At 42.6% G+C, this 124,557-nt stretch overlaps 4 protein-coding genes and 1 long non-coding RNA gene across 5 annotated transcripts; 2 read left to right on the forward strand and 3 right to left on the reverse strand.

The window, feature by feature from the left end:
- Window positions 1-8,690: 8,690 nt before the first annotated feature.
- LOC139412044 (alpha-2B adrenergic receptor-like) lies at window positions 8,691-11,036 on the reverse strand. The gene has a single exon (XM_071158832.1). It carries the CDS (start codon window positions 10,878-10,880, stop codon window positions 9,270-9,272), a length of 1,611 nt encoding a protein of 536 aa, XP_071014933.1. The 5' UTR covers window positions 10,881-11,036; the 3' UTR covers window positions 8,691-9,269.
- Window positions 11,037-33,927: 22,891 nt separating this feature from the next.
- LOC139412045 (uncharacterized) lies at window positions 33,928-35,526 on the forward strand. Its single transcript, XR_011634661.1, has 3 exons — window positions 33,928-34,031; window positions 34,188-34,267; window positions 34,434-35,526. It is a non-coding gene; the product is annotated as an uncharacterized lncRNA (long non-coding RNA).
- Window positions 35,527-44,496: 8,970 nt separating this feature from the next.
- Window positions 44,497-50,028, forward strand: LOC139411053 (purpurin-like). The gene is made up of 6 exons (XM_071156847.1): window positions 44,497-44,589; window positions 44,923-45,041; window positions 45,272-45,408; window positions 48,969-49,081; window positions 49,363-49,575; window positions 49,711-50,028. Exons 2-6 carry the CDS (start codon window positions 44,925-44,927, stop codon window positions 49,719-49,721), a joined length of 591 nt encoding a protein of 196 aa, XP_071012948.1. The 5' UTR covers window positions 44,497-44,589; window positions 44,923-44,924; the 3' UTR covers window positions 49,722-50,028.
- A 6,142-nt stretch (window positions 50,029-56,170) lies between these two features.
- LOC139411054 (poly [ADP-ribose] polymerase tankyrase-1-like) lies at window positions 56,171-80,172 on the reverse strand. The gene is made up of 28 exons (XM_071156849.1): window positions 79,665-80,172; window positions 78,473-78,697; window positions 78,009-78,104; window positions 77,793-77,829; window positions 77,625-77,700; window positions 74,998-75,018; window positions 72,494-72,588; window positions 72,198-72,264; window positions 71,901-72,087; window positions 71,559-71,680; window positions 71,152-71,243; window positions 70,935-71,013; window positions 70,540-70,711; window positions 70,204-70,283; window positions 69,920-70,065; window positions 69,313-69,478; window positions 67,909-68,128; window positions 67,478-67,587; window positions 66,892-67,080; window positions 64,954-65,194; window positions 64,709-64,791; window positions 64,429-64,549; window positions 64,087-64,184; window positions 60,155-60,229; window positions 59,796-59,901; window positions 59,414-59,600; window positions 59,030-59,186; window positions 56,171-58,017 (listed from the first exon to the last, which is right to left on the reverse strand). The coding sequence occupies exons 1-28, from the start codon at window positions 80,116-80,118 to the stop codon at window positions 57,931-57,933; spliced, it is 3,789 nt and encodes a 1,262-aa protein (XP_071012950.1). The 5' UTR covers window positions 80,119-80,172; the 3' UTR covers window positions 56,171-57,930.
- Window positions 80,173-83,606: 3,434 nt separating this feature from the next.
- On the reverse strand, window positions 83,607-118,634 carry LOC139412046 (piwi-like protein 2). Its single transcript, XM_071158833.1, has 22 exons — window positions 118,161-118,634; window positions 117,849-117,951; window positions 114,518-114,632; window positions 113,875-114,054; window positions 113,542-113,652; window positions 113,287-113,404; window positions 111,346-111,470; window positions 108,880-108,960; window positions 108,671-108,784; window positions 106,282-106,470; window positions 104,412-104,496; window positions 104,100-104,192; window positions 103,688-103,828; window positions 95,233-95,346; window positions 94,548-94,736; window positions 94,061-94,162; window positions 93,118-93,234; window positions 91,859-91,947; window positions 91,398-91,503; window positions 85,420-85,673; window positions 84,880-84,987; window positions 83,607-84,671 (listed from the first exon to the last, which is right to left on the reverse strand). Exons 1-22 carry the CDS (start codon window positions 118,632-118,634, stop codon window positions 84,515-84,517), a joined length of 3,165 nt encoding a protein of 1,054 aa, XP_071014934.1. The 3' UTR covers window positions 83,607-84,514.
- Window positions 118,635-124,557: the final 5,923 nt, after the last annotated feature.

The raw sequence follows: 124,557 nt of genomic DNA on the forward strand, positions 1-124,557 counted from the left end.
TTGACTGCCTTCATGATTTGTGACCGCCGGTGTGGCAGTAATATGGTCACCTTAACAGCCCTATTTCCACCGGACTCTCCACCAGACTCTCTTTCTGCCAGACTCTCCATCGGACTCTCTTTCTGCCAGACTCTCCACCAGACTCTCCTTCCACCAGACTCTCCTTCCAACAGACTCTCCTTCCACCAGACTGTCCTTCTACCAGACTCTCCACCAGACTCTCCTTCTACCAGACTCTCCACCAGATTCTCCTTCTATCAGACTCTCCACCAGACTGTCCTTCTACCAGACTGTTCACCAGACTCTCCTTCTACCAGACTCTCCACCAGATTCTCCTTCTATCAGACTCTCCACCAGACTGTCCTTCTACCAGACTCTCCACCAGACTCTCCTTCTACCAGACTCTCCACCAGATTCTCCTTCTATCAGACTCTCCACCAGACTGTCCTTCTACCAGACTGTTCACCAGACTCTTCATTCTACCAGACACTCCACCAAACCCTTCTACCAGACTCTCCTTCTACCCGTCCCAAAAATAATGAGTACCACTAAAAAAATGTATTAACAAACAATGTTTGTGTCCAAAATAGCACTCAATTCTTTAAGTAGTGCTATACTTTGGACCAGAGCCCCATTCCCTATGTAGTGCACTACTTTTTCCAGAGCCTTGGGCCCTAGTAATGCAGTGTAAAGGGAAGAGGATGCAATTTAAGATGCAGAAGGTAAGCAGCTGTAATAGGATGTTTCCAGATGAACGTCCTACATCTTCCTAAAAGCTAGTGCTTTTATCTCTATGACTTTATCACTAACAGTGCTAAAACCTAATGTTAACAATTAATTCACTCTTCCTTTGCCACCCTGTTTGTGGAGTTTGTCATATGGCCTTGTGTACATTAATCAAATCAAATCAAAATCTAATTGTATTGGTCACATACACATTTTTAGCAGATGTTATTGTGGGTGTAGCGAAATGCTTGTATTCCTAGCTACAACAGTGGAGTAGTATCTAACAATTCACAACAATACACAAAAATCTAAATGTAAAAGAATGAAATTAAGAAATGTATGAATATTCGATTGAGCAATGTCGGAGTGGCATTGACTAGAATACAGTAGAATAAAATACAGTATATACATATGAGATGAGTAAAGCAGTAGCGGGGTGAACAGGGCATGGCTCGGGTGGTTGATGTCCTTGATGATAATTTTGGCCTTCCTGTGACATCGGGTACTGTAGGTGTCCTGGAGGGCAGGTAGTTTGCCCCCAGTGATGCATTGGGTACCCGATACCACCTTCTGGAGAGCCCTGCGGTTGCGGGCGGTGCAGTTGCCGTACCAGGCGGTGGTACAGCCTGACAGGATGCTCTCAATTGTGTATTTGTAAAGGTTTGTGAGGGTTTTAGGGGCCAAGATACATTTCTGTTGCTGTTGCCCCTTCTTCACCACACTGTCTGGGTAGGTGGACCATTTCAGATTGTCAGTGATGTGTATGCCGAGGAAGTTGAAGCTTTCCCAACTTCTCCACTGCGGTCCTGTTGATGTGGATATGGGCGTGCTCCCTCTGCTATTTCCTGAAGTCCACGATCAGCTCCTTTGTTTTGTTGACGTTGAGTGAGAGGTTATTTTCCTGACACCACTCTCCCAGGGCCCTCACCTCCTCTCTGTAGGCGGTCTCGTCAATGTTGGTAATCTGGCCTACTACTGTTGTGTCGTGTGCAAACTTGATGATTGAGTTGGAGGCGTGGCCACGCAGTCATGGGTGAACAGGGAGTACAGGAGGGGGCTGAGCACGAATGCTTGTGGGGTTCCTGTGCTGAGGATCAGCGAAGTGGAGGTGTTTGCTACCTTCACCACCTGGGGGCGGGCCGTCAGGAAGTCCAGGACCCAGTTGCACTGGGTGGGGTTAAGACCCAGGGCCCCGAGCTTAAAACCTGTTTGGGATAGGGGGCAGTATTTTCACACCCAGATGAAAAGCATGCCCAAAATAAACTGCCTGCTACTCAGGCCCAGAAGCTACGATATGCATATAATTGGTAGATTTGGATAGAAAGTTTCTAAAACTGTTAAAACAATGTCTTTGAGTATAACAGAACTTATTTGGCAGGCAACACCCTGAGGACAAACCATCCAGGATGTTTTGTTTTTTTCAATTAGGTTTCTATGGGAACCTAGATTTCTGTGGCACTTGTTTGCAGTTCCTATTGCTTCCACTAGATGTCAACAGTCTTTAGAAATTGGTTGATGTTTTTCTTTGGAGAAATTAAGAAGAACGAGGGTCCAGCCTAGTGTACTCTTTTGTTTGGGGGCGCGCGACCTGAAGCTAACTCCACTTTCATTTTAGCCGCAATTGAACACAGTGTATTCCGTCTTACATTTTATGGATTATTTACGTTTTAAAATACCTAAAGTTGGATTAGGAAAGTTGTTTGAAATGTTTGGACCAAGATTACGGGTAATTTATTAGATAAATGGTAGTCATGTTGGGCTAGTTGGAACTGGTGTTTTTCTGAATCAAACGCGCCAAATAAATGAACATTTTGGGGAAATAACGACTATAACGGTTCCGCTAGCGGAACCCCTAGCCGTAAAAGGTTATTAATGAGCTTGGAGTGTATTATGGTGTTGAATGCTGAGGTATAGTTAAACATTTTTTGGTTACTACATGATTCCGTATGTGATATTTCATCGTTTTGACGTCTTCACTATTATTTTACAATGTAGAAAATAGTAAAAATAAAGAAAAACCTTTTGAATGAGTAGTTGTGACCCAACGTTTGACTGGTACTGTACATCCATATCAGCTGATCAGTACTGCTTTATATTTATAGCATAAACGGGAGACTGGAGAGGTTGTGCTTTTGTGAATATATAACACTGTGAAATGCACACCGCTCTGAGAGCCACTTGACTACAGTAAGTCATCTGTCCTCCTGCCCCTCTCTCTCCAGCATAGTAACAGCCCGGAGGTAATGAAGATGGAAATGAAGATGTTGAAGGAAAATACCACTCAAACTACATTATTTTATTTGTTTCATTAGTCCCAAAATGTTTTGCCTGTCGGCAATTAAGTGTTTGGGTTATAGAACTTTCAAAATAAAGAAAGTGTCACAGTGTGATGCCTTTTACATCATCTGTGTTGATGTGTGTGTGTTTGAAAGACAAAAAGAGAAAGAACCCAACGCTGCCTCGCTTCACAAATCAAACTCAACTCACTGTCGACAAGTTGACCTCTGCTATAGTGGTGAGGAGTAGTCTACCGTGTCCAGAAACAACTTCACCATTAACTTTTCAGTATTCGGGACTCACTCAAACATTGTTTTAAGCTTTGTTATACTATTGACAGTTACAGCTGATTTTGGGATTGTATTCTATAAATCGTCTGACTTAATCAAACTTTTAGTCGCCAGGTCCTGATATCAGGGCATAAAAACTACAATCTGTCTCCTGAATTAGCTTGGTGTGCATGTGCCTAGTGCCTAGTGTACACTAGGCCCAAGCTAGGCCCAAGCTGGTTTTAGACCTATTGCCAAACTTAATATATACTGCACCCTCAGCTAGTTATACAATCATGTAACATTTGACATTTGCTGTAAAGAAACTTTTAAATAATTTGTTTTGATTTGATTTTGCTAACACAGCCAGATATGTACACAGTTTTGTACCCTTAACCTTTTTTAAACTGACTATCAAATTGGTTGATTAAATTTGACTTTATTAATACAATGAGTAATGCAGGAAGGTCACAAGGTAATTGACATAAGACAACGCAAGAAAATAGCAGCTCAACAGAGCGCAATGACTACAATGAAAGGCTAAATTACTTCCAGACACTAAGGGCCCAAGGAGCTCCTTCTCCTCCTCGCCATTCTATAGCAGGATGTCATGATGGCAATCACTCTGTCATAATGAGATTTGGGGGGGGGGGGGGGGTGAGACACTTAAAGAAAATTGTTAAATAGTATGCTGTTCATTTATTCCATGTGCACCATCCCTTATGGAAAAACATTATTTTGTGAGTGGAAAATCACTTGGGATTTGAATTCACAACCTCTTGGTTCACTGCATTCTGAGCTTCCTGCTACGCCACCATGTCTGTGTCAAAAAATGAGTTCACCTGTATTCCTACACTTTGGACTTAAGTAAAATAAATCTCAGCTTTGTTCAAATACACTCAAGAAAAACTATTATATTTATCTTAGTGATTCAAGAGTAACATTAAAACAATATGCCCCCCCAACATTAGACAACTATACAGAAAACACTTCAAATTGCTGAGATAAGTAAATTCAATCCATGAGGAGTTAATAGTCAGATTAACTGATAACTAAAATCGCAGTGCAGATGGCTCTATTTTGCTAAGTGCAGCGATGTACTATAGGTAATAAATGAAACTTAGCATACTCCAAATCTAGAGGTTGTGAGTTCAAATCCCAGGTGGAGCCAATACTGAAAAGTCACTACTAAGTGATCATGTGAAATGTATTCATATTGTCAATGATGAAAGATTGTACACTTACTTTAAAACCCCTATATCATTTCATTCCCTTATATTAAAAAAAAGTGAAATAGCTGTTTTCACATGTTGAGCTGAAATTTTCTAAAACAAAAGACACATGAGGTCAGTTGTTCACATGTGAAACCATATGTTACATGTGTTACATTTAGTGTTCACATGTTAACACCACCTTTTCACATGTGAGGAGAATAACATGTTTTCACCTCACAAGTGAAAATCAAATTTGCACATTCACGTGAAAAACTTTCACATGTGGTATTGCTTTTTGACATTTTGCTTCCCGATGTTGTCCAACATTTTTTCACAAGATGTTTTCACATGTGTAGTGTCATTCATTTTATCACATGTTGCTGTTACATGTTGTCACATGCTATCGCATTAAGTTCACATAAGATCACATACGATAAGATCACAAGGGATACAAGTAACTGGCAGTGTTTGTGCTGCAATCAGTATGCCCCACTTATACCCAGCTGTGATGAACCTCTTTAAAACAAAGTCTTCATTGCGCTCACATGTGTAGGGGTACACAATATTAGAATTATCCCATAATAAGAAACCAATTGTCCCGTAATAAGAAACTAATGTTAAACAGTATACCATGGGCTTTTGGCATCTCCGCAATGTTTAAAGGACATTAAAGGGGAAATCTGCAGTTGCTACATATTTTTTTTTTAACTTTTACATGTGGGATAAATACCCATTGATTCAAGAAGAATCATGTATAGATGCCCCATGAGCTTAGTTCAACTGTCATACCCCATCAGAACCCAAAATATAAGATTGTTAAATGTAAACAAAATAATGTTGATATCATGCATGGTTAGTTCTTGTGTCCATAGCTCTGTCCATGAGTTTGCAAGTGGCTACATTTCTCCAGTCCCGTCCCTCAGCTGTTTGTCAAATCAGTGGCGGAGTGACCTCTGTGTTATTGTTCGAACTGCAGATTTCCCTGTTAAGATTGATCCAGTTAAATCTGCTATATTTAGAGCCACCCCCAAGAGTCAGTGTGTAATGTTCTTCAAACCCCCACGTAGTGGGCTAAGCCGTTTTACTCATGTCCCCTTCAACACCACAGACAGCAGTGCTGTGTACGATGATTTTAAATGATTGATCACACCATGCTTATTAAACTGCTTTATTTCCAAATGGAGGGAGAGGGAGAAAGGCCAGGGTCAAACACAGCAGGGGGAGAAAAAGAGTCCAGGCAGGTCAGAAGAGTAGGGAGAATGATGATGGGGATGTTGATTCACTATACATTGAGTTTTCATGGCTGCCCTGTTAGCACCAAAAGTTCAATGACAATCGCATTTTAAAATGTAAATGTTATTGTCGCAGAACGATTTGTGCCAACACAGAGTGCGGTTGTTTGCTGATCTCCATGGTTCTGCAACCACAGGCTGTTAAAGCACCACCCATCAGCACGGTAGTCTTTTCAAAACACCACTGAAAATGTTTAAGAAACAAGTTAAAAATAATAAATAAGTACAAAAAGGCTGCAGGAAAATTAAAGTCCACGACCCAGATTTTACCAATATTTCAGAATATTTTTTCAAATCATGACATTCATCTTCTGCATTGACTGAGTTCCAGTAGAAATGACCCCTACCCCTGCAAACATACGTCTGCTCCTGAATCCTGTTCCTCTGCTGACTTTAAATCAATGAATCTCATTCAACATATTCAGATTTTATACAGTATTTACAGTATTTTGTTCACATTAACTTTGCCTTGCTTGGAGAGCACAGTCAGAAAGAAAGAAAACTATAAATATGAAACTAACAGGAAACTCAAAATGGCTCTAAATAAATAAATAATACATATAGCTTATCCAATCACAGCCCCTTATTAGAGCATGACAGTGTCACTCTGAGTCCCGCTCTGTCCGCGTCAGCTGGCATCACTAAACGGCCATGCTTGAAAGGACGGAACGGAGTTCCACAAAATACAATTCTCACTACAAACAGCAATTGCAACTAACCCTAACCTTGCCTTTGACCTTACCCATATCCGTAACACTAACTATAACCCTAAAGGAAGAACAAATAGATAATGTACTTTCAAAGCATGGCCATCTAGCGACTAGTGTCCCTCAGGGGGAGAGATCTTTGGCCTGAGTCTCTATATCTACATCAGTTTTCTGTGCTTACCATTATGTGGAGGGCTACAGTATACAATATCAGCCAGAGGAGGCTTTGGCACAGTCCATGAGTACCCCAGACATTTTACATAAGTTTACCAGACACTTGCAGCTGGTACCACTAGAAGTGCATCACTAGAAAATACACACTCATGCAGTCTCTCTCACATAGACAAGGGTCAGCAAAAATTGACAATGGGAGATTAGAAGTGTTGTTGCCGACATTCCTTGTACCATAGTGTCATAACACCTATATAGCATTCACAGTTACAGACATAGCCTCTGTGAGGGAGAAACACAAAAAGCATCATGACCTGACAGTCTCTGAGAAATACATAAAGAACAACTGTAAAGAGTAGCAGTACATCTCAGAAATAAAGGAATGTGCTAGGTAGAATTCCAGTCAGCAAGTACAGGTACATTCCCAAATCAATCAATTCATTGATCTATCAAGCAATCAATCATTAATTCATTCATCCATCCCATATTTGCCATTTGGGAGCTTAATAAAGTACTATATTATCTGATGGGATGAATGTCCTTCCAGAAGTAGCTGAGGATGAACATGACCTGTGCTTTCAGTATTATAGTCAATATCAACTAGAGTGTTTTTAAGACCGTTTGAAGTGTTTGTGTCAGGCCAGCAGTAGAGCTAACGTGGCTGAGTTCCTCCTCTCATAGACAGCCACTGTTCTGTTCTGTTCAATGGGGAGCAGTGTGTTCGTTAATAGCAATGTCCTTTCAGGCTGAAGTCAGATGAATCCACTCAAACAAAGCCAGATAGTCACTGTCCAGTGTCTTTGATAGAAGAAAAAAATATGTACGACTATACTGCATTCCAAAAAATCCTTAAATGTCCCAAATTTGCGTTCCTTGTCAAGGGATTTGGGAAAGTATTTATCCTCTTATAAATGTGATATGCTTGAAATTGTGCTATATAGACCCAATATACAGATAAAATTGACATTTTAGTCATTTAGCAGACGATCTTATCAAGTGCCTCTTACAGTAGTGAGTGCATACATTTCTGTACTTTAGTACTTTAGATACAATCCACCCTATTCCCTACATAGTGCACTACTTTAGACTAGAGTCCTATGGGCTCTAGGCAAAAGTAGTGCACTATATATCGAATAGGTTGCCATTTGGAACTCAAATTCTCTTATAGGGGTGTATAACAATAGTGTTAAGCTGTTTCCTCTCCTCATCTTTTAGTTCACCTGCACTGACACAGAGATGTGGAAACAAATGCCTGATCCTTCATATTGCATCCACCTATATCCTTTGTTTTTCAGTGCAGATGAAGGAAAAGACACAAGCAGAGGAAGCCACAATAGACTATTGAGATGCACCTTAAAACACAGAGTCTTTCAAAATATAGCCTAAGCCCCACATGAAAGCAGTGGTGGGCATCAGAGTTTGAGAGGGAGTTAGTTGTCTCAAGAACAGTTAGAGTCCTGTTGTTGTCTCTCTCTCTCTCTCTCTCTCTCTCTCTCTCTCTCTCTCTCTCTCTCTCTCTCTCTCTCTCTCTCTCTCTCTCTCTCTCTCTCTCTCTCTCTCTCTCTCTCTCTCTCTCTCTCTCTCTCTCTCTCTCTCTCTCTCTCATATGGATAACATCTCTACAGGAACACATGCTATTCCTGAGGCAGGATAAAAGTAACTATGCAGGCGTAAGTGGAAAGGCGACCAGGGTCTTGTGCGTTCCTCGTGGTTCTGCCCTTTGATAAAGAGAAGTGCCTCTGGTGGTGGTGCTTAAACAGGCCAACAGGTCTGGCCTATCATCTCCTCGCATTGTTCTATTTTGTTTATCAGTCGGCTGATAAAAGGATATTTGTTTGCTTCATCGCTTTAAAGTCCTTGAATGGCAGCGCTCAAGACTGTTGTTTTGATCAGGAGTTCTCAGTGAGCAGTGGTGTACTGCTATACCCAAAGGTTTCTCCATTTTTAATCAAACAGATTTCCCAGACAACCTTAATGTGAGTCAGTCAGTCATATTTTGACGAGAGCAGCGTTGCACTGTCATTTTCCAAGCAACATGTCCTTTATGTCACGAGTGACTAAAAATCCAAAATGGCATTTTCTTTTCCTTTTCCTCCTTCTCTCTTCCTTTCCGCACTCTCTACACATACTGTGTAATGCTCATAGATCAGAACATACCTCCTACCTTTTACTAAAGGATCAGGATCATGCCCTTGGATTCTTACACAGTATCATTCTAAAGCCCCCCAGAGTAGAATTCACGTAACATATTTTGCACATGCTCTCCCCAGACAATGCCCTTGCAATGGACAGTCACAGTTCTCCAGGTAGCGGCTAGACGTCTGCAGCTACGTACCAAGGGACTAAAACAACGAGCCCTAAAAGTTTATTTCTGTTGCAAGGTGAGCTATCCTACAGCTGTTCTGATTCAGCGTTATAGAATTGGCAGCCCTTCGTAACATCATCAATTAGAATCTAAAATCAGTCAGAATGTTTACAGAATATTTGTGCTGTTTTTTACACCTCAAAGAGTTTAGAGAGGACTGACAAGAAAGGACTGACCTTACAGGTCATCTGTTTAAGGCCTCTTTACTAAAGGAAGGTTGCCATTGTTGTCCTTACAGAGCATTCAGTCTAGAAGAAGGTGCCCTTGGTGTTCTTACAGAGGATTTTCTTGAAGGCCTTTCTGAAGTCCTGATTAAAGATGGTGTATATGACAGGGTTCAGACAGGAGTTACAGTAGCCAATCCAGAAGAAGAACTTGAAGAGGGGATCAGGGAGGGAGCAGGTCTCAGGACAGATGGCCTGCAGCGAGTAGGAGAAGAAGAAAGGGAACCAACAGACAACAAACACTCCGATCACCACGGCCAGGACGAACGTGAAGCGCTTCTCTCGGTTCACCATGGCTTTACGACGTGCTGCTCCCGGAGTGCTCTCCGGCTTAGACCTCCTCCCTGCCACCAGCCGAGCCCCCTTAGAGGTGGCGATTATGTCCCTGTACTTCTGGATGGTGGCTGGAGAATGGATGCCGGCTGAACCAGCCATGCTAGGATTGTTGACTCCAGTCCTCCCCCCTTCCTCGTTCTCCATGTCACTGTCAGAGCTGTTTGAGCTGTCCATATTATTGTTATACTTCTTTCCCTTCTTCCCCTTCACCTTCTTCTCCCCATGTTTGGGTTTGGCCGGGGATGGTGGGGGGATGGTGGGGGAGTGAGACGGTGAGACCAAGGAGGGTGAATGATCCAGGGGGGAGGTAGGAGGGGAGGTGGTGGTTGGGGTTGGAGCTAGGGATAGAACCGGAGCATGGAGGAGGTTTTGGGTGGTGGGGATGTGAGGGGAGGGGGTCTCATTGGCCTGGTCGGGGGACGGTGATGGAGTAACAGCCAGTGTGGGAGGTCTGACGCTGGTGGTTTTGTGGGGCATAGCTGGGGTTTCCCCTCTGTCCTCCTTCCCGTTGGCTTGGATCCCCCGAGGGGTTTGACTTGGGGTGGCACAGCCCACCCCGTCTTTCCTGGGCTCGCCTGGCGGGTTCTGTGTGCGCTGCTTGGCGATCTGGTAGATCCTCATGTAGACCAGGATCATGATGAGACATGGGGCGAAGAAGGAGCCGACGGTGGAGTAGAGGATGTACCAGCGCTCGTCGTTCAGTTGGCACTGAGGACCCCTCTCACTCCCCTCCCCGCCGGGCTCGCTCTTATTTAGCGACAGAAGAGGAGGGAAGGAGATTATGGCCGAGATGAGCCACACCACCACGATGGAGGCTTTAATACGCATGGGTGTGCGCTGGCGAGAGTAGGTAACCCGGCTGATGGACAGGTAACGGTCCAATGAGATGGCGCACAGGTGAACTATAGAGGAAGTGCAGAACAGAACGTCCAGCGCCAGGTAGATCTCACACCACAGAGACTTGAAGTACCAGTATCCCAGCAGTTCATTGGCTAGGGAGAATGGGATGATGAGGGTCGCCACCAAAATGTCTGCAGCCGCTAGAGACACTAAAAACAGGTTCTGTGGTCCTCGGAGCGCATGGCTGGTCAGGACGGCAATGATGACGAGGATGTTTCCCACGATTGTGAAGACCACCATGAGGGTGATGGCTGTAGCGAAGAGCGCGGTGGATTCGGGGGAGTAGGGGGCCAGTTGCAGGGAAGAGACGCTCTGATTGCAGGGAAGAGACAAACCGCTGGTCGAACCATTAGTGTCGCCCAGCCCCACTGAACATGCACTATTCAAGGGTGAAGCCATGAGTAAAACGATGAATGGACTTGATTAATGTGAGAATAAAATGTTGTTGTAATAAAGATGCTGTTGGTAACGTTGTTTTATATTGAGAATGGCTGACATAAAATTATATCCTAAAAGTTTAGGAAAAAAACATTAGGCTATAACTAAAAGTATTAATGTTGTGTTATCGCTGTTCATTCCCTCTCCTCCTCCCAGTTTTATCCTCCAAGTTCGTTCTAAGCAGCCAAACGATAAACTATGCCCGTGGAGCGCGCCAGAATAAAGGAGAGAGCAATTATATGTGCTGTCTGAAAATAAATCCGTTCAAACAATTAAAAGTTGTCCAGTACATGAAACAGAATTGATCGTGATCTCACAGCTGCTTAATTGTTTGAATATTTTAAAGAAGCGGAAAGTTAAGTCCAGGTGGTCACAGAAATATCCTTAAAATATAATTTCAGCCTACAATACAAGGCAACACAAGAGAATGGGAACCAGTTACAAACTGGGCAGGGGAGCCTACTTCAGATGTTAGTGTGCTCAAGTCCCCGCTGTCTCTCAAATGGAGATGCACACAGCAGCCTACTGGGCACAGATATCAATTCAACGTCTATTCCACATTGGTTCATCATAATTTCATTGAAATTACGCGCAAACAACGTTGATTCAACCAGTGTGTGCCCAGCGGGATGGCTATCTGAGCAATGTTAAAGTTGACAGATGACTTACAAACAAATAGCCTATCATCATTCTAATAAATATCAAATGGTGTGCAGTTGTTTTCCTATAAGGACAAGAAAACATTGGTTTGAACAGATTTAGCTCATAAAATGGTCAAGCCTTGACAGACTAACTGGCGCGCGTTACCAAAATATGTCACTCACTTCATCTGCATAATCCTGGACATTATTCAAGCAAAATGGATTCCTAAAATAATAAATTGTCTCTGAATGGCACTTATTCGTTTATGGTGTAACGTGAGCACGTCCTCAGTGTAACGATACAAGTTTGGAATTCATGAAAACAAACCCGTGTCCAACATAACTCCAAGTTGCGCAGTTGCGCAGTCCAAATTACATATTGTGTTGTTGAGTTGTTGTTTCAGTTTCGTGGTGTTTAGCTGTTCCTCGTCTCGGTTTGGGATGAATGTGTGGGTGCGTTGTTGGGTATATCCAAGTGTAGATAATGCGCAGTCTTGCTTTGACTGGCTCGTAGACCCTAGTTCGGTCTCTCCATGTCCGAGTGTAACCTACAGAAGGCTAGGCTATCTCTTCTCGCAGCGGTGCTCCTGAGTTCAGCGCCTCGCCGATTCTCTCCTCGAACTTATCGGTTAGTCTCGCAGCAACGCGCGCATCTCCAGGAGTGAGCGTGACCGTGAGCACCGGTCTAATAATGGAAGCGTCTCTCCTCTCATCTCTCTTTTCCAACCGGAGTGATGCCAATACGGGCGTCATGAGACCATGCCATCTCCCTCTCCCACTGGGCACACTGGTTGAATCAATGTTGTTTCCACGTCGAACCAACGTGCAAACGTTGAATTGACGTCTTTGCCAAGTGGTCTCTCTCTCTCTCTTTCGCTCCCTTTTCTCTCTATCCACTCCCTTTCTCTCTACCCACTAACACACTGTCAATCGGTACCCGTTATATATTTAATGGAAACCTCTGTAGTAAGTAGAACCGCTATGCTTTGGTAGGAGGCATAGGTCTCCAGCTAAGAGAGTAAAACACACTGAAGTAATTTATCTTTTTACAAACATTGTTGTCATCATCATCATCATCATTATAATCATCACCTTCCTCCTGATCATCATTATTGTCACCATGATCATAATTTAATTGTTGGTTCCATAGTGGCCTATTGGCTACTCAGAAAAATAAAACCCTATTGTATGCTACCATGCTATATGTTCCCATCCCTGACAGTGACATGGATCAATCATCCCTCACCCACCCAACCCATTTCTCCACTCAGCCTTCATTAAACTGACATACATACATACAGAGATGTGGATTATACAGGATCACACACACACACACGCTGTCACGTTCTGACCTTTATTTCCTTTGTTTTGTCTTTATTTAGTATGGTCAGGGCGTGAGTTGGGTGGGCAGTCTATGTTTGTTTTTCTATGTTTTGGGGCATTTCTATGTTTCGGCCTAGTATGGTTCTCAATCAGAGGCAGGTGTCATTAGTTGTCTCTGATTGAGAATCATACTTAGGTAGCCTGGGTTGCACTGTTTGTTTGTAGGTGATTGTCTATGTTGATGGCTTGTTTCAGCGCAGCTCGCATTAGCGTCACGGTTGTTATTTTGTTTACTGGTTTTGTATAGTTTTCAGTGTTCAGTACTTTCTTGATTAAAGATTTACCATGGACACTTACCACGCCGCATATTGGTCCTCTGATCCTTTTCGCCTCTCCTCTTCAGATGAAGAGGAGGACAACAGTGACACACGCATACAAACACACGACTTTACCCTCTCACACGGACTGTACTCTATTTAACTAAGATCAAGTGCCTTATGTTTTGATGTTCAATTAACAACTACAAAGTGTAAAATACAACAAACCAACACCCACACAGAGACATGGATTTAACAGTGGAAAGCATGTTCCCATTTATGATCTATAGTAGGAGTTAGTAGTCACACACAAGCACACACACACACACACACAAACACACAGCATGCCTCATTTAGGGTGTCCACAGAGGGTGGGTGGTTGTCGTGAGGCCATTATGTTTATTTTCCATTTTGCATCGTCCACCCAATGTCAGATAGGAGTGAGAACATTGACCATAGAATTAGAATCCTAACTAACTCATTCTGATTCCATCATCCCAACCACCGGCAAATAACTGCTTGCATTCTGTTCCATGCCAAGCGATCTAAACACAAGAGCGCTTGTAGTAGGAGAGGGCTCTCCAATCAAGTGTACCTGGCAGTCATGAATGAACCAAGGTTAGTAAAACAGTGAAAGTGGATTCAGGAGGTTATTCTACACAATTTTCAGCTCACATACACACACCTACAAACACACACACTCTAAATGCATCAGAAACAAACCTCTGTTTTCATGCTTCACTGCGCACTGTGTTAAACTGAGGAAATATTATTTTGGGATTTGTGCTTTTGAAATAAACATTAGACTAGAGTCAATCAAGTCGACTGCTTGTTTTCTTCTCTCCCAGGAAGTACCAATGGATTTCTGTCACTGATTGGCCAGAGAACCCGCTCACCTGGTGTCTGTCTCATATCTGAATCAGTCCCTGTTTAGGAGGCAAGGATAGAAACCAGCTGTAAGGTCCTGTATTTATTTTCTTAGTCAACCTTGTGTTCTGTTTAGTTGTGTTCTTGAACGTAGCCCTGTTTCTTTGTGTTCTTGAATGTAGCCCTGTCTTTCATTTTTGTTCATTGATTTTACCTGTGTTAGTTACTCACCAGGTCTCATCAGCTCCTTATTTAGTTCTGTTCATTCTGTTTGTGCCTTTGTGATGTATTGTTTGTTTTGTCTCTACTAAGCCTTTTCCTAGCTCGTTTGTGAGAACCAGCTATAGCCTTCAGTCCTAGTTTTTATTCACCTGCCTGTTTGCCAACCTGTGTAAGACCATTGACTGCCTGTGACCATGATTCCTGCCTTCTGCGAAAATAAACACTGGCCGCGCCTTGTGCGTGAATCTACACCTTTTTCTCCCTGAGTATTCATTACACAAGCAGCCCACTCTACAGTCGTGGCCAAAAGTTGAGAACGACACAAAAATAAATTTTCACGAAGTCTGCTGCCTCAGCTTGTATGATGGCGATTTGCATATACTCCAGAATGTTATGAAGCGTGATCAGAAGAATTGCAATTAATTGCAAAGTCCCTCTTTGCCATGCAAATTAACTGAATCCCTCCCAAAAAATTCCACTGCATTTCAGCCCTGCCACAAAAGGACCAGCTGACATCATGTCAGTGATTCTCTCGTTAACACAGGTGTGAGTGTTGATGAGGACAAGGCTGGAGATCACTCTGTCATGCTTACTGAGTTCGAATAACAGACTGGAAGCTTCAAAAGGAGGGTGGTTCTTGGAATCATTGTTCTTCCTCTGTCAACCATGGTTACCTGCAAGGAAACACATGCTGACATCATTGCTTTGCACAAAAAGGGCTTCACAGGCAAGGATATTGCTGCCAGTAAGATTGCACCTAAATGAACCATTTATCGATTCATCAAGAACTTCAAGGAGAGCGGTTCAATTGTTGTGAAGAAGGCTTCAGGGCGCGCAAGAAAGTCCACCAAGCGCCAGGACAGTCTCCTAAAGTTGATTCAGCTGCGGGATCGGGGTTCCACCAGTACAGAGCTTGCTCAGAAATGGCAGCAGGCAGGTGTGAGTGCATCTGCACGCACAGTGAGGTGAAGACTTTTGGAGGATGGCCTGGTGTCAAGAAGGACAGCAAAGAAGCCACTTCTCTCCAGGAAAAATATCAGGGACAGATTGATATTCTGCAAAAGGTACAGGGATTGGACTGCTGAGGACTGGGGTAAAGTCATTTTCTCTGATGAATCCCCTTTCCGATTGTTTGGGGCATCCGGAAAAAAGCTTATCCGGAGAAGACAAGGTGAGCGCTACCATTAGTCCTGTGTCATGCCAACAGAAAATCATCCTGAGACCATTCATGTATGGGGTTGCTTCTCAGCCAAGGGAGTGGACTCACTCACAATTTTGCCTAAGAACACAGCCATGAATAAAGAATGGTATCAACACATCCTCCGAGAGCAACTTCTGCCAACCATCCAGGAACAGTTTGGTGACGAACAATGCCTTTTCCAGCATGATGGAGCACCTTGCCATAAGGCAAAAGTGATAACTAAGTGGCTTGGGGAACAAAACATCGATATTTTGGGTCCATGACCAGGAAACTCCCCAGACCTTAATCCCATTGAGAACTTGTGGTCAATCCTCAAGAGGTGGGTGGACAAACAAAAATGCACATTCTGACAAACTCCAAGCATTGATTGTGAGAGAATGGGCTGCCATCAGTCAGGATGTGGCCCAGAAGTTAATTGAAAGCATGCCAGGGTGGATTGCAGAGGTCTTGAAAAAGAAGGGTCAACACTGCAAATATTAACTCTTTGCAGCAATTTCATGTAATTGTCAATAAAAGTCTTTGACACTTATGAAATGCTTGTAATTATACTTCAGTATTCCATAGTAACATCTGACAAAAATATCCAATGACACTGAAGCAGCAAACTTTGTGGAAATTAATATTTGTGTAATTCTCAAAACATTTGGCCACGACTGCATAATTGTTATAACTAGTTACATATCTTTAACCATTTTGAAACAAAGGGTCATCCTTGATGGTCTTTCTATAACTGGCTAATGGCTCAGAACAGCATCTCCAAAATGAAGGGAAAACAGCTTGACACACAAATTAATGTATTCAATATAGGCAAGAGAAATCCATTCATAGCGTAGGTTGGAAAAAGTATGTCAACCCCTAGGCTAATGACTTCTCCAAAAGCGAATTGAAGTCGAGTCGGATAACCTGGAGTCCAATGAAACGAGCTTGGGGATGTTGGTTAGAGCTGCCTTGCCCTATAAAACAACTCACAAAATTTGAGTTTGCTATTCACAAGAAGCATTGCCTGTTGCGAACCATGCCTCAAACAAAGATCTGACCTAATATTAAGAATCGTTAACTTGCATAAAGCTGGAAAGGGTTTCAAAAGTATCTCTAAAAGCCTTGATGTTCATCAGTCCACAGTAACACAAATTATCTATAAATGGAGAAAGTTCAGCACTGTTGCTACTCTCCCTAGGAGTGGCCGTCCTGCAAAGATGACTGCAAGAGCACAGCGCAGATTGCTCAAATGAGGTTAAGAATCCTATAGTGTCAGCTAAAAATGTACAGAAATCTCTGGAACATGCTAACAGCTCTGTTGACGAGTCTACGATACATAAAACAAACAAGAATGGTGTTCATGGGAGAACACCACGGAAGAAGCCACTGCTGTCCAAAAAACATTGCTGTACGTCTGAAGTTTGCAAAAGAGCACCTGGATGCTCCCCAGCGCTACTGGCAAAATATTCTGTGGACAGATGAAACTAAAGTTGAGTTGTTTGGAAGGAACACAACACTGTGTGGAGAAAAAAAGGCACAGCACACCAACATCAAAATCTCATCCCAACTGTAAAGTATGGTAAAGGGAGCATCATGGTTTGGGGCTGCTGTGCTGCCTCAGGGCCTGGACAGTTTGCTATCTACGGAAAAATGAATTCCCAAGTTTGTCAAGACATTTTGCAGGGGAATGTTAGGCTATCTGTCCGCCAATTGAAGCTCAACAGAAGTTGGGTGATGCAACAGCACAACAACCCAAAACACAGAACTAAATCAGCAACATAATGGTTTCAACAGAAGAAAATATGCCTTCTGGAGTGGCCCAGTCAGAGTCCTGACCTCAACCCGATTGAGATGCTGTGGCATGACCTCAAGAAAGCAGTTCACACCAGACATCCCAAGAATATTGCTGAACTGAAACAGTTTTGTAAAGAGGAATGGTACAGAATTCCTCCTGACCGTTGTGCAGGTCTGACCCGCAACTACAGAAAACGTTTGGTTGAGGTTATTGCTGCCAAAGGAGGGTGAACCAGTTATTAAATCCAAGGGTTCACATACTTTTCCCACCCTGCACTGTGAATGTTACCATGGGCTGTTCAATAAAGACACGAACATGTATAATTGTTTGTGTTAAGCAGACTGTGTTTGTCTTGTTGTGACCTAGATGAAGATCAGATCCAATTTTATGACCAATTTTGCTGAAATTCAGGTATCTCCAAAGGGTAACATACTTTTTCTTGCCACTGTACTGTATTCTAGTCCAGGCTCATCCTATATAACTACTACTGTACAAACCTTTTCAATTCATCTACTGTCCATACGGTCTATACACACCATCATATACACATATTTATATTCTGGACTCTTAACTCCTTAACATTTTTGGGATTTGTGTGTAATGTTTTGTATTGCTAGGTATTACTGCACTGTTGGAGCTAGAAACATAAGCATTTCGCTGCACCTGCAATAACATCAGCAAAATATGTGTGTGACCAAACAAATTACATTTGGAGAATAGTGTTTTTGCCCAAGGTCAGGGATTTCCGTTGTCTCCTCTAATCAGATTCACACTAGATTCAGACCTGAAAGGGAAACCAGTTGAGTTTAATCTCTCGCAGTCCTCTGGACATCAAGGCTCGTATTTGAGTACCCCTGGTTTGGGGTCATCACTGTGCAAGAAGGTCTCTGAAAGACCCATCGGTTTAGTGAGAAAGCCTGCCACCTTGTGTGCGTATCTGGAGGAAACCTCAATTGAACCAGGGTGAGTAGTTGTCGGTGGTATCCTTATGTTATTCCAATCACACAAAAGCACCTGTCCTGTATGTTTGTATTTGTACTCAAATGCGTTTGTGTGTGTGTGTGTGTGCACGAGTACGACCCTACCGCACACAGGAAGCGACGCAGGTCTTAATCCAGGCATCTCCCGTCTGGACTACTGCAACTCGCTGTTGGCTGGGCTCCCCGCTTGTGCCATCAAACCCCTGCAACTTATCCAGAAAGCAGCAGCTCGCCTGGTTTTCAACCTTCCCAAGTTCTCTCATCACCCTGCTCCTCCGCACACTCCACTGGCTTCCAGTCGAATCTTGCATCCACTACAAGACCATGGTGCTTTCCCGGGGCGGATCCTGTGTTCTGCCTTTCACCCAGGACAACGGAATGGATCCCAGCCTGCGACCCAAAACAACGACGTCGTAAAAGAGGCAAACGAAGCGGTCTTTTGGTCAAGCTCCGGAGACGGGCACATCGCGCGCCACTCCCTAGCATACTACTCGCCAATGTCCAGTCTCTTGACAACAAGGTTGATGAAATCCGAGCAAGGGTAGCATTCCAGAGGGACATCAGGGTCTGTAACGTTCTTTGCTTCACGGAAACATGGCTCACTCGAGAGACGCTATCGGAGTCGGTGCAGCCAGCTGGTTTCTCCACGCATTGCGCCGACAGAAACAAACATCTTTCTGGTAAGAAGAGGGGCGGAGGCGTATGCTTTATGGTTAACGAGATGTGGTGTGGTCACAACAACATACAGGAACTCAAGTCCTTCTGTTCACCTCATTTAGAATTCTTCACAATCAAATGTCGACCGCATTATCTACCAAGGGAATTCTCTTCGATTATAATCACAGCCGTATATATTCCCCCCCAAGCAGACACATCGATGGCTCTGAACAAACTTTATTTGACTTTTTGCAAACTGGAATCCATATATCCTGAGGCTGCATTCATTGTAGCTGAGGATTTTAACAAGGCTAATCTGAAAACAAGACTCCCTAAATTGTATCAGCATATCGATTGCGCAACCAGGGCTGGTAAAACCTTGGATCATTGCTATTCTAACTTCCGCAATGCATATAAGGCCCTCCCCCGCCCTCCTTTCGGAAAAGCTGACCACGACTCCATTTTGTTGCTCCCTGCCTACAGACAGAAGCTAAAACAAGAAGCTCCCACGCTGAGGTCTGTTCAACGCTGGTCCGACCAATCTGATTCCAAGCTCCAAGACTGCTTCCATCACGTGGACTGGGATATGTTTCGTATTGCGTCAGACAACAACATTGACGAATACGTTGATTCGGTGAGCGAGTTCATTAGAACGTGCGTTGAAGATGTCGTTCCCATAGCAACGATTAAAACATTCCCTAACCAGAAACCGTGGATTGATGGCAGCATTCACGTGAAACTGAAAGCGCAAACCACTGCTTTTAATCAGGGCAAGGTGACCGAAAACATGACCAAATACAAACAGTGTAGCTATTCCCTCTGCAAGGCAATCAAACAAGCTAAGCGTCAGTATAGAGACAAAGTAGAATCGCAATTCAACGGCTCAGACACAAGAGGTATGTGGCAGGGTCTACAGTCAATCACGGATTACAAAAAGAAAACCAGCCCAGTCACGGACCAGGATGCCTTGCTCCCAGGCAGACTAAATAACTTTTTTGCCCGCTTTGAGGACAATACAGTGCCACTGACACGGCCCACAACCAAAACATGCGGACTCTCCTTCACTGCAGCCGAGGTGAGTAAAACATTTAAACATGTTAACCCTCGCAAGGCTGCAGGCCCAGACGGCATCCCCAGCCGCGCCCTCAGAGCATGCGCAGACCAGCTGGCCGGTGTGTTTACGGACATATTCAATCGATCCCTATCCCAGTCTGCTGTTCCCACATGCTTCAAGAGGGCCACCATTGTTCCTGTTCCCAGGAAAGCTAAGGTAACTGAGCAAAACGACTACCGCCCCGTAGCACTCACCTCCGTCATCATGAAGTGCTTTGAGAGACTAGTCAAGGACCATATCACCTCCACCCTACCTGACACCCTAGACCCACTCCAATTTGCTTACCGCCCAAATAGGTCCACAGACGATGCAATCTCAACCACACTGCACACTGCCCTAACCCATCTGGACAAGAGGAATACCTATGTGAGAATGCTGTTCATCGACTACAGCTCAGCATTTAACACCATAGTACCCTCCAAACTCGTCATCAAGCTCGAGACCCTGGGTCTCGACCCCGCCCTGTGCAACTGGGTACTGGACTTCCTGACGGGCCGTCCCCAGGTGGTGAGGGTAGGTAACAACATCTCCACCCCGCTGATCCTCAACACTGGGGCCACACAAGGGTGCGTTCTGAGCCCTCTCCTGTACTCCATGTTCACCCACGACTGCGTGGCCACGCACGCCTCCAACTCAATCATCAAGTTTGCGGACGACACAACAGTGGTAGGCTTGATTACCAACAACGACGAGACGGCCTACAGGGAGGAGGTGAGGGCCCTCGGAGTGTGGTGTCAGGAAAATAACCTCACACTCAACGTCAACAAAACTAAGGAGATGATTGTGGACTTCAGGAAACAGCAGAGGTAACACCCCCCTTCCACATCGATGGAACAGTAGTGGAGAGGGTAGTAAGTTTTAAGTTCCTCGGCGTACACATCACAGACAAACTGAATTGGTCCACACACACAGACAGCATCGTGAAGAAGGCGCAGCAGCGCCTCTTCAACCTCAGGAGGCTGAAGAAATTTGGCTTGTCACCAAAAGCACTCACAAACTTCTACAGATGCACAATCGAGAGCATCCTGTCGGGCTGTATCACCGCCTGGTACGGCAACTGCTCCGCCCACAACCGTAATGCTCTCCAGAGGGTAGTGAGGTCTGCACAACGCATCACCGGGGGCAAACTACCTGCCCTCCAGGACACCTACACCACCCGATGTCACAGGAAGGCCATAAAGATCATTAAGGACAACAACCACCCAAGCCACTGCCTGTTCACCCTGCTATCATCCAGAAGGCGAGGTCAGTACAGGTGCCTCAAAGCTGGGACCGAGAGACTGAAAAACAGCTTCTATCTCAAGGCCATCAGACTGTTAAACAGCCACCACTAACATTGAGTGGCTGCTGCCAACACACTGACTCAACTCCAGCCACTTTAATAATGGGAATTGATGGGAATTGATGTAAAATATATCACTAGCCACTTTAAACAATGCTACTAATTATAATGTTTACATACCCTACATTATTTATCTCATATGTATACATATATACTGTACTCTATCATCTACTGCATCTTTATGTAATACATGTATCACTAGCCACTTTGAACTATGCCACTTTGTTTACATACTCATCTCATATGTATATACTGTACTCGATGCCATCTACTGCATCTTGCCTTTGCCGTTCTGTACCATCACTCATTCATATATCTTTATGTACATATTCTTTATCCCTTTACACTTGTGTGTATAAGGTAGTAGTTTTGGAATTGTTAGCTAGATTACTCGTTGGTTATTACTGCATTGTCGGAACTAGAAGCACAAGCATTTCGCTACACTCGCATTAACATCTGCTAACCATGTGTATGTGACAAATAAAATTTGATTTGATTTGAGAGAGAAACAAATCATCTTTAAGTGCTCAAACAACCACAACAAGGAAGAAAAAGGTGCTACGTAATAAGAATACAAGTTGTCCTTTTTCGTTTGATGTATTCCTTTTTGTCTTACGTCGGATAGCGCAATGGACGTCTGCCCTTATAGGACCTAAACCAAAAATGAAGCAGTCTGTCCTCATATAGGTAGGCTAGTCTCCTCATGGGAGCGATGGGGAGATTTTAGGGTTAGGGGAAGAAGGGGTTTGTGAGACAAAATAAAATGCATCAAGTAATGATACCTCACAGGGAAGAATCAGGGAAATGCTCTGATGTAAGGGAGACACAGTGAGAAACCTTGTTGATGATGCTGTTGGTGCAGCAGTAGCCTCTAGGTTAGAGAGGCGGGCCAGTAACCGGAGGGTATTGTGTGTGTATATATAAATATTTTATTGTATTGTACCCTGATTGTTAGTTATGCAGTCAAGATATTTTAGATGGCCTTTAAGTTAGAGAGGTATATCAGGGAGTTGTCTTCATGATGCTCTTAGGCTTGGTCCGAAAGATGTCTTTCTTTTAACATTAGATTACATTGACGGAGGAGACCTGATCCCCCAGAGCACCTGGTGTCACAGGAAGGCCAAGAAGATCATCAAGGACCCCAGCCACCCGAGCCCCGGCCTTTTCACTCTGCTACCATCTAGAAGGAGGAGACAGTACAGGTGCATCAAAGTTGAGACTGATAAACCACTTCTATCGCCAGGCCATCAGACTGTTAAATAGTCACCACTATCAGGCCTCAGCTCAGTACCTTACCCTGAACATCAGACACTGTCACTAGCCGGCTACTACCCGGTACTCTACCCTGCACCTTATAGACCGCTGCCCTATGTATAGGGCCTTCATAATGTATTCGTACCCCTTGACTTATTCCACATGTTGTTGTGTTACAGCCAGAATTCAAAATGGAAGATTTTTTTTTTCCACCCATCAACACCCAATTAATGATGAAGTGAAAACTTGCTTTTTAACATTTTCGCAAATGTATTAAATATGAAATGGAGAAATATCTCACAAGTATTCACACACCCTGAGTCTTTCTGGGTAAGTCTAAGAGCTCTTCAAACCTGGATTGTGCAACGTTTGCCCATTTTTATTATTTTCAAAATTCTTCAAGCTCTGTCAAATTGGTTGACAATTGCTAGACTACCATTTTCAGGTCTAGCCATGGTAACTTGGCCACTCAGGAACATTCCTTGTCTTCTTGGTAAGCAACTCCAGTGTAGATTTGACCTTCTGTTTTAAGTTATTGTCCTGTTGAAAGGTGAATTAATCTCCCAGTGCCTGTTGGAAAGCAGACTGAACCAGGTTTTCCTCTAGGATTTTGCCTGTGCTTTATAAGCATACCCATAATTGGATCTGCCCGAAACATATCATTTTGTATTCAGGACAAAAAAGTAATTGCTTTGCCACAATTTTTGCAGTATTAGGTTAGTGCCTTGTTGCAAACAGGATGTATGATTTGGAATATTTTGTCTGTAAAGGGTTCATTCTTTTCACTGTCATTTTATTTTAAATTGAACCTTTGTTCAGCCTCCAGTATTTATGCTGCAGTAGTTTATGTGTCGGGGGGCTAGGGTCAGTTTGTTATATCTGGAGTACTTCTCCTGTCCTATTCGGTGTCCTGTGTGAATCTAAGTGTGCGTTCTCTAATTCTCTCCTTCTCTCTTTCTCTCTCTCGGAGGACCTGAGCCCTAGGACCATGCCCCAGGACTACCTGACATGATGACTCCTTGCTGTCCCCAGTCCACCTGGCCGTGCTGCTGCTCCAGTTTCAACTGTTCTGCCTTATTATTATTCGACCATGCTGGTCATTTATGAACATTTTGGCCATGTTCTGTTATAATCTCCACCCGGCACAGCCAGAAGAGAACTGGCCATCCCACATATGCTCTCTCTAATTCTCTCTTTCTTTCTCTCTCTCGGAGGACCTGAGCCCTAGGACCATGCCCCAGGAATACCTGACATGATGACTCCTTGCTGTCCCCAGTCCACCTGACTGTGCTGCTGCTCCAGTTTCAACTGTTCTGCCTTATTATTATTCGACCTTGCTGGTCATTTATGAGCATTTGAACATCTTGGCCATGTTCTGTTATAATCTCCACCCGGCACAGCCAGAAGAGGACTGGCCACCCCACATAGCCTGGTTCCTCTCTAGGTTTCTTCCTAGGTTTTGGCCTTTCTAGGGAGTTTTTCCTAGCCACCGTGCTTCTACACCTGCATTGCTTGCTGTTTGGGGTTTTAGGCTGGGTTTCTGTACAGCACTTTGAGATATCAGCTGATGTACGAAGGACTATATAAATAAATTTGATTTTGATTTGATTATTTAACTAGGCCAGTTAATTACAAACAAATTCTTATTTACAATGACAGCCTACCAGGGAATAGTGGGTTAACTGCCTTGTTCAGGGGTAGAACAACAGATTTTTACCTTGTCAGCTCAGGGATTTGATCCAACAACCTTTCAATTACTGGCCCAATGCTCTAACCACTGGGCTACCTACCACCCCAGGTTAGTATTGTGGTACTAATTAGTACTAATTAGATTAGTATCGTCGAGTAACTACAATGTTGTTGATCCATCCTCAGTTTTCTCCTATCACAGCCAATTAAACTCTGTAACTGTTTTAAAGTCACCATTGGCCTCATGGTGAAATCCCTGAGCAGTTTCCTTCCTCTCCCCCAACTGAGTTGTGACTTGTGAAGCACATTTTTACTCCTTAGGCTTTGCCATAACAAAGGCGTTGAATACTTATTGTCTCAAGACATGTCAGCTTTTAATTTTTAATTCAAAAAAATATAAAACTTTAATTCTACTTTGACATTATGGCATATTGTATTTGTATTTATTAGGGATCCCCACTGTGTGTAGGCTAGTGACATAAAATTAAAGGGTGTGAATACTTTCTGAAGACACTGTAGGTATAGATGGCAATTTAATTACTGTTAAGGTGCTATTTGGGTTGTTCATTGGATTTGTTCCGACATTTCTTGATTTCTTGTTTTTTAATTTGATAATTTGTGTAGCCTACCTGTTTGACAATAAACTTTAATTTGATTGTCAATCAGCACTCCTAGTCACTCGATGTATAAGTCCCAAGGGTTAAAATCCCCAGTCTGCCATTTCTTGTCCTCATGCCATGTCTAACTTCTCAGATCTCCCCCTCTCTATTTCCTACTTTCTAAATAAATGTCAAAAAGGAACGATGGAATGATTCATCTCCTTCTTAAGAGTTAAGACTGATTTAAGGAAGGACTGGTCCTAGAGTGCCATCCACTGTATATCTAAATATTATGGGACTAACACTAAACCTTGGTGTTCTTCAAAGCTATCACTAGAGGACGCTGTTACATCAAAAATCAGTTATTCACAGAGGCAGGCGATCACCGTGCCTCACATGAAGAGAAATTATAGATAAAACATATCAGTGCTCATCGGCCATTGGTCATAAACATTACACAATAAGTTGGAAATCGCAAATTCAACAATTTGTGGTTTGAAAGGAATCAATGGCTAACCTGCTATTCAGTGGAGTGGGTGTGTGGTCCAAGTCTGGGTTTAAGGGTCTATTTTCCAAGCTTAAAAGAATAAACATTTAAACGTAAACAAGGGACATAAAAGGTTGAATACATTGGCTATGCTGTTAATCCAGTAAAGGTACGATACATGGATAAGAGAGTAGCAGCAGAGTAAAAATGGGGGTGGGGACAATGCAAATAGTCTGGGTAGCCATTTGATTAGGTGTTCAGGAGTCTTATGGCTTGGGGGTAGAAGCTGTTAAGAAGCCCCTTGAACCTAGACTTGGCGTTCCGGTACCGCTTGCCGTGCGGTAGCAGAGAGAACAGTCTATGACTAGGGTGGCTGGAGTCTTTGGCAATTTTTTGTGCCTTCCTCTGACACATCCTGGTATAGAGGTCCTGGATGGTAGGAAGCTTGGCCCCAGTGATGTACTGGGCAGTACGCAATACCCTCTGTAGTGTCTTGCGGTCGGAGGCCGAGCAGTTGCCATACCAGGCAGTGATGCAACCAGTCAAGATGCTCTCAATGGTGTAGCTGTATAACTTTTTGAGGATCTGAGGACCCATGACCAAATATTTTCAGTCTCCTGAGGGGGAAAAGGCATTGTCGTGCCCTCTTCACGACTGTCTTGGTGTGTTCGGATCATAACAGTTTGGAATTTGAAGCTCTTGACCTGCTCCACTACAGCCCTGTCGACGTGAATGGGGGCGTGTTCAGCCCTCCTTTTCCTGTAGTCCACGATCTGCTCCTTTTGTCTTGTTTATGTTGAGGGAGAGGTGGTTGTCCTGGCACCACACTGCCAAGTCTCTGATCTCCTCCGTATAGGCTGTCTCATCTCTGTCTGTGATCAGGCCTACCACTGTTGTGTCGTCAGCAAACGTAATGATGGTGTTGGAGTCGTGCCTGGCCAATCAGTCGTGGGTGAACAGGTAGTACAGGAGGGGACTAAGCAAGCACCCCTGAGGGGCCCCAGTGTTGAGGATCAGCGTGGCAGATGTGTTGTTCCCTACTCTTACCACCTGTTCTTTAAAAGTGCTTTCCTCACCATCTTAAATAAGCATGTCCCTTTCAAAAAATGTAGAACTAAGAACAGATATAGCCCTTGGTTCACTCCAGACTTGACTGCCTTTGACCAGCACAAAAACACCCTGTGGCATACTGCACTAGCTTCGAATAGTCCCCGCGATATGCAACTTTTCAGGGAAGTCAGGAACCAATATACACAGTCAGTTAGGAAAGCAAAAGATAGCTTTTTCAAACAGAAAGTTGCATACTGCAGCACTAATTCCAAAAGGTTTTGAGATACTGTAAAGTCCATGGATAATAAGAGTACCTCCTCCCAGCTGCCCACTGCACTGTGACTAGGAAACCCTGTCACCACTGATAGATCCATGATAATCGAGAATTTCCACAATAATTTCTCTACGGCTGGCCATGCTTTCCACCTGGCTACCCCAACCCTGGTCAACAGCTCTGCACCCCCCGCAGCAAGTGGCCTAAGCCCCCCCTGCTTCTCCTTCACTCTAAATCCAGACAGCTGATGTCCTGAAAGAGCTGCAAAATCTGGATACCTACAAATCAGCTGGGCTAGACAATCTGGACCCTCTCTTCCTAAAATTTTACGCCGCCATTGTTGCTACCTCTATTACTAGTCTGTTCAACCTCTCTTTCGTATCGTCTGAGATTCCTAAAGATTGGAAAGCGGCCACAGTCATCCCCCTCTTCAAAGGGGGAGGCACTCTTGACCCAAACTGTTACAGACCTATAACCATACTGCCCTGCCTTTCTAAAGTCTCTCGAAAGCCAAGTGAACAAACAGATCACCGACCATTTCGAATCCCACCGTACCTTCTCCACTATGCAATCTGGTTTCCGAGCTGGTCACAGGTGCACCTCAGCCACGCTCAAGGTCCTAAACGATATCATAACCGCCATTGATAAAAGACAGTGCAGTGCAGCCGTCTTCATAGACCTGGCCAAGGCTTTCGACTCTGTCAATCACCATATTCTTATTGGCAGACTTAACAGCCTTGGTTTCTCTAATGACTGCCTTCCGTGGTTCAATAAGTACTCCTCAGATAGAGTTCAGTGTGTCAAATTGGAGGGCCTGTTGTCCCGACTAGCGTCACTATTCTGGACGGTTCTGACTTAGAATATGTGGACAACTATAAATACCTAGGTGTCTGGCTAGACTATAAACTGTCCTTCCAGACACACATTAAGATTCTCCAATCCAAAGTTAAATTGGCTTCCTATTTCGCAACAAAGCCTCCTTCACTCATGCTGCCAAACATACCCTCGTAAAACTGACTATCTTGCTGATCCTTGACTTCGGCGATGTCATTTACAAAATAGCCTCTAACACTCTACTCAGCAAATTGGATGCAGTCTATCACAGTGCCATCCATTTTGTCACCAAAGCCCCATATACTACCCACCACTGCGACCAGTATGTTCTCGTTGGCTGGTCCTCGCTACATATTCGTAGCAAAACCCACTGGCTCCAGGTCCTCAATATGTCTTTGCTAGGTAAAGCTCCGCCTTATCTCAGCTCACTGGTCACCATAGCAACACTCAACCGTAGCACGCGCTCCAGCAGGTATATTTCATTGGTCATCCCCAAAGCCAACACCTAGTTTGGCCGCCTTTCCTTCCAGTTCTCTGCTGCCAATGACTGGAACGAATTGCAAAAAATCACTGAAGTTGGAGACTTATATCTCTCTCACTAACTTTAAGAGTCAGTTGTCAGAGCAGCTTAACGATCACTGCAGCTGTACACAGCCCATCTGTAAATAGCCCATCCAATCAACTACCTACCTCATCCCCATATTTGTTTTTGTTTTTCAGCTCTTTTGCATACCAGTTTTTCTACTTGCACATCCTCATCTGCACATGACACTCCAGTGTAAATTGCTAAATTGTAATTACTTTGCCACTATTGGCCTATTTGTTGCCTTACCTCCTTACTTACTTTGCACAAACTCTATACAGATTTTTCTATTGTGTTATTGACTGTATGTTTTTTTTAACCCTGTGTTGTTTTGTCGCACTGCTTTGCTTTATCTTGGCTAGGTCGCAGTTGTAAATGAGAACTTGCTGTCAAATGGCCTACCTGGTTAAATAAAGGTGAAATAAAAAATATTTCAAATTGTTTAGTTATACAGGTATTTGGCTTTTATGAATACAAAAACAATTAACATGATTCATACATTTGATAGGTAGCTTTGAGCTATGTGGTGGTCTGGTGTATCACTGTTTTGTTGCAAAACCTAAGAGGGCGTGTGTATCGGACCGGACTGCCTTAGTTTCTATTTAATGTGCCAATAGAAAAGCTTCAGTAACTACCGTTATTATTCCTCATGTATTTGGATGTCGTTATCTAGGTATAATATCGTAACCCAGAACCAATCCGCTACTTCATTAAGGCTGTCATGACAGGTCGATCTAGGTGTGGAGTCTGTAACCTTAGGGGTATGTCACCCCTCAGATGGGCCTGCAGTGAAACATGGAAAAATGTACCATCACACCTCAAACACCCGTCCACACTCTTTGATTACATGCATTAAAAATAACTGTAGCCCTGTCCTATCCTTACAACACGATTGTTTCTATAAGATAAGCAACGACTCAATCTGGATTGTCATCTCTTAAGGGTAATGTTGACTTTTTTCTTCAAGATAGCCCTCTGTTCTGATTTAATTATTGTATCTTCAATTATACATATGACACTGTGATTCATTTGATACTTTTGTTGATTCATTTCTAAAGGAGATAAAATTGGGTTTCCTTTTTTTTTTACAGAAGGATGTGGTTTAATCTTTTTCATGATCTTGATTGGATTCTCCCTCAGTTACCCCATAAGTGACCCTTTCTTCACATTTAACGTTCAAAATCACAAGGTCTATGTTTTCACAGCCTCTAAGGAGCAGCCCAGAGTTTTCATTCTGCCCTCTGCCTCCGGTGGCCAACCACACAGTTCAGCCTCCATCCCGCCCTGTATGCCCAATTTTCTACTTCCTCCAGGACAGAACCCAGACTTGGGGGAGGAGGCACAAGAGGGACTTCCCGGACTCATCTGTGTATTCTCATCTAAGGTGGCCACTGGGATGGGCAACAGTGGGTTAAAGGGGAGGTAGATGACACTGATTCAAGTAATACAACTTCAGATGTCAACATGCCATCTCCTCCCCAGTGACCTGACTCTGTTTTTCCTCCCATCCTCATTCACCCTGGTGTTTTCATTCACATCCCTGGAGAAAACATCTGAGATGTAAAAACGGCTTCTGAGATTCCGACTGCACTGATTCAAGGTCGTTTTCCCCAGTTCATCCCACAGATAGTGAAGATGCCGCCGGAAGGGATGGCTGCCGTTTAATTAGCTCTTAACCAACGGTGCTATTTTTTATATTTTTTATTGCATTGTTCGTAACTTATTTTGTACATAATGTTGCTGCTACCGTCTCTTATGACCAAAAAAGCTTCTGGACATCAGAACAGCGATTACTCACCTCGAAATGGACAAAGAATTTTTCTTTAATGCGTCCAACGGGAAGGATATACTCCAAACACCCGTACAGGCCCTCATCCCCGTCATTCGCTGGAGAAAGAAACAGAGATTTTGCGGAAAGCGATCGGGGTGCCTTGTTAGGATCAGATGACGAGTGGCTAATCTGCCTTTGGCATCCGTACTGTTAGCTAACGTTCAATCACTGGAAAATAAATGGGATGAACTGTAAGCACGTTTATCCTACCAACAGTACAAAAAACTGTAATATCTTATGTTTCATGACTTTCGTGGCTGAATGATGACATTAATACCATACAGCTGGTGGGTTATACACTCTATCAGCAGAAGAGAACAGCAGCCTCTGGTAAGACATGGAGCGGGGGCCTATGCATATTTGTAAACAACAGCTGGTGCACGATATCTAAGGAAGTATCAAAGTTTTGCTCGCCTGAAGTAGAGTATCTCATGATAATCTGTAGACCACACTGTCTACCTAGAGAGTTTTCATCTGTACTTTTCGGAGCTGTCTACATACCACCACAGACCGATGCTGGCACTAAAACCGCACTCAATGAGCTGTATACAGCCATAAGCAAACAGGAAAACGCTCCTCCAGAGGTGGCGCTCCTAGTGGCCGGGGACTTAAATGCAGGGAAACTTAAATCAGTTTTCATAATTTCTATCTGCATGTTAAATGTGCAACCAAAAGGAAAAAAACTCTAGACCACCTTTACTCCGCACACAGAGACGCGTACAAAGCTCTCCCTCACCCTCCATTTGGCAAATCTGACCATAATTCTATCCTCCTGATTCCTGCCTACAAGCTCAAATTAAAGCAGGAAGCACCAGTGACTCTGTCAATAAAAAAGTGGTCAGATGAAGCAGATGCTAAACTACAGGACTGTTTTGCTATCACAGGAGTACACCACATCAGTCACTGGCATAATCAATAAATGCATCAATGACGTCATCTCCACAGTGACTGTACGTACATACCCCAATCAGAAGCCATGTATTACAGGCAACATTTGTACTGAGCTAAAGGGTAGAGCTGCTGCTTTCAAAGAACAGGACTCTAACCCGGAAGCCTATAATAAATTCCGCTATGCCGTCAGACAAACCATCAAACAGGCAAAGTGTCAATACAGGATTAAGAACGAATCATACTACACTGGCTCCGATGCTCGCCAGATTTGGCAGGGCTTGCAAACTATTACAGACTACAAAGGGAAGCACAGCCAAGAGCTGCCTAGTGACATGAGCCTACCACACAAGCAAAATAACTTCTATGCTCGCTTCACAGCAAATAACATTGAAACATGCATGAGAGCATCAGCTGTTCCGGATGACTGTGTGATCCTGCACTCTGCAGCTGAGGTGAGTAAGACTTTCAAACAGGTCAACATTCACAAGGCCACAGGGCCAGATGGATTACCAGGACGTGTACTCCGAGCATGAACTGACCAACTGGCAAGTATCTTCACTGACATGTTCAACCTCTCCCTGTCCGAGTCTGTAACACCAACATGTTTCAAGCAGACCACCATAGTCCCTGTGCCCAAGAACACTAAAATAACCTGCCTAAATGACTACCGACCTGTAGCACTCACTACTGTAGCCATGAAATGCTTTGAAAGGCTGGTCATGTCTCACACCAACACCATTATCCCATAAACCTTAGACCCACTCCAATTTGCATACCACCCCAACAGATCCACAAATGATGCAATCTCTATTGCACTCCACACATGGACAAAAGAAACACCTATGTGAGAATGCTATTCATTGACTACAGCTCAGCGTTCAACACCATAGTGTCCTCAAAGCTCATCACTAAGCTAAGGATCCTGGGATTAAACACCTCCCTCTGCAACTAGATCCTGGACTTCATGACGGGCCATCCTCAGGTGGTAAGGGTAGGTAACAACACAGCCGCCACCCTGATCCTCAACACAGGGGCCCCTCAAGGGTGCGTGCTCAGCCCCATCCTGTACTACCTGTTCACTCATGACTGCACGGCCAGGCATGACTCCAACACCATCATTAAGTTTGCCGACGACACAACAGTGGTAGGCCTGATCACCGACAATGAGGAGATAGCCTATAATGACGAGGTCAGAGACCTGACTGTGTGGTGGAAGGACAACAACCTCACCCTCAACATGATCAAGACAAAGGAGATGATTGTGGACTACAGGAAAAGGAGGACCGAGCACTACCCCATTCTCAACAATGGGGCTGTAGTGGAGCAGGTTGAGAACTTCAAGTTCCTTGGCTTCCACATCACCAACAAACTAACATGGTCCAACCACACCAAGACAGTAGGGAAGAGGGCACGACAAAACCTATTTGACCTCAGGAGACTGAAAAGATTTGGCATGTGTCCTCAAATCATCAAAAGGTTTTATAGCTGCACCATCGAGAGCATCCTGATGGGTTGCATTACTGCCTGGTATGGCAACTGCTCGGCCTCTGACCGCAAGACACTACAGAGGGTAGTGCGTACGGCCCAGTACATCACCGGGTCCAAGCTTCCTGCTATCCAGGACCTCTATACCACGCTGTGTCAGAGGAAGGCCCTAAAAATTGTCAAAGACTCCAGCCACCCTAGTCATAGACTGTTCTCTCTGCTACCGCATGTCAAGCGGTACCGGAGCACCAAGTCTAGGTCCAAGAGGCTTTTAAACAGCTTCTACCCCCAAGCCAAAAGCCCCCTGAACATCTAATCAAATGGCTACCCAGAATATTTGCATTGCCCCCCCTCTTCTACGCTGCTGCTACTCTCTGTTATTATCTAGTTATCATTGTCATTTTAATAACTCTACCTAGATGTACATATTACCTCAATTTCCTCACCGGTGCCCCCGCACATTGACTCTGTACCGGTACCCCCTGTATATAGCCCTGCTATTGTTCTTTACTGCTTCTCTTTAATTGTTAGTTTTTCTTATCTCTTACTTTTTTTTAGGTATGTTCTTAAAACTGCATTGTTGGTTAAGGGCTTGTAGGTAAGCATTTCACTGTAAGGTGTTGTATTTGGCGCATGTGAAAAATTTGATAGCCACAGATCTTCACACAACTCGATCAGACACAACTTGATTGATTATAATGTCAGTTTATTTTGCTTGTGTTTTGTATTGAACATAGCTGGAGGTTAAACTAAATTACTGTATCACAGGAGGTTGGTGGCATCTTAATTGGGGAGGATGGGCTTGTGGTAACATTTATTATGAGCTCCTGTTAGCTGACTATTAAATAAACATCCACATTGTCAATTATTGGGGCTTATTATACTTTCTGCACATTTCTGTTTACTATTGGATGTAGAGCAATTATCTGCAATAGATTAGTCAAACTCATGTGAAATTGTGTGTTTGTGAAATTGTGTGATTTTACAGTGTATCTGTACATACTTTGGGGGAAAATACGACAATTTTATTTCTATCATTAAGATTATACAATTGGTATTTTAACGCGCAAAGTGATTATGCCTTCTCTGCTTCAGGCAAAATGTGTATTGGTCTATTTGCTTTTGTGGTCACTCAAATAAATTGAGTCCCGCCCCCCTCAGGAATGAGGGTCCTCCTTTGGTTTGGTGGTTTGCTTTAATAACTAGAATCTTGACAGAATATTGCCCTGCGTCATGAAGGAAGCTTTTCTAAAAGTATACAATTGTTTTTCGTTGTTTACACTGGAATTATGGAACCACAACAACATGTTTACCAGGCTTATACTGTAGCTTTGTCTTCAAATGACATTGGTTCATCTGTCTGTGTGTTATTTCTGCTTCTCTCTAATTTAACACTTTGAAGAATTTAATGTTGAGCTTTCCATTCTTAAAATATAGACAAGACTAAAGGGTATACCAGTATTGCCATGGAAATGAGTCAGCAAAGGAAATTAATTATCATAGTGACACTTGGTTGATCCCACGCACCACATCATGCATATAAGCATGCCCCGTTCAAATAACGTCTATTGTTCATTCATACATCCTATCAGCATTGGATGTACTGCAGGAACATTATCTTTAAATTCGTATTCATTGGGACTGTAAAACCCTTCCCTTTTCATGCTGAAGACAAGGGGATACTCAACCTAATCAAGGTAATTCTTAGAATAACATACATGTCTTTGTCATTTAGTGTTGAAATAATTATGTTAAATTATAATGTATTCCATAAACCTTTGGTTCTCACCAATACTTGTGAAGTTAACTATGTAAAAAATATAACAACGTTGACATTTATTTTACTCTTTCAGAAATGATGGAAATTAAAAAGGAGATTCTGAGGACCACCCTTTGTGTTTTCTTTGTGGTGACAGTATCTTATTCAAAACCAGTAAGAATGCCCATGTTGTTTTTCCATAATATTTTTTCTTAGAAATCTGTCACTATTGCACTATAATGTGCACAATGACACAAAGTCAGTAAAAACAGACTGTGTAAAAAAAGTGTGCTTTGCTATGTTTCTACACTAAAATATGTATTTATATTTCTGAAAACAGGTCAGTCTGCATGGATTCCAGTTCAGAAACCTGATGGCTGACAGCCTGGAATCTTCTGAGTCTTCTGAGTCCAACGAGTCTTCTGAGAACATTGGCGTAGCACCACAGACAGCCAATGGTCAGCCAATGGTCACTGGCGCTGAGACTGCAATACCAGACACAGAGGAGGAGACCGATCCACAAGAAAGCGATGCTATACCCTCTGAAACAGCCTCAGAGGTTGATGATGCTTTGATCGCTTCACAAACTGCACTTGGAACTGAAGCCTCATCGGCAGACTCACTAAATGGGACAGAAACTGAGACTACCTCACAACATCCAGCCATAATCACAGTGACTGATTCTCCCAGTCTGACTTCTGATGTCATAACCCATATAAGGTCTATGCTAACGACGGCTCTTCCATCAATCATTGACACAGCTACAATCCAAGAATTCCATGTGGGCACAACTTTTCCCCCGAGCCCATACCCCATACCCATTATGGAGCAGCCAACAACTCCACCCGTCTCCTCAGTACTAGGCCTAACTCCCCAGCAGCCAGTTCCATTGGAAACCACTGATGACATATCTGCTGTGCCAGGTTGTTTTACTGTAGTTTACATAACTAACCCTCAGCCAGTTCCTGCTAGAGGCGATAACATTTAAAGCTGAGAGGAAACTAGAATATCTTTGATTAAAGCTGGAATCCGAAGTAGAGGGAAACAGCGCCACTGGCCACGGTTGTTATTGTTTTTGTTGCCGAGCTTAGGAGCGTCGTCGCGCAGGATGGTAAAAATGTTTGCATGTATTGCCGTGTAATGATGTCCAATGCGGAAAAAATTGTATTCTTTGTTAGCAGTAACTTCTTTGTTGTTGTAATGTTGCAACGGACATGTCTGTTTCACCATTAAGGATTCTAGCTTTAAAGGTCAAATGCAGCCATTTTTATCTCAATATCAAATCATTTCTGGGTAACAATTAAGTACTTTACTGTCATTGCTATGAATTAAAATGGTCAAAATTGAAAAGTCACTTACACATCCTTGTTGCAGTTTAATGAGATGAAAGCTCTGACGAAGGCCTTGAGGCCGATACGTAAACCTTAATAAAGAGCAGTGATGCTAGCAAGAGCAGTGTGCGGGTTTCTCTTTTTTTTCTCCAATTAAAATGGTCAAAAAGAAGCAAAAATATGTTCTTAGTAAAGAGCAATTTCTCAAGCAAAAATGTTGCTAGGACTGTCTGGTAGTGGTCTGAGTGGGGAGGTGAAAACTGAACATTTGCTGTTATTGGCAAGAGAGGTTTGGAACTTTCTTTCTTATTGGTCAATTAACTAATTTACTAAAACTCCATCCCATCAAAACAGGCGAAGAGTTCAGGCAGTCTTTTCAAACAGCTCTTAAGCTAAAAGGTCATTATCATAATTTCCACAATTTTACACAATTTTAATTTGTCTTAGTGAGCTGCACATTACTGACACCTACATTAGTGCTTTGTGAGCTGGAGGGCCTGCAACTGGCTAGAACACTCATGAAAATGATTCACTAGTATCTTCTGCACGATATCAGTGATAAAGATTCAGATATACCATACCTCATATTGCTCAGTCTTTCATAAGACAATCTTCAAGATATTTGGTGGTAGGTAGTGGTTAGAGCGTTGGACTAGTAACAGGAAGGTTGCAAGATCAAATCCCAGAGCTGACAAGGTAAAATCTGTTGTTCTGCCCCTGAACAAAGCAGTTAACCCACTGTTCCTAGTTCCTAACTGACTTGCCTAGTTAAATAAAGATAAAATACACTTTTGTCTGATTTGTTTTGAAAAGTGACACATATTGCTGCCATTAACATTGTCAACAACCTGTTTGTGTACCTGCAAAAGAGGATCCACCATCTGTAAATAAATGCTCTTTAAACATTTAGAAAAAGGACAGAGATCAGAAAGAGTACTTCCTTTTCGTGTGCTGCTGGATGTGTTTGGGATTTTGATTATACTACAAAACTTACTACAGGGGATTTGCAGACTTTTGCCAGCTGTTGTGCAGTCTTCGTGACTCTCATTGTGTCCTCAATTATCATTGAATGATGATACATTCTTAGATTAGTTAGCAGCTTGATCTACACTTGCAATGTAAAGCTTGTGATGCGTACAATTGAATGTCGGACCCAGAATGACACAGAGACCCTGGAGCAGATGGTGTTTAACTTCTGATATGAATGCAATGCAGTGAGTGAGCAAGTGGGTGTTGTTGTTTTTTCCAGTATTACAGAAACACTTTTGTTGAGAGATACCACAGCTCATGTCAAATATGTTTTCCACCATGCAACACGCATTGATCATTTACTGGTGACACACAGATACAGAATTGTTTTTCTCTCCAATAGCTCCACTACTTCAAAAATAAACGTTTTAATGTTTAAGTTTACTTTTTAATGTTCTTATTTGGAACGTATAGAGAGCATAGACCAATCTGGGCCATTACTGTTCAGTCTACCATGCGAAAGGAACCAGAAGGTCAATGCATCTACTGCGTTGTGTAGATAAAAACCTGCAAACAGTTTAGACCCCTTTAGTCCTGAGATGATAACAGTCTGTAATCTGATGCATTGGGATTGTTCAACTCTTAAACCGCTCAAAGCCACTTGTGGGGTAAAATGCATACTCATTGGATGATGTGGATAGAGAAGCATATTAACATTAATAGCCTGCTCAGAAATACCCTCTATTTTGTACATCTTCTTATCTATTGTCCACTTTTTGAATCCCCACAGGAAGCACCTATTAGGCACAGTTTTTCAAAACGTCCAACTGAAAGAAAGTTGTTGTTATCTGCATTGGGAATTGTATTCATTACAATATATAAAATGTTGATTGAGATTTTAAAGCCTCTTATTCAAGTACCTGTGTGAGGATGTGTAATATTCATCATTTTTAATCTACCCTGCGAAGATTGAACATGCTTGGCAATCCATTTCGAAGTTCTATTTCAGGATTGGTGTCCCATCCACGGGGAGGTTGAGTTAACATAGGCGAATGTGATTAGCATGAGGTTGTAAGAAACAAAACAAAAATCCCAGGACAGAGACTTATCTGATAGGGCAGAAAGCTTAAATTCTTGTTAGTCTAACTGCACTGTCCAATTTACAGTAGCTATTAGAGTGAAAGAATACCATGCTGTTGTTTGAGGAGAGTGCACAATTATGAACTTAAAAAATGTATGAATAAACCAATTAGCCACATTTGGGCAGTCTTGATACAACATTTTGAATAGATATGCAAGATTTCATTGGATCACTCTAAAACTTTGCACATACAGGGCTGCCATCTAGTGGCCAACGTCTAAATTGCGCCTGGGATAGAATAATTCATTATACCATTTCATTTCAAAGATGACGGTACAAAAATATACAAAAAAAATTAGATTTTTTCTTTCTATTATCTTTTACCAGATCTAATGTGTTATATTCTCCTACATTCCTTTCACATTTCCACAAACTTCAAAGTGTTTCCTTTCAAATGGTATCAAGAATATGCATATCCATGCTTCAGGGCCTAAGCTACTAGCAGTTAGATTTGGGTATGTCATTTTAGGCAAAAATTGAAAAAAAGTGGCAGATCTGCATAAACCTATGGTATGATACTGCTTGTGACTACACCCTAATAAGTCATGATCTATTCCTGTCAACTTCACTAATTACTATAATGACCAGCTCTGTCTAGTCAGCAACAAACACCATTTCTGCATTTTCTTCACTTAAATACACAAAGTTATAGTAAAACTATAATAAACAAATGCATGTTCCTAGGGATGAGGTCAATTATAATTTGTCAGAAAACTTGTAATAAAATGTCAACTTAGTTGTACTTAGTATTTTATTAGGATCCACAATTAGCTGCTTTCAAGGCAGTGGCTATTCTTCCTGGGGTCCAAACAGGAAACAAAACACTAATAGAATACATAAAACACAGTACATGACACTACAATAAATCGCAAAATATAATACAAAATATGTAAAAACATCTGTTTGTTTCCTCACAGTCCCTGTCGTTCCATGTTCTTTTATATAAAAAAAAATAAAAAATGGTTTTATTGCTAGCTTGAGTCACCTTGGGGTGGCAGAGAGTTTCATGTAGTCATGGCTCTATTTATTACTGTGTGTTTCCCAGCCCCGGGACTGTGAAGAGACCTCTGGTTGCATGTCGTGTGCAGTCCTGGTTGCAGTCAAAAGTTTGGACACACCTACTCATTCAAGGGTTTTTCCTTTATTTTTACTATTCTCTACATTGTAGAATATTAGTGAAGACATCAAAACTACAACAAAAAAACACACATTGAATCATGTAATAATCAAAAAGTGTTAAACATATCAAAATATATTTTATATTTGAGATTCTTCAAAATAGCCACCTGTTAAGGTTTTCTTCCGGTGAAGGAGAGGCGGACCAAAATGCAGCGTGGTTATTTCGATACATGTTTAATAAAAGATAAACACGAACAATACAAAACAAGACAAGAAACATACTGTGAAAACCTAAACAGCCTTATCTGGTGCAAACAAACACTGAGACAGGAACAATCACCCACGAAACACTCAAAGAATATGGCTGCCTAAATATGGTTCCCAATCAGAGACAACGATAAACACCTGCCTCTGATTGAGAACCACTCCAGGCAGCCATAGACTATTCTAGACAACCCCACTAACCACAATCCCATTACCTACAAAAACCCCAAGACAAAACACACCACATAAATAACCCATGTCACACCCTGGCCTGACCAAAATAATAAAGAAAAACACAAAATACTAAGACTAGGGCGTGACACCACCCTTTGCCTTGATGACAGCTTCGCACACTCTTGGCATCCTCTCAACCAGCTTCATGAGGTAGTCAACTGGATGCATTTCAATTAACAGATGTGCCTTGTTAAAAGATCATATGTGGAATTTCATTCCTTCTTAATGCATTTGAGCCCATCAGTTGTGTTGTGACAAGGTCGGGGTGGTATGCAGAAGATAGCCCTATTTGGTAAAAGACCAAGTCCATATTATAGCAAGAACATCTCAAATAAGCAAATAAAAATGACAGTCCATCATTACTTTAAGACATGAAGGTCAATCAATCTGGAAAATGTCAAAAACTTTGAAAGTTTCTTCAAGTGCAGTAGCAAAAACCATCAAGCGCTATGATGAAACTGGCTCTCATGTGGACCGCCAGAGGAAAGGAAGACCCAGAGTTACCTCTGCTGTGGAGGATAAGTTCATTAGAGTTAACTGCACCTCAGATTTCAGCCCAAAATAACTGCTCCACAGAGTTAAAGTAAAAGACACATCTCGACATCAACTGTTCAGAGGAGACTGTGTGAATCAGCCCTTCATTTTCAAATTGCTGCAAAGAAACCACTACTAAAGGACAGCAATGAGATGAAGAGACTTGCTTGGGCCAAGAAACACGAGCAATGGACATTAGACCGGTGTAAATCTGTTGTTTGGTCTGATGAGTCCAAATTTGGGATTTTTGGTTCTAACCCCTGGTTCTAACTGTGTCTTTGTGAGACGCAGAGTAGGTGAACGGATGATCTCTGCATATGTGGTTCCCGCCGTGAAGTATGGAGGAGGAGGTGTGATGGTGTGGGGGTGCTTGCTGGTGACACTGTCAGTGATTTATTTAGAATTCAAGGCACACTTAACCAGCATGGCTTACACAGCATTCTGCAGCAATACACCATTCCATCTAGTTTGCGCTTTGTGGGACTATCAATTGTTTTTCAACAGGACAATCACCTAAGATAGAAAGAGGAGTGGGAGGCCCCGGTGCACAACGGAGCAAAACACCAGTCTCAACATCAACAGTGAAGAGGCGACTCCTGGATGCTGGCCTTCTAGGCAGAGTTCCTCTGTCCAGTGTCTGTGTTCTCTTGCCCATCTTAATCTTTTATTTTTATTGGCCAGTCTGAGATATGACATTTACTTTGCAACTCTGCCTAGGCCAGCATCCCAGAGTCGCCTCTTCACTGTTGACGTTGAGACAGATGTTTTGCGGGTACTATTTAATGAAGCTGCCAGTTGAGGACTTGTGAGGCGTCTGTTTCTCAAACTAGACACTCTAATGTACTTGTCCTCTTCCTCAGTTGTTTACCAGGTCCTCCCGCCCCTCTTTCCATTCTGGTTAGGGCCAGTTTGCACTGTTCTGTGAAGTGAGTAGTACACAGCGTTGCACGAGATCTTCAGTTTCTTGGCAATTTCTCGGATGGGATAGCCTTAATTTCTCAGAACAAGAACAGACTGATGAGTTTCAGAAGAAAGTTCTTTGTTTCTGGACATTTTGAGCCTGTAATCAAAGCTACAAATGCTGATGCCCCAGATGCTTTTCTTTGAAAAACAAGGACATTTCTAAGTGGCCCCAAACTTTTGAACAGTAATGTATATTCTCTAGGTATAGCCTGAATAATAACCTACGGCAGTAAACTGCTGCATTGTTATTCTAACACTTAATTGTTTCTGTATAGAAAGTTGACATCTACTTTTCTCTGCTCTCTCACTACAGCCAGTGAAGAGTCCATTTTGAAATGAGCAGGCACTGGAAGAAGTTATTGTGAAGCTCTTCACACAGCTCCTGAAATGTTCCACTGTTTTCTTCTTGTATATACTTGGTCAAAAACTCTCTGGCGGTTGTTTTATTGACGTGTGCGTTCTAACCTATAAACCCTCACTTTGAAACCAGATAGAGTATGTTGTAGTTATTTACATGGCATACAAAATAATGGCTTGCTTTTTGGATTCAGAACTGTAACATCACAAATGCAGTATTGTAAATTAAGTTAAATGTTTTGTACCCTAGTTACACAGCCTCATGACAATGTCATAAATGCTACATGATAAATACATAGTAAACATTTCAATTGTTGTTCTTTCTTCATTTACATTGCACTTGCTTCACCTTTTTCCTGACACTTGTTTTGCTATCAAGTCATGATTATACTAAATTGCATTTATTTTCAGCAAACTTAACATGTGTAAATATTTGTATGAACATAATAAGATTCAACAACTGAGACATAAACTGAACAAGTTCCACAGATATATGACTAACAGAAATGGAATAATGTGTGAAAAAATGGGAGGGGGGGAAATCAAAATCAAAAGTAGCAGTCAGTATCTGGTGTGGCCACCAGCTGCATTAAGTACTGCAGTGCATCTCCTCCTCATGGACTGCACCAGATTTGCCACTACTTGCTGTGAGATGTCACCCCACTCTTCCACCAAGGCACCTGCAAGTTCCCGGGCATTTCTGGGGGGAATGGTCCTAGCCCTCACCCTCCGATCCAGCAGGTCCCAGACGTGCTCAATGGGATTGAGATCCAGGCTCTTTGCTGGCCATGGCAGAACACTGGCATTCCTGTCTTGCAGGAAATCACGCACAGAACGAGAAGTATGGCTGGTGGCATTGTCATGCTGGAGGGTCATGTCAGGATGAGCCTGCTGGAAGGGTATCACATGAGGGAGGAGGATGTCTTCCCTGTAACTTACAGCGTTGAGATTGCCTGCTGTGACAACAAGCTCAGTCCGATGATGTTGTGACACACCGCAACCAGACCATGACGAACCCTCCACCTCCAAATCGATCCTACTCCAGAGTACAGGCCTCGGTGTAACACTCATTCCTTCGATGATAAACGCAAATCCAACCATCACTCCTGGTGAGACAAAACCGCAACTCGTCAGTGAAGAGCACTTTTGCCAGTCCTGTCTGTTCCAGCGACGGTGGGTTTGTGCCCATAGGTGATGTTGTTGCCGGTGATGTCTGGTGAGGACCTGCCTTACAACAGGCCTACAAGCCCTCAGTCCAGCCTCTCTCAGCCTATTGCGGACAGTCTGAGCACTGATGGAGGGATTGTGCGTTCCTGGTGTAACGCAGGCAGTTGTTGTTGCCATCCTGTACCTGTCCCACAGGTGTGATGTTCGGATGTACCAATCCTGTGCAGGTGTTGTTACACATGTTCTGCCACTGCGAGGACGATCAGCTGTCTGTCCTACCTCCATGTAGTGCTCTCTTTGGTGACTCACAGTACGGACATTGCAATTTATTGCCCTGGCCACATCTGCAGTCCTCATGCCTCCTTGCAGCATGCCTAAGGCACGTTCATGCAGATGAGCAGGGACCCTGGGCATCTTTCTTTTGGTGTTTTTCAGAGTCAGTAGAACGGCCTCTTTAGTGTCCTAAGTTTTCATAACTGTTTACGTGTTTAAACCCTTTACAATGCAGATCTGTGAAGTAATTTGGATTTTTACGAATTATCTTTGAAAGACAGGGTCCTGAAAAAGGGACGTTTCTTTTTTTGCTGAGTTGATTATAGAATAAGAAAAAGTTACACTTAAGAAATCTTCATCCGCCAACTCAAATATATGTTAGGGTACTTTCTAAACTTTTAGAAACTATGAAACTGATATTACAAAAATGATTAAATATTGATCATAAACAAAGTCTTACTGTCTTCCGTGTCATGGCCATGCACGTGAATACGGGGGCTGTGGTCTGTCTGCTGTCATGACTGGAGTGGATCCAACAACTGACTTCAGGTGAAGCAAACATCTGACCTGACACTCACTGTATGTGTTATGTTAGCATGGCTGAAAGGCAAAGGTGCCAAGCCACAGTAATTCAAGCTCATCCCCAATCTAAATATAAGCAGCAACAATGACAGAAGTGGTTAATAATAGCATGAGACAAAAGCTTTATTTGTCAACTACGTATATCATCCTACCTGTTATCAACTATAGTGCACTATTAAAAATGATTAATGGACGAGTTCCAATGTATTGCCTTCCTCACTGAGAAAATATTCAAATGACAGGGTCATGACACCCATTTAACCTCGTGTTGACAACCATCTTGAAATGCGCTTCAGCAGTCTCCTGCCCGAGAACGTTTTGTCTGGGATTACAGAAGCAAGCTGGTGCAACAGACCATGTGACCTAACCCAGGGGCAGGAACGTACAGTCCCACACAGACCTTGACATTTCATAACACGTGTATTCTTACAACGTGTATTCTTGGGCAAGTTATTATGGACTACCGACCATGCTCTCATTTCAATGATTGGCATGTGGATTTGCATAACATAACATGATAACATTTGGATAGCATGACATTGATTCAACTTTGAACAATAATATATTCCATGAGATATTATGCACCACAAAAATATTGGCTGAGGGTGTATGGTCTTTACACAAAATTGTGTGATTACAACATCTTTATCTCTATGGAATCACTATCTGTATGATTTCTGATGGATGTTTGGGGGGGTCTTTCATGGAAGAATGTATGAATGTAATTTGTGGATATTATATTTTGCTCACTTAACAGGTAAAACAATGGTAGCCCACCCACAGTTGATACAGAGTGTGAGAATATTGTCTTTGAAACAACTTCACCAAGTGGACTGAGGACACACATCTGTAGCTTACAGGCACAGTATGGCTACTTTTACACAGGCATCCCAATTCTGATATTTTTTCCACAAATGGTCTTTTGACCAATCACATCAGATCTTTTTACATCAGATCTTCTTCAGAGCTATTCTGATTGGTCAAAAGACCAATAAGTGACAATAGGACCAGAATTGGGCTCCCTGTGTAAATGCTAGGTTTGATCGGTACTTTTACTTCAGCTGCCCCAACTTGACATCCAGTCCCTCTTTATTTATCCTTCATATTACTCAAATTCAGTTAAAAGGAAGTGATACCAACTGGTGATAAATACATGTGTAATTTATTTCCATTTAATTTGCATGTCAATAAGGAACTATCTAACAATACACTTCTGTAGCCTAAAATACACTAGTATTGCCATTCCCATGTGTAAACAGTACTTTGGCTTGGCTGAGGTGAACTAATTCCCTAGACATGTGCTTTCTTTGAGTTTAGACTATTATACACCACTGATACAATTACATAAAGCCATTTCAGTGCTGCATGGGAAAATTCAACAGCTTACAGGATTTAGTTAACTGGATTAGTGCTAGATTTAGGACCAGTATGTGAAAATAATCAGTGAGCTCGTCTGTTCCTTGGGTATATAAGGATCCTAGACAGAAGAGAAACACAGTCGAAGAGAAACACATACCTACAACTTCATTGAAACTTCAACCACTTGCTTTGTTCCATTACAGGTAAGTTTTGGAACTTTTCATGAGAATGTTGTTCAAATGTTGCTGCTAATATAGATTTATCTGATTATGTGGCTTTGTTAAATATTTTTTATAAAATGGTTTGTAAATACTTTTATCTGGGACCAATTTGTAGAGAAACTTTGAGAGAAGATGAGATAAACTTTGAAACGTTCCACCATAGTCAGCTTGTCAGTTTACCAAGTGATGACATGGAATTGTTAACAATTGAGAGGAATAGCTATTGTGCTCTATCAAAATAGACATGCTAATGTCACTTTAATTTGTTCTTACATGCGTATACAATTCTACTAATGTAATTTCTGTCTCCTCTAGAAATGAATTTCCATATGCTCGCCCTGGTGGTCGTGCTCCTGGTGGGTCTGGAGCAGAGCTGGGCTGCCTCCTGTGTGGTGGACAGCTTCACAGTCAAGGAGGACTTTGACCCCAAGAGAGTGAGTACAGCCGACAATACACAGGTTGTGTAGTACGTAGTCTATAGCAGACCTACCTGCAAGGTTGCAGTACATCTATCTGTTTCATGTGTGCCAGTACTACTGTACGCAGTTAGACAAATATTGTGACACTCTCCAGTATGCAGGAAATTATTATTGCTGAGGCTACAACAGTCCTACATGCAAGGCCCTTCAACTAACCTGTTGTTGTTTATGCGTGTGCGCTCCAGTACGCAGGGAAGTGGTACGCTCTGCAGAAGAAGGACCCTGAGGGTCTGTTCCTCCAGGACAACATCTCAGCGGAGTACACCATCGGTGACGACGGCTCCATGGTTGCCTCCTCCAAGGGCCGTGTCACACTGTTCGGGTAAGAGAGCTGGAGATTATTTCTGATGAAATGGTAATAGTCTTAGAAATGTGCCATTCCCTAGTCATTCAGTTTGTTGGAGTGAAAACATAAGGCTTACCTGTACGTGTTGCTCGTAATTGTATTCTAGTACTGTATCTGTGATGAGTAACTACACTGAGCAAAAATATAAACGCAACATGTAAAGTGTTGGTCCCATGTTTCATGAGCTGAAATAAAAGGTCCCTGAAATTGTCCATGCACAAAAAAACGTATTTATTTAAAATGATGTGCACATATTTGTTTACATTACTATTAGTGAGCATTTCTCCTTTGCCAAGATAATCCATCTACCTGACAGGTGTGGCATATCATGAAGCTGATTAAACAGCATGATCATTACACAGGTGCACTTTGTGCTGGGGACAATAAAAATGTTCAGTTTTGTCACACGACATAATACCAAAGATGTCTCAAGTTTTGATGGAGTGTGGAATTGGAATGGTGACTACAGGAAGGTCCACCAGAGCTGTTGCCAAGTAATTGAATGTTAATTTCTCTACCATAAGTCGGGTCCAAAATCGTTTTAGAGAATTTGGCAGTGCGTCCAACTGGCCTCACAACCATAGATCACGTGTATGAAAAAGAATAGAAAATCAGAACCTTACAGATAATGCATGGATAATGTTGCAAGGATCCGTACAAAATTCCTGGAAGCTGAAAATGGCCCAGTACTTCCATGGCCTGTATTCTCACCAGAAATGTCACCCATTGAACATGTTTGGGATGCTCTGGATTGACGTGTACGACAGCGTGCTCCAGTTCCCGCCAATATCCAGCAACTTTGCACAGCCATTGAAGAGGAGTGGAACAACATTCCGCGGGCCTCAATCAACAGCCTGATCAACTCTATGCGAGGGAGATGTGTCGTGCTACAAATGGTGGTCACACCAGATACTGACTGATTTCTGATCCACACTCCTACTTTAAGGTATCTGTGACCAACAGATGCGCATGTGTATTCCCAGCCATGTGAAATCTGTAGATTAGGGCCTAATTTATTTATTTCAATTGACTGATTTTCTTATATGAACTGAAACTCGAAATTGTTGAAATTGTTGCATGTTGTGTTTATATTTTTGTTCAGTACCAGTACCATACAGTACCAGTCAAAGATTATGACGCACCTACTCAATTAATTTTTTACAACTATTTTTGAAACTATTTTTTACAAAACTATGAAGTAACACATATAGAATCATGTAGTAACCATGATTCTTCAAAGTAGCCACCCTTTGCCTTGATGACAGCATTGTACACTATCTTTGATGACAGCTTTGGCATTCTCTCAACCAGCTTCACCTGGAATGCTTTTCCAACAGTCTTGAAGGAGTTCCTGCATATTCTGAGCACTTGTTGTTATTCCTTCACTCTGCCGTCCAACTCATCCCAAAGCACCTCAATGGGGTTGAGGTCGGGTGATTGTGGAGGCCAGGTCATCTAATGCATCACTCTCCTTCTTGGTCAAATGGCCCTTACACAGCCTGGAGGTGTATTGGGTCATTGTCCTGTTGAAAAACAATTGATAGTCCCACTAAGCGCAAACCAGATAGGATGGTGTATCGCTGCATAATTCTGTGGTAGCCATGCTGTTTAAGTGTGCCTTGAATTCTAAATAAATAACCGACGAGTCACCAGCAAAGCACCCCAACACCGTTACACCTCCACCTCCATGCTTCATGATGTGTACCACACATGCAGAGATCATACGTTAACCTACTCTGCGTCTCACAAAAGCACATTGGTTGGAACCAAAAATCTCAAATTCAGACTCATCAGACCAAAGGAAAGATTTTCACCAGTCCAATGTCCATTGCTCGTGTTTCTTGGCCCAAGCAAGTCTCTTCTTATTACTGGTGTCCTTTAGTAGTGGTTTCTTTGCAGCAATTCAACCTTAAAGGCCTGATTCACGCAATCTCCTTTGAACATTTGATGTTGAGATGTGTCTGAGGTGCGGTTATTTGCCTATTTCTGAGGCTGGTAACTCTAATGAACTTATCCTCTTCCGCAGAGGTAACTCTAAGACTTCCTTTCCTGTGACGGTCCTCATCAAATCAAATTTTATTAGTCACGTGTTGAATACAACAGGTGTAGACCTAACAGTGAAATGCTTACTTAAGAGCCCCTAACCAACAATGCAGTTTAAAAAAATACGGATAAGAATAAGAAATAAAAGTAACAAGTAATTAAAGAGCAGCAGTAAGATAACAATAGCGAGACAATATTAAGGGGGTACCGGTACAGAGTTGATGTGCGGGGGCACCGGTTAGTTGAGGTAATATGTACATGTAGGTAGAGTTATTAAATTGACTATGCATAGATGATAACAACAGAGAGTAGCAGCAGTGTAAAAGGGGGGGGGGGGGGGGGGGGGGGCAATGCAAATAGTCTGGGTAGCAATTTGATTAGGTGTTCAGGAGTCTTATGGCTTGGGGGTAGAAGCTGTTTAGAAGCCTCTTGGACCTAGACTTGGCGCTCTGGTACCGCTTGCCATGCGGTAGCAGAGAGAACAGTCTATGACTAGGGTGGCTGGAGTCTTTGGCAATTTTTAGGGACTTCCTCTGACACAGCCTGGTATAGAGGTCCTGGATGGCAGGAAGCTTGGCCCCAGTGAGATACTGGGCCCTTCGCACCACCCTTTGTAGTGTCTTGCAGTCGGAGGCTCCCGATGGTGCAGCTGTAGAACCTTTTGAGGATCTGAGGATCCATGGCAAATATTTTCAGTCTCCTGAGGAGGAATAGGTTTTGTAATGCACTCTTCACGACTGTTTTTGGTGTGCTTGGACCATGTTAGTTTGTTGGTGATGTGGACATGAAGGAACTTGAAGCTCTCAACCTGCTCCTCTGCAGCCCCATCGATGAGAATGGGGGTGTGCTCGGTCCTCTTTCTCCTGTGGTCCACAATCATCTCCGTTGTCTTGATCATGTTGAGGGAGAGGTTGTTGTCCTGGCACCACACGGCCAGGTATCTGACCTCCTCCCTATAGGAGAGCCAGTTACCTCATAGTGCTTGATGGTTTTTGCAACTGCATTTGAAGAAACTGTCAAAGCTCTTGAAATGTTACGGATTGACTGACCTTCATGTCTTAAAGTAATGATGGTCTGTCGTTTCTCTTTGCTTATTTGAGCTATTCTTGCCATATTATGGACTTGGTCTTTTACCAAATAGGGCTATCTTCTGAAGAAGGAAAGAAATTCCACATATTATCTTTTAACAAGGCACACCTGTTAATTGAAGCTGGTTGAGAGGATGTCAAGAGTGTGCAAAGCTGTCATCAAGGCAAAGGGTGGCTACTTTGAAGAATCTCAAATTTAAAATATATTTTGATTTGTTTAACACTTTTTTGGTTACTACATGATTCCATGTGTGTTATTTCATAGTTTTGATGTCTTCACTATTATTCTACAATGTAGAAAACAGTAAAAATAAAGAAAAACCCTTGAATGAGTAGGCGTGTCCAAACGTTTGACTGGTACTGTATATTACAATAGCTTTTTCCACCATTGACATCCATCTTCAGATTCTGGGTTGTGTGCGCTGACATGGCTGCCCAGTACACTGTGCCTGACTCTGCCAACCCTGGAAAGATGTTCATGAACTACCAGGGCCTGGCCAGCTATCTGTCCAGCGGAGGTACATTTTCTAAATAAATATATATATATATGCCATTTAGCCAGCGCTTTATCCTTAGCGACTTAGTTATGCGTGCATACATTTTTATGTGTCGGTGGCCCTAGAAGCGAAAACCACAATCCTGGTGTGGCACGCGCCATGCTCTACCAACTGATTACTACAAGACCACAATATACCCTTATAGACAATATGCCTATACACTTACAGGCACAGAGACACATCATTAACAACCAACAGTAAGCCACCCTCGAGACTCACAGTATACTCTCCTCTTTTCTCAGGTGACAACTATTGGGTGATTGACACCGACTATGAAAACTATGCCATCACCTATGCCTGCCGTACCCTAAAGGACGATGGAAGCTGTGAGGATGGTTACTCCCTTATCTTCTCTCGTAACCCCCGTGGCCTGCCCCCAACCATCCAGAGGAGCATTCGCGCCAAGCAAGAGGAGATCTGCATGGCCGGACAGTTTGAGCCTGTGCTGCAGTCTGGTAAGTGTCCAATTAGATTTTATTAATACAGCCCTTCTTACATCAAGTCATTACAAAGTGCTTTTTTTTGGATGGTCTATGTTCTAGAAGTTCATTCCCCACCTGACCCCATTTTTCATACCCTCTCCTCAACAGGAGCTTGCTAAACGTCTACCACAAAGGAACTTGTGCTGCCAAAGGATCCCTACTGGCTTGGACAGAGACACCTACTGACGACTGAAGAGGGAAATTGCATACAAATGATTTTTTTATGCAAGTAATTCTATGCCCCCTTAAATTAAAGGGCATGACGTCTGCACCAACCCAATCACTGAAATTGATTTAGAAAAATGTATTGAATGTGGTGTACTGTACATCACAGAATGACCTAAATCAGTATTAACACCACAGTGTTGTTTCACTCATTCACTTTTCATCAGTTTGTGTTGGCGACAATAAAACATTTGAAGGTAACTTTGCGTTGTCAGTGACTTTGTGAATACATTGTCCATGGACATGAGCATTCTAATGTTATCGCTGGCTGATGAGCTTGAAAAAAGATTCAAGGTGGTTAAAAAAAAAAATCACAAAGCTTTTACTTATTGAATGTGACATTTCTAAATATTTCTAAATATATTAGAGAACTCCACCTCAAACGTCTTAATGCATTTACAAATGAAACAGAACACGTCCTGAATTCCTTCATCCTCATCACCACACTAGAAGGAGATCAATAAAATAGAGCTAGGGTATTGATGATTTAACAGTACAGTATGAAAATACCATCTGGAGAAATATAATACCAATGTATCAGTAAGACGTGGATTATACATACTGTCATCACAAACCATGTGAGATGGTGGCACTGACCTGGTTTGGCCTGGCCTTGCTCATACATACACATGTATGACGAGGAATGAGGGCACAGAGAGTTTTGCCCGCAGGGTTTGGATGCCCTCCACATGGAAGGGCAGTGGTCCATCCACCTGAAGATCCTGGAGTCAAATCAACACAATAATTTCAGCTCAGCTATAAACACCAGAGTTAATTCCATAGAAAATGACCATGGTCATACATTGCTGTCACTCAGAATTAAGAGGATTATGTTATGTGATTTTGACTGAAATACAAACTTACCTGTTGAGAGTAAGATTCGTTATTTCAGAGGGTGTTTGGAAGAAGGTGTTTTTCTTCATGTACTTCCATGTTCCTCATCTGTCTGAATTTCTCTGCTGTGGGGTAATCTAAGCTGCCCATGCTCTGCCACGTCTGGGACAGGTTGGTAACATTGTTGTCCAAGTAATATGTCATATACACAAGTCCTGAAGTCAAAATCACAATCATGAAACATCTGAAGTTGAAGCATGAAGTTGAAGACTAACTCTATTGCTCATCTATTAACAAGGGTCAGATCCAATACAGTATACAGTATGTCAACATAATGTCAACACAGTATGTCAACATAGTGTAAAATGAGTTCTGACAAGTTTTAATCTGAACTGCAATTTTGTTTGCAACATAAAAAAAAATATTTAAAGTTCAGTATATACATGCATATGAAGAAAGACAATTAAAGTCCTGATTTGGAGACAGATTCAGTACCACCTAAATTCTCCACATACAGAGAAACAAGGAAGAAGGCTGCAGGAAAGGTAATGGAGGAAAAGAAACAGAAAACGTCAATGAGCAGCGCACTGGTCTCACTGGAGATGCAAGGCAACACGGGTTGGCAACCACACTACTCCTCTTCCCATCATACCAGTGCAGGTGAAGGTATCCAATTCGAACAAAGCCCTTTCCTATATCCAGGAAGCAGTGCAAGCTTCTGCACCAAAGCTTTAAAAAGAAAGTTGCATGTGAAGGAGGATAAAAAACAGAATCTTTCTGCGTACTATGGGACAAGAAAAAACAGTCAACAGCTCCATTGTGACTGGCTTCGAAGTATGCAGTCTAGAAGGTAAAGAATTAATTAAACTACCAGAGTTGTACACCCAAGGCGAAATCCTGGTCATGAGAGAGCATATCCCTACTCAAGAAGCAGTAAAGAAGTGGAGTTATCTGAAATAGTTTCAGTAATCTCAAATCTCACATTGACATTGAACTGCTAATTGGGATAATTGCACCAACATTTATGGAACTGTGGAAGGTGATTAACAGGTGTTAAGGAAGTGATCAGTCAGAGTCTTACTGAGTACAGGATGACAGTGCATATGTTTTGGGGACTCATCCAGTTGTGATAGTTATGCTCTGAAGAAGACTGCACAGGATAACAAGAGCAGCTTCTCAGTTGAAGCAGTTGACACCATCAAAGACAACTTCCATGTAGATGACTGCTTGAAGTCTATACCAACTGAAGGGCAAGCCATAGTACTGTGCAAACAATTCAAGACTGTCGGTTGATTAAATGGATCAGCAACAAACCACTCTGTCTTGGCCTTGATTCAAGAGGCAGAGAGAGTCAAGGAGGTGAAGAACCTCGACTCAGACAAAGAACACCTCCCTTTAGAATGAGCCCTGAGGGTTCAGTGGTGTGTAGAAGAGGAAACATTCAAGTTTCAAGTGGCCATGAATAATCAATCCTTTACCAGGAGAGGTATTCTGTGTACTGTTAGTTCTGTGTACGATCTGCTTGGATTTCTAGCTCTGTTCATATTCACCACAAAGCACATCCTGCACGAGTTATGTAAGCTTAACTATGGATGGGATGATGAAATTCCAGAGGCCTACATCCAATCATGGCAAAGATGGCTGGTAGACCTACAGCAGAGTGAGGCCTTCAGTAACAACAGGTGCATCAAGCCAAATAACTTTTGACAGATCAAGTCAGCCCAACTGTACCACTTCTGTGATGCAAGTGAATCAGGGTACTGCAACGTAAACTACCTGAGATTGACCAATTCTGAAGATCACGTGCATTTACAGTGCCTTGCGAAAGTATTCGGCCCCCTTGAACTTTGCGACCTTTTGCCACATTTCAGGCTTCAAACATAAAGATATAAAACTGTATTTTTTTGTGAAGAATCAACAACAAGTGGGACACAATCATGAAGTGGAACGACATTTATTGGATATTTCAAACTTTTTTAACAAATCAAAAACTGAAAAATTGGGCGTGCAAAATTATTCAGCCCCCTTAAGTTAATTATTTGTAGCGCCACCTTTTGCTGCGATTACAGCTGTAAGTCGCTTGGGGTATGTCTCTATCAGTTTTGCACATCGAGAGACTGACATTTTTTCCCATTCCTCCTTGCAAAACAGCTCGAGCTCAGTGAGGTTGGATGGAGAGCATTTGTGAACAGCAGTTTTCAGTTCTTTCCACAGATTATCGATTGGATTCAGGTCTGGACTTTGACTTGGCCATTCTAACACCTGGATATGTTTATTTTTGAACCATTCCATTGTAGATTTTGCTTTATGTTTTGGATCATTGTCTTGTTGGAAGACAAATCTCCATCCCAGTCTCAGGTATTTTGCAGACTCCATCAGGTTTTCTTCCAGAATGGTCCTGTATTTGGCTCCATCCATCTTCCCTTCAATTTTAACCATCTTCCCTGTCCCTGCTGAAGAAAAGCAGGCACAAACCATGATGCTGCCACCACCATGTTTGACAGTGGGGATGGTGTGTTCAGCTGTGTTGCTTTTACGCCAAACATAACGTTTTGCATTGTTGCCAAAAGTTCAATTTTGGTTTCATCTGACCAGAGCACCTTCTTCCACATGTTTGGTGTGTCTCCCAGGTGGCTTGTGGCAAACTTTAAACGACACTTTTTATGGATATCTTTAAGAAATGGCTTTCTTCTTGCCACTCTTCCATAAAGGCCAGATTTGTGCAATATACGACTGATTGTTGTCCTATGGACAGAGTCTCCCACCTCAGCTGTAGATCTCTGCAGTTCATCCAGAGTGATCATGGGCCTCTTGGCTGCATCTCTGATCAGTCTTCTCCTTGTATGAGCTGAAAGTTTAGAGGGACGGCCAGGTCTTGGTAGATTTGCAGTGGTCGGATACTCCTTCCATTTCAATATTATCGCTTGCACAGTGCTCCTTGGGATGTTTAAAGCTTGGGAAATCCTTTTGTATCCAAATCCAGCTTTAAACTTCTTCACAACAGTATCTCGGACCTGCCTGTTGTGTTCCTTGTTCTTCATGATGCTTTCTGCGCTTTTAACGGACCTCTGAGACTATCACAGTGCAGGTGCATTTATACGGAGACTTGATTACACACAGGTGGATTGTATTTATCATCATTAGTCATTTAGGTCAACATTGGATCATTCAGAGATCCTCACTGAACTTCTGGAGAGAGTTTGCTGCACTGAAAGTAAAGGGGCTGAATAATTTTGCACGCCCAATTTTTCAGTTTTTGATTTGTTAAAAAAGTTTGAAATATCCAATAAATGTCGTTCCACTTCATGATTGTGTTCCACTTGTTGTTGATTCTTCACAAAAAAATACAGTTTTATATCTTTATGTTTGAAGCCTGAAATGTGGCAAAAGGTCGCAAAGTTCAAGGGGGCCGAATACTTTCGCAAGGCACTGTAGCTTTCATAATGGGAAAGGCAAGAGCAGCACCGTTGAAACAGATGACAATCCCAAGAATGGAACTTGCTGCAGCAGTACTAACAGTGCGTGTTGAAAGAATGCTAACTACAGAGCTACAGCTTACACAGGAGCAGTGGAGGCTCCTCAGAGGAGGAAGGGGAGGACCATCCTATACATTGTAAAACATTTAAAAAGTTATCCTTTTTAGGTAAATCTATACTAAATATAATCACGTCACCAAATAATTGATTAAAACACACTATTGTGCAATGAAGGTCTGCAGTAGCCTCAACAGCACTCGGTAGGGTAGCATCATGGTGTAGCCGGAGGACAGCTATCTTCCGTCCTCCTCTGGGTACATTGACTTCAATACAAAACCTAGGAGGCTCATGGTTCTCACCCCCTTCCATAGACTTACACGTTAATTATGACAGATTCCAGAGGACGTCCTCCAAACTTTCAGAGCTCCTGCAGCATGAATCAACATCTTGTCCACCCAATCAAAGGATCAGAGATCATAAGCTTAAGCATAAGCTAGCTAGCACTGCAGTGCATACAATCTGGTGTTTAGTTGACTCAAAGAGAGAGAAAGACAACAGTTTAACAGTTTTTAACAAATACATTCTTTCCAAAATGAAGAAGAGATAGAGATTGTCATTTTTTTCACATTCAGTTTCACTTACTTAGCTCGCAAATGCAGCTAGCTAGTTTAGCCTACTCAAACACCCTGCTCAAACAGAGGGATGCTATGTTAGCTAGCTGGCTATGACTATCCAACATAACACTGGAACTCTTCCAGGTCAAGGTAAGCTTTTGGTTTTATTAATTTGTTGCCACGGGGTCCGCTGGTGTAAGTGCTAAACTTCTTACTGACTGGACCCTAACTTTACGTATAGCGTACAGTGGGGCAAAAAAGTACTTAGTCAGCCACCAATTGTGCAAGTTCTCCCACTTAAAAAGATGAGAGAGGCCTGTAATTTTCATCATAGGTACACTTCAACTATGACAGACAAAATGAGAGAAAAAATCCAGAAAATCACATTGTAGGATTTTTAATGAATTTATTTGCAAATTATGGTGGAAAATAAATATTTGGTCACCTACAAACAAGCAAGATTTCTGGCTCTCACAGACCTGTAACTTCTTTAAGAGGCTCCTCTGTCCTCCACTCGTTACCTGTATTAATGGCACGTCTTGTTTTTTTTAAAGGTAAAGCTATGTTGATGAGGCCTTCTTCTCATCAGTTTTCACTTAAGATTTTATGACATGATTTATTCATGGTATGCTTGATTTTCCTTTGAAATTGGAAATGATTAAGCTAAGTTAGCAAAATTAGTCATATCTGTCAATAAACAATCATTGTCTCACAGGTGAATGTCCAGTATGAACACCATTTTGCTGCTTGGTTCATTATATCTTTGTCTGGCAGCTCCAGTAAGTCAAAATACACGATAACCCTTTGAATGTCTTTATCATATTCATCCGAATACCTTTTCCACAAATGTCTTTGCCATGAATCCATACTAGGCAAACAGGTTCCCTTTATCTCCAACTATTGGAGTACAGCCTCCTATCATAATCCTAGAGATCAGCTAGTACCCCGACTCTAGTCCCTACTCCAGTGCCAGAGACTCAAGAAGACGTTAACCCTTTACCAGCCACGAGGACACTCGACAAAGAGCCAGAAACTCATTGGAGAAAACCCTTGTAGCTACTGTTTAGTAATGGAACTAGTTTTAAAACAGTCTGACTTGCTTCTTATTAAATACATGACTTTTGTATTATCTATGGCGCTGTAATAACTAATCAGGTGTTGAACCGCTCAAGCTGTTGGGATTTGTTTGAGGTATCCATGCCTCAAGTATCTTTAAACATTTGTGCTTTTAAGGGTCATCTATCAGCTCTGTGTAATTACTTTTCTCTACAACTAAAACATGTATAACTTCTGCCATCATGAGAAAATATTTGTTGATATGAGTTTTGTATAATTTTTTTTCTAAAGTAACTGAATACCATTTTACTAACAGTAGAGAATAATCAGCCAACATGTGAATAAAGTCTTGGAAAACTGCTCTTACGTGGATAATGTTTATTCAAAAAGTAGAGAGAATCAAGACCAGAACAGAATTTAGACTTAATTTACAATAAAACTCAAATTACATAGTTAAAACATCAAGTTATACACATCCATTTACACAACCTGTACATACATTTCCCACCCCATAACATTTGCAATTAATTTCAAATAACTTAAATAGTTTTCTACTTAAAAGTGCAAATCCTTACACATGGATTTGAATAAGACCATGGCAATCCGGGATGTGGAGTTCACATCTTTTCTTGTGCAATGAACAATAATAATAATAACAATAATAATGTGTGAGTAGATAATTGTTCTCTTCCCATTAAACGTGTGTACTGGTAGAAGTATGTGGACACCCCTTCAAATTAGTGGATTTGGCTATTTCAGCCATACCCGTTGCTGACAGGTGTACAAAATCGAGCACACCACCATGCAATCTCCATAGACAAACACTACCGAGTTCCAAAAAGCCTCTGGAAGCAACATCAGCACAAGAACTGTTCATCGGGAGCTTCATGACATGGATTTCCATGGCCGAGCAGCCGCACGCACACAAGCCTAAAATTACCATGCGCATTGCCAAGCGTCGGCTGGAGTGGTGTAATGCTTGCCGCCATTGGACTCTGGAGCAGTAGAAATGCGTTCTCTGGATTGATAAATCAAGGCTTCACCATTTGTCAGTCCGACGGACTAATCTGGGTTCGGCAGATGCCAGGAGAACACTACCTGCCCGAATGCAGTGCCAACTATGAAGTTTGGTGGAAGGGGAAAAATGGTTCCAGTGAAGGCAAATCTTAATGCTACAGCATACAATGACATTCTAGATGATTCTGTGCTTTTTGCTTTGTGGCAACAGTTTGGGGAAGGACCTTTCTTGTTTCAGCATGACAATACCCCCATCCACAAAGCAAGGTCCATAGAGAAATGGTTTGTCGAGATTGGTGTGGTAGAACTTGACTAGCTTGCACAGAGCCCTGACCTCAAACCCATCGAACAACGTTGGGATGAATTGGAACCCCGACTGCAAGCCAGGCCTAATTGCCCAACCTCACTAATGCTTTTGTGGCTGCATAGAAGCAAGTCCCCGCAGCAATGTTCCAACATCTAGTGGAAAGCCTTCCCAGAGGAGTGGAGGCTGTTAAAGCAGCAAAGGTGGGGACCAACAACATATTAATGCCCATGATTTTGGAATGAGATGTTCGATGAGCAGGTGTCCACATACCTTTGGTCATGTATAGTATGTATGTATGCATGTAAGGATGGCTGGGGCAGGCCAGTATTACAGGGGTTACATACTCTGGTTGAAAACAACAGGGTTGAGAGAGGATTCTCCAAGTCACAAGGCATGATAAGGTGAGAATGGTAGCGAATTGTTAATATTCTGACACTGTAGGGCAGACGAGAGGGTGAATCTCTACAACCCTCTCCAGGGGTAGGTAGTGGGGAACCCACACACGCTATTGGGCTATACATGCGTCTGTCTATGCATGCAGCCAATGCAAAGGAAACCGAAAAACTATCACCACAAGCAGATAATATATTACAGTATACTTCATATGTCGCCTGAGCAGTCTACTGTTAACTCTACTGGACAAGAAGAATTGAACTGGAACTCAGGCTGTGAAGAAAATGTAAAAAAGGTTTAGACATTACAATAAAACAAAAAAGCACAGAGACAAAACACTAAAAAGCCTCAGTCTTGTGTGTTGTGGGTCAGGAGGACTGTGTGAGATTGGTCTGGTGGTGCAGGACTAAGACTTCTGCTCCGCTCCTGCAGCAGACGCGGCCGTACTCTCCGGCTTAAGGATCTGATAGGTGATGAGATACTCTGGGTAGGCCTGCAAACACACATGGGACAGAAGCCAATGAGAAGAGCAAATACACTGAACTAAAATATTAAACGCAACATGCAACAATTTTACAGATTTACAGTTCATATAAAGAATTCAGTCAATTGAATTAAATTAATTCTGCCCTAATCTATGGATTTCACATGACTGGAGAATATAGATATGCCTGTTGGTCACAGATGCCTTTAAAAAAAAAAGTAAGGAAGTGGATCAGAAAACCAGTCAGTTTCTGGCGTGACCACCATTTGCCTCTCCTTCACATCGAGTTGATCAGGCTGTTTATTGTGGCTGTGGAATGTTGTCCCACTTCAATGGCTGTGCAAAGTTGCTGGATATTGGCACGAACTGGAACACATTGTCTTACATACTGTCGTACACGTCGATCAAGAGCATCCGAATGGGCTGGCGTGTTTACATGTGGTCTGCGGTTTTGAGGCCTGTTAGACGTACTGCCAAATTCTTTATCATAAGCTGCCTCCAACATTGATTTAGAGAAATGAGCATACATACAGCTCTGGTGGCCATTCCTACATTAAGCATGCCAATTGCGCACTCCCTCAAATCTTTAGACACCTGTGGCATTGTGCTGTGTGACAAACTGCACATTGTAGAGTGGTCGTCTATTATCCCCAACACAAGGTGCACCTGTGTAATGATCATGCCGTTTAATCAGATCTTGATATGCCACACCTGTGAAGTGGATGGATATCTTGGCAAAGGAGAAACACTCACTAACAGGGATGTAAACAAATGTGTACAAAATATGTGAAACACCTTTTTGTTCTTATGGAAAATTTCAGGGAGATCTTATTTCAGCTCATGAAACATGGGATCAACACTTTACGTGTTGCGTTTATATTTTTGTTCAGTGTAATGGAGTACAGATTATTTTCCATTGTGGATGCTTTTTAGTCCAGGTCGAGGCTTAATCTGTGTCCATAATGTCTGGAATTGCCTTTGGGTATAATTAAAGTTGTATTGAATGGAGTTGAAATCTCACCTGCTCTCCTCTGTAGATGACATACTCTGCGTAGGCCAGGCCGTTGACGCTGGGCCGGCCAATCACAGAGTGATGTCCAGGGGGGGCGTGGGCCATCTTCATGGCACTGAACTGGAGGAAGGACTTCCCCAGGGTTACACGGCAGAATAACATCTGCCTGAAGGTCACAAAGAACAGGGAGAAGAGGCGTCAAATTGTTTCACAATTAACAAATCTCTGATGAAGGCCGGAATTGATTGATTAATTGATTGATTGATTGGGGGCACTAGTTTGGCAACAGTGGTATAGAATGCTCTCGAGTCATCAAGTGCTCTCTTTTCATGAGTTAGAGTAGTAAAGCCTTAAATGCACCTAAATGTGTTCTTTCTATAGATCATGTCTCACCTGTGGCACAGGTAACAGGAGCGGTCTTTGTGAGTGGGGCATCCGGTGCCGCCCCCGATGCCATAAACATACTGGTTACTCTTAGAGGAGTTCTCAGCAAAGTAGATCCCTGCTCCAAACATCCCTCCGATGTACGCATGCCGCTCGTCAAAACCTTTGTGGATGATGGCATTTATGAACGGAGAACCTGGAGAACCAAAAAACATGAAACAAGAACAATGTCAAATACGATTGAAATTGACATCGCTAAAAATAAATAAATGATAAACAGGGTTAACATTTATCCAGTGATGATCAGTTAAGACATTATTGCCATTAAGAAATAACAAGGAGCGTGGTAAATTTTTTTAAATAAAACTGGTTATAATATATGTCTTGTTACCATGGAAGAGCATGCGCTCATTGTGGTGGTTGTGGTTCTCGTCCGATATCTCCTTCTGGCGGTGTGTGTATCGCTCCCGCAGCTTCTTGTTGACCACCTTCTGGATCTGCATGGACACACAGACAGGAATCAACTAGAGAAGCAATAGTGAGGACTTCTAATATTCCTTCCTTTTCAGAAGATGGGATTGTTAACACTGCCCGAGTTCTTGAAACCATAGTGGATTCTTACCAACCAATAACTGTGATCAAGGGTAGTACCAAAGTAAAGATGTGTGTATTTCTAGCTCAAAGAGAGCCATCATATGAGCAAATGTAGATAGTAGAGTGTGTAGTACTGTAATTGAATGTAAAGCTGACCTTGATGATGTTGTATCTGCTGAACACCCCTCCTGCGTTCCCTCCATCCCGGTGTTCTCTGATGCTACTTTGCATCTTGAGCAGAGAGAAGAAAAAATAAAGTTAGTCTTAAAAAGCACAGGATTTCATTACATTTCTCCAAACATGGCACTCTTTCACCCCTGAGTAGAGTTGCAAAGGGAGGGTATATGATCAGAAACTATTAGAATTTTGGTAACCATCAAGGAATATATTATTTTTTTCCCGACGACATCTAGTGGCGTTTCCGGGTACTTCAGTCATCTCTGGCCCCCTGTTTAACATGTATTAAAAAACATTTCAATAAAGGAAAAACTGAATAACAAAGCAGTAAAACATCCTAAATATAAAACAATACACTTAATGAATACCATTGCTGTTAAATATGAGGGTTTCAGCATGAAATTGTAAAATAAATAAAACATTTTATAAAAATTTCAATATGACCTTGTTGTAAATGTTTTGGGGCAAAACTGGTTGCAATTGGGGGAAAAAAAGTCAATAGTTGGAAGGAAATAATGCAATTGTTGATTAGATGCTTACATTTTTGGGGGGCTATTTTCTAGGCTACACATATTAAACATTAATACTTTGACAGTACCAGTCAAATGTTTGGACACCTAATCATTCCAGGGTTGTCATTTATTTTCAACAAATGTTCTAACTTGTAGAATCATAGTGAAAACATCAAAACTATGAAATAACACATTATGAATCATGTAATAACCCCTCTTCCCCAAAAAGTGTTAAAAAAATCTTAATATATTTTCTAATTGAGATACTTCAAAGTACCCACCCTTTGCCTTGATGACAGCTTTGCACACTCTTGGCATTCTCTCAACCAGCTTCATGAGGTAGTCATCGGGAATGCATTTCACTTAACAGGTGTGCCTTGTTACAAATTTGTGGAATTTCTCGGTTGTGTTATGACAAGGTAGGGGGGTATACAGAAGATAGCCCTATTTGGTAAAATACCAAGTCCATATTATGTCAAGAACAGCTCAAATAAGCAAAGACAAACGACAGTCCATTGTGACTTTAAGAAATGAAGGTCAGTCAATGCGGGAAAATTTCAAGAACTTTGAAAGTTTCTTCAAGTGCAGTCGCAAAAATCTTCAAGCACTATGATGAAACTAGCTCTCATGAGGACCGCCACAGGAAAGGAAGACCCAGAGTTACCTCTGCTGCAGAGGACAAGTTCATTAGGGTTACCAGCCTCAGAAATTGCAGCCCATATAAATGCTTCAGAGTTCAAGTAAAAGACATCTCAACATCAACTGTTCAAATTTGAGATTTTCAGTTCCAACCGCCTTGTCTTTGTGAGACGCAGAGTAGGTGAATGGATGATCTCCGCATGTGGTTCCCACCGTGAAGCATGGAGGAGCAGGTGTGATGGTGCTTTGCTGGTGACACTCTCAGTGATTTATTTAGAATTCAAGGCACACTTAACCAGCATGGCTTCAACAGCATTCTGCAGCAATACGCCATCCTATCTGGTTTGCGCTTAGTGGGACTATCATTTGTTTTTCAACAGCAGAATGACCCAACACACCTCCAGGTTGTGTAAGGGCTATTTGACCCAGAAGGAGAGTGATGGAGTGCTGCATCAGATGACCTGGCCTCCACAATCACCCAATCTCAACCCAATTGAGATGGTTTGGAATAAGTTGAAGCGCAGAGAGAAGGAAAAGCAGCCAACAAGCGCTCAGCATATGTGGGAACCCCTTCAAGACTGTTGGAAAAGCAATTCAGGTGAAGCTGGTTGAGAGAATGCAAAGCTGTCAAAGGCAAAGAGCTGCTACTTTGAAGAATCTCAACTATAAAATATATTTTGATTTGTTTAACACTTATTTAGTTACTACATTATTCCATATGTGTTATTTCATAGTTTTGATCTCTTTATTTTGTAGAATAAGAATAATAAAAAAAACTGGAATGAGAAGGTGTCCAAACGTTTGACTGGTACTATATGTGTGTGTGTGTGTGTGTGTGTGTTAAATAACACAGAGTCAAAGGTTTGGACACACCTACTCAATCCAGGTTTTTTTCTTCATTATTATTCTACAAAATGCCAGGAGTAGGCTACCTGCCCCAATGCATAGTGCCAACTGTAAAGTTTGGTGGCTGATGAATAAACGGTCTGTGGCTATTTTTCATGATTCGGTCTAGGCCCCTTAGTTCCAGTGAAGGGAACTTATAACTTAATGCTACAGCATACAATTACATTCTAGATGACTTTGTGGCAACAGTTTGGGGAAGGCCCTTTCCTGTTTCAGCATGATAATGCCCCTTACACAAAGCAAGGTCCATACAGAAATGGTTTGTCGATCAGTGTGGAAGAACTTGACTGTCCTGCACAGAGCCCTGACCTCAACCCCATCGAACACCTTTTAGATTAATTGGAACACCGACTGCGAGCCAGGCCTAATCGCCCAACATCAGTACCCAACTTCACTAATGCTCTTATGGCTGAATGGAAGCAATGCAGCAATGTTTCAACATCTAGTGGAAAGCCTTCCCAGAAGAGTGGAGGCTGTTATAGCAGCAAAGGGGGGTGAAAATCCATATTAATGCCAAGGATTTTGGAATGAGATGTTCAACGAGCAGGTGTCCACATAATTTGTCAATCGCATTCCACACTGCCCTTTCCCACCTGGACAAAAAAGAACACCTCTGTGTTCAACACCATAGTGCTCTCAAAGCTCATCACTAAGCTAAGGACCCTGGGACTAAACACCTCCCTCTGCAACTGGATCCTTGACTTTTGCCCCCAAAGGGTAGGCAACCTCACACCTGCCAGGCTGATCCTCAACACTGGGGCCCCTCAGGGGTGAGTGCTTATTCCCCTCCTGTACTCGCCGTTCACCCACGACTGCAAGGCCAAGCACAACTCCAACACCATCATTAAGTTTGCTGACGACACAACAGTGGTAGGCCTGATCACCGACAACGACGTCACAGTGTATAGGGAGGAGGTCAGAGACCTGGCAGTATGGTGCCAAGACAACAACCTCTCCCTCATTGTGAGCAAGACAATGGAGATGCTAGTGGACAACAGGATAAGGAGGGCCGCTTAACATCAAAGGGGCTGTAGTGGAGAGTTTCAAGTTCCTTGGTGTCCACATCACCAACAAACTATCACAGTCGTGAAGAGGGTACATACAACGCCCCCTGTTCCCCCTCAGGAGACTGAAAAGATTTGGCATGGGTCCCCAGATCATCAAAAGGTTCTACAGCTGCACCATCGAGAACATCCTGACCGGTTGCATCACCGCCTGGTATGGCAACTGCTCAGCCTCCGACCACAAGGCACTACAGAGGGTAGTGCGTACAGCCCAATACATCACTGGGGCCAAGCTTCCTGCCATCCAGGACCTATATACTAGGCGGTTTCAGAGGAAGGCCCTAAGAATTGTCAAAGTCTCCAGGACCCAAGTCATAGACTGTTCTCTCTGCTACCAAACTGCAAGTGGAACCGGAGCGCCAAGTCTAGGTCCAAAAGTCTCCTTAACAGCTTCTATCACCAAGCTATAAGACAGCTGAACAATTAATCAAATGGCCACCCAGACTTTTTACATTGACCCCCACCCCCCTTTGTTTTTACACTGCTGCTACTCGCTGTGTATTATCTATGCATAGTCACTTTACACCTACCTACATGTACGAATTACCTCGACTAACCTGTACCCCCACAAATTGACTCGGTAACGGTACCCCCTGTATATAGCATCGTTTATGTTATGTAATAAATTTTTTAAAAACGTAATAAATAAACATAACTATTTCTTGAACTGCATTGTTTGTTAAGGGCTAGTAAATAAGCATTTAACAGTAAGCAAGCATTTCACAGTAAGAATTTTCAGCACGTGACAAATTACATTTCATTTGAGACACACACATCTGTCTGTACCCACCTCCTCCTCCACTGATTGGCCCTCTTTGTCGTCAGGGGCTAGATCGATGAGGACCGTGCCCTGGTTGGCACAGTGGAATGTCAGGTACGGGTTGGCACCTGGAGAACAAACAAAGCACCTGTTACACACTCATACTTGGTTATATATTGGGGTGGTTTTCCACCTATACTTTAAGGGCAAGTATACCAGACACATATTGGGCCTAATCCTGAACTACAAATAACTTTCAATAGAGAATCTCCATTCCAGGAATAGGAAGAAAAGTCTGGGAAGTATTTGATGCAACAATAAATGGGAAACATCACATTAGCGCCTCAGAGATTTCTCTGGGAATGTCCTGACCTTGTTGTCCCCCCAGCAGCCTCTCCACTCCCTTGATGAGTTTGTGTCGGTGGCCGTAAGCGTTGATCCCAATCTCCTTCAGTTCCTCGTGACCCATGTCAGCCAGCACATCCAGAGAGATCTGGGAAAGAACAGGACATTTCGTACAGAGCAGGGATCCTGAACTGTGACATGACAATAGCTACTCCAAGAGGGGCAAAGATTGATATTTTATCTGACTAATTAGAAGCCCTATTAAATTAAAAATGATAACATGAAACACAAATCAATGAACACTCACCTGTTCTCTCTCAAAGATTTCCCTTATATGCTCCAGACCCAAGCTCTTCAGGAACTGACCGATGTTCATGTCCAACATCGCCACTGGAATACAAACACCACAAGAGCAAATTCAGCATGTGAGTAAAATGACTGATTCATCTGTACTGACTAAGATTTCAACCATATTCAACCAAAACTAGTAGAATATCAGCTGCTTGCTAAAATACAGCTCAGTTTCGATCCAGGCTCTTCATCTATACTCACATTCCCCCTCCTTCCTGTCGGAGCCTGCGGCCCCGTCGGCCACTCCGGAGGTCCCTGCGGCCCCGAGCTCGTTGAGCGGCCCAGCCAGGTTGTCGATGCTGCTGGCTGCAGACAGGCAAGAGGGCGTGGAGGCTGGGGAGATGACCGAGCCGGCACTGACCACCGTGGCCTGGGGCTTGAAGCAGATGGGCAGGGCATCCGGGGGCATGGCATCCATCAGCAGGGCACGGATGTCATCAGCCTGAAAGAGGAGGGGGAAATAATTAGAGAGAGAAGTCATGGGTGAGAAGGGGCTCGAATTGTTGGCATAATCCCTAAAATAGAATAGGAGATATATATCTATCTATCTTCGGAAAGTATTCAGACTCGTTGACCTTTTCCACATCTTGTTACGTTACAGCCTTATTATAAAAAGGATTTATAAATTATTTGTATTTTTTTAATCACACCCATAATACCCCATAATGACAAAGCAAAAACAGGTTTAGAAATGTTTGCCAATTTATTACAAATATAAAACAGAAATAACTTATTTACATAAGTATTCAGAGCCTTTGTTATGATACTCGAAATTGAGCTCATGTGCATCCTGTTTCCATTGATCATCCTTGAGATGTTTCTACAACTTGATGATTCCACCTGTGATAAATTCAATTGATTGGACATGATTTGGAAAGGCCCACCTGTCTATATAAGGTCCCACAGTTGAAATTGCATGTCAGAGCAAAAACCAAGCCATGAGGTCGAAGAAATTGACCGTAGAGCTCCGAGACAGGATTGTGTCGAGGCACAGATCTGGAGAAGAGTACCAAAACATTTCTGCAGCATTGAAGGTCCCTAAGAACACAGTGGCCTCCATAATTCTTAAATGAAAGAAGTTTAGAACCACCAAGACTCTTCTTCGGGGGAGAAGGGACTTGGTCAGGGAGGTGACCAAGAACCCGATGGTCACTCTGACAGAGCTCCTCTGTGGAGATTGGAGAATCTTCCAGAAGGACAACCATCTTGCAGCACTCCACCAATCAGGCCTTTATGATAGAGTGGTCAGACGGAAGCCACTCCTCAGTAAAAGGCACATGACAGCCCGCTTGGAGTTTGCCAAAAGGCAGCTAAAGACTCTCAGACCATGAGAAACAAGATTCTCTGGTCTGATGAAACCAAGATTGAACGCTTTGGTCCTCACGTCTGGAGGAAACCTGGCACCATCCCTACAGTGAAGCATGGTGATGGCAGCATCATGCTGTGGGGATGGTTTTCAGCGGCAGGGACTGGAAGATTAGTCAGGATCGAGGCAAAGATGAACGGAGCAAAGTACAGAGAGATCCTTGATGAAAACCTGCTCCAGAGCACTCAGGACCTCAGACCTGGGCGAAGGTTCACATTCCAACAGGACAATGACCCTAAGCACACATGCAAGACAACGCAGGAGTGGCTTTGGGACAAGTCTCTGAATGTCCTTGAGTGGCCCAGCCAGAGCCCGGACTTAAACCTGATCAAACATCTATGGAGAGAGCTGAAAATAGCTGTGCAGCAACACTCCCCATCCAACCTGACCTTGAGAGGATCTGCAGAGGAGAATGGTAGAAACTCCCCAAATACAGGTGTACCAAGGTTGTAGCGTCATACCCAAGAAGACGAGGCTGTAATCACTGCCAAAGGTGCTTCAACAAAGTACTAAGTAAAGGGTCTTTCTAAAAAACAGTTTTTGCTTTGTCATTATGGGGTAATGCATGTAGATTGATGAGAAAAAAAATAATTAATCATAAAAAAAGAAGGCTGTAACCTTCCAAAATGTGGAAAAAGTCAAGGGGTTTAAATACTTTCCGAATGCACTGTAGATGGGGAAAAAATGGTAAGCATATCATAATTTACAGCAAAAAACACTTGATTTTGTGGCATTGCTAACTGCTTTAACAGTAGGGGAGCAAGACGTTTTACCGTAGCCAGGTCCAGTGCGGTCTGTCCCTCCTGGTTCTTCATGGTGGGGTCTGCTCCGTGGGCCAGCAGCAGAGCACACAGCTGGGTACGGCCCTTCTGAGCTGCTTCGTGGAGCGGGGTGAAGGCCCATTTATCTGTAGCGTTCACACATGTGTTGAACTTTATCAGAAGGGCAGCAATGTCCACGTGCTGTAAGAGAGAAAGAGGAAAGACAGGAGAGGAGTAGATGAGAGACAGCGGAGAGGAGCAGAGAAGATAGAAGTAGCAGATGAGCCACGAGAGGAGATCAGCAACACAATTTAATCATGACATGCCCAAAAACTGATGACATCCAAACTCTTACATATCTAAGCTTTCTACAAGGTCACTTTCACAGTGTGGGTGTTTTCTCCTGTCCTGTATGGTTTTCTAACCTAAACAATGCATACAATACCTTCTAAGAAATCCTCCAAGCTGTTACATATTTTAGGCCAGAAGGTCACAGGTTAGGTGTTTTGTATGCATCGTCTATGCTAAAAAAAAAAAAAAAAAAGTACAGCATGTACAATGGGTTCCAAGGCCTGATGTAGACTTGGCGCGAACTCACCCCATAGGAGGCAGCGTTGTGCAGGGGGATGAGGCCTCCTTTGTCCTGCGCATTGACGTCAGCCCCATGCTCCAGGAGATACTCCGCCACCTCCAGGTTGTTGTAGCCAGCTACAGGAGGGGAGAAACATGAAGGATGACAACATGAAAGATATTTCTGTAATGTGTCTAAGTAATAATATAGCTCCAAATGATCTAAATTCCCAGGGTTTGATGATCTGCCTGTCATAATTGTATGTAAGGAGATAAGTGTCTGTGTGTGGGTTCCACATTTGCTATTAAATGAACTGATTCCACTGCTTTGCTTGCTATTACGGGATTAGGCTGGGTAACTGTAAAGCACTGACAATTGCTAATGTAAAGTGTGCTTTATAAAAATATAAAATGGATTTGATTCCATGAATAGATTCTGAGGGCTGGTACGTCCAGTACCTGCGAGGTGCAGGGGGGTGGAGTTACGTCCCTGTGTGTCTCTACAGTTGATGTTCTCTGGGCTGCAGAGTTTCTGGACGCGGGCCAGACAGCCCTTCTTAGCAGCGTCCAGCAGCGCAGCGTCTCCTCTCAGCAGGTCCTGGATGTCCGTGTCGCCATCCTTCACCATGTCCAGAGGCATGTTACCATCACGGTTCTTCTTGGTGGGGTCCGCTCCATGCTGGAGAATCATCATAAATATACACTGAACAAAAATATAAAAACGCAACAAGCAACAATAAAAAATTAATTAGGCCCTAATCTATGGTTTTCACATGACTGGGAATACAGATATGCATCTGTTGGTAACAAATAGCTTAAAAAAAGGTAGGGGTGTGGATGTCTGGTATGACCACCATTTTATTGTGGCCTGTGGAATGTTGGCTCACTCCTCTTCAATGACTGTGAAGTGGTTGGGAACTGGAACACGCCATTGTACACATTGATCCAGAGCATCCCAAACATGCTCAATGGGTGAAATGTTTGGTGAGATGCAGGCCATGGAAGAACTGGGACATTTTCAGCAATCAGGAGTTGTGCACAGATCTTTGCAACATGGTTCATTGTTCATGCTGAATGAAGAGGTGATGGAGGTGGATGAAAGGCACGACAATGGGCCTCAGGACCTTGTCATGGTATGTCTGTGCATTCAAATTTCCAATCAATAAAATCAATTGTGTTCGTTATCCGTAGATTATGCCATACCATAACCCGACCACCACCATTGGGCACTCTGTTCACAACACTGAAATCAGCAAACCAGTCACCCACACGACACCACATCTATCATCTGCCAGGTAGTTGAAACTAGGATTCATTTGTGAAGAGCACAATTCTCCAGCATGCCAGTGGCCATCGAAGGTGAGTATTTGCCCACTGAAGTCGGTTTCGATGCCCAACTGCAGTCAAAAACAAATTGACACCTGTGGCATTGTGTTGTGTGAAAACTGCACATTTTAGAGTGGTCTTTGATTGTCTCCAGCACAAGGTACACCTGTGTAATGATCATGCTGTTTAATCACCTTCTTGATATGCCACACCTGTCTGGTGGATGGACTGTCTTGGCAAAGGAGAAATGCTCCCTAACAGGGATGCAAAACAAATGTGTACCAAACATTTGAGCGAAATACGTTTTTGGTACGCATGGAACATTTCTGGGATCTTTTTTTTCAGCTCATGACACATGGGACCAACACTTTACATGTTGTTAAGTATACATACACAAATCTCATAGTTTAATAGTTTGTTCTATTGTAGAAAATCTCATAGCTATACATATTTCCCTGTTTTGACTATATAAATGCCTCCTTGTAGCCTCAGGCCATTTGGTCCTGATCATTTCAGAAGAGGCACGGGAAGACGAACCTTGAGCAGCAGTTTGCAGATCTCGTATTTGCCCTTGGCGGCAGCCTCGTGGAGCGGGGTGAACTTCCAGAGGTCAGCTACGTTCACCGATGCCCCGTGTCTCACCAGCAGCTCAGCCACCTCATAGTGACCGTAGGAGCAGGCGTTGTGGAGGGGCACCAGACCACTGCAGGACATACAGAAGAGGCTGACTAGTTACACCACCGAAGGAACAGAGATCCTATAAATGATGTATTTCTAATCATTGAAAGTTTCAAGTACCGTGTGTATTTAATGCAAAATAAAATCCAATGATAAAGACTTATTCAAAACAGAATGAAAGCCTTTTTATGGACTATCTGATGCAAAAGCCACAGTCTTGTAAAAACAGACAGACCAAGATAATACATTACCATTTTAATCATTTAGCAGACGCTCTTATCCAGAGTGACTTACAGGAGCAATTAGGGTTAAATGTCTTGCTCAAGGAACGAGACAAGACCAGACATAATTTTCTTTGCTTGCCGGGCTCAGGGTTTCGAACCAGCAACCTTTCAGTTACTCGCCCAATGCTTTAACCGCTAGGCTACATTGTCCACCTAGGGTGGACTAGGAGGACGACACGTACCCTTTGTCTTTAGCATGTACGTCAGCTCCGTGATGTAGCAGGTACTCCACCACGGCCACACGGTTGTAGCCTGCAGCAAAGTGCAGAGGGGTAGAGTGACGACCCTCCAGGTCCCGACAGTTCACGTTCTGAGGAGTGCAGAGTTGCTACAACACACAGACAGAAGATCAAGCGTGAGAGGATTGAGGGAGACATCTTGGATTCGTGGTGGTATGTAGAGCATCGTTGATGCATGTAACGGGATTGAACTCACGAACCGGAGACAATGTAGCTGATCAGCTTACCTGCACAGTGTCCAAATCTCCAGCCTTGGCGGCTTCCAGAAACCGGTAGTCGACATCAGAGTTACGAGTTGGAATATTTTCTGTATGAAAGAGACCAACATTGTTAAATAACATACCGAGAGATAAAACATTTAAAAAAACACTAAGATGTATGAGCAACATATATCAATAGTTTCTCTATTATACATCTTGCTAACTTTCCAACATTGATTGGCATAGCCTAGAATTTAAGGCCATGCATCTGACATCCACACAAGCAACATTGTCAATCACAATGTAGATAGAAGAATATGAAAAATAATCTTTGTATTTAACCAAGACGCTCTACTGCTTTACCATTGAGGATCTGCTGCACGGCCTCGTTGCCCATCTGTGAGGCAGTAAAGCCCTGCAGGGAGACGATGGCCGGGTCGGCCCCGTAGCTCAGCAGTAGCTTGCATGTCTGGATGTGGCCCGCCAGGGCTGCCCTGTGGAGGGCTGTCTGCCCCAGGGTGTCCACCGCATTTACCTGGAGGGAGGGAGGGAGGGAGAGAGACGGACAGAGGGAAGAGCCAGTCACTCAAACAGCAACATACTCACAAGCTAAATATGATACATTTATTTCATGAAATATTTTGAGTCACGTTATCAGATAGAGGCTGGGAGCAAGTGAGAGAGAGAAAGGAGAGAAGAGAGCTAGATGAAAAGGTACATTAAATGATATGGTAATAGTGAGACCCTGCAGTGTTCACCTTGGCTCCATGTTTCTGCAGCACGTCCAGGATGTCGTTGTGTGCTCTCTCAGCCGCTACATGCAGAGTCGTCATGAAGCTACAGACAGGACGAGAGAGAGACAGAGACAACCATTCGTACCTCACTCAGGTGCTATATGAATGCATATGGCAGTGTTTCCAGACGGCGTGCAAAGGTCCCAAAATACATGGTCTCTGAGTTATAATGGTGTCTTACTCTTTGTTCTTCTCGTTGACGTTGGCACCTTTACGCAGTAGCAGCTCGGTCACCTGCTTCCGTTTGGGGTGAGGGGAAGCAACGGCACAGTGCTGAAACAGAGGGACAACTCCTTCCATGAATCCATCACATGGTTTATGCAAAATCCTTCAGGTTTTGTACTCGTTTTATAGTGGTCATCCTAGGTTATGCATGTCACACAAACGCGTTCTGATAGAGACATAATATTATGGCACCCCTGTCCCCTATATAGTGCTCAACTTTTGACCGCGGACCACTTTTCAAAAGTAGTGCACTAAAGGGAATAGTTTGCCATTTGGGACACATCCATAGCTGTATATTATGAGATAATGTTAGGTGTCAGCACTGTGACATTGAGCATTAGCCAGAAGGAGAATGGATCTCACCAGGGCTGTCTCGTTGGTCTGTGGGTGTTTGAAGCTAATGATCTCCAGAGCCAGAGTCTTCTTCACCTTGGCCATGTCTGCCTCCCGAGCTGCCTGGAGCAGCGAATGACCTTTAAACTCATCTGGATGGTAGAAAGAGGATATTGACATTAAATGTGAGAAGATATGAGTGCTCAGGCAGGCATTATCTTCAGTTTAGAAGGCGTGTGAGAGTGTGTGGTGTGCCGTCTATAATCTTTGTGAATAGGGAGTGATGTGTGTGTATATAAGTATGTTTTTCTTATTTGTTAACATGTATAAGGGGTGTGTGTGTGTGTATGCATGTCTCCCAGCAGAACTCACAGGTGAGCCGCTCTTTGAGTTCAGGGGTGGGGGCCAAGTCCACGGCACTCTTGCTGTGGCAATTGAGCAGGTTGGGGTCGGCCCCGTGGCTCAGCAGCAGAGAACACACCTCCACACGGTTCTTAGATGCGGCCTCGTGGAGAGGGGTGAACTGCCACAGGTCCATGGCATTCACACACGCTCCATGCTGTAAACACACAGATGAGTTAATCAGTCATTCTCCATCAATAAAAGCATTCGACATTCTAAAAGTCGAATTAAAGCGGGGTTTCAATAACAGGTCTATAGAACCCTTACCTTGAGAAGAAGCTCTGTGACCTCAAAGTGTCCATAGGAGCAGGCATTGTGAAGAGGGACCAGGCCACTGTATGACAAATATACAGCCTTTTAATTGAATGATCATCATTCATTTCAAGTTCTACAAATTAACATATTCTATCACCATGACAATATGGTTGACTTTCTCAGCTGTGAAAATGTCTGAGAATGGGTCAGACGAGAAAACAGGGTAATGGCTCCTAATATAATTCACTACTTTTAACCAGGGCCTATATGGCGTTTTTGCGATGCAGTCTATTTCAGAATTGTCTTACCCTTTGTCCTTGGCATGGACGTCTGCCCCGTGCTGCAGCAGTAGCTGGACGATGCGTACGCGGTTGTAACCAGCCGCCAGGTGCAGTGGGGTGGACTGGAAAAGAGGACATGTTATTAGACACACAGAGCTCAGAGTCAATGCACCTCAGAACACACTGCCTTTAGGGAGCCAGAGTGAGTGAGTGGCTGATTATGCTTGGAAGCAAACTGTATACACTAGGTGGTCTGTGTGTTTTCATTGCAGTCAAGGTAAATGGTGGAAGGATGCAAGCTCAGAAAGGCTCTAGTCCACCCCAAAACAACAACTAGTGCTTTTTGAAGTGGGATCGGTTTGATTATTAAAAAATAAATCTATTTATACATTAAATGCATTAAGAAATAATGACATTCAAATTATTTTAGGGCTTTTAATGGAAATTCCAAAGGCAAAAAAATAGTGAACATTCAATTGCCAGGTTCACTATGAGTATACATCAAGGGAATTACCATGAAATATTAAAATATCAGTTGTGTATGTTACTTAGTTATTTGATTACTTGATTTTTAATTCCTTAAAGTCATCGTCTCTGCTCAGGCAGTAGCAGCCAGACAATATTATTTCTGCGTTCTCCATACCGTACTGCCATTAGTCATCCTATTTAGCTCGGTTAGTCTGCCTAAGTAGGCTGCAGAGCAGTCTGACATTTTTTATTAGTTCTTCAAAGTAGATAAGGCATACTTCCACGAACTGTCTCTAACCCTCTCTCGTTCTGTTGTGTACATTCCTCCCTCATGCGGTGTGTGTGTATTTAAATCTAACGTAGCAGGCATAAAAGTGTATCTATCGCCATCCAAGATGGAAAGAACAGGCGCAATGGGTTATGGTCATTACCACATTCCTGAGCAGAACTAGGTTGAATATTTGCTTAATGAAAACTACAACTCCCTTCAGCCCAGCTTCCCACAGTTCTTGACTTGATTTCTCTTGTGAATTATTTGATTTCTCTCTAGAGAAACGGCAAGTTCGTCTCGCAAAAAACCTTAACCAAATGGAATTCAAGGAGTTTAATAGCCCCCCACCCCACAACACACAAAAAAGTGGTTAATCGCTTAGCACTAACAACTGCCCTATCTATGCAAGTCACACACTGACACGAGCTTACCTCTGAAAATAAAGGAGAAAAGGGAAATCTGACCTCCAACATACATCAAATTAATGTGAAATGTAAACATTGAGCTAGTCAAAACAGAGTTTGTCCCTCAACTACACCCCTTACAAAACATAACATACAGGTTGCTAAAAGGCTGGCTAAGGAAGGCTTGAATCTACTGTGTATTCATAAAAATGTTTGTGTATGCCCATTCCAAATCACATGATGCCTATGTGAACCAAGCATTACAACGTTAGTGTATGCAAAGCTGTGTCATAGATAACAGTTATCCACCCATGAGTCTACCAACAGTTGACCTTGCAGACAGAGAGGAAGAAACAGTAGCATTCATGCACTGGTATTAAGAAAAAATAAGACCACTGCACAACTCAGTTATAGTGCGGATGATCACTGAATCACCAGAACACGACAGATTAACCAAATCAAATCAGGGCCCGGTTTCCCAAAAGCATCTTAAGGCAATGAATGGTCTTCAGTTCTTTTGGGAAACCGGGCCCTGACTAATAATAGGATCATTCAGTGTTCGATGAAGGCAATCACAAGGAAAGAAATGCATTAATACAAAAAGCATGAGCAGCGACGACGGCACAGCACTTAAAGATGAGGAATTATTTGTTTCGTTTTTAACCAAGGAATGTGACCTAGTCAAGACTAGAAGAAGTGAGAAGTGGACAGTGACCAAATCACAAACAGTACAAGAACTGATTGACAAAATGCAGGTGGAGGCTTCCAGACATGCGCATATGATTATCAAAAAAAGGAAAGTCACAGGCCTACAATAAATAGAATGATTGAAGAGCAAGAAGTGATTGAAAGGGTGTAAAGCAGTTAGATAAAGGGATGCAGAAAGGAGGAGGGAGCACTCTGGAAAAGCAGGCAATGTGGAATTTGAGCTCCTTTCCAAATCCAACGAGCTGAGCGGCAGTGGCCTTAGAACCACCTTCCAACCTCCACCACATGCAGTAACACACACGACACCTGGGTTCAAATAGTAGGCACATCGGATTAATTTCAAATACTTTCAGAATTCGATTGAGACTGCCTGGAGTGTCAAATGGGCGTAGTTTACACTTTGGGGACTAGTCCTACTCCATCATTACTATTGCACCAGACAAGCTCAATCACGCACAGCTAAAGTATTTGAAAGAGAACAAATCGTATTTCAACCCAGGTCTGGCACACACACGCACACAAGCATTAGGGTGGGAAATATGAAAGTGACCAGTAGACCCAGGTCCATGATGTGCAATTATGAGTGAGAGCCAGCGTATTGGTCAAATAAAACACGGATTAAAGAAAAAATGTACATCACAAAAGTGCAACAATCAGGTGGCTGTTATCGAGAAACTTACCAGCATTTTTTGGGATGTTGACTGATCGACAATGTTGCCAGATTCACACAAAAAAACAAAACAAAACATTACAAAATTGTAGCATTTTTCTTTCACAGCAAGAGAGGATACTTCTAGCCTATCACCCTTTTAAAGTAATTGAAAAACACACCAGAATTATCACTTTATATAAATTCATAGTGAAACCAGGTACAATGAGTACACAGCTTAAGGGAAATGTGACTTCTCTCATGGCTTCTCAGAGGTATTCTTAATAAGGCAGCCAGGCTCCCTGGTTATCCCCTAAGGACAAATGGCCCAGTCATAAACCCAAATATGTTCCACCAACAAATCAGAGATGGAGGAGGAAAAGCTGCTATGATTAGATTTTTTTTTTTGGATTTCCTAAATGTCAGTTGAGAACAAGGTAATGTGCTTGGAAAACCTATATCAAAGAATATTGATTAGGATTTTAATGTAGCCACTTCAGGGACCTGGTTAGCCAGAGTGAAATATGATGGCAGAAAAATACTGCTCATCCTAGTCAATAGCCTCAAGAGTACACATTACTCATGATTACAAAAAGGAGACCAAGATATGGTTTCTTGCCAAATAGGAGATGTTTGACGAGGACTTCCCTATTTATGAGAATGCACTGGGGGTGAAAAACTGAATATTTAAAAACTGGTGCCAAACAGGAAAAGGGGTAAACAAAAAATATAAAAATCAAAAACAACCCAGTCCTACTCCACAATTACCAATGCAAAGTAGAGACTTCTGACTTTTCAAGTACACACTTTCCTCAGATTGAAGTTAATTGTCTAGTCATGACGCCCGAGTAGAGAAAGGAAGGCTCTGGTGAAGCACAATGCTCTTTGATCTAAACACTCACGCATCAACAGCTAAAAACAATAACGCAAAGATTTTTATAATCCTAAACAGGCACCCTATCTACAGTATGCCGACAAAGCCTGGCATGAGTCATGACAGCAAGTCAATGACAGTGACACAGTGTGCTAAAGGAGGCAGAATGCAATGATCTAAAATTTAATTCCCATAACATATACACTACATGATAGAATAGGAATGGACGTGGTTAATCATGACCTAATATTTTAGGCCTACATAAAGAAAAAGAGCTGAAAGCTTAGAGCTATTATATTCAATTAGAGCTCAAGATAACAGTTTTGTTAGGAATTAGGAAAATTCAATGGATATAGGGACAACTAGGTTATAGAAAACATTGGGTGTGCAGAAGACAGAGGATCAGTGTTTCTAGGGTTAGGGGTAATTGAGGGACCAAAATAAAAAAGTGAAAATATTTTTTGCCAATAAGTTAAGAGCCTTAGTCTTAACCACAGCAAAACATTTTTTACTTAACTTCTACACACAAGGGATGGTTGAACAGGGTGAGCCATGTTAATATACAATGAAACGGATTACATTTCGACTGATCACAGGAGCTAAAAATATTTTAGACAGATGGGCATCTTTTAGGTCAAATAGCAGAGAAATCCATGTTGATAGATAACCGTTAAAGGGATACTGAAGGATTTTGGCCATTTATCTTCTCTCCCAGAGTCAGATGAACACGTGGATACCATTACCATTTTTATGTCTCTGTGCAGTGTGAAAGATGTTGCTAACTAGCGTTAGCGCAATGGCTGGAAGTCTATGGTAATTGCTAGCATGCTAATAGATACCATAGACACAGATAGAACAATGAGACGGATATTTCACCAGATGTATAAATATGAAGCACCCGCTTGGTGTTTCCACTTAATACAAAATATAGTAGTGAGAGGAAGCCCAGAAGCCGGCAGAAGATGAAAGGAGATGGAGTTTGGCCAAATTTTAGCAAATTGTCTCATCGATGAAACATTTGATCTCAATACAGTTCTGTTGCCAAAACTACAATCTGTTATGAACAGAGTGGACTAAGTTTTGTAGACTTTACCCTTTGCCAAAGCTTAAAAAATTGCATTGTTTCAAAGGAATGCAAAGGTGAATTGAGTTATTACTCAGTGCACTTCACTGACTAGGCGTTACCTAAAGGAAATATTCAGACGCTTGCTAGAATGGGCCAGTAGGATCTCGCTAGCTCTTGCTTGGCTCTGCCCACCTCCTTGCTTGTTCTGCCCACTATGACTCATTTGGTCCTATTGGAAACGACAGGCTGTGGTCTATCTTGGTTTGGATATAAAAATATTTCCCACTGACTTCCAGACATAGCGCTAACGCTAGTTAGCATCTGCTCACAAAACTACATCTAACTTCCTTCATACTGGATGCAGAGACATAAAAATGGTATCCATTAGTGCATATGACTCTGGGGAAGCAGATAAATGGCTTCCTTGCCAAAATCCCAAGTATCCCTTTAAGTCAATACAGTAAATTGAGTCAAGCTTCCCCTGCTTAAATCCAATCCAATGACAAATCCTTTTCATATTATGCAGACTAGGATGAGATGGTGTTTTTAATCCCCACACAACAGTGACTTTGTTTTGGTAATTAGGCTGACAGAGTTTCTCCATACTTTTGTTGCCGTTGGTCACGCAAATCTTATGAACAAGTCAAGCATCTGCTACAATAGTATACAACATTAACAGAATGTGTGGGGATGGAAGGTTGCGATTGTGATATTTTACCTTGCGGCCATCACTGGCATGGCAGTTGACATTTAACGGGGTCAGTAGTGCCATCAGTTTCTCCTCGTTGCCACTCCTGTAGCACACAGATAACAGAGGAGAGACATTACATATGTTGTATTATAAAATGTGTAAAGATGTGACAGGTAACATAAAAATAGCACTGACCTTGCTGCTTCCAGGAGTTCATCCTTCTTGTACTCACCTGAATACAGCATAACAGGTTAGAACAGTACAAAGTCAAGACAAGCCATGATTCACATAAAAGGTTACAGTCCAGGTGGTTAAAGTTGCAGTCAAGTTAAAACAGAAAGACAACCTGGAACATACCCAACATAATGGAGGAGATAACTGACTGAAAGGGGATAGTTGTAGGAAACTCACCAGTGAGCACAGCCTTGGCAGAGGGGTCTGCCAGATCCAGGGCAGACTTGCCGTCCGTATTACGGATGTTGGGATCGGCGCCATGCTGGAGGAGCACTTTGTGAAGGAGACAGGAAACAGTTTCAATATTTTAATTCAATTATAGTCTTATACCTTTGAGTTTAGAGTACTTTAATTTAACTATAGTCATGCACCTAAGTACCCTTGTAGATGACATAAATTCAATATAGTCAACATAAACCTTGTTAATTTTGGAAAAGTTAACAGTGTTGAAAGAAACAAAATAGTATATTTGGGTGGAGAAATAAAGCACTGGGAGCAGCAATATTGTCTGGACCTCTCATTCATTTATCACAGTATAAAAATAGAAAAAGGGCCCATCACAGGTTTAGGATGTGCATGTCACCCTCATTATATTCAAAGACAAAACAAAACAGACCATCATCATGGTAATCCATCCTTACCGATGCACACATCAATCTTGCCTTTGATGGCTGCCTCGTGCAGAGGTGTGTAGTTCCAGTTGTCCCGTGCATTGGGGTCTGCACCTTGGCACAGCAGGAGACTGACCACCTCGGCATGGCCAAAGGAGCAGGCGTTGTGAAGGGGAATGAGACCACCGTCGTCTCTAGCATGCACATTAGCTCCAGTCTGTAAAAGGTGCTCAACCACATCCTTTCGTCCAAAACCTGACATGGCAACAGACAAAACCTGGTCAGTGAATACAAGTTAAGTTTTATTAGGTGTATGTAAAGGAGACACGTGGTATGCACGTCCAACTAAATGCTTACTTGCAGGTTCCTTCGACAATGCAACAACAATAAGAAATAAAGATAAGAATATCAACATAAAGTAAATGGCTCAGTAGAACAGAATAAACATTTTAGCATAAGTACAATACAGGAAGGCACAATTTATAAGGCAGCAGGTAGCCTAGGGGTTAAGAGGTTGGGCCAGTAACCGAAAGGTTGCTGTGTAGAATCACCGAGCTAACTGTTCCTCCTGTAAGTCATTTTGGGTAAAAGCATCCAAATGTATAGGAGGGGGTGACCTTTTGCCTAAATGGTAAAGTAATGTCACTTCTACAAAAGAAAACTAACAAAAATACAGAGAGCAAAATATCAACAACCTAAACTACTCTTTTTTGCAGATCCTCTAGAATGTCAAAACGGGGTGTGCACAATTTTGTCCAAGCCCTGCAGTCCGGATTCCATAAATCAGCTGGTAACCAACCATTGCTTTGCTGAACAGGGGTGTGTTAGTAATGGGGGTCGCCAATGATTAAATGTATTAACATCCATGGAACAACACATCCGTGAATTTTTGATTACACTTAGTAAGTAGTTAGCAGCTACGAGGGATGAGTTAGATTTGAGGCCTTCTGTCCCCATCGGTCGGTGTGCCAAACTGTTTTTAGCGTTATAGTTTGCTAGCCGTTTTCGATGGGCCTTGGTCTTGGCAAACTAGCCAGATAGTTAACGTTAGCGAATAAAAATATGAACATGTATTGTTAACTAATAACTAGAGAGCCATTCCCGTCGTGACAACTACAGATTGTTATATTTTAGCACGCACAAGTAAGGCGAAGTGCGAAAACACGTCAACGATCCAGCTCGCGCTGACAACAAAAACAAAGCTTGCTAGCGCTTAGCTAACCTGCAGCGAAATGTAGAGGGGTAGATTTTCGCCCGGCCATGTCCTTCGCATTCACATTCACCGAGTCTACAAGTCTCTTCACACGGGATACATCTCCATTCCGACAGGCCTCAAATAGATCCCTGAAAGCTCCACCGATCCCGCTACTGCCGTCGCCGGGGCTCGTGCCGCCTGAACCGGGGCTCGAGACAATACTACTCTCCCCGCCGGAGGTTGTTGTGGTCGGGCTTGTGCTGCTCCCAGTGCTGAGGGCCGGGGCTGGAAGATCCGGAGAGCCCGAAGGATTCTCCATGCCTGCGCTGCATCCACGCTCACCATCCGGGGGCACTGACGTCGCTGCCACAATATCAATTGGCAGAGAGTCCGGAGGACTTCCAGAAAGAGAACTGTTTCGTGGCGGAGATTGCAGGTTACCCAGCTGTTGTTGCTGCGATGAGCGACGAGACACCGCCATTTTCGCAGCAGCTCACTGGAAACAAAAACAGCCTTTTTCTTATTTTTCTTCAGTGGGATTTATCGGCGGATGGCATCCAACGTTATGGTGCATTACCGCCACCTACTGTACTGGAGTGTGGGCCAGCGACAGGGAGAAACTAAATCCTACCTGTCAGCCCCGTTGCTCTTAATAAAACATATACAATATTTGAGACTATATCTAATGACGTTCAACTCAATATACCCTTTAAACTAATTTCCTGTATCCCCTTCTCTCTCATACTAGAGCTCAACCTCTCTCTTCCCCCCGATATTGCCCACACTATAGCAATACATGCTCCACGGTTTCTGTTTCCTGGCAATAATCACACTTTCCTGTTAGATACTTTCCTATCACATTTAAGGTTTTATTCAACTGGCTGTATACCACCCTTAATCTTGTAAAATTAGCCTCCTCTCTTCTGTCCCTTCCTGCCGTCCTCCCCTTCCTCTGTACATGAACTAAATGCCTGCCTATCAATCTCCTGCCATCTCTGCAACATCACTGTCCATATCAGTCTTTTTTCCTCTGCCTTGGTCATTAAAACTACAACCTCAACATCCCCATTACTAAGTGCTTGTTTAGCCAGTACATCAACTGCCACATATCCTTCCACCCCCCCATGGGCTGGAACTGAAGTAAATCTTATCTGTACTCATTTGTCTAATCCTGCAATGGGTTTGTAGCACCTCATACAGCAGGTATTGTATGCTACGTGAGCTAAATGACTGGAGACTCACTGTACAGTAATCAGAGCAAATAACTACCCTGTCTGGTTTGACTTCCTCCACCCACTGCAAGGCCAACAGTATGGCCATCAGCTCTGCCGTATATACAACCAGATCATCTGTAATATGTTTCCTGACTGCCACACCACATTCCTGCACTACAAATTCTGACCAAGTGTTTCCTGTCCTTGGATCTTTTGAAACATCTGTGTAAATAGCCACAAAATTCTGATACAGTATCCAGACATCTCAAAAATCAGATGGATCAACACCCTATCTTTCTCTGTAGTCTCTCCAACACTTCTAGATCAACTACTGGAGGTGGAAGTAGCCATGGTGGATTTACAGGAATAGCTACAATTGGACTAAATTCCCTTCCATACAATCCCATCTCCTTTGCCTGGGTATTACCCACCCACCCAAAGCTTGTGTTCGGTCTTCGCTCATGTTCCCAGCATGCCTGTAAAATCCCTTTTGCAGGCTGAGACACCCCATGTCCCTGTAGGTTGACCCAATAATTCATTGCCAGCTGCTGTCTCCTAATCTGCAATGGCATTTCCCCCATCTCCACCGGGAGTGCAGATACTGGGGAGGTCCGAAACGCCCCACTACATATTCTAAGTCCTTGCCCCGTTATGACATCTAGTCTTTCCAATGAAGTCCGTGCTGTACTGCCATCGTCTCCAAGTTTTTCCTATATTACCTCAAGCATACCTCATCTCCCACCTTCCTCCTGCTAAAGAACACTGTCTGAGTTTACGCAACAGAGAACCTGAATTCCCACATGAATTCCCACCGCTCTACCTACATCACTTGTTTCCTTTACCTTCCTGACTATGGCACATTTCTTCCCCTCTTCCATAAGGCCCCATCTTCTGCAAATAACCTCCCAATATCCGTCCTTAACTGTGAGTAAACATAATTGAGAACATAGGACTAATCACGCTCCCTGCGGTGTAGTTATCCACCAGGTAGAGATGCCCGATAGAGACTTCCCCACCCTCACCTGGATAGACCTTCAAACAGGAAATCCTTTATCCAGTTGTACGTTCTTCCTCCTACCCTCATAATATCAAGCTTGGTTAAAACTCCTCCTTCCACATATCATATGCCTTTTCCACATCAAAATAGACAGCTACAACAGTCTCCTAGTTCACCTGAGCCTTTCTGACCTCTGATTCTAAGCAGAGAACTGGGTCCATAGTTCCCCCACTCTGATGTGATGATACTAGCTCTCCAGAATTAAGTTAAAAACCTCTTCATAATCATACGTTCCATAATCTTACATACATGTGATGTTAAAGCTACTGGCAGATAGCCTTGTTAGGTCCTTCCCTGGCTTCCGGATTGGTACCACTACTGTCTCCTTCCAACTGCCTGGTAGTTTCCCCTTCTCCCATACTCTGTTGTACAACACCAATACCTTATAAAGTGCATCATCACCAAGATGGGAAAACATAACATAGCACATCTCATCTTTCCCAGATGAAGTTAACCCAACCTTACCTTTTGGCCTTTTCACCTCTGCCATTGTAAATGGTGCATTCAACACATCATTTACATCCTCCTATCCAGCACGCACCTCTCTCGTTCTCTCTCTCCCCCTCCTCTGACAAATTTGCCTAGCTATGCACATGGACAAGTGCCTTCTCATCTGTTACTGCCACATCCTTCCCACTCGTCAACACTGGATAATCCCACTCCCTTCTGACCCCACTCATCCTCTTAATCCTCTTAATCATCCCCCACACTTCTCCCACAGGTGTCACCCTTCAAACGAAGCCAACATGACCTCTTTGTCTGACGAATAGTTCTCTTCACCAGAGACTGCTTATACTGAATCAGATGTTGGAAGTTATGTCCTTTTCAGTACTCTAAATGCCCTGTTCCTACTCCTCACCATTGCCCCACACTCCTCTGTCCACCACGGGACTGCTTTCCTCCTCCCTGAACTCTTAGGTATAGCTTCAGGAGCTTCCCCCACTAACGCTGTTCTCACCCAGTTATTCATACTATCCACATCCCCTCTCATATCCACCCGAGCCATCACCTTCTCATGCAGCTCCTGAAACTGATCTTACTTAGCCCTTACAAACACCCACATGCCTGCTCCATCCACTGACACCTCCGGCCTACTGTGCATACTATGGGGTATTGATCAATCCCTACGTCAACTCCTCCCATAGAGATTCATGCCATCGCACTAGATACCAGAGGTCCAAGGCAGACACTTTCCCTGTGGCAACATAAAGCCTGGTCCCTCAGCCATCATTCAGTCACACCAGATCTTCCATTCCTATCAGATTTTCCATCACATGGCCATTTCCATCCATCTGTTCCCCCCCCCCCCTCAGTGTTTGGGGCATTAAAATAACAAAAACAGCCCTTACAGTTCCTGTGACTTAATCATGCGTCCAGTTATGCAGTGACAGCTTCTCTCCTCCAGCTATGTATCTATCATCAGTCAGTATTATCTGTCAAAGTGAAAGACTTCCATGTTTTTGCTGGTAGCTTTCGAAGCAATAACCTTTCGGCATTATGGCAAATAACTTTGTTGATTGTTCTGGTCTGTGCCTAGTTACCTATACAACTACAGAGAAGGGACAGCACGTCTACTAGACTAAGTCAATTTCATTGAAAGCTTTCTGATCACTTGGACATGCAGCACAATTGGGGAATGGCCCCACAAAAAATTTAGAAAAAAAAGACAAGACTAACAACTTAAGAACACTTCCCATACACACACCAGTTTTATTTGCAACAGCAATGTATCTGGAGCAACAAAACAGAGGACAACACAAATAAAACCCACTATGGTTGTATTAAATTACAACAGACTTGAATTTCACACTATCACTTCACAAAAATAAAATCTCCTCTGGTCTCTGTGGGTCATGCAAACAGTGGAAAACTGGCTCTTTTTTGTTTTATAAACATTTGTTCCCATTCCTCAAAGCACTGAAAGCAGCTATATTTCTTAACTCTCAAACTGTTAGCCATGTAAAATGGAACCTCAGCAGCAGAGCGAAAGCTTGTGTCTGAGGGCATGCACAAGCTGATGTGTAGCAGTAATCAGTAGCCATAATCAGGATCTTTGACACAACCTTTAGTCAATACTTTCTTCATTCTCAAGTCAGTGTTTTCTGAACTCCCATAGCTAGTTACAGGGGGAACATTGGAATTTAGGAAATCCTTCATTATTAAATTAGCTACATGAAGTAGTCCAACAATCTATACGCCGCCATCTTAAGAGTATCATGGTCTTCTCTCATTGACAATGATGCTCTATAATGGCAGTGTATACCTTGTTGGATTACTTCATGTAGCAAAAATAGATTCAATTTAAAAACAGAGCATTGTTTCTAAATTCCAACATACAACCTGCAATAGGACACACAGTTTCTACGACAACAGTGCCTGGGGGTGGGGGGGTCTATGTCAGACACCATTAGAACACTGGCTGCTAAAAAAAAAAAAAATGCTTTTATCTGATCCAAAAGTCAATGTGAAAGCCTCCCCCTTTCTCATTTATTTTCCCCCTTCCATTTTTCTTCTTCTTCTTCACGGCTTTCTCTGTTGCGACATGTTAATTGTTGTGCAGACTGGTATGCTCCTTCTAAGAGGGGCTGAGGCTAAGGAGGCACACATTAGAGGAAGTACAGCTTGTCTGCCAGCTGGATAGCTGGCTCTGAGTGGAGGTACTGGCCTGACAGGAAGGCCAGTTTGTGGGCATACTTGCACGGCGCAGGCACTCGGATAGTCCCGGGCCAATTCCAGTACATGTGGCACATTTTGAAGGTCAGCCTAGAGTGAGACCAAGGGTTAGATTGTGTTATAACAAGGTTATATGTTAATGCTGCAAGAATGACAGGCTTTCATGTGACGCATCCACTCCACCCACCAACGTATAAAGTCAACAATAACTGAGTTATGTAAACTGGCAGATACTATTTGGCCCTTACTGCCAACTAGAGATTTATTGTGGCATAATTCACTGTACATCTAACATTACCTTTGCAAGTGGTCTGGGGAGAGGTTTGCTGTGTTGTAGACTGAGATGTAGTGTGTAGGCAGGCCACAGCCCTGTCGAACGTGATGCGCCATCAGGTAGAAGTCAACCCTGGGGAGAGAAATATAAATAATTTGATAAATGATGAAGCGTTACAAAACTGATGACCTAAGCCTTATTCTGTCCACTTCTCCACTGAAGTATGCACTTGTTCATTCCCCCCCATGGATAGGGTCAGAGGAGGAGAAAGGGGAAGAGAACCAGCATTGCGCTCCATTAAAGTGATACTTTTTATGCCTCTTGTGTCCAGAATGAATGAAGTTTGAGGTAGTTTCAAGACACAATGCCAACTAGCTTAAGTGCAATGACTAGAAGTCTATGGGTATATGCTAGTCATTGCGCTAATGCTAGTTAGCATTGGCTTACAAAACTACCTCTAACATAAAAATGGTATCCACAAGTTCATCTGATTCTGGGGAAGTAGATGAAGGGCCACATTGCCAAAATCCTGAAGTATCCCTTAAAGACAGAGCCAGGACTAACCATTCCCTGTTGGTAACTGTGTGGTCCAGGACAGTTCCTGGCGGAGGTGTTCCAAAGCGGTCTCCGGAGCAGGAGTACAGGTTGGTGCTGACACGTTTCTGTACCACGATGAAGGCGAGCTTGGGCTCATAGTTAGGGAACGTCTCAAAACACTTGAGCAGCTGAGGGATCTCATACAGCTCCACAGTCTTCAGCTGGCCGTCAGACACTCCGTCCCGATATACCACAATCTTCTCCGGGAAGTTATGGTTCACCTGGAAAAACATAAATCACGGCATATTTTTCACTAGCATATGGGTCTTTCTATAAAACTAGGATACTTGTGTGACATAAAACATTACTCTTCTGTCCTTGCATTTACGGAGGGCAAAGTTGTCTTTATATCATATATTAAGCATTAAATCAGTTAACCTCTCTGGGATTGGGGGCGGTATTTTCACATCCAGATGAAAAGCATGCCCAATAAGTTAAATTAGACATTGAACTTGTAAGAATCCTGGATCTAGCTGTCAGGACAGTTTTTTTGTAAAGAGATCCGGGAAATGCAGTAACATTTTGTGTCTTACTGAATGAAAATAGTTTCAACAAATCCAAAATAATAAATGCGATTGCAAAATCGAATGCCCCTAAATCAAAGAGTCGCCTTACCTTGCTTGATACTTAAAACCTAAAATCGATACTGTCATTAAAGTGGTTCTTCAATTATGCATAATACTTGTTGGATGTGCATTTGGTGTCCAGCTGATTAGTTACGCCGTGAAAATGGATGCAACAGTCCAAGTGCTGGAAAAATGTCCTGAAAAAATTTGATGCTTGAAAAGTTATTGTAATTATTGTAGACAAATAAGTTATCCTGTTCCCTTATAATTATGAGCATCCGTTTTTGTGAGAGACGTGCCCACCTTGGTTTGTTTCACACCGCTTCAATTGAGTGGCGTTGCGCTACTCTGTTGCGGTAAAAACCTGTGCTGTTATTATGAGGAAGACAACATCCAATGTTGGTTTCAACTTGGCTTTCCATACAAATCCTTCCATTAAGAAAGGTTTTTGGTCACTTTCTCATAAAAAAAGCGATGGCGAGATTCAAAATTGCTACCGCTATTCATGGCTTTATTATGTGTGCCTGTATCGGCCACATATGCGACAGAAAAATCCCCATGCATCCAACCTATTTAGTCAGGCCACATTCTCACTTATTTCAGAATATAATAATAGTTTTAATATTAATGCATTGGCAAGTAAATAATTCATTCTTAAAGTGGTAATGGCCTACTTTTTTATACTCTTTAGGGAGAGGGGTGGTTCTGGCTTACTGGTGCTCTTCCATGCTGTCCCTAGGAGGGGTGCGTCACTTGAGTGGTTGAGTCACTGACGTTATCTTCCTGTCTGGGTTGGTGCCCCCCTTGGGTTGTGCCGTGGCGGAGATCTTTGTGGGCTATACTCTGCTTTGTCTCAGGATGGTAAGTTGGTGGTTGAAGATATCCCTCTAGTGGTGTGGGGGCTGTGCTTCGGCAAAGTGGGTGGGGTTATATCCTGCCTGTTTGGCCCTGTCCGGGGGTATCATTGGATGGGGCCACAGTGTCTCCCAACCTCTCCTGTCTCAGCCTCCAGTACTTATGTTGCAGTAGTTTATGTGTCGGCGGGCTAGGGTCAGTCTTTTATTTCTGGAGTACTTCTCCGGTCTTATCCGGTGTCCTGTGTGAATTTAAGTATGCTCTCTCTAATTCTCTCTCGGAGGACCTGAGCCCTAGGACCATGCCTCAGGACTACCTGGAATGATGACTCCTTGCTGTCCCCAGTCCACATGGCCTTGCTGCTGCTCCAGTTTCAACTGTTCTGCCTGGTGCTATGGTACCCTGACCTGTTCACCGGACGTGCTACCTGTCCCAGACCTGCTGTTTTCAACTCTCTAGAGACAGCAGGAGCGGTAGAGATACTCTTAATGATCGGCTATGAAAAGCCAACTGACATTTACTCCTGGGGTGCTGACTTGTTGCACCCTCGACAACTACTGTGATTATTATTATTTGACCATGCTGGTCATTTATGAACATTTGAACATCTTGGCCATGTACTGTTATAATCTCCACTCGGCACAGCCAGAAGAGGACTGGCCATCCCTCATAGCCTGGTTCCTCTAGGTTTTTTCCTAGGTTTTAGCCTTTCTAGGGAGTTTTTCCTAGCCACCGTGCTTCTACACCACCTGGTTTCTGTACAGCACTTTGAGATATCAGCTGATGTAAGAAGGGCTATATAAATACATTAGATTCTATATTTAATAAGGCACGAGGAGGTGTGGTACATGGCCAATATACCACGGCTAAGGGCTGTTCTTATGCATGACACAAGACGTGCCTGGATACAGCCCTTAGCCGTGGTATATTGGCCATATGCCACAAATCCCTGAGGTGCCTTATTGCTATTATAAACTGGTTACCAACGCAATTAGAGCAAGAAAAATACATGTTTTGTCATACCTGTGGTATACGGTCTGGTATACCACAGCTGTCATCCAATCAGCATTCAGGGCGCAAACCACCCAGTTTATAATAGGCCCTATATGTACAATTATATAATTACATATAAATATAACATTATACAACAGGTGGGTCTAATCTTGATTGGTTAAAAACGGCATTCCAGGTATCTATTCCATAAGTTACCACCGGCTAAATCTATGACGTAAAAATCCTATTTACTCTGTTCCATCTGACTGCGCAATCCATTGTCTCATCAAACCAGCCAGGCAATTTATAAACTTGATCTCCACTATAAAAAAAAACATCTAGACATCATCTCAAACTAACATTTAGTTAGTACTAACATTCAATATACAAATTCGATCTCCAGCTGTCCCCATAGTAATGAACGTGTCAGGAGTTGGGATGAGACAGACCAGTCGAAATCATGAATCAGCTGGCATCATTTTTACAGATATAAGTAATGTAAATTGAAAAAAGGAAAAACGGAACGAAGTGCAGGTAGTTTGCTGTCTTTCCAGCTTCAGTTTGAAGTGTGTTAGCTGTGTTGTGGCTAGCTCCTCTAAACAACAGTGTCCTGACAAGTGAGCACATTTTCCATTGTTATGGATGTATCCAAAATAATGTCACTAAAAAACAGCTTACCCAAATGCAGCTACTTTGCTGTCATTCTGGCTGCACTTTTTGATGTGACTAAGTTAGCTGTAGTTGGCTAGCTAGCAAGCAATGGATAAGAACGTTGACAGCCAATATGGCAACGGAACATTTATAATGAACGACTGGGTCGCGTCCATAGATAAAGAGCAAAAAGACTGAACCATTATTTATTGAAAAGACCCATGCCCACTGCCAGTAAAAACTATTTTTATTTTACTGTAACTAGATTTGAGAACACACGTCAAAAGTTTTAGAACACCTAATCATTCAAGGGGTTCTCTTTATTTTGACTATTTTCTAAATTGTAGAATGACAGTGAACACATCAAAACTATGAAATAACACATATGGAATCATGCAGTAACCAACAATATTCTTCAAATTATCCACCCTTTGCCGTGACAGCTTTGCACACTCTTGGCATTCTCTCAACCAACTTCATGAGGTAGTCACCTGGAATGCATTTCAATTAACAGGTGTGCCTTCTTAACCTCTCTAGGGTATGTGGGACGCTAGCGTCCCATCTGGCCAACACCCAGTGAGGTTGCAGAGCGCCAAATTCAATTACAGAAATGCTCATTATAAAAATTCAGAAAACAAAACATATTTTACATAGGTTTAAAGATTAACTTCTTGTTAAACCAACCACAGTGTCTTATTTATAAAATGCTTTTCGGCGAAAGCATACCTAGCCCAGAACATACCTAGCCCAGAACATAGCCCGGATGACAAATTATTACAAACAGTAACCAGCCAAGCAGAAGCGTTACAAAACTCAGAAATAGAGATAAAATGAATCCCTTACCTTTGATGATCTTCATATGGTGTTAATCAGAAGACATTCATTTACTCAATAAATGTTCCTTTTGTTCGATGAAGTCTCGTTATATCCAAAAACTTCAGTTTTGTTAGAACTTTTTCTTCAGTAATCCACAAACTCAGTCAGTGACTCAAACTCAGTCAAAACAGTCAGACAAAAAAATCCAAATTGTATCCGTAAAGTTCATAGAAACATGTCAAACGATGTTTATATTCAACCCTCAGGTTGTTTTTTAACCTAAATGATCTATAATATTTCAACTGGACAATAACGTCGTCAATATAAAAGGTAAACAAGAAATGCACATGCGCCTGAAAAAAAACTCTGCGTCACGTTAGGGTCCTCTCGTTCAGATTGGACTTACTCCCTCATTTATAAGAATACAAGCCTGAAACAATTTCTAAAGACTGTTGACATCTAGTGGAAGGCATAAAAACTGCAAATGGAGTCCTAAGTCAATGGATACTGTAATGGCATTGAATAGAAATAACTACTTCCTGAATGGATTTTTCTCAGGTTTTCGCCTGCTAAATCAGTTCTGTTATACTCACAGACACTATTCTAACAGTTTTGGAAATTTTAGAGTGTTTTCTATCCAAATCTACCAGTTATATGCATATCATATCTTCCGGGTCCGAGTAGCAGGCCATTTAATTTGGGAATGCTTTTCATCCAAAATTCCAAATGCTGCCCCCTACCCTAGAGAGGTTAAAAGTTCATTTGTGGAATTTCTTTCCTTCTTAGTGCGTTTGAGCCAATCAGTTGTTTTGTGACAAGATAGGGGGGTATACAGAAGATAACCCTATTTGGTAAAAGACCAAGTCCATATTATGGCAAGAACAGCTCAAATAAGCAAAGAGAAATGACAGTCCATCATTACTTTAAGACATTAAGGTCAGTCAACACAGAATATTTCTAAAACTTTGAACGTTTCTTGAAGTGCAGTCACAAAAACCATCAAGCGCTATAATGAAACTGGCTCATGAGGACCGCCACAGGAAAGAAAGACCCAGAGTTACCGCTGCTGCAGAGGATAAGTTCATTAGAGTTACCAGCCTCAGAAATTCCAGACCAAATAAATGCTTCAAGTAACATACACATCTCAACATCAACTGTTCAGAGGAGACTGTGTGAATCAGACCTTCATGATCGAATTGCTGCAAAGAAACCATTACTAAAGGACACCAATAAGAAGACACTTGCTTGACCCAAGAAACACGAGCAATGGACATTAGACCGGTGTAAATGTGTCCTTTGGTCTGGAGTCCAAATTGGTCTTTGTGAGACACGGTGTGGGTGAACGGATGATCTCCGCATGTGTATTTCCCACCGTAAAGCATGGGAGGAGGTGGTGTTATGGTACTTTGCTGATGACATCGTCTGTGATTTATTTAGAATTCAAGGCACAATTAACCAGCATGGCTACCACAGCATTCTGAAGCGTTACGCCATCCCATTTGGTTTGGGCTTAGTGGGACTATCATTTGTTTTTCAACAGGACAATGACCCAACACACCTCCAGGCTGTGTAAGGGCTATTTGACCAAGAAGGAGAGTGATGGAGTGCTGCATCAGATGACCTGGCCTCCACAATCACCCTGACCTCAACGATATTGAGATGGTTTGGGATGAGTAGGACCGCAGAGTGAAGGAAAAGCAGCCAACAAGTGCTTAGCATATTTGGGAACTCATTCAAGACTGTTGGAAAAGCATTCCAAGTGAAGCTGGTTGAGAGAATGCCAAGAGTGTGCAAAGCTGTCATCAAGGCAAAGAGTGGCTATTTGAAGAATCGCAAATATAAAATATATTTTGATTTGCTTAACAAATTTTTGGTTACTACATGATTCCATTATTATTATTCTACAACGTAGAAAATAGTAAAGATAAAGAAAAACCTTTGAATGAGTAGGTGTTTAAAACCTTTGACCGGTAGTGTATATATATAAAAACAATCCCAGGCTGGGCTGAAAGGCCTTTAGTACACTGTGTTAAAAATAAATAAAAGGCCTATTTTAAAAGTCACCTCATAGTATTTCTGCAGTGCAGCCAGCAGACACACTCTGAACCCGTTGATGATCTCCTCGTTGGGCATCTGGAAGGTCACTCTGGAGTACCACCTAGTCAGCAGGCTGGGTGAGGAATAGGAGGAAATGTCATAGGTTGAATCCCAAATAACACCCTATATAGTGCACCCTTTGGGGCCTGGTAAATAGTAGTACACTACATAGGGTAGCCATCTAAACCCCAAAAGGCTAGGTCTGGCTCTGACTGCATGTGTGGGTACACAGAACCACGAGCCACTGTGGCCCCTCATCAGTTCAGATTTTTTGTTGCCCCCACTCCCATTAAATTTGCCCATCCCTGATATAGGGAATAGGGTGCCATTTGGGATACAACCATAATTACTCAGAAAAGCCATCAAGTAAGTTAACTTCATTCACTGATATGTTACTGTGCAGTGTGTCTTTTAGGGGGCGTGTTTACCTATTCAGGCTGGCGACGAAGCCCATGACTGATCTGTTCTTCTTGCTGGTGTCGTGATGGACGTCCACTCCAATCACCATCAGATGTTTCTGTTAAAATGTAAAGCAAAGACAGGCGCTAAAAACACTAAACTAAAACAGGAAATCTAACAGCTGGATAAATCCATTTGAATTCAATCACTTATTGACAACCCCCCTTCTGTTTAATAGAAAAACAACCAAATTAGATGTTCTAAGTCCACAACAACGCTTAAACCACCTCAAGAGACCACTTTTGAGGTTCAGGTTGAGAAATGTAGATTTTGGGGTGTAGTTACCCTTTAAATCAACTGCACATCAGCCAGAGACCATTGTTTGGTTAGCATTGTTACTGATGTTTCTGTAGCGCTCATGTGATTGCAGAATTTGCTAAACAAATGGCCAATGGATCGATGCAAATAATCATGATATCCTTCTGCCAGGTGGGCATAGGCTAATTCGTAGTTAACATTTAATTGAGAAGGTTTAGGGAAAGCCTTTCGATCTACCAGAAGACGGTTGTCATTCAGTTAGCATCATCGCTAACAGCAACACAAAGTGGTAGACAAACGCACACAGGGGCATTCCTGTGCAGTCAGAGCCAGGGCATTCCTGTGCTGTTGCCTCCTCAGAAAGTTGAAAGAAAATATAAATCACTGGTGCATATTATTCATGTTTTATGATAATACATTCAATACATTTGGAATATTTTGACTTCCGTTTTAATGTCTGGATTCCATCCACGTTTTCCGCAACAAGAATTTTATAGGGTCCTACAACCTGTAGCTGTCGATGGCAACACACAATCCTGGTCACATCTCTCCTCCGGTCCCCCCTCCAAAAGAGTAAAATGAGGGGCCCTGCCTTTACCAGAACCGTGAGTTGCAAGTACATTTTTTAAACAGCTGACTTGACAAAAATAAAACCTCTTACCTCTTCAGACTGCTTACTGAGAAAGTAATTTTGCATTATAAACTCTACTTGTTTTATATTATCCCCTTGGCATTTGTGTGTCACTTTCTTTGTGGGTAAATTGGTGTTCATTTTGTACATTACACTATAAAATAAGGTATTTGTGACTTGTTCTGAATTCCTGATTGTGTCTCGCTTTATCTTATGCAAAGCTACAATTCTGACTTGCATGTCTCACTGTCTCCATCTAGTGGACACATAGCATCCCTACACCCAAACATTGTCGACATCAGCCAAAATCTTACCAGTAGAGAAAAATATATCACTAACCAGAGGGACATTCACAGTCCACAGCTCTCCTCCCAGTTTGCAGTTCATCTGCAGCAGGATTTTCTGGGCTACACTCCTCAGCTTTTGGGGTTGGGAGATGGTCCGGACGTTAATGGCCTACAAAGCCAAAGAAATATACATTTTAGATTAACCTTTGCTTTAGGTAGTTGATAAACCTTTTGGTTCCTTGCCTCTTTCCCTGAAACTTACACCTTTAGTATTCACAGATCTTATAGGACCTGAGTTACAGTGGTGTAAAGTAGCCCTCCCTAAGCAGTTTTTATGGGTCTCTCGACTTTACATTTATATAACTTTTGCTTTTACTTCACACTTAAAGAAAATAATGTACTATATACTCTATACACTTTCCCCTGACACCCAGAAGTACTCGTTAGATTTTGATGCTTAGCAGGACAGGATAATTAACTCACTTATTAAGAGAACAACCCTGGTCATCCATACTGCATGTGATTTGGCGGACTCAGCAAACACACATGCGTCGTCTGTAAATTATGCCTGAGTGTTGGGAGTTTGCCACTGGCTATCCGTACATTAAAAAAATAGATATATATTGCCGTCTGGTTTGTTTAATATAAGGAACTTGAAATGATGCATACGTTACTTTTGATATTTAAGCATATTTTAGCAATTACATTTACTTATGATACTTAAGTATATTTAAAACCAAATAATTAGACTTTTACTTACGTAGTATTTTACTGGGTGAGTTTTACTTGAGTTATTTCCAATTAAGGTATCTTTACTTTTTCTCAACTTTGACAACTTTTTCTACCACTGCCGAGGTGTAGGTTAAGAAAAACAGTGCTGGCACCTAGCCATGTTATTTGTACATTTACTGTATGTTGTGTGTTTGATGCAGAGTGGACAATCCTGGCTAAATGAAGATCAATAGTGAATTGTCTGGAGGTGTGGCAGAGTTAACCTGAGAGGGCACGGGACTCTGGACGCAGCACAGCTTCTTGATGGCACTGTAGAGGTCGTCTCTGTTGCCTGTCATGATGCACACTACCAACTGCACATTGGGCTGAAAAATGGGCCACGGTAAAAATAATAGATTCATAATTAATAGGATTTATATAGCGCTTTTCCACATCAAAGCGCTTTAGAATGAAAGGACAAATCTCCCTACCACCAGTGTTTATGTATTACTGATGTGAATAACAAACAGCATCATAGAAATAACCACAAAGTTGAGATACATTCGAGAAACAAACTAACTTCCACATTTTTACTAGTCAAATGTTTGAAGTAGGCTCAAAGGTTTGGGGTGTAAGAGGGGTTGGGAAGATATTCAGAACATTTATACTGTATTTCTCTTCATGGCCTACAAAGCTTCTGAGTAATAACAACAATTGATCACAAAAAAAGACTGTTCTAAGGTGCTCAGAGGCAGTAGTGTCATGTCCTACCTCACTAGTAAGCTGGGAGTGGATGCTCTTGATGTAGGTCTCGGTGCGGTCGTCCTTCAGCTCCACGCGGATGGGCCGATCCAGCCTCAGGCCCATAGGTCCGGCCACCTTCCCAAAGCAGGACACTAGCTCCTCGGCCTGCTCAGCACAACGTCGAGGATAGAAAATGGCCCAGCAGTTCATGGGGATCTGAGAGAAAAAACAGAACAGGCCAGAGAAAGTGTGAGCCTGAAATGGCATTATTCCCTATATTTTTTTATTTGACCTTTATTTAACTAGGCAAGTCTAGGCAAGTCTAGGCTATTAAGAACAAATTCTTATTTTCAATTACGGCCTAGGAACAGTGGGTTAACTGCTGGTTCAGGGGCAGAACGACAGATTTTTACCTTGTCAGCTCAGGGATTTGAACTTGCAACCTTTCGGTTACTAGTCCAACACTCTAACCACTAGGCTACCCTGCCGCCCCATATAGTGCACTATGATTGGCCAAAGCCAGGCTGATTTCTTGATTCCTCAGTTTATTTTTCTTCAACTAAATCAAAACATTTAAAGTAACTGCGTAGGAGACTGAAATCCTTAAATCAAAACTAAAACAGACTGCAATACAGACACAAATTATAGTAAGCTAGTCATTCCCCTGACATCATTAGTGTGCTGTACTTGACCCTTTGACCGTGAGACTCACACAACTGATAGAAGCATCCCTGATAACCTCCCTGGACCAGCTGACATCAGCTCCGGTGACAAAGGACACTGACTGCAGACAGATGGTCTCCAGAGGCAGAATTCTTCCTATAGTCTGGAGGGAACAGAGAATAGTTCAAGTTAGCGTGTGTGTGTGTAAAAGAAATAGGCCCCCCGACCCCCCATTTTTGCCAAACAAGCTCTATTTTGGTGGCCTCTGCTCATTCTGATGCTAGATTGTAGTCCAGCAACTATCACGAAATAACACTGATCACATTTTTTCACACTTTTACAGTTATTTTAAAATCAGCTCTTGTACAATATGATATAAAACACAGGGAAAATGTATTTGACTGCACTGTGCATTTAAATAATCCTGTAAGAGTCTGCTGACTTCCACAGGCTTTTAAGAGGCATTTTCTCAGCTATCTGAAATCCAGGTAAAATCAATAGTCTTTGAAAATCCCAGATAAGTATCATTAGAACCATTCAATCCATTTTCTTTTATCATATTTTGAACCACTCTTGACTAGCCTACCTATTGTTCCTGTAGTGAGGAGAATTCACCATCTTCAAATGTTTTCAACAATAATTGTTAAAAAGCATACCAGTATGCAAATTAGGAAGCCAAATGAACGTCTTACCGATGCGATTCGGTAGGCTACTGACGAGTTACTCACTTAAAAATGCCACTGTCTGGCAAATCCTGATGGACTGCATATCGGAAATACAAATGAGATCTTTGGTTAACTTGCACCAATGCGATACCTTGGACATAACTACGTTACCGGGCCAGTTGCCCAAAAAAAATCTACTGGCCCGAACATCACTTTCACTGGCCCAGACATGGTATAGTTCTTAAATGCATTGGGGTCATGCAGGACCTATAGCATGCTTTCGCTCTATATTCAGCTATTAATAGGCTATATTTGGTTATTATGATATGTATTAAGATGCTATGTAATAATTTAGCAATACAAGTATACTCTATTCTTTAGAATTACGTTGTATTAATTGCATACATTTTTGCTTCAAAAGCATGTCATTTTGAGAAGATTTGAAAATAGAACACTGCCTCTAAGACAAACATTCCAAAATAGATATCTACATGGCTACAGTAGGCTAGCCAATACTAATGCTAGGCATCTTTTTGTAGTTTTATTTTTGCAGACTATCCACAGTAGCCATCATATTGCTAGTATGTTCACTATTGAAGGTTTACTTCTGTAAATCACTTTCCCTAAAATAAATAAGCTCAGTGAGTAGATTTATGGGGCGCTTTTTTGCTCAAGACAGCTTGCATGTGTGAAGGCATCAACATGTATGCTCAGGTATTTGGGACTCGCGGGAGCGTGGTGGTGCTTGAATGAACGGTCATTAATTTTGCTCAAATACAAATAGCATGACTTTTTGTCTGAAGAGAATTGAAAAGTTGCCTTTTAATTTAAGTGGAAAAAGTAGCCAGCTGAAAATGAGTCCGTAATCGGCTGTATAGCCGACAGCCGGTGCTAGTGGAAAACACCATCTTGCTTATCAACTGAGATTTACTCCTGGGAATTGCTTTTATTACTTGACTACTTTTTATAGTTACACAAAGAAAGGTCTGTGAGCCTGTATGCATAAAACGTCTCCAGCGTGGGGAAAAGTAAAACCGGAGAGTAGTGGATATATACTACCGTGGTTAAGGAGTCAGGGTAAGAGCTCTGTATAAACATTCTTTACCCTTGAGTCTGATTAACTCACCAGGTATTTTAGGAGACTTTTTAACCTATTAAGAGCTATTCTAACCCATTAGGAGATGCAAGCAGGTCACTGCAAATTGATAATCAACTGAGATTCACCCCTGGGAATTGCTTTTAATTACTTAACTTTTAAAAGCAGGTTTTAGACAATTTATGATATGCTCTTGTGGGTAAACATTAAGGGAGAAGCTGTTTGTCCCCAAGATGAAAATCAGGGTGGGGACTGGATCCGTCTATGTCCAAAATTACTCTGATTGGCCAGATGGTGGTGCTATAACAAGCGATTGAAAATGCTAAATCTGAAAGGTCACGCCCGAAATGCTGTTTGACCTAAAGTCATGAAATTCGATACATAGGTCCCTCTCCTCACAAGGAACACGTTTTCCTCAGGGTCCCATAAGGTGCGAAATGATGGAATTGAAAAAGTTTTTTTTTTAAAACACACTTAAAACACTACTCCTATGGCACCGAATGATCAATCTGCACGAAACTTGATGTGGCATCTATGGACAAAGGTCTCAATGTAATCCTCGCCAGGCTAGTACCTAAAACAGCATGAGTGTGGTCTGGCACATAAATCAGTCAAGGATATTTGTACTAAAACAACATTTGGTACACAAGTTGCAAACACTGTCAAGACTCAACATATGCAAAAAACATTCATATCGACAACACGGTGGTGTTATAACAGGCACACGCTTATATCTCTTGATCTGTTTTATTCAGTGAGATGAAATATGGCACACGTGCTCAGGGATATAAGTCTAGCTGACCATTGCAATCTCAGACACCACTGGCCCGATTTTGACGAAAGTTGGGTCTTGCCATAGAGATCCACCATTTACAAAATTACACTGATTGGCCCAAGGGGGGCGCTACATCATTCATGGAGGACAACAACGTTTAAATGTTGCCCTGTTTTTCACAGTTCTAAGTTGTTTTTCGAAGGCTAAACTCAGCTTCAACGTGGACCCTGGGAGCTGTGCTGGGAACCTTTCTGCATACAGGACAAGCCCAATAGACCTAACCATAGCAAGTGATTAAGGACCAGAATAACTTCATTACATTTCATAGTAATCATAAACTGTGAATTTAATTTAACACAAGACTGACCTCTTGTCCATTTACCGTCCAGGGATTTCACTAACGACGATCCAGTACCCGGCCATTTTTGAAAAATGTGTGATTGAGAATGTTGTCCATTATGTAATGAGCTGTGTGGAGTCTCACCACTAGGGTGACCACATTTAAAATACCCAAAAGCGTGACAACAAGATGATTTTGCGGGACATTGCGGGTCAGTGTAGTAGATGGTGTTAAAGTATATAGCCTCCCTATATTTTGTTTCAATCAAAGCATATTCTGCCTAGTGGTCCGTACTGTTGAGTTTTGGCCACATTACATACATTTTCTAAAATAGTATAAGAAATGTGGTGGTGTTTTTGGGTTAACAGTGACGTTATACCAAGGCATAAAATGAACATCTGCCAAATGTGGGTAGGTTTAGTTATTGGCGGGTAAGAGAGTCTATTTCACCAGCCACGTTGGTGGGTGGTCAATTTGCAGGGCTCTACATTGAGAGCATTACATTCGCAAATAAAAATTGTCAAAAGTATGAGCACGTGCGAGTAGCTGTTTAAGTATTCCTGCCCTTTTGTTTCATAGCTGCTAATTGCACAAAGAAATACAAATCCTTTCTCATCTCGAGCATAAACTGCCTTGCATAGGAGATGTGTGCAATGAGTGGTGATAATCATTTTGAGGCACTGGCACATGCATAAAAGTTGGTCTAGTTTACTTGACAGTCTACTAAGTGAGACTTTGTCCTCATTATTTTTTGGGGCTTTTTAGATTGTTCACAATTTCAGTTGTTTTTCAAACGTTGGAGTCGACTGCATCAGTTGATAGCGAACAGACATCCTAATCAGATTCCAAATCTCACACAAACAGACTCCAGTGGCAACGTTAAGAAGGTAACCTCCCGGCCTTAAAGGGGCATCTGAATATTGATATTTTGATTATTAAAAAGACTCCGGTCACAAAAAAATGAAATTAAGCATTACACTACATTACTTCTTACTAACACATTTCTTGTTTACGAAAGCATGCTCATCTGTTTTTTTTGTACTTAACTATGAAAAAATATTTTAGCTGGTAAAAAAATCTGAGTGGCTGGTAGATTTTAAAAAATCTACTTAGACTTAAAACAGGATTGAATGAAGTAGAAGCAAATATGTTGAAAGAGCAAATAATGAGCACGAGAGCTTCGCAAGTTTGACGAAATTACTGTATATCTTCAGAAGCAGATTTTTTTTTATAGTAGTTAAGCCTGTCTTCACCAAGTTTAGCTGGAATTTAGCCCGAAAGGATTAGAGAAATATGATTGGTTGACGAACAGCTCATTACAAGATCATGGGCATTCATATGGAGTTGGTCCCCCCTTTGCTGCTATAATAGCCGCCACTCTTCTGGAAAGGCTTTCCACAACATGTTGTAACATTGCTGCAGGGACTTGCTTCCATTCAGCCACAAAAACATTAGTGAGGTCGGGCACTGATGTTGGGCGATTAGGCCTGGCACACAGTCGGTGTTCCAATTTATCCCAAAGGTGTTCGATAGGGTTGAAGTCAAGGCTCTATGCAGTCCAGTCAAGTTCATCCACACCGATCTCGACAAACCATTTCTGTATGGACCTCGCTTTGTGCACAGGGGCATTGTCTTGCTGAAACAGGAAAGGGCCTCCTCCTCCACCAAACGTTACTGTGGGCAGTAGACATTCAGGCAGGTAGCGTTCTCCTGGAATCTGTCAAACCCAGATTCATCATTCGAACTGCATTGCGCCTGGTGATCTTAGGCTTGTGTGCGGCAGCTTGGCCATGGAAACCAATTTCATTAAGCTTCCGACAGTTCTTGTGCTGACGTTGCTTCAAGGCAATTTGGAACTCGGTAGTTAGTGTTGCAACTGAAGAAAGACCATTTTTACACACTATGTGCTTCAGCATTCTGTGAGCTTATGTGGCCTACCACTTCGCGGCTGAGCCGTTGATGTTTCCACTTCACATTAACAGCACTTACAGTTGACAGGGAGACCGCTCTAGCAGTGCAGAGATTTTACGAACTGACTTGTTGGAAAGATGGCAATGGTTTGTCTATGGAGATTGCATGGCTGTGTGCTCAATTTTATACACCTGTCAGCAATGAAACAGCCAAATCCACTAATTTGAAGGGCTGTCCACACACATCTGTATATATAGTGTATGTTTTCATAAACGCAACGTGACTGCAAAAGACGGGTAGGATTGTCTGACTGAAATATGGACCTTTTTGGACCTTTTTTCTCTCCAAATTCGTGGTGTATGAATTGATTGCAACAAAAAATAAAAAAATCACCTTAATTTAAATAGGGCATGGTGGCAAAGTAATTACAATTTAGCAATTAAACACTGGTGTGATAGATGTGCAGAAGATGAAAGCGTAATTAGAGATAGGGGGGTGCAAAGGAGCAAAACATTTTTTTTTAGAACAATATGGGATGAGGTAGTTGGATGGGCTATTTACAGATGGGCTTTGTACAGGTGCAATGATCTGTGAGCTGCTCTGACGGCTGGTGCTTAAAGTTAGAGAGGGAGATATGAGACTCCAGCTTCAGTGATTTTTGCAATTCATTCCAGTCATTGGCAGCAGAGAACTGGAAGGAAAGGCGGCCAAAGGAGGAATTGGCTTTGGGGGTGACCAGTGAAATGTACCTGCTGGAGCGAGTGCTACGGGTGGGTGCTGCTATGGTGACCAGTGAGCTGAGATAAGGCGGGGCTTTACCTAGCAAAGACTTATAGATGACCTGGAGCCAGTGGGTTTGGCGACGAATATGAAGCGAGGGCCAGCCAACGAGAGCACACAGATCACAGTGGTGGGTAGTGTATGGGGCTTTGGTGACAAAACAGATGGCACTGTGATAGACTGCATCCAATTTATTGAGTAGGGTATTGGAGGCTATTTTGTAAATGACATCGCCGAAGTCGAGGATTGGTAGGATGGTCAGTTTTACAAAGGTATGTTTGGGGACCAGTGAAGGATGCTTTGTTACAAAATAGGAAGCCAATTCTAGATTTAACTTTGGATTGGAGATGTTTGATGTAAGTCTAGAAGGAGAGTTTACAGTCTAACCAGACACCTAGTTATTTGTAGTTGTCCACATATTCTAAGTCAGAGCCGTCCAGAGTAGTGATGTTGGACTGGCGGGCAGGTGCCCGGCAGAGATCGGTTTAAGAGCATGCATTTATATTTAAGAGCAGTTGGAGGCCACGGAAGGAGAGTTGTATGGCATTGAAGCTCGCCTGGAGGGTTGTTAACACAGTGTCCAAAGAAGGGCCAGAAGTATACAGAATGGTGTCATCTGCGTAGGTGGATCAGAGACTCACCAGCAGCAAGAGCGACATCATTGATGAATACAGAGAAGAGAGTAGGTCGAAGAATAGAACCCTGTGGCACCCCCATAGAGACTGCCAGAGGCCCGGAAAACAGACCCTCCGATTTGACACACTGAACTCTATCAGAGAAGTAGTTGGTGAACCAGACGAGGCAATCATTTGAGAAACCAAGGCTGTCGAGTCTGCCGGTGAGGATGTGGTGATTGACAGAGTCGAAAGCCTTGGCCAGGTCAATGAATACGGCTGCACAGCATTGTTTTATCGATGACGGTTAAGATATCGTTTAGGACCTTGAGCGTGACTGAGGTGCACCCATGACCAGCTCGTAAAAGAGATTGCATAGAGGAGAAGGTACGGTGGGATTCGAAATGGTTGGTGATCCGTTTGTTAACCTCTTGGATCTCTAGGGGCGCTATTTCATTTTTGGATAAAAAACGTTCCCGTTTTAAGCGCAATATTTTGTCACGAAAAGATGCTCGACTATGCATATTATTGACCGTTTTGGAAAGAAAACACTCTGAAGTTTCACAATCTGCAAAGATATTGTCTGTAAGTGCACCAGAACTCATTCTACAGGCGAAACCAAGATGATACGTCAACCAGGAAATGAGCAGAATCTCTGAAGCTCTGTTTTCCATTGTCTCCTTATATGGCTGTGATTGCGCAAGGAATGAGCCTACACTTTCTGTCGTTGCCCCAAGGTGTTTGCAGCATTGTGACGTATTTGTAGGCATATCATTGAGACTACATAAGAGACTACATTTTCCAAGTGTCCGCCTGGTGTCCCTGCGTCGAAATTGGAGCGCAAAGCCAGGTGCAATTATTTTTCCATTTGAGAGCAAGGAGAAACCAGGCTTCCACGAAGGATATATCATTGAAGAGATATGTGGAAAAACACCTTGAGGATTGATTCTAAACCACGTTTGCCATGTTTCAGTCGATATTATGGAGTTCATTTGGAAAAAAGTTTGCGTTTTGAGGGCTGAATTTCGTTTTTTAAATTTTTTTTTTTTTTTTTTTTTGGTAGCCAAATGTGATGTACAAAACTGAGCTATTTCTAATACACAAAGAATATTTTTGGAAAAACTGAGCATCTGCTATCTAACTGAGAGTCTCCTCATTGAAAACATCAGAAGTTCTTCAAAGGTAAGTTATTTTATTTGAAGGCTTTACTTGTTTTTGTGATAGTTGACTGCTAAATGCTAACGCTAATGCTAACGCTAAATGCTACGCTAGCTAGCTACTGTTACACAAATGATTGTTTTCCTATGGTTGAAAAGCATATTTTGAAAATCTGAGATGACAGTGTTGTTAACAAAAGGCTAAGCTTGAGAGATAGCATATTTATTTCATTTTATTTGCGATTTTCATGAATAGTTAACGTTGCGTTATGGTAATGAGCTTAGGTCTATAAATAGAATCCCGGATCCGGGCTTGGTCGTCGCAACAGGTTAACTTGGCTTTCGCAGACCTTAGAAAGGCAGGGTAGGATAGATAGAGGTCTAATAATTTGGGTCTAAAGTGTCACCCCCTTTGAAGAGGGGGATGACCGCGGCAGCTTTCAATCTTAGAGATCTCAGACATTACGAAAGAGAGGTTGAACAGGCTAGTAATAGGGGTTGCAACAATTGCGGCAGATAATTTTAGAAAGAGAGGGTCCAGATTGTCTAGCCCAGCTGACTTGTAGGGATCCAGATTTTGCAACTATTTCAGAACATCAGCTATCTGGATTTGGATGAAAGAGAAATGGGGAAGGCATGGGCAAGTTGCTGTGAGGACATGCTTGTTGGTCGCCGGACAAAGGGCCAAAATGTGGGACTGTCCCGTATAATCCGGGAATGTGGTCACCCTACTCACCACTAGGCTTGGGCGGTATACCGTATACTGGGGTATTTTGAAATACCGCCAAATAAATTATCTCCAGCTCAGGGCTCCAGCTATGCACTTGGTTTGCTAACTTACTAGGTAAGCAGCTAGCATGCCAGATCAAGCTTCTTGGTTACAGCAGAGATAAATAATCCCCTCCTGGATCAAGATTCCTGATGACTTATTCTTTTTTGTGCTGTTGTTTTTTTTCTCATTGGAAAGAAATAGCACCTCTTGTGTACACTGCCGTATACCCCAGTATGGTTCAGGAACGGTAAGAAAATCTGAATACCGCCCCAACCTACTCACCACCAGATAAATAAATGTTAATTGTGTCTTTCTATGTACGACTTTAGCTACACAACAAATTTGTCTCCGAGATAAATGATATGTATTGTTTGATTGTGCAGTGTATACTCACCACCAGGATGTCTTGACTGATCTCCAGCCCCCAGCGTGCCAGTTCTGTCTGGGCCTCTGGGTTGGTGTTGATGTTCTTCAGGAGCTGCTTCAGGGAGTGAGTGTGCTGCTCACTACTCACATTGATGTGCATCGTCAAGTCCTGGGACGGTAAAACCGGCACTTTCAGAATCTATACAGTACTAGACTTTCCGCCCCAGTGTTACTATGTGACGTTTCTGGGTACAAATATAATTTTCCCCCCCTATTCAATTGATTTCATTGCGCCAGGAAAACTAAAGCAAGCGCAGCTAAAGTCTTTGATAGCAATAGTAACCAGCCAATTTTTCTATCAAATCACTGTGTTGCCTTCATGTACAGTGGATGTCATAGAACACTCCCCAGGGAGAATTCATTGCCGACAATGACTTTACCTTCATGGCGCGGAAGTCCTTTCTCATTTTGTCAGGGATTCCAGTCATAAAGGAGAGCTCTGGCAGAAGCAGGATCTCGCCGGTTATGACTTGCTGTAAGACAAAAACACACAATTAAATATAATGTATATTGTATTTTATGGAGAAAATGGCTCCAACTCAAAAACTCAAATGACTATCTACAAAGCATGTGTGACAGTAGAACATAAAGACGTAATGAATGCAAACTGAAGCCACAAGGTGTAATTTTGTTACAAGGATACAGACAAGTACTTTGTTACAGGGTAGTTGGGTGTGTGAGGAAAGTTTTACCTTTCCCCCAGGCTTGGACCTTTCTTTGGGTCGATGGATAAGCATGGGTTGGTCCATCTCTTTTATGGTGATGCCATAGTTTTTGCTGTTCAGATTATAGGAAAAAAGTTCAAATAGACAGGTTTTCCCGTTTAGCAGCAGTGGCCACCGCTGCAAAAAAATATGGAATTTTCTTCATACACTGCTCAAAAAATTAAAGGGAACACTAAAATAACACATCCTAGATCTGAATGAATGAAATATTCTTATTAAATACTTTTTTCTTTACATAGTTGAATGTGCTGACAACAAAATCACCCAAAAATGATCAATGGAAATCAAATTTATCAACCCATGGAGGTCTGGATTTGGAGTCACACTCAAAATTAAAGTGGAAAACCACACTACAGGCTGATCCAACTTTGATGTAATGTCCTTAAAACAAGTCAAAAATGAGGCTCAGTAGTGTGTGTGGCCTCCACGTGCCTGTATGACCTCCCTACAACGCCTGGGCATCCTCCTGATGAGGTGGCGGATGGTCTCCTGAGGGATCTCCTCCCAGACCTGGACTAAAGCATCCGCCAACTCCTGGACAGTCTGTGGTGCAACATGGCGTTGGTGGATGGAGCGAGACATGATGTCCCAGATGTGCTCAATTGGATTCAGGTCTGGCGAACGGGCAGGCCAGTCCATAGCATCAATGCCTTCCTCTTTCAGGAACTGCTGACACACGCCAGCCACATGAGGTCTAGCATTGTCTTGCATTAGGAGGAACTCAGGGCCAACCGCACCAGCATATGGTCTCACAAGGGGTCTGAGGATCTCATCTCGGTACCTAATGGCAGTCAGGCTACCTCTGGCGAGCACATGGAGGGCTATGCAGCCCTCCAAAGAAATGCCACCCCACACCATGACTGACCCACTGCCAAACCGGTCATGCTGGAGGATGTTGCAGGCAGTAGAACGTTCTCCAGACTCTGTCACGTCTGTCACGTGCTCAGTGTGAACCTGCTTGCATCTGTGAAGAGCACAGGGCGCCAGTGGCGAATATGCCAATCTTCGTGTTCTCTGGCAAATGCCAAACGTCCTGCACGGTGTTGGGCTGTATGCACAACCCCCACCTGTGGACATCGGGCCCTCATACCACCCTCATGGAGTCTGTTTCTGACAGTTTGAGCAGACACATGCACATTTGTGGCCTGCTGGAGGTCATTTTACAGGGCTCTTGCAGTGCTCCTCCTTGCACAAAGGCGGAGGTAGCGGTCCTGCTGCTGGGTTGTTGCCCTCCTACGGCCTCCTCCACGTCTCCTGATGTACTGGCCTGTCTCCTGGTAGCGCCTCCATGCTTTGGACACTACGCTGACAGACACAGCAAACCTTCTTGCCACAGCTTGCATTGATGCGCCATCCTGGATGAGCTGCACTACCTGAGCCACTTGTGTGGGTTGTCTCATGCTACCACTAGAGTGAAAGCACCGCCAGCATTCAAAAGTGACCTAAACATCAGCCAGGAAGCATAGGAACTGAGAAGTGGTCTGGTCACCACTAGCAGAACCACTCCTTTATTGGGGGTGTCTTGCTAAATGCCTATAATTCCCACCTGTTGTCTATTCCATTTGCACAACAGCATGTGAAATGTATTGTCAATCAGTGTTGCTTCCTAAGTGGACAGTTTGATTTCACAGAAGTGTGATTGACTTGGAGTTACATTGTGTTGTTTAAGTGTTCCCTTTATTTTTTTGAGCAGTGTACACACACATTCCTGCCGAGGCGCTTTTAAATGGATAGTTGTTGGCTCAATGACTGGAAGTCTATGGGAACAGATAGCATGCTATTGCGCTAACGCTAGAGGAACTCTACATAACAAATGCACACAATTCTCCAGCCTTACCTGTAGTACTCGACGAAAGTGGTCGTTGAGCCGTCGGCCATGGTGAAGGTGTCTTTGGGGGACTTGCCCCACTCAATGTCGTCGATGCGGTAGGTGCGGTTGTTGTATCGGGTGATGACAATGCTGCCTATCAGCTCTTTGGTGCACTCATCCTGAAAGCTCTCCCTGCTTTGCTGGTAGATCACGTTCCTGGATGGGAGAGGGGTCAAAAGGTCAAAGGTTACCAATCAGGGCCCCACAACTCACCCCAATTTGGCCTGAAAATCACCCCATTTATACTCTGCATGTCATTCCATTTAAAACCTCAAAGTAAAAAGAACGAAAGAAAAAAACAAGGGAATAACACTCGCACTTGTCTTTTTATTCTACCACTGACTTTGCTGATAAATACTTTTGAGGAAAAATGTACTCACTATGTGGTTGTCTCACCTAGTTACCTAAAGATGAATGCACTAAGTCGCTCTGAAAAATGTGTTCCTTGCATGTGGCCCCTTAGTGCCCTAGCCTTGACATAACCCCGCAGTCTCAAGTCCCTGAGATAGTATGTCTCAACCACTTTAAAACGGTGTCCAAACCTCTATGAGCAGGCAGATTTACTTTCCGTGAAAGCTTGTTGATGTGTGTGGAAATATACAGTTGAAGTCGGAAGTTTACATACACTTAGGTTTGAGTCATTAAAACTAGTTTTTCAACCACTCCACAAATTTTGTGTTAACAAACTATAGTTTAGGCAAGTCGGTTAGGACATCTACTTTGTGCATGACACAATTTTTCCAACAATTGTTTACAGACAGAATATTTCACTGAATCACAATTCAAGTGGGTCCACGTTTACATACACTAAGTTGACTGTGCCTTTAAACAGCTTGGAAAATTCCAGAAAATGTCATGGCTTTAGAAGCTTCTGATAGGCTAATTAACATAATTTGAGTAAATTGGAGGTGTACCTGTGGATGTATTTCAAGGCGTACCTTCAAACCCAGTGCCTCTTTGCTTGACAATCATGGGAAAATCAAAAGAAATCAGCCAAGACGTCATCATTTTTTTTTAGACCTCCACGAGTCTGGTTCATCCTTGGGAGCAATTTCCAAACAGCTGAAAGTACCACGTTCATCTGTACAAACAATAGTGCGCAAGTATAAACACCATGGGACCACGCAGCCGTCATACCGCTCAGGAAGGAGACACGTTCTGTCTCCTAGAGATACGAGTCCAGTATCGACATAACCTGAAAGGCCGCACAGCAAGGAAGAAGCCACTGCTCCAAAACCAACATAAAAAAGCCAGACTACGGCTTGCAACTGCACATGGGGACAAAGATCATACTTTTTGGAGAAATGTCCTCCGGTCTGATGAAACAAAAATAGAACTGTTTGGCCATGACCATCATTATGTTCGGAGGAAAAAGGGGGAGGCTTGCAAGCCGAAGAACATCCTCCCAACCGTGAAGCACGGGGGTGGCAGCATCATGTTGTGGGGGTGCTTTGCTGCAGGAGGGACTGGTACACTTGACAAAATAGATGTCATCATGAGGTAGGAAATTATGTGGATATATTGAAGCAACATCTAAGGACATCAGTCAGGAAGTTAAAGCTTGGTCGCAAATGGGTCTTCCAAATGGACAATGACCCCAAGCATACTTCCAAAATTGTGGCAAAATGGCTTAAGGACAACAAAGTCAAGGCATTGGAGTGACCATCACAAAGCCCTGACCTCAATCCTATAGAAGAATTGTGGACAGAACTGGAAAAGTGTTTGAGAGCAAGGAGGCCGACAAACCTGACACAGTTAGACCAGCTGTCAGGAGGAATGGGCCAAACTTCACCCAACTTACTGTGGGAAGCTTGTGGAAGGATACCCAAAACATTTGACCCAAGTTAAACAATTTAAAGGCAATGCTACCAAATACTATTTGAGTGTATGTAAACTTCTGACCCACTGGGAATGTGATGAAAGATATAAAAGCTGAAATAAATCATTCTCTACTATTATTCTGACATTTCACATTCTAAAAATAAAATGGTGATCCTAACTGACCTAAGACAGGGAATTTTTACTAGGATTAAATGTCAGGAATTGTGAAAAACTGAGTTCAAATGTATTTGGCTAAGGAGTATGTAAACGTCCGACTTCAACTGTACATAGTGTATCAATGAATATGCTATTTGTAAATATCTCTATGACCAGCATAAGAATACGGCCTGTTTAAATTTTTATGAACTCATCACATACTGTAGACAGTGCATCATGTGGATATGCACACCATGTGAACAAATAACTGGCAAGAGAAGAGATTTATCATGCATATTTTAGAGTATCACAAAAGTTAGTAAGTTACGTAATGCAACAATGCTTCTATGTGGTGTAAAGTGCACTGAAATAATCTCACATGCAGTCGAGGACAGAGTCATTTCGCAGCACTTTGTGGGACACATCCACCTGGAGGTACAGGCCTCCGTCAGTGTGCTTTATGCACGTTGAGTAACCTGGCCACACCTGCAACCTAGGATAACAGAAGACAGAAACCAAGGGGCTTGAGTCAACTGCTATGATCATTGAGATTTCAATTGGAGTATAATTTCTAATCTAATCACTTACCGATGCTTCCCAAGTATGACTGCGCTTTTTGGATCGTAATGATTCCGCCCCACAAGCTTCAGTCCCAGGATCTTCATTACCCTTGACAACACACATGAGGAGAACAATGACTTGTTGCACCAGACAAATTTAACATTTGGTAAAGCCAGTGAGATGTTTTTATTTTTATTTTTACAAAAATATAAAAAACAAAGATTTATGAGTTACAGTTCATATAAGGAAATCAATCAATTGCAATAAATTAATTAGGCCCTAATCTATGGATTTCACATAACTGGGAATAGAGATATGCATATTTTGGTCACAGATACACAGCATGGCCAAAAGGATGTGGACACCCTTCGTATTAGTGGATTCAGCTATTTCAGACACACCCGTTGCTGACAGGTGTATAAAATCGAGCACACAGCCATGCAATCTCCATAGACAAACACTGGCAGTAGAATGGCCTTGCTGAAGAGTTCAGTGACTTTCAACGTGGCACTGTCATAGGACGCCTCCTTTCCAACAAGTCAGTTCATCAAATTCCTGCCCTGCTAGAGCTGCCCCGGTGAACTGTAAGTGCCTTTATTGTGAAGTGGAAACATCTAGGAGCAACAACAGCTCAGCAGAGAAGTAGTAGGCCACACAAGCTCACAGAATGGGAACGCAGAGTGCTGATGCGTGTAAAAAAAAAAAAATGTCTGGCCTTGGTTGCAACACTCACTACAGAGTTCCAAACTACCTCTGGAAGCAACATCAGAACTGTTGGTCGGGACGCTTCATGAAATAGGTTTCCATGGTCGAGCAGCGCATACAAGACTAAGACCATCATGGGCAATGCCAATCGTTGGTGTAAAGTGCGGTCATTGGACTCTGGAGCAGTGGAAACGGTTTCTCTGGTGTGATGAATCACACTTCACCATCTGGCAGTTCGACAGACAAATCTGGGTTTGGCGGATGACAGGAGAACGCTAACTGCCTGAATGCATAGTGCCAACTGTAAAGTTCGGTTGTGGAGGAATAATGGTCTGGGGCTGTTTTTCATGTTTCGGGCTAGGCCCCTTAGTTCCAGTGAAGGGAAATCTTAACACTACAGCATACAATAACATTCTAGACAATTCTGTGCTTCCAACTTTGTTGCAACAGTTTGGGAAAGGCCCATCCCGTTTAAGAATGACAATGTCCTCATGCACAAAGCGAGGTCCATCCAGAAATACTTCTCGAGATCAGTGTGAAAGAACTTGACTGGCCTGCACAGTCCTGACCTCGACCCTATTGAACACCTTTGGGATGAACGCCGACTGCGAGCCAGGCCTAATTGCCCAACATCAGTGTCCGACCTCACGAATGCTTGACAACTCCTTTTCAAAGAGTGGATCAGGCTGTTGATTGTGGCCTGTGGAATGTTTTCCCACTCCTTTTCAATGGCTGTGACACGCTCTCGTACTCATCGATCCAGAGTATCCCAAACATGCTCAACGGGTGACATGTCTGGTGAGTATGCAAGCCATGGAAGAACTGGAACATTTTCAGCTTCTAGGAATTGTGAACAGATCTTTGTGACATGGGGCCATGCATTATCATGCTGAAACATGAGGTGATGGTGGCACAACAATGGGCCTCAAGATCTCTTCACGGTATCTCTGTGCATTCAAATTGCCATTGTGCTCGTTGTTCGTAGCTTATGGCTACCCATACCATAACCCCACCATGGGGCACTCTGTTCCCAACGTTGGCATCAGCAAACCGCTCGCCCACACAACGACGGTTGGACGTACTGCCAAATTTTCTAAAACGAAATTGGAGGCAGCTTCTGGTAGAGAAATAAACATTAAATTCTCTGGCAACAGCTCTGGTGGACATTACTGCTGTCAGCATGCCCATTGCACACTCCCTCAAAACCTGGCATCTGTGTTGTGATAAAAACTGCACATTGTGCCCCTGTGTAATAATCATGCTGTTTAATCAGCTTTACATGTTGCATTTATATTCTTGTTCAGTGTATAATTCGCTACTTCAGTGAAAAATCTTTAGGATTTAGGGGGAAATGGAATGTTTTAAAATAAGTCTGGTTTTCTGTGTAAAACAGCTGAAGCCTGGCAATAAAGCATGTTTTTGCATGAAGCTATCAAGCAAGCACAATAGATAAGAGATTAGCTCATTACTGACAATATGGGTACACTAAGGCCAGCTTAGCGCACAGAGAACTTCCCTCATAAGTAGACCACAGGCCTTTTGTTGAAAAACACCACCAATATATCCTAATTTAAAGTGAAAATGTCAATTAGTGGTAGGCAATTAGCGGTTTATATTGCAGCACCAGTGTGTTATTATTAGATTCAAAATGGAAGCAAACAGAAAATCAGCAGGAACTACACAAACTTGTCCAATAAGAAACATTGTTTTCCATTGTAAAATATTTTGCTACAGTGTGCCCTAATGATGGCTAAGTTTTGCCCTAATGAATAAGGACGGCCCTGTCACCTTCTCAGCACCACGTTGTAGAAGGGGATGCACAGGTCAGAGTTGGGTGGAAGGATCTTAGTCATCTGGACCTTGATGTCAACCTCCTGGTTGTCAGTTCGTCTCACACTCTTTAGGTGAACCACCTGTATGGAGGAAAGATTAACATCACAACATGGGGCACAAAGGGGAAGATGGCTAAAGACAGGAGTGTAGCTGCCCTATGTGCCACATCGATATTGCGCGTTAATGTTGGGTCTAGTTGAGTGAAGACACTTTTAAAACAGTAGTTACTATAACTATAAGGTACTAAACGATATCATAACCGCCATCGATAAAAGACAGTACTGTGCAGCCGTCTTCATCGACCTTGCCAAGGCTTTCGACTCTGTCATATTCTTATCGGCAGACTCAGTAGCCTCGGTTTTTCGGATGACTGCCTTGCCTGGTTCACCAACTACTTTGCAGACAGAGTTCAGTGTGTCAAATCGGAGGGCATGCTGTCCGGTCCTCTGGCAGTCTCTATGGGGGTGCCACAGGGTTCAATCCTCGGGCCGACTCTTTTCTCTGTATATATCAATGATGTTGCTCTTGCTGCGGGCGATTCCCTGATCCACCTCTACGCAGACGACACCATTCTATATACTTCCGGCCCGTCCTTGGACACTGTGCTATCTAACCTCCAAACGAGCTTCAATGCCATACAACACTCCTTCCGTGGCCTCCAACTGCTCTTAAACGCTAGTAAAACCAAATGCATGCTTTTCAACCGTTCGCTGCCTGCACCCGCACGCCTGACTAGCATCACCACCCTGGATGGTTCCGACCTTGAATATGTGGACATCTATAAGTACCTAGGTGTCTGGCTAGACTGCAAACTCTCCTTCCAGACTCATATCAAACATCTCCAATCGAAAATCAAATCAAGAGTCGGCTTTCTATTCCACAACAAAGCCTCCTTCACTCACGCCACCAAACTTACCCTAGTAAAACAAAATATCATACCGATCCTCTACTTCTGCGATGTCATCTACAAAATTGCTTCCAACACTCTACTCAGCAAACTGGATGCAGTTTATCACAGTGCCATCCGTTTTGTCACTAAAGCACCTTATACCACCCACCACTGCGACTTGTATGCTCTAGTCGGCTGGCCCTCGCTACATATTCGTCGCCAGACCCACTGGCTCCAGGTCATCTACAAGTCCATGCTAGGTAAAGCTCTGCCTTATCTCAGTTTACTGGTCACGATGGCAACACCCATCCGTAGCACGCGCTCCAGCAGGTGTATCTCACTGATCATCCCTAGAGCCAACACCTCATTTGGCCGCCTTTCGTTCCAGTTCTCTGCTGCCTGTGACTGGAACGAATTGCAAAAATCGCTGAAGTTGGAGACTTTTATCTCCCTCACCAACTTCAAACATCTGCTATCTGAGCAGCTAACCGAGCGTTGCAGCTGTACATAGTCTATCGGTAAACAGCCCACCCATTTTTACCTACCTCATCCCCATACTGTTTTTATTTATTTACTTTTCTGCTCTTTTGCACACCAATATCTCTACCTGTACATGACCATCTGATCATTTATCACTCCAGTGTTAATCTGCAAAATTGTAATTATTCGCCTACCTCATGCCTTTTGCACACAATGTATATAGACTCTCCTTTTTTCTACTGTATTATTGACTTGTTAATTGTTTACTCCATGTGTAACTGTGTTGTCTGTTCACACTGCTATGCTTTATCTTGGCCAGGTCGCAGTTGCAAATGAGAACTTGTTCTCAACTAGCCTACCTGGTTAAATAAAGGTGAAATAAAAAAATGTAAAAAAAAACACAACTCAAATGCGTAAGCAACCGTTCCCGTTTTGTGTATTTACAAGTATAAGCCAATTATCTGCACATAATTAATACACATCTATAGTCACAGACACAGTAGGCCAGACAGAGAAAAGTGACATACCTCTTCCATCTTCACAGGGAGGTAGAGAATTGAGCCATCAAAAGCAACAACCTCCCCAGTAGTGGGGCGATGGTCCTTCATCATGCCAAATCGCATACCCATCGACTCCACATTAGGACTGAAAAGTGGGACAAAATGTATTAAGTTACTCCTCTTTAACAGACCAAATGATATTTCCAGAGCAGATATTTTACACAGGAATGCTGCATAAAATATGAATGCAGCTAACACTTTTAACTTAATACATGTACTTACGTGAAAGTGACATGGTACTGATAGACTGCCTCATTCCTGCAGTGAATGGTGATGTGGTTTGAGCCTATGGGCAATGGGGTTCCTTTGGTACCAGTCTTGTGTAATGTTTCACTGCAAAGGGAGAGGAAATAACCTTTCAATGAATAGGCATAACAACAGTTAATAGTCCTCATAAAACAATTCATAATTGACCTAAATACATTTCTGCCTCATTTGACTGCCTTCAACGACAGTAACATCATTTTAAGCAACATAATTTGCTTCATAATAGATGGTTTCATTACTGGTTTCATTACATGGTTTTACAAATAATGGTACTTTGATGGTACTTACCAGGTGGCCTCCATCTTAAGTTCTCCCTTAGTTAAAGAGCAACCTGGAGTCATATGAGCCTCTTTGGGTAGGGATGGAGGGAGAGTAGAGGGCACAGTGGGTCCCCTCCCAGCACCCAAGGGGTGCATCGACGCTCGTCCCATTCCCACCATCTGAGATGGTACACCTCGGCCAAGGAAGCTGCAGACAGAAACAGAAGCATTACAAGTTCTTCATTAAATTAGTTTTAAATTCCCATCCATAACTGCGTTAAATAATATGTATTAGGAAAAAAAGCTGCTATCGAATCAATCTTACTGCTCATCTATTTGTCTGAAGAAAAAATTCTCAATTTTCATTATCTGGCCTAGTTGTCTTTGAATTATCGGGAACGAACCTTGACAATGAGTCACACCGAAAAGTGGAAAGTCTGATTACCTCCACATTAACAACGGATAATTCAATAATAATTTGAAATGAGATGGGCATATACTGAAAAGGATGGGGATATGTGAGAGGGACCTGTGTATGTGCACAGCATGAATGATGCATTCTAGAAGCATTACTTTCAGAACCCTAACGACCTTAGTAGCATGGAGGAATTGGCCTGCTTTAGCAACAGGTTAAGTCGCAGGGTTTGAGCTCATCACCTTCTTCTTCTCACCTGTTACCTTGGCCCATCATGTCCTCAGGGAATCTGTCTCCACCCGGGCCGGCAACTGCCACTGCTCCAACAGGGGCTGTCTGTGGTTGGAGCTCTGCTCCAAAAGCACCCCTCCCTGGGCCAAACACCAGAAAAAAAACACACAATGAGATTCAGTGGATTCATCCTCAAGGCCTCAGTTGGAGCATAAGGAAATCAAGCAACATCCCTAAATATTTTAAAGCTCAAATTACTCTTTGATTGTCTACATTTTGAGTGCTCAGAACTTAGAGGCTATGTTGGATAAGGCAAATATATTTATTGCGTAACAAAAATGGTTCAACTTTAGTGCATCAGAGTTAGGGAGATTAATTAGAATTTATGTTTTTGCGCATTATTCTAAATTCCTATTTTTCGTTTTTATTAGTGTTAATGTCCGCTTGTTCTCATATCTTTTTGAAATTGTCTCCTTTGCTGCGAGCACCTTCCATTTACAACAGAGATCTGTATATAAAAGATGAGATGCACTTGTCTCCACCCTAACAATGGGAAAGGCTGTCCTTAAGGCGGGGAGGCAAGAGAAAGCTAAGGTCCAAAATAAGCCCATAGAAACGCATTTGGCTTATTTTGGACAGATTTTTGCACTCTCGCTTCACCTCTTCCTCTGGTTTACACACACACACCAAGCCCCTCCACCTGTCACTCACATCAACAAAGTTGAGAGATCACATCTTCCTCTCTGACAAGCGGTTTCAACTCGTCATTTGCATGAGAGGTTTGGTCGAACAGAAATTGTTTATATGGACAGCAAAACATACTGAGACATTATTTTACTATAATAATAGAGGTGAAGTTAACTTTTCTAACAATACTTTTTTATGCCTCAACTACTCAAATTGCACGCAGAGCAGACACTATGAAAACAAGAGTATCAATGGACATTGATTATGGTAAATTAATGCAGTTTGTCGCGCGCGGCATTTGGGTACCACATACTGCTAGCAGCATTTTAGCCAAAGACTTATAGTAGCTGTCTAGTCTGTTTTATAAATGTGCAATAAGTATAAAACAATTACATAAGGAATTGGCAACTCGTTCTCATTCTGAGAAATAAGGTAGGCCACTTGATTTCAACATCTAAACAAAGAGGACAGGCTAACATGCTTTGCAAATAGTTGGCGACAGAGAAGGGTGTGCACATAACAATTCAACTGTTCAACCATGTTATCTAGCAAATAGATCCAAGTTGGCTAAACTTTAAATAAAGATTATCTGGCTAATCACTAGCACATGGGCTTGAGAGATTGCTGATGAGACCTGTGTTACTTTTCTATAGTTTAATGCCTGCTACAAGAAGTCATTATTGGTGAATGTGCATTATGCATAGTTCTAGTTACATTTGTAACAAAAGGGCATTTTCATAGACTTGACAGTTCAGTGATTATTGCAACAAAAAAACAGCCGTTTGAACTATTTTGATAAAATGATCATGGTTGTGGCAGGCTTATATACACTACATTACCAAAAGTATGAAGGCACCTGTTCGTCGACCATCCCATTCCAAAATCATGGGCATTAATATGGAGTTGGTCCCACCTTCGCTGCTATAACAGTCTCCGATCTTCTGGGAAGGCTTTCCACTAGATGTTGGAACATTGCTGAAGGGACCTGCTTCCATTCAGCCACAAGAGCATTAGTGAGGTCGGGCACTGATGTTGGGTGATTAGGCCTGGCTCGCAGTCAGCGTCAGTGTTAAGATTTCCCTTCATTGGAACTAAGGGGCCTAACCCAAAACATGAAAAACAGCACCAGACCATTATTCTTCCTCCACCAAACTTTCCAGTTGGCACTACGCATTCGGGCAGACAGCGTTCTCCTGGCATCCGCCAAACCCAGTCCCTCAGACTGCCAGATGGTGAAGCATGATTCATCACGCCAGAGAACGCATTTCCACTGCTCCAGAGTCCAATGACAGCAAGCTTTTCACCACTCCAGACTAAGTTTTGCATTGCGCATGGTAATCTTAGGCTTGGGTGCGGCTGCTCGGCTATGGAAACCCATTTCATAAAGCTCCTGATGAACAGTTCTTGTGCTGACATTGCTTCCAGAAACAGTTTGGAAGTTGGTAGTGTGGGTTGCAACCGGGGAGACGATTTTTACATGCTTCAGCACTCAGCAGTCCCGTTCTGTAAGCTTGTGTCATTGGTTTTTAGGAGCATACACCCATGTGGGTGATTGAAAGATGAACTGAGGTCCACACTCCAGTTGGTGGTGTTAATGCACCTGAAAGTCGGTTGCCAACCGCCATATAAAGTCCAAAGAAGAAGACTGAAGGAAGAGAGATTACTAGAAACTAACTTGGTTTACCCTTTTATCTGTGGATTAATTGTCAGAGTAGAGGACCTTGTGTATTTCAGGTAAAATAACCCAATATTTATAACCCAGGACAAATTAGCTAGCACCTGCAAGCTAGCTAGCTAAATGGCCATGAATGTTTCATGTGTTTCGACAAATTAATATAGTTGTTTCAGAGTTTGTTTTGATATTTCAACCTGCGTCTTCTGCTTGCGTCTGGTGTGGATGGACAAAATCAACATGCGCACGTGTCCTGTCTAGTCAGAATGTGACAGTTGACCGGGGCAGCTCTAGCAGTGCAGAAATTTGTGAAAAACTGACATGTTGGAAAGGTGGCATCCTATGACAGTGCCACGTTGAAAGTCACTGAACTCTTCAGTAAGGTCATTCTACTGCAATGTTTTTCTATGGAGACTTCATGGCTATGTGCTTAATTTATACAACTGTCAGCAACAGGTGTTGCTGAAATAGCCAAATACACTAATTTGAAGGGGTGTCCAAATACTTTTGTATATATAGTGTATTTAGCCTAGGTATAACGTCACAAGCCCTGAATTCATTTGATTATTTCTGACTGTTTGAAATGCAGTGTATTTTACCTTTAAATTTTTACAACAACGCTTATTTAGAGAAAACATTTTTTTTTATAAAAAAAATAAAAAATCTAGATATATTGTGAATTGCCCATATGTTAGAGAAAAAAAGAGATGATTTTTAGGCCATAATGCCCAACCCTAATCAGAGTGCATCAATATGATGGACTTCCAATCTTCTAATTTATTAAATGTAAAGGCCAACCATTACTTTTAACCCATGCCGGAGGGGAACACGTGATACTCTTCCCAGTTAGTTTCATTCAGTATGCCTTCATCTATGGACTGTGTCCCAAATGGCAACCTATTCCCTATGTAGTGCACTACTTTTGACCAGGGCCCATAGAGAATGGGGTGCCATTTGGAATATAAACCTAGTTTTTCATAAACTCAAGATTACTCACCCACTGGCAGCCCTCCCCTGCCCCAGGTCTTTGAGGGATCGATCCCCATGCCTCTGAACATGGACACCAGCGACGATCCCTGGCCTTGGGTGTACATGTCCACCTGCCAATTACAATATCGTTACAAGAGCTATAAGAGAAAAAAATAACTTGGCTCAAATGGTATTTTAACAATTTAAAATATTTCATCTGCCCTTGATTGAGCTTGCATGGAACTAATAGACTAGTCCAATAAGTGCAAACCTCCTTGAACCCTGGTCTGGGTAGAAGTTAGAAGAAAGACTTTACAACCCCAAGGAACACAACACAAACCTGTTTGGCTACTACTTCCTCTTCTGCCTGCAGACTTGGCATCTCTTCAGGCAAGTCTTGCTTTGCAAGCTGACCTGGAGTGGCTTGTCCAAGGTGAGGCCCCAAACCAAGAAGGGGTTCCCCTCTTGCCACACCTACGGTCGGATCAGCTGTCGAGAGAAGCCACCCTCTAGGGCGGCTAATCCCACCATCTTCTGATGTAGGCATGGGTATCCCCCTGGCAAAGCCAATGGAGGGATCGCTCACTGGGAAGGGCACTCCTCTCCCGTACTGCATAAGCAGTGTATCACCAGCGGTGGTGAAACCCCTGGCTCTTCCTAAGCTAGTAGACCCATCTGTTGCAAACATAAGGCCTCTGGCTCGTCCTATTGCTGGTTCATCTGAACGCAGTCCCCGACCCCATGCTTGCTGCTGCAGCCAAGGAATGCGGGTTGCACCAGGGAGGCCTGGGAAACAAGGCTTCTTTGGATCCATTCCAGCTAGCTCCTCTCACATGCAATGCCTGTAGTGCAAATGCAAAGGCTTATTGGCAAGGGGAATTGTGTAAACTTGCTAAACCATGTGAACGCTACAGATGGCACGTCATTTGTATTTAGTCATAATGAAAGAACTAGCTACTTTGTTAGTATCAAAACATTTATGATAAATGTATTGATGGGGCAAAAGACAGGGAGCATCTTGCCGAGTGTACCTTACTCAGACTGAGAACCACCTCTGAGTTGAGCACAATCAGCAAGGTGTAGACACCATTATTGTTAATGTCAGGTCAAATGTCGCAATGTCTATCTCGACGCTTGCGCAAGCGGTTGCAGCCAAGAGGTGTAATCATTACGCCAATTCTGTTGCAAAACGTTTTGCAACAGAAACCGTATACACCAAACATACAAGTTACTGTTTCCATAATGAATACACCCGTTGGGAATAGCTAGTTACCTGCCTGCATATTTTCTCCCTAAAAATGTACGAGACTAATAGCTACTTGCTAGAATAGATGGTTACATTTCACACCAAAGGTATATTAAATATTGCAATAGCTAGCAATGTATGTTTTAGCAAAAGCGAATGAATGTTAATAGGTTCGTCATTAGCTAGCTAACGTTAGCTAGCTAGCGTGTTTGCTTTTGATTACAAGCAAATGCACCAGGGGAAAAACGGGAGCCGAGAGATAAACATTTTTAGGAACTTAAATGCATATTTCGTTGCTTCGTACGTTCCTCACATTTCAAATATAACTCCAAACCTTATTTTTCTTATACTGACTTTAAATGCGTATGGAGCACTTTCTTCTCAACATTGGTACAGACCTTTTGCCATCTGTAGTCAAAATTACCGGGAAATGTTTGGCCACCTGGACACGCCCATGGTAATAAACTATTGGTTAATAGAACAAATTTGTCAAACGTGTACAGGCTCTCGAGAGCTGTCAGTAACCATGTTTCAGTCACTTGTTTTATGGAGTAAAGTAGGCTAAATGTCGGATTCAACATTTCATGATAGGCTGATGGATGGAAAAATAAAACATTTCGGTAAATTTTCCAAATGTCAACAAATCAAAATACGCAAGACAAGGTGGGATCTTTTTGTGTCGGTAAAATGAATTATGCGAGAATGTCGGCGGAAACGCATTTATGCACAAATATTGACATAATAACCATCAAATCAGATCATATCGTAGTAAATTTGGGAGTCACACTTTGACATTTGTGATTTTGTGGTCCACAATAGGAGTTTTCGGGAAACATGCAGTTTAGTCCTGTGGATTTAGAGATAACTTCACATGGTGATGAAAGTGCAAGGTTGAGTTTGATGCTCTTTGGAGTAAATATCGAGGGTATTATTCTGGTGACGTGATAATCAATGCTTGGCTGCCGTTGGACAAATTAAAATAATCTCGCTTTTTCCATAATAATATGAAATAGTATCATGTAGTCTATAAATGCGCTCTAGCCAACAGCGCTAGCACCAAAAAAGTTGAGTTGAAAAAGCGATGGGAGCGCATTTAATATATATTTTTTCCGGCACCTGGTCATTTAAAACCAAAATGTATTTTTATATGCACTATGTCATCATGCACAGACTTTTATCTGCAACAAGTCAATTTGATGGAAACATCTCTGGTGGGAAAATGCGCATGATTTTATGCCGATTTTAGAATATTTGCATGAAATTCTGTCAGCAATTGGATGGAAACCTAGCTAGTCTGACAAAATACAAGTGAATGAAATATATATATATATATATATATATGTGTGTGCGTGTATGTATGTATGTATGTATGTATGTATGTATGTGTGTGTGTAAGAACATTATAATGCAATACTTTATTTGACAGCATACATTTCCACAAATGATGCAGTAAAAATGTTATCTATTTTATAATATTTTACATGATTTTGTAGAAGATGCTATGGACAATTCTAAACATGCCCATCATTGCCATGACCTGTAAGACAGTTGTTTTACATGCATCAATGCTAATCATCAGTCAGACTTACCATTGACGTTGAAGGTTATATAGTATGGTTTATAGGCTACAGTAGCAAACCGTTTTTATGTATTTCTCTGAATGTATAAACTCACTAGAGGGCACCTGAGTCAAGTAAAACGTTTTGTCTTGTGACTTGTCATTGCAGTCCTCTAAATCTTCTGATGCTGCTTCTGGATGATAACAGGATAGAATATATGCCTAGGTAAATAAAGATTTAAAAAAATATCACCAAAATCAGCAGCACAAATCACTTGAGTGGAAGATGGAAGGTGGGCCTGCTGTTTGGATTACAGTTCCTTCATACTTTTGATAGCTATAAACAAGGGGATGTGAGATATTTGCTTGATGTGTTGCAACGAGATAAAAATTGAACATACCCTGTGTTGCAGGCAGTTGCCATTTTTTTAGTTAAGATAATTGATCATACGTGGTCACACACGGCAACTGAAATATGGTAGTCACGCGCGATATCTCAATTGGCCCATATTGATGAAAAGCAATATCTTTAGGGCCTGTACATGTTCCATATTATCAGGCAGGTGTTCTATTTTAGCAAAAGCAGTATCACCTGTAGCCTGGTGCAGCATCGTGACTACATGGCTGAAGCATGGGCTTGCCCCTCGGCATTGTTTACCACAATGGGCTAATCATTAGCTAGTTCACAGACACTAAATATGATCTTGTTGCTTATTTAATGTCCTAAAAAAACTACAACGGGCACTAATAAAATTATGTGATTTGTGTTCGTAAATACAGTGTTATTGTGTGAATGTTACAGTGAATGTAGGCCTACCGTTTATGCATTCGAATGGCCCACGCGCTTCCCGCGGTTACTTTTTTATTGTCATGCAACACTCAAGATTATAAAGCGCTGCCAATTGAGCAAACGTTGAGAAATAAATCATACAGCACTGAAAAGCTGGGATGCTGCTCTGTTAAATAATTGCATTCAAAACTGTTGTATTTTCAGAGATTGCGTTTAGGAATGTTGCGCAGTGACTGGGCCTATTAGAACACATTTCTTTCCACTCAGCAATCAGCTGTGTGTTGAGTTACGCGAACTTGTCCCCCCAACAGTTGATATTCCGTTTATAAATAAAGGACCTAGCTCATGAACACCTTTGGGAATTAATCTGGTTTTAAAACAATTATATAGGCCTATAAAGAATAGCATTGTTATAATAGTAATTTTGTATTTAACCAACAAGTGATTTGTGTAATAATTTTAATGTCTTGACAAGCAAGCAGCTCCAGTAAACCTACGTAAACGTAGCCGCGGGAAGAAATCTTGATTAACTGTCCCGGTGAGCTCGGCAGATATTGCCGAGGAAGTGGGCAGTTCTGAATGTAGAAGAATCCTTCAATCTCTTTAGCTAATCCACTCCCTGTACTCCGTCATGTGCCAAAGAAAAAACGCCACCTGCTGGAGAAAATAGATTTTGGGCCCAATTATCCTTTTCGCTTCGCATATTCCTGTCTGGTGTGACTCACAAGTTATGTTGCCCAATCTACCGTATACGAGGGATGCACTGTCCTGACAAGTGGAATTTTGGGAAACATTTCAGAAAAAGACAAGGGAGCAAGATAGTTCAAACTTGGCAACATGACACCACTCACTGGAAGAACTGTTCAAATCAAATCAAATCAAATTTTATTTGTCACATACACATGGTTAGCAGATGTTAATGCGAGTGTAGCGAAATGCTTGTGCTTCTAGTTCCGACAATGCAGTAATAACAAGTAATCTAACTAACAATTCCAAAACTACTGTCTTGTACACAGTGTAAGGGGATAAAGAATATGTACAAAAGGATATATGAATGAGTGATGGTACAGAGCAGCATAGGCAAGATACAGTAGATGGTATCGAGTACAGTATGTACAAATGAGATGAGTATGTAAACAAAGTGGCATAGTTTAAAGTGGCTAGTGATACATGTATTACATAAGGATACAGTCGATGATATAGAGTACAGTATATACGTATGCATATGAGATGAATAATGTAGGGTAAGTAACATTATATAAGGTAGCATTGTTTAAAGTGGCTAGTGATATATTTACATAATTTCACATCAATTCCCATTATTAAAGTGGCTGGAGTTGAGTCAGTGTCAGTGTGTTGGCAGCAGCCACTCAGTGTTAGTGGTGGCTGTTTAACAGTCTGATGGCCTTGAGATAGAAGCTGTTTTTCAGTCTCTCGGTCCCAGCTTTGATGCACCTGTACTGACCTCGCCTTCTGGATGATAGCGGGGTGAACAGGCAGTGGCTCGGGTGGTTGATGTCCTTGATGATCTTTATGGCCTTTCTGTGACATCGGGTGGTGTAGGTGTCCTGGAGGGCAGGTAGTTTGCCCCCGGTGATGCGTTGTGCAGACCTCACTACCCTCTGGAGAGCCTTACGGTTGAGGGCGGTGCAGTTGCCATACCAGGCGGTGATACAGCCCGTCAGGATGCTCTCGATTGTGCATCTGTAGAAGTTTGTGAGTGCTTTTGGTGACAAGCCGAATTTCTTCAGCCTCCTGAGGTTGAAGAGGCGCTGCTGCGCCTTCTTCACGATGCTGTCTGTGTGAGTGGACCAATTCAGTTTGTCTGTGATGTGTATGCCGAGGAACTTAAAACTTGCTACCCTCTCCACTACTGTTCCATCGATATGGATAGGGGGGTGTTCCCTCTGCTGTTTCCTGAAGTCCACAATCATCTCCTTAGTTTTGTTGACGTTGAGTGTGAGGTTATTTTCCTGACACCACACTCCGAGGGCCCTCACCTCCTCCCTGTAGGCCGTCTCGTCGTTGTTGGTAATCAAGCCTACCACTGTTGTGTCGTCCGCAAACTTGATGATTGAGTTGGAGGCGTGCGTGGCCACGCAGTCATGGGTGAACAGGGAGTACAGGAGAGGGCTCAGAACGCACCCTTGTGGGGCCCCAGTGTTGAGGATCAGTGGGGAGGAGATGTTGTTGCCTACCCTCACCACCTGGGGGCGGCCCGTCAGGAAGTCCAGTACCCAGTTGCACAGGGCGGGGTCGAGACCCAGGGTCTCGAGCTTGATGACGAGCTTGGAGGGTACTATGGTGTTGAATGCCGAGCTGTAGTCGATGAACAGCATTCTCACATAGGTATTCCTCTTGTCCAGATGGGTTAGGGCAGTGTGCAGTGTGGTTGAGATTGCATCGTCTGTGGACCTATTTGGGCGGTAAGCAAATTGGAGTGGGTCTAGGGTGTCAGGTAGGGTGGAGGTGATATGGTCCTTGACTAGTCTCTCAAAGCACTTCATGATGACGGATGTGAGTGCTACGGGGCGGTAGTCGTTTAGCTCAGTTACCTTGGCTTTCTTGGGAACAGGAACAATGGTGGCCCTCTTGAAGCATGTGGGAACAGCAGACTGGTATAGGGATTGATTGAATATGTCCGTAAACACACCGGCCAGCTGGTCTGCGCATGCTCTGAGGGCGCGGCTGGGGATGCCGTCTGGGCCTGCAGCCTTGCGAGGGTTAACACGTTTAAATGTCTTACTCACCTCGGCTGCAGTGAAGGAGAGACCGCATGTTTTCGTTGCAGGCCGTGTCAGTGGCACTGTATTGTCCTCAAAGCGGGCAAAAAAGTTATTTAGTCTGCCTGGGAGCAAGACATCCTGGTCCGTGACTGGGCTGGATTTCTTCCTGTAGTCCGTGATTGACTGTAGACCCTGCCACGTGCCTCTTGTGTCTGAGCCGTTGAATTGAGATTCTACTTTGTCTCTGTACTGGCGCTTAGCTTGTTTGATAGCCTTGCGGAGGGAATAGCTGCACTGTTTGTATTCGGTCATGTTACCAGACACCTTGCCCTGATTAAAAGCAGTGGTTCGCGCTTTCAGTTTCACACGAATGCTGCCATCAATCCACGGTTTCTGGTTAGGGAATGTTTTAATCGT

Source organism: Oncorhynchus clarkii, chromosome 6 (assembly GCF_045791955.1).
Source record: "Oncorhynchus clarkii lewisi isolate Uvic-CL-2024 chromosome 6, UVic_Ocla_1.0, whole genome shotgun sequence".
Taxonomy (NCBI): domain Eukaryota; kingdom Metazoa; phylum Chordata; class Actinopteri; order Salmoniformes; family Salmonidae; genus Oncorhynchus; species Oncorhynchus clarkii.

Coding starts and splice junctions, on each gene's coding strand:
- LOC139411054 (XM_071156849.1), bottom strand. CDS start 80,118: ATGGCGGTGTCTCGTCGCTCATCGCAGCAACAACAGCTGGGTAACCTG. Junction 64,185..64,428: donor GCTGCTGGGGGGACAACAAG/GTCAGGACATTC, acceptor TTTGTTCTCCAG/GTGCCAACCCGTACCTGACA. Junction 59,601..59,795: donor TGAGCGCATGCTCTTCCATG/GTAACAAGACAT, acceptor TTGGTTCTCCAG/GTTCTCCGTTCATAAATGCC.
- LOC139412044 (XM_071158832.1), bottom strand. CDS start 10,880: ATGGCTTCACCCTTGAATAGTGCATGTTCAGTGGGGCTGGGCGACACT.
- LOC139412046 (XM_071158833.1), bottom strand. CDS start 118,634: ATGGATCCAAAGAAGCCTTGTTTCCCAGGCCTCCCTGGTGCAACCCGC. Junction 108,785..108,879: donor GTCATACTTGGGAAGCATCG/GTAAGTGATTAG, acceptor CTGTTATCCTAG/GTTGCAGGTGTGGCCAGGTT. Junction 94,737..95,232: donor GGGATGCTTCTATCAGTTGT/GTGAGTCTCACG, acceptor TTTTTCTCTCAG/ATCCCCATGAACTGCTGGGC.
- LOC139411053 (XM_071156847.1), top strand. CDS start 44,925: ATGAATTTCCATATGCTCGCCCTGGTGGTCGTGCTCCTGGTGGGTCTG. Junction 45,042..45,271: donor AGGACTTTGACCCCAAGAGA/GTGAGTACAGCC, acceptor TGTGCGCTCCAG/TACGCAGGGAAGTGGTACGC. Junction 45,409..48,968: donor GGCCGTGTCACACTGTTCGG/GTAAGAGAGCTG, acceptor ATCCATCTTCAG/ATTCTGGGTTGTGTGCGCTG.